Raw genomic sequence first — 124506 nt, 5'->3', positions numbered from 1 at the left:
CTGTTTTGGGTTTAAAACCTGCCCCCTTCCCACCCCCAGTTCAAAGTCTAGTCTAGGTCCTGGGTGACCCTTATTTTTAAAATATTGTTGCTTGGTAAGTCTCCATTTGAACCATTCCTACCACTGGTGTGGGGAACGGGGAGGAAAAGCAGCTCATCAGGGAGATAGTGGTTTGGTGTGGTGGACACGGGTCCCTTGCTAGTTGAGGTGGTTGGAGGACAGGAAGTCCCTCTGAGCTGACGGGTGTGTGCTCAGGATGGAAGCAAAAGGCAGGGCCTCCTTAGAGGAGATGGGGAGTAGAGTATCTGAGGACTGAGTGTTCTTGCAGCCCCAGCCATAATTCCTCCTGACAGATTTACTTCTTGGGCCAGGTCAAACACCTCCTCTTTGATCCACTTAGCAAACATTTATTGAGTCCCTACTTTGGACCAGACTAGGCTGGGAGGTAAGTAAGCCATGGCCCTTGTCTTCAAGAAATTCAGTCCAGTGGAGAAGACAGAAGAATCAGACCAGAATGCCAATATGCATTTCATTTCTGCACTGCAGCCTGGATAATTTCTTTGGTATTCCCCCCACCCCATTTTAGTATATGAACAGCCGAAGAAGCAAGAGTAATAATTTCAGCACAGTGCTGATTACCGGACCAACAACACAGCTGGAAGGGAGGCTGTCTGGTTGAGCGTGGGGGAGGAAGGACTTGGTTTTGAATGAGGTGCATCAGGGAGGTGCCCAGGCATGTGCAGCCATGGCAATGCCTGCTGTTCTACCACTGGCACGTTCCTATGAACAAAGTGCATGTCAGCGGTAGCAAACTAGAACACACATTTAAAACAGGGAGCATCACCACCTAGAAAATCATTGTGGACATTTTGGTGTATATCCTTGCCAGTGCTTCTCTAGATTTAATGATCATACAAATGCCCTAAAGAACTGACAAAATACAAATTCTGATCCAGTAGGTCTGGGGTAAGGCCTGCTATTCTGTTTCCAAAATGCTTCCAGTTGATGCAAATAGTGATGGTTTCCAGATTAACTTGAGCAAGGTTGTAGATGATACATGAGTGTGTGTATATTTTGGGTTGTTTCCATCTTTTCAGTATTATGAATGATGCTGCAGTGAATCTTTGCCCATCGATTTTAAAAAACATTTGTCTGATCATTTCATGTATATAAATTCCTACAGGTGTATCACTGGGTCAAAGGTAAAACATATATATTAATAGATATTGCAATTTTTCCTCCAAAAAGGTAGAACCAGCACAGATCCTTTCTAGCAGTACGAGTGCCCAATTCCCCACACCAATATCAACACAACTTCTGCCCCTTTGATAAACAATAGTACCTGATCATTTTTTTCAATGTGCATTTCTTTGACTAGTAGCGAGGCTATCTTCCATATTTTCATGGAATTTGTCTATCTTCTTTTGTAAATTGCCTATTTGTGTCCATGCCCATTTTTCTATTAGGGTGTTTACTTTTGTGCTGACTTGAAAGAAACTTTATCTGTCAGGGAGTTAACCCTTTGCTAGCTACAAATGTGTGGTGATGCTTCAGGCATGTACTTAGATAAGGCTGGGTTCTAAAGGAGAAAGGGTTCAAGGGGAGATGGGCCAATGCTGTAGAAGAGCATGATGGGTTTCAAGTTCCAGGCTGTCATCACTGCAGGTGCTGAGTGGCTGTGCTTGCTTAGCATCCTCGTCGCATTACAGCCCTCGTTCTAGAAACTCGGGTGGCTGCACATGTCAGGCTGTGTCCTCCCTTCCACTGGACTGGAAGAGCACAGCTTACTTTGATCCCAAGACTTCCTTTAGATTCCAACCACCTTTTCTTTACGTTAACACACATTCTTATGTTATTGTCAATTTCATCAATGTCTAATAACATCTGTAACCAACATTGAAGGAGGAGAATTTTCCAAAAATAATCTAATGTCCATCTGGAAGAAAAACAGGGGACTAGCACTAATTAATTTTGAAAAATGAAAACCATAATGATGCGGGGACTAGCTGTCAGGTAACAAAACCAAACCACAAAAATTAAGTGAGCAAGTTCTGGCTTAGATAAGACAGGCAGATGAATGAAACAGACTGGAGGCCCGGAAGTATATTCTGTATTTATAATAACTTCTCCTGTGGCAAAAAGGAGGCATTACAAATCAATACAAGGAGGAGGGTGATCTACTAAATAATTTGGAGGAAAAAAACCAATTTAGACACTCACATTAACCATACAGTAAAATATTTTTAAAAATAAGAATCCCAAAACATAGTAAGCACATGGAACCAGATTGATGGGGAAATCAGAGCTGAGAAAACCACAGCCCAAGATGCCTGAGTCAAGGGTTGTTTTTCTCAAGAGAAGCCTGGACAGGTTTTAAGCTCTGAATCTACAAATAAAAAAATCGAAGTGGCAAAAGGGCAAACATCAGGGTAATTAGATAAAAAAAGCCATTAGCAAAGCCTCCTCCTTCAACAACGGGTTAATACAGAACCAGATACAGTATCTTTAACAGTTTCTGGGGAAATTTTTGGGTTTTTTTATATAGACACCGTACCAGGCAAAATTAAAACTGAGAGTAAGTGTAATAGAAACATTTTCAGACTTAAAAGAATCAGAAAATTTGAAATCCTATGTGAAAAAATTTCACAAGGGAGAACTCCACCAAAGTAAAGGACTAACATGCGGCATGAGAAACAGCGGCAGTTGAGTGCAATCCAGAAATGAAAGCAATGAAGAAAAAAATTAGACTTATTTGAAACTGATGCTTGAAAGATTTTTCATAAACATGTAATTAAAATGCTGTTTACTGATTTTCAATTTTTAGAATGAAAATTTAATTATAGTAATAGAACAGAAAGTATTAGAAACCTTGACAATGTGAAATAACAACAAAAAATGGTAGTTGGAGGAGGGATCAAGGAAAGTGAGCTAATTTTCTCATTCTTTATGGAGAGTAATCAATAGATACTGCCTACAGTGATAAATCGAGAAATAGATGTTTAAATATATTGCTTAAAGTCATGAGGGAGCTCCAGAAGAGTTAAAATATCTAACAAAACCAAGAGGTACAGTAGGAGATCATACAAATCGACTAAATCCCACACCTTTTATTGTGAGGAGTCACCAGGTACCAAGTACCTACTAAAGGTGCAACGTACAGTTTGAAGATGTGACGCTCACTGCCTGAAGAACTAAAATCAGAAGCTCCTGGGAATGAAACTGGAGTCGGGGAGAGGAGATAGAAAAGCTCACCCTTTATTTTGTAGCCTTCAAGACTGTTTGAATTATTTTTATTATCACATGCATCCATTTGTTTTAAATAAAAAAGCTATATTGATAACCATTTAAGAAATTATGGCACATCTATGACAGAAGAGTATGCAGCAGCCTAAAAAATGAGGTACTGGAAATTCACAATACACTTAAATGAAAAGGGCAATTTGCAAAGATATGAGTTAACATGATTGTAGTTATATAAAAAATAAAGTTTCTATACGTGTTTGTATATTCATAGGAAATGCCCAGAAGGACGTAGACTGAATTGTTATGACTCTCTCCATGGAGTTGGGGGGCAGGGATTTCTATTTGAAAGATTTTTGTTGTTTTTAAAAACGTAAAATTATTAACTATGTAATTTTAAAAGTTTGTCTTTATAAAAATTAAAGTACTATTAATTCTTCACAGAAAATTAGGAGAATTACAAAGAAAGCAATCACACAACTTCACAACTCTTGGTGTGTTTCCTTCCAAATATTTTTTTCTCAATACATCCAGCTATAGGCAGGTAGTGGTGTGAGAAAATCCCTGGCGTCAGGCAGACCTAGGAGTGCCAGGCATTCCACCGCATTCCAGTTGGGAGCCTCAGCCCTCACAATTCAGCCTTTCCCATCTCAATAAACGACAACTTCATCCTTACAGTTGCTCAGGCCAAAACTGTGGGGTCAACCTTGACTTTCTCTCATCCAGTAAGTACATAAATCCTCAGTTTGACTTCCAAGACATAACCATTATCTGGCCACTTCTCTCTACCTCAGGATTTCTGCCCAAGTCCTCCCAAAGGCCTGGGAGTGGACCCCCACTCCCCCTCTGACCTCACCCCCCACTACTCTCTTACCCCTTGCTCCTGGTATTATGGCCACACCAGCCTCAACACATCAGGCACATTCCCGCCCAGGGCCTTTGCTCCACCTGCTCCCTCTGCCTGGGTGCTCTCACCTCAAAGACGGTCAGGTAAAATCCCTCACCAGCTTCAAGTCTTTCCACAAACCTCCTCTTTTCAGTGACGCTTCCTACGAACACGCTAATCATCCAGCCTTCCCTATGTCCCTGATGCCTCCTATTCTAATGACCCCCAATCATGGCACTTACACTTTCTAAAAACTACGTTTGTTTTTCATATGCATCATGTTTCGTCCTACTAGAGTATAAATACCCAAGGTCAGAAGTCTTCGTTCAGTTCATTGATGTGACTCGTACATAGCAAATGCCCATTAAGTATGTGCTGAGTGAGTGGATGAGACCAAGTTTTCTTATCTACAAAATGGGCATAATAGGACCCACTTTGTACACTGTTGCGAGGATTACATGAAAAAAATATATTTCAAATTAGTTGCCTAGCAGGGTCACCTAAACTCATATAGGATGGTTAAGGATGGCTTCTGAAATATTTCAGTGGAGACCTAATGAGGAGTTAGCCAGCTAGAGAGGTGGGAAAGAATGTTCCAGAATAGTTTGTGGTAAGGTATGGAGCTGAGAATATGGTGAGACATGCACAAAACTTAAAGAGGATACTGTGTCATGGCTGGAGGTACGGGGTGAGGGGTGAAGATGAAACATGAAACTGCAGCCTCAGAAACCGGTGGAATTTGGTCCAACTGTGACAGGGTCATGCCTGCCAACAGGAAAAATCACTTTGGCTGTTATGCTGAGAATAGGTTGGCTGGGGCAGGGCTGGGGCAGGGCTGGGACAGGCAGACTAGGGAGAAGGCATGGCAGCAGTCCAGATAAGACAGGGTGACCTAGGACAGAGCAGTAGAAATGCAGAGAACTGAACAAATCCAAGAGGGAAAGCCAAATGGGCAGGGTTTGATTAGCTAACATGGGGGTAAGAAGATGCCGGATTAGGAAACAGGGTGGATGGGGTGCTACACACTGTGATGGGGGTCCCTGAGAAGTGACTTTGGAGATGAGGGGTGGAGTGACAGTGAAGGAAAGGGTGGCTGACACCAGGTGATGGAAAGGGCAGGGAATCTAGAACAGACATAAGCAGGTGTGTCGCAGCTCTGGCACTTACCTGTCCTGAGGTCTTTGCCAAGTTAACCTAGGTAAGCCCATCTCCTTATCTGTGAGAGAAGAGGGTCTGCTCTGCTGGGTGGTTCTGAGGCTTAGTGATCATGTCCAGAAAGTCCTGTGTGCAGCCTGCCTGGTGCAGTTCACGCTGGTGTTCAAGTGACACTCTGATATTTTGCTCCCTTGAAAAGGTTTAATGGCTCCTTCTTTCATTTAGTTAACAATTCTTCAAATTTAATACCATCAAGGATAATGCAATGATGGTGCTGTTTTTCTGAACAAATAGAAATATGCCAGGCACTGAATGAGGCGCTGGGGAAACCAAGAAGGGCTCTGATCCCAGGCCTCGTTCACTCAGCCTCCGAGGGGACAGATGACAACTCTGGAGCACAGTGAGGGAAGCAATGGAGGCGGCCCATTATAGAGGCGCTGCACCTGACTGGGACACTTACATACCTTTCCAATCAACTCAAACCCCTCAGCTGCTTCCAGCCTACCTTTCTAGCCCACGTCTCACTACCCCCGTCATGCTGCACTCCTCGTAGCTTCTTCTATTTGTTAGCCTCTTTCATGCTTCCAAGCCTTGTACAAGTTGCTCTCTCCGTGGGAAATCTCGTCCTACCTTTTAAAAGTAACCTCTGTTCACCTTATGAAACACTCAGAATCCAGCTTACATCACCTCCTAGGAAGCCTTCCTAGACCCTGCTGCAGGGTTAAGTGCTACCTCAGTACACCCACAGCACCTGTGTTGGGCTCATCGTGATACTCTACAGTCTGGTCACTGCCGACACGTGTTTCTCTTCCCCACTTGTTTTGGGTCTCCTGCATCTGTGTCCCCAGAAGTTCCATGGTTGGACAAGCTGGTAAGACTTGTCTGATCCCCAGTGGGGGCCACAGGGCTCAACAAGTAGATCTCGCCATGTGTCCAGGGGCCGGGAGGCCACACCATGTCCAGTATGCACAAGAATCTTCACTAGCCAATTTCCTTACTGCTACAGCCTTCACCGCCCCCAGTGCCATCTGTCTCCTTATAGCAAGGGAGGAAGGGAGGGAGGTAAAGGGAGATGGGGAGTGTAGCTCCTTGAAGAGGGAGTCTCAGGACCCCTGACACGGCGCCTTAGAACATCCTAAGGGCGAGGAGAGGCAAAGGGTATGTATGCTTCCAGGGAGCGGGTCCTATGTGCGGTGCTCTTTACATGCGCTGAAGACTGCGGCTCAGCCTTCAGGGTTTGCAACCATGCCTCTGAAAGTGGGCACCACGCCAAGAGCCCATCCTGTCACAAATACTCAGCAGGAAATCTCCAGAACTTACCCCTAGGTATTGGCTTATGCAGTCCAGACTCTGGTTCCAGAAAGAGCTGAGACAGAGGCCCAGTTTGTAAGAAATCTGATTATTCAAATTTATTATCATCAAGAATTATGCAATGATGCTGTAGTTTTCTTAACAAATAGAAAACAGACTGTGTACAACAGTGAACTCTACAGCACTAGCATCCACAAGGTAAAAATGAGTGTCTCATCCAACATTACCAACCCTGGACTGTTGATCTTGACCGAGCCTAGCTAGATCTGGAGAAGTCTGTTTCTCATCCCTCGGCTACAACAGCTATGCACCCTTCCCCGCCCCCACTTACCTATCTAGATAGTGCTGCCCAGAGGAAAAGGCCCTCTCCCTGCCCCTCAGCAAGCCGAGATTATAGGGGTTGATTATAGTACCATTGAGAGAAGTCCAGTAGTCTTACCACATTGGTTTATGAGGGCATCTTGAAGGAGTGGAAAAGAGCGATTCTCACGGGCTTTGAAAATAGCTGCAAACCAGGGAGGAAAATCATCTGGCCCCTTTTTTGAGGGCAGACATGTGCTACCAGGCCCACTGGCCTGGACCTGAAGGGCCAGCCGTGCCCCTGCTGAGCCCTGAGGTGTGCAGGGTGTGGCACACACCCTGACCTGTGCCAACTGCTTTGGCCACATGGCCAGACCCACAGCCTACCAACACCACGCCACACTGCAATGCCGGGCACAAAAGCACGGCTCTGCAGGTCCAGAGGTCAGCCTGGCAGCTCCCCAGAGAGCCCCAGGCACACGGAGCCACCTCCCCTCTCAGGGGTTTGAAGCAGAGGCCAGGATAGGACTCTTTTTTTTTCTTTTTTCTTTTTTGATTTTTTTTTGTTTGTTTGCTTGTTTTTGTTTTTTTGTCTTTGCTTTTTTTAACCTTTGCAAACATGATGGTGATGAGGAATGCCTTGCCAGGCTCCCCCAGATGCGGCTGTGGATCTGGGCTGTGAATGTTAAACACACACTGGAACAGACGACTGGGGCTGAGTGTTTCCTCTCTCCTCCCGCCCACCACTGTCTGTGGGGCCTAAAATAAGGCTCTTAAGGAAAAACAAAACAAAACTTAAACAAAAAAAAAATATTCCCTGCATTTGGCTGAAACAGGATCTTGTCTGAAGGGCTGTAGGAGCAGCGGATTAGTGAGGCCCCCCCGCTTAGGCTGGCAACCTCAGCTCCACACACACGAGGAAGGCATGTTCGTCCTTCAGCAGTGAAAGTCATACAAAAACAAGGATCCAAGTGAACTCAAAAAAGAAAATAAACTACACCCCAACCCCTACAGTGGCCCATTCTGCAGTTAAGAATTTGCAAAAGGGAAAATCAGAGGGAAGAGGCTAGAATCCCTCAGTCTACCCCACTTAACGTATAAAAAGGAGGCTGTGCCCCATCCCCACCCCATGAGAAGAAGCATGAGAAATGCGGCAGCAAAACAGAGAGCTCGGAGCGGGCTCTGGGTGGACCTGGTGGACACGGAGCGGCTGGGGTGCCCACCTGCCGGCCCACCCACACGCCCAGGGCGTTTCTGGGCTCTCTGTTTGGTGTGGCAATGTTCCTGAAACGCTGTGATCCCAGTGGGCTGTGCTCTGCCAGCAACGGCATCCGTGCAGGAGGGCTAGACGATGGTCGGTATGGCTCAGAGGAGCTGGGTCCCCTCCGGAGCCCCCAGGTCGGGGCAGCGGAGGAGAGGGGGACGGTAGTTACGTTGCATAGTGGTCAAAGCTGCCGAGGTACTCCAGGGCTGCGCGGTAGCACAGCTGGTACTGGTCCTGCCGGGACAGGGGGCTGGGTCAGCGAGGGCAGTGCCAGCGGGTACCCCAACACACTGCCAAGGGCACTCACTGCAGCCGGTAGGCCATGAACTCAGCCACTGCTGGCCAGGAGCCGGTGCGGGCACGTGCCCAGCACCTGCCCCAGGTAGTGTCGAGAGAGCCTGAAACACTCTCTGAAGGCTCTTCTCTCCCTTCCAAACTGCCCACATCCACCTGCTGTCCCCCTGTGCACCCCATAAGGACTATGTCCAACCCCAGCTGGAGCCAGACACACCACTGGTGCTCAGTACAGAGCTGCCAAATGAGGAGCAGAGCCCGCTCCTCCGGCCCCAGGGTCCCAGGCAGAGCGGGCAATGGTCCGCGCTGGCAGCATGTGCCCACGCCCCGGCCCGTACCTCTGTCTGCACCATGGCTGGTCGCTGCGTGCGCAGGGTCTTCACGGTCTGGAACATGTCGACCACACCCTCGTAGCGCATCCGCTCCAGGACGATGCTCAGAGTGATGAACACCCCGGTGCGGCCCACGCCAGCACTGCTCAGGGACAGTGTGGGGTCAGGGGTCCTGCCGCCTGGCCTGCAGGTCCCCCTGCTCCTGCCTAGCCCTCCAGGGGCCGGCCTCACCTGCAGTGCACTGTGATGGGCCCGTCCTGCCCAAACTGCTCCTTGGTCTTGTGCACCTGCCCGATGAAGTCGATGAAGCCCTCCCCCGTCTTGGGCACGCCCTGCTCTGGCCAGTCTGTGAACTGGAACTGCCGGATGGTCCTCGACTGCCCATCCTGGGAGAGGCAGGCAGGAAACGGGTTTAGTGCCTTGGGCTGCAGCCCCACCAAGCCAGGAGGGGAGGACAGTGATACAGGTAAGCACCCTGGGCAATGTGCTCCACCCCGCCCCCACTTCTCACGGGAGCCTCACATTACTGCAGCTGGTGCTAGGGCACCATGTAGGCAGCCCCCACCCCACACGTGCTCAGGCGATGACAGACACGCTTTCATGCAAATACACATGCTGCCCTGTGCACACTCACCCGGGCATCCGTGACCTTGAATTCACGCAGGATATACTGCGGCATGTTGTACTCAGCCATTGGGTCCACAACAAAGTACTGGTAGCGAGCAGAGCGCTCTGCTGGCCAGTACTGGTGGCATTTCTCCTGTGGACAAAGGGTCCAGCCCCCATGATCAGGTAGGAGGAATCGGGGAGGGGAGCTCCAGCTTTCAGAGGATTCTGGGGCAGGACTCCTCAGGTGGTGATAACGGGGGTCAGAGTCTATGCTGATGGGAGGCTGGGTGTGAAAGGAGGGAAGAGTGTGATCTGAGCGGGGTCCTAAGGGACTAGGCAGTCTTGGGGAGACTCTGGGAGCACAGCACCTCCAGAGGGGTTGGCTGGTGTGCTCCCAGGTATGAGAAGGGCCCTGGGGGGTGGGCTCACCCTGCCCATCTCCCGAAGCCTGGTCAGCATGACGATGATGGTAGAGTTGTGCTCCCAAAGCATGCGCCAGAAGTCCTCGGTGCTCTCTGCCAGAGGCCCCTGCGTGGCTATGTAGGCCTTCTGCTGTCTGGGGTGGACATAAGACTGGACATGCTGGAGGTGCTGTGCTCCCAGAGTCTCCCCAAGACTGCCTAGTCCCTTAGGGTCCCGCTCAGATCACCCCTCCTCCAGGAAGCCCACTCTGGTCTTCTGGGCTGACCCTTCTCTGTTGCAGCCCCAGCCGGCCAGATGCAGGCCTAGGTACCCACCCGTAGGGCCTGGGGCAGACATAAGCGTGCTGCTGACCTATAGCCATCCAGGAAGCTGGCATTGATATAGTCGGAGCCCTCCACACCCCGGATGGGCTGCAGACACACACGGGTCAACTCATAGGGCATGATGTTCACCAGGCGGTTCTTGAACTTGTTGCAGGGCAGGTTGGCGCTGATGAAGCGGGATGTGTGGGCCTTGGAACTGGCCAGCAACTAATGGGAGGGAGAGGCTGGTCAGGCCTGGCATCCCGGGGGGAATCACCTCCACGACGCAGCCCAGGCCCACCTCTTGGCTCACCTTGAACTCGAGCTCCATGGCGGTCACACTCTCCCCGGGAGGCACTTGGCCCAACTTCTGGATGTGGGCATAGAGGTTGCGGGCAGGCACCTCGGTGTGTCCGCACGTGGCAGCCTCCAGCAGTGCCTCGTGGATGAACACGTATTGGTCCTCTGTCTGCACCATGTAGTTACGCTGCGATCGCATGCACGTCACGTGGCCGTAGATGTCGACCGTCTTTTCATGCTTCATACGCTCCAGCATGGCGTCAATCACAATGAAGCAGCCCGTGCGGCCCACGCCCGCGCTGCAGGACACGGGCTTGGCTTGGGGCAGAGGTCCACCCACCTCCCCCTCCCGCCCCTCTGGTGGCACCGTACCCCCTCACCTGCAGTGCACCACCATGGGCCCTGCATCTAGCGGGTTGCAGGCCTTGACCCGCCGCAAGAAGGCCAGGATGGGGGTTGGGTACTCGGGAACTCCATGGTCTGGCCAGGCCATGAACTGGAACTGACGCAGCTCCCGCTTCTCACTGGAGCCACTCTGGGGCGAAGGGTGGGGAGAAACGGCGTTATCGAGGAGTCTGTCTGCTACACGCTCAGGGCAGAGTGACCAGGCGCTGCACAGCACAGCGCACACACACCTCCGAGCCCCTGAGCTCCACCCCCAGCACACACCACACTCAGACCACTGTCCTTATGGGGCTGGGCGGGGACAAGCACTGGGGCAGGGCCATACCTTGTGGAGCGCGAAGGTGCGCACAGTGTACGTGGCAAGCTCCACCGTGTCCAGAAGAGTGACCTGAATGAGGCCGTAGGTCTCAGTGCCACGGACTGGCCAGTACTGATCGCACTTCACCTGCAGAAGGACAAGCGTAGAGGTTGCAGGCAGGCACCTCGTGCAAGGATAGCGTGCAAGGGTGTTTGGAAATGTCCAAAGGCTCAGAGGGGTAAAAGGGGAGGGGTCCCGGGACAGAAGCAGGAGGAAAGGGCTAGCCTACCTACCTACAAGAACCCCCAGACCCAAATTCTCAGATCCACTGTGCCACCCCTCACCAAACCACATCAGGCTCTCATGCTACGTTGCCACTCCCGCCCTCGTCGAGGGAATGAGGGCTATAATTGAAATTTATTTATTCATGACCAGATACACCAGGCACATTTTCTGCCAAATTTACCCGTAATGTTTATGTGCCATTTTCAAGCTCTGTAAATTTTACGTTCCAGTCAGTGCTTTGCAGTGCAAAAGCAGATAACAGCAGCTCTTTCCACTAATTAACTTAGGAGATGTGTTAATGCCCTAGGAACACTCCAGCATCTGGGGAACATGTGAACATCTCAGGAACATGCCAGCAACTGGGCAACACATTAACATTCTCAGAAAATGCAGCATCTGGTGCAACATATTAACATCCTGGGAACCCACTAGCATCTGGGGACCATGATAACACCCCAGGAAAACAACAGTACTTGGGAAGTCCCTTGAGAAACTTCTTTGCACGGGGACGGCAAAAGGTGCCCAGAGTCCCCCAGTGGCTATTTCCGATCCCACCTCCTGGCAGGTCCTGCACAGTCTTACCCGGGACTTCTCCTCTAGCCGTGTCATCATGACCACAGTGGCTGTGCGCTGTTCCCACACCATCCGCCAGAAGTCGCCCATGGTCTCAGGCAGTGGGCCCTGTGTGGCGATGTAGGCATTCTGCTTCCGGTAGCCATCGATGTAGTTGGCATTGATGTAGTCGCTGCCCGGGACACCTACAGACAGTAAGGGGCATGGAGAGCACTGTCCCAGGGCCTGCAGCCCACCCACCACACCTCAGCGCACCCTAGGACTTGTGGGCCGCTTCTGTAGGATGAACTGTCACCCCTGCCAGCAAGGAGGAAGAGAGCAGGGATGGGAGGGGGCTCGCCCCGGCTCACCATCAATGGAGGTAAGGATAACGCGTGAGTGGTCGTAGGCAATGACATTTGCGTAGCGGTTCTTGGGCTTGTTCACCTCCAGGTTTGAATTCTCCCACGTGAACTGTTGTCCTGGGTCAATGGACTGTAGGGAATGGAGGAGGCAGGTGGAGTGGTTGTAAGAGCTGAGGTCTACCTACTGTCCCCAAAGGGGCGCAGCCTTCCACGTGCTGCCAACATCCAGCCGTAGCTCCTACGCCACAGCCAGCCCCTCTGGCCCATCGTGCCATGGAAGGGTGAGCACCAGCTCCCCCAGCCACGGAGCTCAGGGGCTGCCCCATCACCCGTCAGGAAGGTGACCATGGTACCAAATCCCTTTGCCTGGTAGAGTGCTCGGGGGTGGGGCGGGGGCAGGGGGAAGTCCCTCAGGCCCTGCACTCAACTAACAAGACGAGCACAGAACGAGAGGAAGCAATGGCAGCCAGCCCTGGACACCCGCTGCACCACCTTGTCCAGGTCACCTCCCGCCTCTCTGGCTATTTCTCTTCTGTTTTCTCTCCTTCCCCCTGCGCTTGCCATAGGCAGGACACAGCGCTCATCCAGGGTGCATTCCCAGGCCCTCTCCGAACTTTGCAGGCTTTCCTGGGTGACCTCTTCTGCTCGCAGGATCTTACCTCTAGGTGCTGGAGCTGCTCATAATCCAACTTGTAACTTAGTCTCCCCTGAGCCCCCGTCTAAACCGCCAGCAGCCAACAGGACATCCCCACCTGGAGGCCCCCGTAGGCCCTTCAGTCTCTGCCCTGGCCATGCCGAGTTCACCTGCTTCCTTTCCAAATCTGGGGAACCCAGATGCCGCTGGGACTTAATCTTGCTAAAGGACACCATCATCCATTTACCTAAAAGTCCTGACCAGAACCTGCAAGTTGTCCTCGAAACTCCTGTGACCGTCCCGCCGGCCACCATGTCCCGGGGCGCCGCCCACCCCTTGGCTCTCTCCAACCTGCTGCCACTGGGCTCGGCCAGGCGCCCCCACCCAGACTTGGCAGCTCCCTGCCTCTTCGCATCGCCCCACTCCGTCCTGCAGTCAGAACAATCCTTATACAACGCAGACGTGATGATTCATTCCTGGCTCAAGGTCGTCCATGGCTCCTCCTCGCCTCCTCTGAGACGGTGATAGTAACAGCTCAACCCTCGTGAGAACTTACTGCATGCTTGGCACTGTTCTAAGCACTGTGCAGGTGTTCCCTCACCTAATCGTCCTATGAAGCAGATTTTATTATTATCTTCCTTTTACAGGTGGATACAATCCCCCGTTTTCAGCATAGCACGTGTTGTGGCACCAGCCTGTTTCTCTCCACAGGACAGTGCACGCACTGCTTCCGTGAGTTCCCCCCACACAACCCACCCCTCAGCCTGCTTGCTGCTGTCAGCCTACCTTCTCTGCACGTGTGCCACATTTACTGCTAGGGCATATTGTCCTATTCCATGTTGATTTTCTGTCTGCACTAATCTCCCCGCTGGTTGAGCTCCCTGAAGGCGTCTACCTCCCTCTCCCCAGCAAGCAGCACAGGGATGGCACCTGGTAGGAGCTTGACGATGCATGACGAATGACTGACTGACCACGAAAGGTACCAGAACTATGGGATCCTAGCTGAAGGAAAGGCCACCATAGGCCAGGGTAGCCAGAGAATGCTTCCTGCAGGAGAAGGATTTGGTAAGGAAGGCTCACAGTGGTGGAGAGAAGTGGGCAGAAGGTGGAAGTGGGAACACTGGGAGCCTGGACAGGGAGGTGCAGAGCCTTCTTAGGAAGAAGGGCAGGTGTGGGACATAGGACTGAATGTGTATGGGCTGGCGACCATGGAATGCCACCCTCGCCAGCTGAAGAACTGAAGGCAGGGAGCCCAGCTCACGGGATTTGTTACCCTCGCAGCAGGGCCTTATGCAAAGCAGGGCCCCAGTGAGTGCTCCACAGGTAGAGGCAGCATGCTTTCCTCGCAGCAGACATGTTCATCAATCTGCCTGCCAAGCTCAATTTCCTCTGCAGGAACCTGGCCCACAGCCCTCGGAAGCTGCCTGGCCCACAGCCCGTGGAAGGGGAACCCTGGTGCCTAGGACACCCCAGACAGCTGAGGGTGGACATCTGACCAGAGAGGAGCAAACTCCAGACTGAGCCAGCCCTGCACCAGGAGCAGGGGAAACGGCAGGGCTGAGTCACAATGACAGCTCTGTCTGTGCTGGTCACAGGAGGCGGGGATCTACTGACCACATCCTTCACTAGCAAAGCTGGGCGGCCTGGAAGCCCTCAGACCCCAGGCTGAGGGAGCAGTGCCCTGAAGTCTGAGCCCCCAGCAGGGAGGAGTCAAGGCCAGAGTGAAGTGAGTATGTGGAGTGCCCTGAGCAGGAGAGTTTGTGCAGCCTGAGCCGAATCCTGATTCCCCTCTCTGTGATCTGTGCAGCTCTGAGAATACGTGAGCACACGTGTGTGCAGGGCACAGGCTGTCAGGCAGGCCTGGGTGTGAGTCCTGGCTCCATTTACTCAATAGCTGTTTGACCTTGGGCAAGTCACTTCCCCTCTCTGAACCTCAGCTTCCTCATCTGTAAGATGGGATAATAACAGTACCCGTTTCACAGGGTTCTGGGAAGGACTGAATACAATGAGGTATGCAAAGTGTCTAGCCCGATGCTGGCCTGCAGTAAACTTTTGATGCTAGCCATTATCATTGGAGGTGTGTGTGTCCTTTTGCCTGCCTCTGTGAGCATCTGGGCATGTGTTTAACTGTCTAGACCTGAGGTGCTGCAATGGCCTCGGCCATGTCCAGCACCCGAGTAGCCAAATTCCCCACTTGTCACTGCTGACCCCTCCAATCTGTGCTCCAGGGAAGCCTGGAGCCCCTCACCCATGTCTGGGACCTAAGGCAGGACAGGAGCAGGCATGGGGCTAGGCCCGGGTCAGGTGGTAGGGGGTGGGGATGTCTCACCTCATACTCCTGGGAGAACTTGAGGCCATCGTTGGCTTTGAGGCGCTCAATGTTGTCCGCTAGGTCAGTGATGGGGATGGGCGGGTGGTCTCGCATACCTGGGGGAGTGGGGGCACACACGGCAGTTAGCACGAGGCTGAGAGAGGTGGTAGAGACAGCCCCAATGCATGTATGTGCACATGTAAAAATGTGTGACCATGGAGCACTCGGCACTGGGGGCATGGAGACAGCGGCACATGCGGCGACAGGGATGGCAGAGCACACGACTGGGGGGAGGCGGCAGAGAGGGAGTGTGTGTGCCGTGAGCACGTGTGAGCGTGTGTGCGTGACACGGCGCTGAGTGGGGACACCAGGGCCCCACCTGGCAGGTTCTCAAGAGGGATGAGAGGCTTCCTCCCTTCCAGGCTGGGGCTGGAACCTGGATGGGGCAGCTGACAGCATGGGGCTGTGGGCTTCTTCAGCCTGCACCCCTGCCCCAGGGGCCCTGCCTGTGGACAGCCCTCCTGCCCCTCACTGGCGCCAGTCACCATGGGAGACTTGGTGATATCATTGTCCCAGCACTGAGCACGTGGATGGAGTGATCACGAAGTTCAGAGAGACATTGCAGAGAGACGCAGAAGAACAGAGAGACAGAAGTAGAGGTGAGGGAGGGGAGATGGAGACAAAGAGACAGGAGCGGCACCCAGAAAGGGGTTAGCCAGAGGCCCGAGGAGAGAGACGCGGAGCCACTGGCGAGGGAGCCAAACTGCAGGAGGCAAGTTTGGGAGAAGGAGGATGGGGAAGGAAAAAGATGACACAGTGAGAAGGGAGAAGAGAGAGAGGAAAGGAGAGAGAAGTATTCAAAGAAAAAGGGAGGCGATGGGATGAGAAAAAGAAGAGGAAACACACAGAAGCCAGAGTAGGCCCCAAACATGGGAACTTGGAAAACTAACTTGAGATATTCGGGCAACTGGGGACACTGGAACCTGTAGAGAAAAGAACAAAAAAATATCGGGGCAAGAGAAGAAAGCCCATTAACCTTCTCTGATTACATCGCGGTGGGACACAGCGCAGGGGTGGTGCAGGGGCCGGGGGCTCGGGAGTGGGGGCAGGTGGAGGCGGCCCACGACCAGGGGGCAGTACGGGGCTCGGGGCTGTGGGGCAAGTCCTACCACAGGCCCCAATCTGCCACCAGAGAAACGCAGATGGATCTCCCATCCAGAGCTGGGCTCTCCCAACTCCGGGGGGCCTGGCTGGCCGTAAGGGGAGGGGGGCTCTCTTTATAACTATATTGTGGTCCAAACCAACCCTCATTCCCTCTGGTATCAAAATCTGACCACGGCTATTTGCAGATGATTTGGCAAAAGGGAAGTGTGTTTTTATACAGAGAGATGAGGCACATATGGCAAGAAAGGAAGGGTCAGACTGCCCAACAGGCAGATGACGACTGATTCCTCTTACAGGTTTTCTGTAGGGTTGACAAATTTTCAGAATAAAAATTAAACGATAAGAGAGAAAAATAAGTGTTTACTGAACTAAAAAACCATAGAAAGGAAACCCTCAGCCGTGAAGAGTGCTGCCATCCCCACTGCCCCGACCACTGTCCCTTGTCCTTCCTGGGTCCCTGGCTTCCTGGACACTGCCGGTGTCCACAGAGGCACCTCTTCCCGCCAGCAGCCTCAGCTCCTTTGATCGGCACATTTCTGGTGACGCTCATGGCCATCCCCACTGCCTGACCTGGGCTACAGCCTCCTGTCCATCTGGCCCTGTTCCCCTGCACTGGGCCTTTAACACCACTGCAGACCGCCTCTTCTTCAGCCCGCCTTTTCCTCTCAGGTCCCTGCCATTTCCCTCTGGCTCCTGCAGCCACAGGGATTCAGGATCGGGCCCCTGGGCCCTCAGCCTGCACAGCAATCCTCCGAGTCGCACCCACACACAGGCCATGCTTCTCTCGTGACCCTGGTCTAACCACTTTCACGTCATCCCAGAGAACACAGGCCACTGGCCGAGAACTCCAGCCACACGTTCTCTTCCACCGGCCTCCCACCCTCCCCTGGTCTAGAGCTCGGAGGCATCGCCCCACACCTCCCCCAGGCTAAATCACACCCCACACTTGGGTTGGGCCTGAGTCTCAAATGCTTAAATGACCCCTGTCCCTAAACAATGCTATATGGGGAAGAAATCCTTTCTTGACCCTACCACACCCCTCTCTCTTCTCTCTGATCCTTTACACCTGGACTCCGAAAGGGGTTTCTGCATTTGCTCCTTCCCAGCTCACTATTCCTCAAACCACTGAAACGCTTCTGCCCCCAGGTTCTCTCCAAAGTCCCCATTGCCGAAGCCGAAGGTCCCTCTGGGTCTCCGCCACGAAATCCCCTCCCTTAGAGCCCTGCCATCCCTGGCTTCAGGGCTGCCACCCATCTGTCCTCTGCCTAGTTGCTCCATCTTAACCTCCCTGGCTACTCTTCATTCTTCCTCAGCGTTTCACCTCCTTCTCTGGCTGCTCTTGCCGCCTCTCTCTGGAGAGCCCAACTGTTCTTGGGCTTTGACCACGGCATGCCCCTTGGCACCTCCCATGCCTGTGGTTTCAGCCAGGTTGTCAGTGCGCGGGGTCCAGACCCACAGACTCGGCTGCCGCCTAGGCCCTGTACCCCACGGATCTGCCAGCAACCATGGAGTCATCCTTGTATGCCCCCCCTGCTTCCTGACCCCCATGTGCAATCAAGCGGATGCCCTGCTGCCTCTACCTCCCCCATGCTTCTCCAACCCCACTGCTATCTTCCAAGTCAGGTCCTCAGCACCTTTCACTTAATCAGTAGCCTTCTAAATAAGTCTCCCTCCCCTATGCCCCACCTGTATTCCACACAGCAGCCAGAGCGACATTCCTACAGCACAATTCTGACCCTGTTGTTCCCCTGCTGAAAACCTTTCCCGCCTCCCTGGTACCTTGAAGACGAAGTCTAAAGCCCCGAGCCTAGCGCTCGGGTTCCGCTGTGACTGGACCTCCACCTAACCCTCCAGTCTCATCTCTGGGCTCTCAATATCCCCCGCTCCAGTGCCGCACTCTTAGTGCCCCCGAGCTGCTCCTGCATACGCTATTTCCACCGATGAGAGCTCCCCTCCACGCCCTCTTTGCGTGACTACTGCCCACGTGGTGCGGCATCCCTTCTCAGGCTTCTCTGCCTTCCAGGTGCTTAACATCCTGGAGATTTGATTCCTCAAGATACCCAGGTTGCAACAGCCTTCGAGGTCTGCCTGGCTCTCTCTCTCTCAAGACATGTGCCCTTGGAACTCAGTCACCTTGTTGTGAAGGAGCCAGGGCCAGGTGGGCTCAGAGCCGATTCTAGCATCAACCACCACACATGTGAATGAATGAATGAGTCTTCAGAATACAGGGGTCAGCAAACTTCCATGAAAGGCCAGATGGTAAGTATTGTTGGCTTTGTGGATATAAGGTATTCACACCTGTTTAACTCTGGCTTTCTAGCATGAATGTAGCCATAGACAATACATACGTAAATAGGCATGGCTGTATTTGAATAAAACTTTATTTGCAAAAGCAGGTGGTGGCCATATTTGGCCATGGGCCACAGTTTGCTGACCCCTGCTTTAAATGATTCTAGCTCCCAGACTTCAAGTCTTCCAGTTGAGGGCCTAGATATTCTAGAATACAGACATGCTGTTCCTGCTGTGCTCCTGTCTGAATTTCTGACTCGCAAAAACTGTGAGAGATAATACATAATTATTGTTGTTCTAAGCCATTAAGTTTTGGGGTGATTTAATATGCAGTAATAATTAGCTCGTATATACACAAACCCTGTAGTTCACTCATTCATTCAACTGTCTGTGTTTGTTTCAGAGACATTCAATAGGAACCCACCAAGTGCACAATATCAGGATGACAAAAAAGACACAATTCCTGGCTCCACAGAGCTCAGATTGTCATTGAGGCAATTCCAGCCCAGGGTGAGAGGTGTCATGATGGAAAAAGCAGAGAGGTTCTGGGAGCCGAGGAGAGACCCCAGACCTGTGTGGGGGCTGGGGCAGTCTGGGAGATGTCACCGAGACGTCTGAGCTGTGTCTGTTGGGGCATGGGGAGGGAGAGACATTTCAGGTAGAAGGAACAGCCAGAGAGCCACGTGAGAGTGGCTGGGGAAGGAAGCGTAGGCACCAAGCCCTGTGCTCTTAGGGTGAAGCTGGGCCAGCCTCCAGGAAGGGTCAGATGTGGGCCCCACCGTAAGGGTGTGGTGGGGCATTTCCACCAACACATCCTTATTTCACGTGGAGGGGCCAGCGTGCAGGGGCTGGCTACCTCGTGGCTGGAAGTGGGCTCTGTGAGGGCCCTTAACCCGGAGCTGGAGGAGGCGTCGATCAAAGACGAGGCAGGGTCTACGCAGCTGGGCTTCCTCTGAGAGGCTCCTAGGCCCTGGGGTGCCTGTCTAGCTATTGGATGTAGGGGTTTTTCAGTCACTTCAATGAAGTGGACAGTACAGGGAGAAGGGCAAAAACGAGAAACAAGAAATGGGGCACGAGGCCAGGATTCCTTGGTGGAGACCCCAGGGACCTGGGCTGGGGCCGGCAGGCTGGAGGAGCCACCCTACCTGGGGTCTGGTAGTTGAGCCTCCGCATCTCCACGGGGTCAGAGGAATGGGCCAGCAAAGAGTCCTTCAGCCCAATTGACTGCTCATCCTTGGATGACGGGGAGTGGGTCCTTTTCCTGAAGAGGCAGAAGGGCAGTAGGTGAGAACCCGAGGTCCAGGCAGAGGACAGAGATGCACGGTGGGGCCGACAGCCACGGAGCCCCTGTGCTCATGTCTCTGTCCCCTCTACCATCCCACCCCCTCCTGGGGTCTCTGAGCGCAGGGGAGCCAGAGGCAGAGCAGCTTCAACACGGAGAACACAGGGTGGGGGTGGGAGAGTGGGGAGTGGACAGAGGGAGGTGCAACGAGGGAAAAGGGGTTACAGAGGCTGGTGGCTCCTTCTGACAGAGGGCAGGTCACTGCTGGGCAGTGGCTGCTGTCCCCAAGGCCGCCACAGCTGAGATAGCAAGAGCCACCCACTAGGAATAAACATGCAAGTGACACATAAGATACGCAAACATCACAGAGCACTGGGCCCCAGCTGTCTGGCCCTCAGTATCAGGGTAAATGCCCAGAGCAGCAGGAGTGGGGCAGGGAAGGCACCGCCCTAGCCCGGCAGAGTCCTCCTTCGCTGGCCTCAGCTCCCTTGACTACAGAGATAGGGTCAGAGACAGACTATGGGGTCTAGCTGCTAACAAGCATCCAGGGGCCGCTTCTGCTTGGTGGGCACAAGTAAGTTTGGGGAGAAAACTTGTGTGAGTGTGCACGAGTGTGTAGCAGTACACATTTCCCCACTGCCCTGCAGGCAGTGCTCTTTGCACATATGCAAGACTCTGTCTCCGGCAGCTCTTAGGTAACTCGGAGAATAGGGAGCCCAGTAGAAGGCTCTGGTGAGCTCAGAGCGAGTCTGTGCACACAGGGGAAGCACCGGGGGTCTGCAGTACACCTACACCCTGGAGAAGGGGCACCCCCTGTGCAGGGTACAAATGGACAGAGTGACAGAGCCTGCCCCAGAGCCTGCTGAGCTGACCGGATAGCCACAGGCCAGGAGGCTTCCAGTCAAAGCACCGCCCCTCCCTGCTGGGCCCGAAATGTGCACAAGGATAAGAAGTGAAAGGGGAGGCGTGTGAAGAGAGAAGGAATGACTCCTACCTTTCTTGTTTACTAGGTCCCGAAAGACAGGCAAGGACAGAAGAAAGGAACGGTCACTGTTTCCGCCAAGCACTCAGGTCCTCTCCTGACATGGGGGACACTGTGGGACCTATTTATGGCACCCACATGGCATCACAGGGAGGGAGCTGCCTCTCCTGACAGACACCAAGACCCAGATGGGAGTGAGGAGGAGGGTGAGTAGGTGTGAGGGACACGACGCAGGTCCCCATCCACAGGTCTCCATGCCCTGGATCACGACAACCTGTCCTATTCACCCTGGGAGGAAGAAGCTAACTCTTCAGGAAGGAGGCACTGGGTGCAGGTTAGGGGGTAGGGGCAGGAGAGAGATGGGACACAGAGCACAGGAACTCATATGTGGGGACATGTTCAGACACATGGACCAACACGCGTTCACTAACAAGCATTCACTGACGTGTCTTGTGGGCTCAGCTTCATGCTGAGTGCTAGAAATGCAGGCCCAGCGATGTACCCATTGAAGCATCGCCAGAGGACAGCCGGGGGGGCCATGTGGGGGCCGGGGAGAGCCTTGTGTACACCGGAGCCTGGAAGGGAGTCCTAAAGGATGAGATGGCAGTTGCCAGGTGGGCAGGGAGCGGGACAGTTGCAGAGTAGAGGAAGCACAGTCTGAGCTGGTGGGAACTGTATTAATTCAGTGTGACAATGTTGCTCCCAACACCTGGTGGCAGGGGCCAGACTAGCCAGGCATTTGAGTCAAGTTTCAGAGGTAGGGTTTTATCTTGGGAGCCACTAAAAAGTTTATAACTGAGGTGACAAAGTTAAATCTTCGACAGTACCTTTCAGGGTGCAAGGTAGATGGATGGGAAAGGGGGACTCCAAGAGCAGGTGGCTGCAACTGCCTGAGAGAGAGGACTGAAGTGTGCTGTGGGCCAGGTCCCCAGCTGCCTGCGTGTGTGTTATCTTCTGGGGAGCCCACCGGGACAGGCAGGAGGAGCAGATCCAGAGATATTCAGGACAGGGTTCATGGGAGATAGTGGAGCCAGAGGGAAGAGGAGGGGTGAGGGTGACACCCAGGTTTGACAGGTAACTAGGGGGACAGGAGGTGGGTTTCGGGGAAGTTTCAAGACATACCGAGTCTGGGACAGCTGTGGATGCGGTGGTCACAGCAGGCATGCAATAGATGTCTGCCAAGTAATTGTCCATGGGCACGTGGGCCTGCAGCTGGGTCTAGACCTCCCTAGGCCTAAGCAGGAGGAGCCATCTAATAATTGTGGCAGAGAAAAGTACTGAAGGTAGGAAGCCGGGAGAGGGCAGTGTTTGGAAGCTGAGAGAGACACACGCTCACATCCACCAGAGACAGATGGAGACACACACCTACGGATGCACGTTAACCAGCCCTGTGGAACCTCGGCTCCTTACCACACCTAGGTAACAGACATACATGTGCACACACACTGCTTCTGCTCTTCCTGGCTTCCCACTGAGCCCGGGGCTGAGATGCAGGCTGGTGCTGCCTGCCCTGTGCCTGGATGCACCATGCCTGGAGGGCCTGAGAGTCCAGGGACAGGTGGCCGTCCCCTGGAGTCCTGAGCGCAGCACTCACCTCTTGAACAGGAGGATGGCGATGACAATGAGGATGATGAGGATGACCGCCAGGACGGGGCCTGTCACCCACAGCATCTCAGGCTCCTCCTGCTGCTGGGCTGGTGCCACCTGGACCACGATCTCATCGGAGTAGGGGCTGGAGGCATAGCGCTTCTGTGGCCCAGTGGAGGAACAGCACGGCTGGTGAGCTCAGTTTGAGATCTCCCACCCTCTGCCCACCAGACTTAGAGAAAGGGTTCTGGGGCTGGGCTGTGCTGGGCCAGGGGGCCTGGTCTCTCAGACCTAAGCCCCGTCAGCTGACTGGCTCCCTAGGGGAGATTTGGTCTGGCCTTCTGGGTCCTAGGGACTGGTGTCTTGAGATCTCTTGTGTAGGTCTGGGGTCTCTGGGGCTGCCCCAGGCCTGGGATCTCAGGGTGTTAGAGCCTGGCCTGGTGTCAGGTCAGGCCTGGGGTCTTGGGGTGCTGAGGGCCTAGGCGGCTCAGGCAGACCTGGTCCACAGGCTCCTTCAGGGAGGCGAGCACAAAGCACTGGTAGCTCAGGTCCGGGGACAGGGGCCGGTTGTAGAAGCCCCGGTAGCTCTTCTTGTCCCCCAGGGTGAAGGTCTCGGGGAGCACGTCCACCTGAGCGGCCACGTACGGCTTCAGCCGCTCTGTCTGCCGCCGCCGCCGCCGCTGCTCCCCACCGCCCTGCTCGATGGCCTCCAGGAGCTGATGGAGCAGAGCACAAAGTCACACGGGCTTTGGAGCACATGCCCCTGGGCCTGTGGCCTGAGACATTAGCTTCCTGGGCTGAGACCGGAGCTCACCTTCTGTGTAAGGGACCCGAACCCGTCCACTCCCTGGCCCACTGTCCTCACAGAAAAATGTCAGACTCCAGACACGGCAACGCCACTCTTTCCCGCCAACCCAGTATAAAGACACCCTTTGGGTAACCTGCCTCTCTACCTAACTAGAATGAGCTGGTTTCACACTGCTGTGAGAAGAGGACGGCGATTCCAAATGAGCTGGGGACTCCGTTCTAGCCCCACTCTGGCCTCCAGACCCTCTAAAATCTACAGGACTCGGGGCTCTCCACACCCGCAGAGATGTCTCTGCTTCCTCTCACCCCAGGAATCCTCGGCAAACCCCTCCAGGGGATCCTCTGTAAGCCTCTAGGAGTTCTCTAAAACTCCTGGGGGCCACTGCAAGAGTTCCTCTCCCCTGGGAAGAGGCCGGCTGCCAGCCAGAGCAGCCAGAGAAATTCCAATTTGGGGAAGCCACTGGGGCCACAGCCAACCGCTGCCATGGGACTATCGTAAGTGCCACCTGGGCCCATCTCTATACCTCGTCCAGCTCCAGCTCCTCGGGTGTGTTCCACCTCGGTGTCAGCAAGCTCCCGCCCACACGGTCAATGGGCACAACCACCACATAGAACCACCTGGAGGGGGCAGAGCAGGAACCAGAACTGTCATTACCTGTGCGTGTGTCACTAGCCCTGCCCTCCTCCCCAAGGCCTCCTCTGCACACCTGATGAGAGAAGGGTCCTGCACGTGGGGCATGGAGAGGGTGAAGCGGCCATCCTCTATATAGGCGGAGGCAAGCAGCGGCTTGTGCTGCAGGAGGTCGGGGGCCGTGCGGATGGACACAAGGTGCTGCAGGCCCCCGGCACTGCTGCCACGATTCATCAGCACGAACGAGTATTCTGTGTTTGGCTGCAGGTCTGCGATCAGCTTCTGCATCGAGTGCCCATCCACCTCCACACTCTGCCCATTGTATAGAATCTGCGGGGAAAGGGGCAGGCAGCACATGGGGGAGGCGTGCCATCCCTGGCCTGCAGGGCAGAGCTCGCATGCACCCCTAACCAGGATCCTGCATCATGAATGCACACAATGCCCGCAGCAATCTCGAGTGTGGGCTGGGCTGGCCGTGGCCCTCACCCACCTTGAAGGGTACAGGCGACTTGTAGGAGTCGGGAACCTCCCAGCTGAGCAGCACAGATGTCTTCATTGCAGCTGCTACCCGGAAGTTCTTGGCAAACACTGTGGAACATAAGGAAGAAGTCAGTACGGGCTGTGTAACAGGTAGAGTGAATGGCCTGAAGGGTTCCCCGCCAGGAAGATACCTGTTGGGGCGCAGGGCTTAGGAATGGTTGTAGAGAACCATGCACCCCACTGCCAGCCAGTTTCAAATTACACAGTTCAGCTCCCAGCCCCCCAGATCTTCCACACAGTAAGCACCCAGTCGGCAGATGCCACAGCACCCACGGTCAAGGATCTCCGCAAGTGCTTGGGTCAAAGCTGGAGCTCACAGACACCAGGTGAGAACGATCACAGGTCAGTGGGATTTGGTCATGAGAAGCATGTGGCCACACACCAGAGCACGGTGGAGCATGTTCATTAGAGGTCAGTGGGTCGTGGCCCCAAGAGATTAGCGTCGTACACTCAAGAATGGTGACAGTCAAAAGAGATCAATGGGTCAAGGTCACAAAAGACTGGAGTCACACAGAAGAGGTCAATAGGTCAAGACAGCAGAAGTCAGGGGGTCACACACCGAGAATGTGGCGCCCGTTCACTAGAGGTTAGTGGTCACGGTCATGAGAGACTGGAGGGTCACACAGCAGAGGCTGGTGGATCAGTCGCCAGAAATCAGTGGGTCAAGGACAGCCGAGCTCCCCAGGTGCAGCCGCATGCCCACAGCACACACCTTGCTCCATGGGCATGGTCCGGGACTGGATGCTGGGGCTGAGCGGGCCGGCGCCTTTGCTGGTATGTGCGCGGACCTTGACGTCATAAGTGGTATCCGGCTTGAGGCTGAAGAGAGTAAGGCAGGTGTCCACAGTGGTGTTCTGCAGCTCCTGCTGGCTGTTGATGTCACGGTATACCACGGTGTAGTTGGTGATACGCCCGTTCCTCTCCGCCAGCACCGGAGGGTCCCAGGTCAGTTCCGTGGTAGAGGTAGTCAGCCCTGTCACACGCAGGTTTTGGGGGAAGCCGCTGGGCACATCCTCGGGGGTCATGATCTCCTTCTTGAACTCCTCACCTAGGCCGGCCCGGTTCTTGGCAGCAAGCCGGAAGATGTAGGTCGCCCCCTTGTGCAGGCCGGTGACCGTAAAGTGCTGGTCGTCCTTGCCAAAATCTATGGTGTTGGGGCTGACCTCGTCGGCCCGGTGGTACTGCAGCCGGTAGCCCAGCAGCTCACCAGGCAGCTCTTTGGGTGGGTGCCACTGGAGCAGGGCGGTGTTCATGGCTGTGGTGCTGACCATCATGGTGGGCCGGCCTGGGACTGAACAACCACGCACTGGGCTCTGGTGCTGCCCTCCTCGACGCCCCACCCTTGGCTCTGTCCCTGACCCCTCACTCACCTGCCCCTGTCGTCGTGACGATCTTGGGCTTGCTTCGGGCACCATCTCCTTTGGTGGTATAGGCGGCGACAGTAATGGAGTAGGTGGTCTCTGGAGTTAGGCTACTGATGGTGGTTTCCTAAGGGAGGAGGAGGGGCCCATTCCCGTCACAGGAGAGCAAGGAGAGGCCAGACCAGGCCAGCCACCTCAGGCTCTTAGCTGGTGGGGAGTCCCCAGGGCACACAAGGCCAGAGGTCCTGAAAGAGGGTGCTGTGCAATGCTGGCCTCTGCTGGAGGCAGGGCAGGCAGGTGGAGGTGGGATGTGTGCCCAGGAGGATCCCGCCCATCCCAGGAGCCACACGCCTGGGGCAGACAGCTCATTCTTCCTTTCAGACAAGAACAAAGGGCCACACTGTTCCTTCACTCCTTTGCACTATGAATGACACCTCGTGAGATCTATGTACACATGACACACAGGGCACAGGGCCTTGCACACACATAGCATCTTGCATCGCTCCTGACACACACGTGCATGCAGCCTATAGCTATTCCTGCATAAGCAGGCGGAAGGCCACCTGTAGATAAGAATGTACACCTACATACACCCACAGAGCAAGGTACAGGGGTGGGCCAAGGTGTTAGCCTGCAGGACCAAGTCAGGACCCCATCTGACCCCCATTAAGGCACTGGCTCTGCAAACACCTTATGCCCTGCAGGACCTCCCAAGACAGGGAGGAAAGACAAGGACAGGGAACCCCCACCCTGGGGAATGCACTTCCCCATCAGCCCAGTGATGCCTGAGAAGTCAGCCAAGGCAGTGTCCCCTCGCCTTGGCAGGCCCTGTCCATATGCCCATGTCCAGCCAAGGCATCATTACCGGACATGCTGAGAAACACCATGGGAGGCCAAGCCACGCCACACAGAGGGAAGAGTGGGAAGAAAGGAGGGACCACTGTGCAGTGGGAACAGAGCTGTCACCACCAGCCCTGGTATTCCTCCAGCTCTGAGCCCTGGGTGGGCCACTGCAGCCAACACCAACCCCACACAGGCCCCCTCCTGCCCCAGCTGGAGGGTCTCCCAGGGCTGGGGCTCCCAAATGCACCAATGCCAGAACCCGGCTCTCCAGACTCCCCTCCCAGCCTGGGCCCAGAACAGGTGATTGATTTTTCACTTCAGGGATCAATAAGGCCTAACAATCAGGATCAGATTTAACTCCATCCCCTTCTGGCTAGAGCAAGGGCCGGGCCCTGGTCCATCATGAACATTGGCCTGAAATTGCAGCTCAACAGGCAAGAAGTAAGGATTAGAGGAAATGCCAATCGCTGCTCAGCTCAGTGCTCCTGTCGAAACGCCTATTTTCTCCGGATGTGGCTGGTGCCCTGTAGATCTTGGCAGCTCAGGCTTGGAGGGAAGGCAGGGGAGGGGGAGTGGCCCACGAGCCCAGCCTGACCCAGGTTTTGTCCGTGCTCGCACACCTGTTACTTACATAGTCCTCGGACTCCTCTGGTTGCCACTGACCGCGGGAGAGGGAGAGAAAGGGAGACAGGATGTGAAGGATTCTGGCCGGCAGGGAGCCTGGCCCAGGGAAGGCAGATGGAGGACAAGGCCTCTTAAGTGCCCATGAGGTAGCACTCCAGGACCACTCCCCACCCGAAGACTCCAGTTCCTTCCTCATGAGCCCAACTGTGTGTAGCGCGCTGAGGAGGGGAGAGCTCCGGGCCACTGAGGGATCAGAAATGCCACCTGGAGGTGCTTTGAGGGCCAGGCTGCAAGACTTGGACAGTGGGCTCGACAACTCAGAGGGGAGGGAAGACGGCATGGGTGAGCAGGGAGGGTGACTGTACACCCTGGTTTGCCTGAGACAGTCCTGGCCTATGCTTGTTGCTGTGGTATGATTACTCAATGTGTCCTTTCATTTTCATAGGTATCCCAGTTGGAACAATCAATTATACAGTCATCGTAGGCAGAAGTGTCCCAGAGACAGTAAGAGCTGTACTGTGGCTGGGGGGTGAGGCCGGCTGGCCAGAAAGATGATGGAGGTGTGATTGCCAAACTCAGAGCGTGGGTCCTGCCTTATAGGTACAGGGGAAGCACTCAGAGCCCTGCACCTTCCTAGAGATACCTGACATCTCATGGGAGGCAGGCAAGTTTCAGGGATGGCAATGTTGCTATTTCTTGATACATTCTTTTTTAGGCCAGCCATGGTGCTTGTGTAGATGTAGTAACTAGACAGGTGGAGGGACTAACGTCTCCATTCTGTAGTCCTGTGGCACTGGAGGTTGGCAGATGTACAACACAACCCAGGGAGATGGTTCATGACATTTCCAAGATAGACGTACCATGGGGTTCTCCAGCCCAACCACCCCCATAGTGCTGGTCTGGTCTCTGTCCATTGTGCCAAGTTCCTCCTACTTTGGGAAGCTCTGTTGGAAAGTCCTTACAAGGAGAGTGGGACAGGATATGGGGAGAGGCCACTGACAGGCCCCTATAGGCCCCACTTTCTAAGGTGTGGCTGGGCCCAGTTCTGCTCCAGATCCCTTGCCTGGTGGGAGACCTGCACTGTCCAAGCCAGGCCTGGGCAGGGAGGTCCTCACAGGGCACATCTCCTGTGTAGAAGGCAAAGGGAGAGAGAAGAAGGGAGAGACAAAGCATGTGGAGCAAAATGGAGGGAGAAAGGATGGGAAGGGATCAGAGGAAAGAAGAAAATGAGACACAAAAATAGTCAGTGAAAGGGACAGAAATAGAGGAAGTAAAGCAGAGACCATGAGAAAGGGACAGGAGAACACAGGCAGGTGCCGTCAGAGACCATGAGAAACAGACAAACCTGAGGTCAAGACACACGTAAAAGGAGATGAGTCTGGCTACACACTAGTGGGGGGCACGTACCCCACGGCTCTTTCAGAACAAATGGGGGCCCTGGGTCTAGCAGATGGTGCTGCTGGGTGAAGGGCAGGCTGTGGCATCCTTGACAGGGCACTCAGGGGACAGCTAGGCCCTGTGGCCAGGCTGGGGATCAGGTCCCATCTGCTCTCCTACTGGCTTGGCGCACAATGCCTCAGTCCCACAGGGCCGCAAGGGCAGGCCCACCGTTTTCAGTCGGCTTCCCTGGAGTCTGGGCTCATGTTTACCCATCATAGGATGTCTGGGGCCAAGAGGGCAGTCAGTGCCTTTCCTCCTATGGCCCAGTTCCCTTCAAACCATTTGGGACCAGAAGGGGGCACCCGAAGTGGCTTCCCTGGAACCCCACTGGCTGCAGCTGTGCTGCTGGCCCTTAGGATGGGAGGGGCTGAAGAGAGCCCATTCCTGGGATGTTTCTGGGTGGGTGTGTCCAATGAGGTTCCAGGAGGAGCCCTCAACCTGCCCCAGGAATGCACGCGGGTACACATGTCCACCTTCTCCACCCTGTTCTCTATGCACTGGCATCGGCAGGCTGAAGAGAAGAGAAGGGCACCCTATAGGCAAAAAGGAATTTTGTTCAGCGGGCTGAACCCAGTAGGAGACACAAAGGTCCCTGTGTGGGTGGGTCCGCCCCAAGCACAGCACGTAGAGCACAGGGCATGTGACAGCACCTCATTCCAACCCAGGATGGGGTGAAAAGCTGGACAGGGAAGGCATGCGGTACTGGAGGGAATCTGGGCTCCTTCCCCCAGGGCGAGCTCAGCACTGCTCCATGGATGCCCCCAGGCCGATTCTGGATGGGGAGACCCTGACAGCACACCACACCAGGTATGACTCTTCAGCAAAATATTTTGGGAGGGAACTTGAAATAGCAATTACAGCCCTTTCCCAGAAATCCGGAGAACTGGCTTCTTATCCAAGTTCAGCTCCCCACTTACTGGGAGATTTGGACCACTCACATCGCCTCCCAGGACCCCAGGTTCTTCATCTGAATGGCAGTTCAGTGCTGAGGATACCCCCAGGGACCTCACCCCAAACGCATGGGAAGAATCATCATCCCGAGGACAGAAGCACGGAGGGAGATGTGAGGCTGTCTGGCCGGCCCAGCCCTTGAGAGTAAACATCAGGGGATGAGCCAGCCTCCTGGGGGCCGGTACAGAGCGACACTCCAGCCTGGCCATTCACAGAACTTGGCAATGGCCCGAGAGGGGGAGAAGACTGCCCAGGAGAACTCTCCCTGCCCTTGGCCATGGGAAGAGTGGCTGCCCAATTTAGCACTGTCTAGGAGGAAGGCATGTCTCAAAAGTCCAGCCTAAGGTGACAATGAAGGCCTGGGTCTGTGGAGACAGAGCTCCTCAGTGCTAGTGACGGTGACTGCCAGGCTGGGACTGTCACCAGGGCAGATGGGGCTGGCAGGGTCTTGTTTGGCACAGTTTGGGTAGATCTGAGACAGAGGGAGTGTTCCTGGAACCTAGCCCTAACCTCCTGGTCTCAGTGCCGCCCATGCCTGACACAGTAGGATGTCTCGGTGTCATAATCCATCTGAGGGCAGGCAGGGGAGGGAAGCAAACCTAAGCTCCAAAGAGGAAGTGAGCGCGTTGGTCTCAACCACCCTCCCACCCCATCGCCTCCCAGGGGCGCACCTGGGCCTCGGCCAGCATGACATCCTGGATGACGGGTGGGCCTCGGGGCTCGCCATTCTCTAGCCGCACATAGGTGACCTGGTAGCCGCGGATCTGGCCGTGCTGCTTGCTGGGGACAGGCAGCTTCCAGGAGACGTGCACAGCAGTGGAGTTCAGTGGCTCCACCTCTACCTTCCGTGGTGGCCCACTAGGCACTGGGGACCGGGAGACAAGGAAGTCAGATGGTATATGTCCTGGCTCAGGTGGACACAGCACACTCCAGGGCCTCGCCTTGCACCCTACTGCCCCAGGAAAGGCCCTGACGTAGCCTCTTTAGACGGTCTGTCCTTGGAGCAGAACATGGAGGGCTCCCTCTGCCTGGAAGAGGGAAGAACCCAGGACCCTGCGACCCCTATGGCTCAGGGCTACCTCACTTGGCGGGGAGGGGAGAGGCCTTCGACTACGCCAAAGACAGCACAACCTGTTCTATCTCCTCCTGGGGCCCCATACCATGCCAATATCCACCCCAAGTGGAGTCTCGTTGATTCTGGTTTGAGTGTCTCGCACCCATCTTCCCAACTTTGACCTCTCAAATGTTAGGTGGGGCTGCTTCTTCCACCTTAGCCTCTTAAGGCTCCAGCTGCCTTGGGGACAGCACCAAAGGCTGGGATTTGGGCACAAGCTATCCCATAAGCTACATCTCCCCAGATTTAGCCGTTCAGCCTGCACCAGGAAGAGGAGTCCTCCTGGGCTTGTGAGAGGCAAAGGACCCGGGTGCAGCTGGGTAGTGTGCAGGCAGAAGGCCACCCCCCGCCCCCCGCCTCAGGGCCACTGCCTACCGTCCTCATTGGTGCGCACCAGCACCGGGCTGCTGTCGGGGCCGGGGCCCACGTCCGTGTGCGCCCGCACCCACACCCGGTACTCCGTCCACTTCTCCAGGCCCACCAGGTCCCAGCTGGAGTGCTCGCGGCTGATGCCGTTCACCACATGCCGCCGCCGGTCCTCGCCGTCCACTGCCTCGTAGGCCACCGAGTACTGGGTGATAACGCCATTGCGGCTGTCGGCCGGCGGCGGGACCCAACTTACCCGGACTGTGGTAGAGCCCGTGCTCACACAGGTCACCTTCTGGGGAGGGGCGGAGGGGGCTGGGAAAGACAAATGAGGGGAAGCAGGCAGATGGAGGGGGCGGGTCACAGGCACGGCGACGAGTCACAGAGGAGGGAAACTCACCCAGACAGGCCATTCCCCAAGTACGCAATGGCTATTCCAGGGCCCCCCAGGAAGTCCGCTGTCGCTGCTGCCAGACAGCCCAGCTACCTCTGGACCACAGACGTGCATGCACACTCCCTCTCTTCCTCTCCCTTCTCTCTTTCTCACACACACACACATATACACGGTGTCTCCCACACACACATATGGTGTCTCTCACACATATGGGGCTCTAGCACAGCACCTCAAACGCATATGCTGTCTCACCCAAAACACACACAGCATCAGATGCACATAAGCACAGGGCCACACCACCCCCGCCCTGCACACCCGGTCACACACACAACCATATACAGAGAACTCCAGATGCTGTGCCCACAGCTAGCTCTTGTCTTCTGAGGACAAGTGGCCCCAATGGCTCTTCCAGCACAAGGATGACTCGGCCTGTGCCTGCCTGAGCCACAGGTGACCACAGAGACTGAAGGCCAGATGTGAAGGAGGCCAACAGCCCTTGGGGGAGTTTGGAGAAAAAGTACCTGACTGAGGTGCTCTCACTCAACGGGTTCCTTGGGGGTTCAGAGGTAGGCCTGTGTCCTCCTCGCTCCCAGTGACACTTCCAGAACTATCCCCCCTCAGGATTCTGCTGCTATTGCACGGGCTTCCTTGCCATCTCAAGTTCTGCCACCATCCCCTGCCCAGGTGACTTCAGCAGTCCTCTTAACCCACTGGCCCCAGAGCCCTTCATCTCCAAGGCTTTCACCTCCCCAGCACTGCTAGGCTCAGGCCCTGGATAGACACTGCTGGAAATGGCCCTACCTCCCAAACCCTGGCCTCCAACGTCCCCTCACAGATCTCACCTCTTGTCCCAGCCAAGCTACTCAAGGCCCCTGGCACTGCTCTTCACCCCATGGGGACCTCCGTCCATCAACCTACCCTCCTTAGCACACTCAATATTCAGACTAGACAATAAAGTCCATCCACCATCCTACCAATATCCCAGACTCCCTCGCCTCCTTCTTGTTCCTCGCTCCTACCCAGCCCACACTAAACCCTGAATGAATCCAATTCTCTGCCCTCTCCAAGGTGGCGCTGGGGTGGGTAGAAGAAGTCACCTGCCCAATCGAGCTGGCACCCTCTGACCACATCCCCTGTGGCCTTGCCTGGGCCCACCACACAGCTTGCCAGCCTGTTTTCTGCCCGGCGCACTCTGCCAAGTGACACAGAACAGTTTCAACCTCCTCATGCTCCTAAGACCTTCAGCTCCTGTCACCCCCCTTCCTCTTGGCACAGGATCCTGTCTTCTACTTTGCAGAGAAAACCAAGCCTCCCAAAAGCAGCTCCCGCCATCTCTTGCTACCAAACCCACGGACAGCACAGACCTGTATTTGCACCGATTCTCTCTTTTCCTCCCCCAGGAGGGAGGGCTGTGCCCTCCTGTCCAAGGCCAGTCACTCCCATCACCGGTGCTCTGCTGCTTTCCCTCCTCCTCACCCTCCCATTATCCTTCTCTTTTCCGTATTTTCTACTTCTCGTCAACTTCTTCCCACTAGCATTTAAATATGCTCGAGATTCTCCTATCTTAAAAGACAAATCCCGTCCTCAGCCCCAAGGTCCCCCAGCTGCAGCGGTCCCCTCCCTCCTGACTAAACTTCCACCATCTGAGCTCCCCGTCTTTAGTTCCTCGCCTCCCATGACACCTCGTGAAATCCAGTTGGCTTCAGTCCCTCAAGCTACCCGAACTGTCCAGGTCCACTCCTCCACGTTCCTAGCTCCAGCAGACACTCCCCATTCCTCTGGCTGACCCCTCAGCAGCAGTGTCTGGTCTGCTTCTTGAAACTCTCTTCTTCCCACCTCCAAGACCGCTTCTCCTGGATCTCCTCCCATTTTCAGCCATCCTCCTCAAGGTCCTGCACCTCCTGCAGGCCCTGGATTCCAGCAGCCTGGCAAGCACCACCATTCAGACAGCAAACGGCACCTTGAGCTTCGGTACCTGCTTCTGTCCCTCCCTTTCCTTCCCTCGGCAGTGCTGCCACTCTCCTCCCAGGACTGCACATCAGAAACAGAGGATTCCCTTGGTGCTTCCTGAATCCTCAGCAGTCCCATACCTCCCCCATCACCACGTCCCAGGCAGTCAGCATCCCAGACAGCTCTCAGATCCACCATCACCACTTCACCTGAGCCGTCGTCTTCTGCCTAGACTGCGGCACGGCCTCTTCACTGGTCGCCAGGATCCTGTCAGGTGGCCGCATGCATTCCACACGGCAGCCAGTGATCCCTCCTGCCTGTCCTCTGTCCCTGTGGTGTGGCGGCTGTGCCACACTGGCCTTCTGCTCACCCCTCACCACAACCAAGTACCTTCCTCCTTTAGTGCCTTGGCACTGATAACCCCCTGCCTGAGGCCTCTGTGTCATCCCCGGAAGCCTTCCCTTACACCCCCAGACCAGATGAGGTTCCCATTCCATCATCTCTCCACTGTGTCTCTCCTCCACAGCACTTGACACAAATATAATTAAAAGCTCATTTGGATAATGGCAGGTTTAACGGATGTCTGCCCCACTAGACTAGGATCCCTGCGGGCAGAGGCCATGTCAGGGTCGTGCTGCCAGCTCTGTACTGTGCATGGAGCCTGGTGCCCAGCAGGAACACAAGAGGTACTTGTGGAATGAATTCATGACCATCAGGTCACACATGGCTCCCTGACATCACTGGGACATTCGCACAGTTGCATGTGACGTGGACTGCCTCACAGACACTACCACGCTTAAGGTCACCACCATGTGCTCGATGTCTCAGTGCCACAATCCATCCAGCCACAGCCCTGTTATAACACAGAGCCTTAGGGACAGTGGCCCACTGTGGCCACATGACCGGACAGCCGGCCATGGTCTCACAGTCTGTCATTGAGAGACCTGCACAGACCCACAGACGGGGTTATGGGTCAGACACCCAGAGACACACTCGCTGGATCCCAATCCTAAGAACAGCCTTATGAACCTAATTACAGGAGCACAACAGAGAGACTTCCTGACACACACCCATCTGCATTGTCAGGTGGTTGGACACGGTCACACACATGCTCACGGCATCAGCCTCACACACGTAGGGATACAGTGACACAGCACCACAAAGACGTCGGACAAACGGACTAGCAGACAGTCCCACACACGGCTGGCCACACAGTCCCAGTGTGGGCACACGGACATGCTCACACGGTCGCATTCTTACAGATGTGCTCCTATGTGCAGTTGGCTCAGTGCACTGCACGGCCCACACGCATTTCTTCTCATGGTTGGGGGCAGGGTGCAGGCAATGTGGGTGATGGGGAGATGAGATGTGGGAATATGGGGGGGTATGGCTGCCATAGCAGGTCTGGGACATAGCGACTGTTGTGGCCCCACCACTGGGGATGGCCCAGTCAGCTAGTGACCAGCGCTAAGGGGTGGAGGAAGATGACGTACACACACAGAACTTACCTGGGTGGGGTAAGGGGTGTGTGGGGGGACGAGGGGGCAAGAGTCAGGCAGGGAGAAGCGAGGGCATCAGCCGCCTGGACGGAGACCAGAGGGCACTTACCTGTCCCTCTCTAGGGGTCCGGACCCGAAACCCAGACCAGAGTCCAGTCCAGGGCCCAGTAGACCTGACCACTTGCCTGGTAGAGGGGGAGGGGGGGTGTATGCGTCTGTGTCCCAGCCCAGCAGTAGCAGGCAATGGCCTCAGGAGACACTTACTGGACTGTGCAGTGCGGGCCTCAATGGTGGGGGTAAAGACACCCACTCCTATCTCAGAGCGGGCAGCCAGCTGGAAGTGGTACAGCGTGTCAGGCTTCAAGTCCTCCAGAGTGTAGGAGGAGGTGGGATCGAAGGTCACCTTGCGCTGAAAGAGCAGAAAGCATCACTGACTGCTTGACCTCAAAGGTCAGAGGCTGGTCCCCAACATGGCCTCCAGGGCTGGCTTCACGCCATATGACTGACTACCTGGACCACACAAGGGACTCACTGCCAGGCTTATGCCACAGGCACCTCACAGAACACATGGCCATGTGACCCCCAGGAGAACTTTGGGGCTGTGCTCTGGCCATGTGAGCCACAGCCTGGGAAACTCAAGGACTGACCTAGTGACTGCCCCAGCACAGGGTGACAAAGACTACAGAACCACATAGGTTGCATGAGCCACAGAGCCCCAAGGAGAAGCCCAGGGACTGTGCCCACATAACTACAGAAGTCCAGCGAGGCCTGCCTGGGTGAGCCTACCACAGCCCTTACGGACCAGGAGCCCTCCTCCCTTCTCTTGTCCCTGCTGGGCACTCACCTGCTGGCCTTCATCCTCTGCCGCCCAGTACACCAGCTCATATTTGACGATCCGTTCCTGTGGGGGTAGCAGCCACGAGAGCTGGATCCTGGTGTCCGACTCCACCTCGGCCTGGAAGTCGGCCGGCTGGGCAGGCACTGCAAGAGCCCAGCCCAGGCGCCATCAGCCTTACCAACTCACCCGAGAGCAGGACACCCAGGGGAAGGAGGCGAGGGAAGGCAGATCCTCACCCCACACCCTTATCCGACATCCCAAGTGACCACATGGGTGTGGAATACGGGCCCTCATCCTCCCAGAGCCCCCAAGTGCACGGCCTGAGGAAGGAGGTGCTGCCGCAGCCTTGCACGCCGCAGCCTTGCACACCGCAGCTCTGCCACGGCTGTCCAGTCAGCACACTGCCCACACCTACCTCCCTGCTGCGTCTTGACCTGGATGGTGGGGCTGGGTGGGCCGTCGCCCACAGCGGTGAAGGCCAGTACGCGCAGGCTGTAGGTGATGCCAGGCAGCATGCTGCCCACAGTGGTGAGAAGCCCCGCATCTGTGTTGTGCTTGTGCCAGGCGCTCAGGGGGCGGCGGGAGTCGGGAGTATAGTAGACACGGTAGCCCCGCACCAGGCCGTTGGGCTCCTCAGGCGGCTCCCACTGCACCAGCATGGTGCTGGCACTCAGCATGCGTGCCTGCACACGGCGCGGTGGGCTGGACGGAGCCTGCTCCCCTGTGCGTGCTCGCACGGCCTCACTGGGAGGTCCTCGCCCAATGCTGTTCACTGCCAGCACACGGAAGGCATATTCTGAAAAAGGGCTGAGGCCACCAATGCTGTAGCGAGTAGTGGCCACGCCGTCCACCTCCTGGTAGGGCCCCTCTGTGCCCGCTGCTCGGTACTGAATGCCGTAGTAGGACACAGGCTCCGAGTTCCCAGAGTCCCATGTCAGGGTAACGCTGGTGGCAGTCGTCTCTGTTACCACAAGGTCAATCGGAGGTTTCGGCAGAGCTGGGGACAAAGCAGGAGGCTCAGGGCTGCCCAAGGTCATGACTCCAGGAGCCAGGCCTGCCCATGGGGGTCATCCAACCAGTTGGGTTGACACTCACAGCCCACCTTAAAGAACAGCATGGAAAGCCCACAGTAACCTCTGAGAATATCTAGTGGAGGATGGTGGTCAGGCCTAACAGCGGCCCTAGGAGCCTTGGGTCACCTAGTGACTACTCACGTCACTTCTGGGACTTCCCGGATCAGCCCCTGGGACTCATATACCAAACAGACCCAGAGGTGATGTGGCCTGCCTAGGTTCCATGCAGATGGGAGACACACAGCCTGGGGAGCAGAGACTTGCCTTTGCAGCTCACCTGCGCTCACCCATTGGCGGGTATGTGTAACATGGACTGGGGAGGGGGAAGATATTTCCTTAGGGAAGGGCCTTGGATTTTAGAAAGAATGATGGGGCTGATGGCTTCACAGACACTGTGGCTTGGCTCAAATCGAAGGTGGAGAAGTCCCAGGTCCACAATCATTCAACAAATAATTATCAAGAGTCAGGAACTGTGCTGGGGCTGAGGACACAGGCCACAGTCAGTCAGCTCCCTGCTCTCATGGAGTTTGTATTCCAGTGAGAGAGAAGCAACCAACACGTCAATAATGAGGATGCTGGTATGTGCAAGGCCTGAAGAAAGCAGGGTGCTAGGTGGGGAAAACGCCAGGGAATCTCCTGGGATGGTGTGATCAGGGAAGGCCTCACAGAGCCGAGACCTGGAGAGCAAGATGGAGCCAGTGATGACCAGGGCTGGGCGAGGAGCCCGAGCATCAACGCGGGGTGCACAGCAATGAGGGAGGCCGCAGGAGGATCCTGGTCTTTATCCTAAAAGCCATGAGAAGGGGCTAGACGGCTTTTTCCCTTCTTTAAAGGGAGTGACATGATCCTGCTTTACACGTTAAGAAGACCACTCAAGATGCAGACTGGAGGATGGATTGGAGGAAGCAGAGTGGAAGCAAGGAGCCCATACGAATGTGCTATGTATGTGCGCCTAGGGCTCCAGGGAGCCCACATCCCCCTTGGCTACTAGTATTTCACATCCTTCTTGCCAGGAGGCTAGGACACCAGAGGGTCTGATGCAATATAGTGGAATCAGACCCCCAGGGTTTAAGTCTCGGCTCCATCATTACTTCTGTGTGACCCTGTCTCTCAGTTCCCTCGCTTGTAAAAGGGGGATGATGAAAGCATCTGCCACCCAGGGTGACGATGAGACTGAACGATGGAATCTGTGCTTCCCAGCCTGGCGCCTGCCTCCAGGACTCAGTACCTGTTGGCCATTACCATTAAGACTATTAACAACAGAATCCCCTCCCTCCAGCACTGAGGCCAGGAGGACCCCAGGGCCAGGAGGACCCCAGGGCCAGTATACCCAGGAGAGAGCAAAGACCCCCGACACGCCCTGGCCTCAGAGCAGTCACTCTCGCCCCCCATGGGCGCCAGGACTCCTGCTGCATTCTGCGACAAGGCAGGCCACAGGCCACGGCAGGCATGCCCATGGGAGTCACTGCCACTCACCTTTCACGGTGACCTGGGCCATGGCCTCGATCATGCCCAGTGAGGAGATGGCCACACAAGTATAGTTGGCGGAGTGCATGACATTGCTGAGCTCCAGCACACTGCGGCCGACTGGCATCTCGTCCTCCTTGGTGAGCTCCTCGGCCCCCATCATCCACTTCACGTAGGGCATGGGCGCGCCCACTGCGACACATGTCAAGTTCACGCTGCCGCCCGGCATCACCTCCTGGCTGCTGGGAGGGATGGAGAAACGAGGAGCCACACGGCGCACTGTGGGAGGAGGGAGAGAGGTACTCACAGGCTGGGCAAGACATGCAGGAGGACGGAAGGGCAGGGGCCCCTCATCCAGGAAGCCCCTCTTGGCAGAGTCAAACCCACCTCAGAGATAGGAGGGAAGGAGTCCTTGGGCCCCGGCTTACAATCTCCCACCCCACTTTTGGGTCAGAAGTAGCCGCCACTCAGGGACTATCTGGAACACGAAGAGAATCCGCAACCAAGCTCCCATTTTACAGCCTAGAAAACTGAGGCCCATAAAAGTCCTGTCTGCCCAGAATCACACAGGGACTCAGTGCAAGGGCCAGACCTAGTCAGGGCCACATCCCAGGTCACCTTCCAGTGTCCACCCCTATCTGCTCCTGATGCCCCCCACCAAGGGTTTCCAGAGCGGCTAACTCGGGCACCAGTGAGAGAAGTCCAGGCACCCCAGGATGGAGGGTCCTTGGGAGCGTGGCTGGGGCAGGGCAGAGGGTCAGTCTGCGAGTGACATGGCCACTTGCTCTGGAGTCTCTACCTCCACCTCCAGGCCCAAGGGGAAGAGATGAGGGTAGGAGCACGACCACGTGCTGGTACCTCAGCCATGCTCAAGGCACAGCCTAGGAACCCGAGAGGAGGGTCTGCTCCTCAGGAGGGGTGGGCAGGGGCAAGGGGTCATCGGGGCGGGCCAGGAACGTGGTCCGCGGGCAGGATGGGCATGACGATGGCAATAACACGATGAGGGCGCCAAGCAGACGACTTTCGGCGCCAATGAACAAGGATCTCAAGGGGGAGGGTGGCTGTGCCTGGCCACAACCTCCAGCCTTGGGCTCCATGGATCAGAAGCTGTTCTGAGCTTCTCAGTCCAAGGTGCAGCCCAGTGACCGCCCCCCAAAGTTGCAGGCTTGGCAAAGACATCCGAAACATGCAGAGGGAGGGAAGGCAGGCAAGACCTAGCCATGGGCAGGCATTCTTGTCATGCAGACTGGTCATGCAGCTGGTGGGCAGAGGCCGGGGTGTCTCCTTCATGGGCACCACTGCGGACAGGGCCAAAGAAGGCAGGCAGCAAGGCTAGGTGACCAGAGGGTACCACTGAGAGTGTAGGTCTTAGAGGACCCTTCTTGGGGAGCCCAGACATGCAAGACCCATGGTGCCCCATCAGAAGCACCTGCACTATAGGTTTCAGAGTCTGCTGCTCACACAGCGCAAAACCACAGCATCAGAGCTGGAAGCAAACGCAGAGACTACCTGCTCCAACCTCCAACCTCCCTGCATGGGGGTGAAGCTGTGGCCTAGAGACCAGACATCCAGCAGTCATCAGGTCCTGTTAACACACTATCTAAAGTACTTTTCAAACCCATTAATTTCCACGGGCAACTGGCACCACCAAAATCTAAGCCACCATCACCTTTCCCTGGATTGCTCCATTGGGTGGCTGCACTGTTCTCCTGCCTCGTCCCCTCCAGGCCCCGCCCCAGTAGCTGGCCCTCCACAAACAGCTGGCACAAATCTGCTCACATCCCTGTTGAAAAAGCTCCTGCATGGTTCCCCAACAACTCCTCAGCCCAGACTACAGGACCCCACCGTACTCAGCTCCTGCCTCCCCTCCATCCACACCACGTCACTCTGCGGAGGCCTCCAGACAGAACAGAAACACTGCAAGTCCCAAGTGGGCCAGGCATGACTGGTATCATAGGCTGGGTCATTTCCCTGTGTCCCCAGGCTCACTGGGGTCTCAGTGTCTCACAGACATGTAGCATGCTACCTTTTAGAACTGGCATCCTCATTTCCTTTAGAGGAACCACCCCATTCTTGCTAAGTGAGGTGTGTGACCTAGATCTGGCTAATGAGATACAGCCTTTGGAACTTTTGCAAAAACTATCAGAACAGAGACCTTTTCTCTCTACTGTGGTGGTTAACCTTAGAGGGACTGGAAACCACCTTTTACAACATGAGACCTGCTTGATAACAAAGCAGTCAACTCAGGCGAGCAGAGCTAAGAGACAAGGACACAAAAAATGCCCACCTAAGCTGTTTAAATATCTGGGTCCTGCCCGGCCTAACACCAAATCTACTTCTATGGTAAGACAGCTGTTTTCTTGTTTTGCTTAAGCAGATATAAGTGGGTTTCTGTCATTTGTCCTAACGCTGGAAGTCTACACTGAATGATGAGAGCACATCACGGATAGAGTTCTATGTGGCAGAGAAATGGTGGATCCCAGGGCACAGCTGGCAAGAAGCTGCAACAAAGAGCCTCTACTGAGCATGTTCCCCAAATTGCACAAGGGTGCAGCCAGAGGGCACAGACAGAATCACTGACTAGCCTGGTGGTGTAGGCACCCCCTGAGCTCTGGAGGTAGGCCTGAGCGGCAGGCCATGGGAGCAGAAACGTAGGCAGGTCTGTCTGCAGACCAGGCCCAGGCCTGCCAATGAAACGCAGGGTCTCTCTAGCACAGGCCAGGCTCGAGCAGAAAAGCACTGGGGTGCAGCCTTAACTGACCGAGTCTCTCAGCAGTGGCTGCCTCATCTCCTTCTCGTTCACGGCATTTTGGGAAAGAGAAACCACTCGTGAGCAGTTACTATGAGCTGAAGGTTTCCATGCTCCCATTTACAGACAAAGCAACCGACTTAAGACCGATACTTTAAGTGACATGCCCAAGTTTATGCATGTACTACAAGTAGGTCTGTGTGATAAACTCATGTCCTTTTGAGCCCTGGCTGACAGCTGAAAAATAAAGAGACCCAGGAAGCTCCAGGGAGAAGTTTCTGGGTTGGCCAGAAGAATAGCTGGCAGCAGAATATATTCTCCAGTTGGCACAAGAATGGGACTTAAGAGAGCCTGTGTCAGGGGAGAGGTCTTGGCTGCAAGCTTGACCCCAGTCAATGGAGGAATCTTGAGGCCTGCTCAGATCCCTGGAAATAAGAACAAAGAGCCCCAAGAAAAGGAAGTAGGTCCTTGATCAATAAACCCTAGGTTCAACCTAAGCAGTACAGAAAGTTGACTGGACTTTACCCCAAATAGCACCTAAAGGACAAGGTCTTCTGTTTCTCTGTTAGGAAATGGAGGCCCTACAGGAACTAACAATGCGAAGAGTTTTATTTAGTTATCCCCCCCGCCCTCAACACACACACACACAGATGCAGGTGGAAGGGAGAACTCTAGGGGCTGAGGATGAGTTTGGGATCCTCAGGGTCATCCTTAGTACTAGGCAAGAGACTCCTGGGTGTGCAACCCTTGATGCTTTCACAAGGACACTGGGCTTCAGCCACACAGGCAGAGAAGGGAGAGACGACCTCCTGGGATCGCCAGTGCCTGTGGAACCCCGCATCCTGCATCTGCCCGGACAGGCCTCCCATCCCAACAGCCAGGACGGGCTGGCGCCTCACGGCAGCAGCACCCACCTTCCCATCATTCCTCTCGCCGTCACAAACATAGGGCCTCCAAAAGGGACTGGACTTGCCCAGGACCCAGTCTACTGACAGAATCAACAGCAGGGGAGGAAAAACCAGAGCCGGGAAAAATGCACTTAGGGTTTAATCTTTAGCTCCAACAATACTGGTTTCTTACGGTTCCCTGTGCATCCTGAGCGCTGACATTTTATAGACAATTTCCAAAACAGGGCCCTGCCATTTCTGGATTATATTTCAGCTGTAACTTTTAAGTCTAATTATTTGCGCTGACAATCTCTATAATAGGGTGGTGTGGCGCCCGGAGGCACCAGCATTCAATGGAGTGACAGCCTAATCGCAGGGGGAGGCTGCCCCGCAATCTGTATTCATTCGCGGAAATTTCTCTGATGAAAATAACACAACATTAAGGAGGGGATAAGGGGCAGGATCCACTGTATCAAGATAAAATAACTCTTTAATAAATAACCTTGTGGCTGCCGCAGAGCAGTAATTAAATGCCGGCGCGCTCGGCACACAGTTTTAAGTAAAGCTAGAAAAATGTAAGATGTAATTATCAGCGCCAAACAAATTACCAGCCCAGCAAATCTCCCCGGAATATTTAGAAACTCATTTCTGCCTTCCCGTTAAATATTTGTGCACATGCTTATCTGTGGTGGGACCACTGATGGGGGAAGGCAGACAAGGGACCAGGGACCAGGTGGGTGGGGGGAAAGGGGCATAGGGGGAGGCAGCTGTGGGCTGGGCTGTCTCTGCTGATGACTGTTTTCTGACTGCCCGGATAGATCTGCCTGGTCAGCGAAATGGTGTAACCGAAATGCCCCTGAGCTCAGGAGTGCATGTGGATGGGTGCTCAGGGCTGATATCTGAGCCGAGGCCGCAGCCCTCCTCCCCACTGGCTCTCTCTCCCTCATGGAGGAAACTCAAGCCCGAGATGATGCAGAGGGGACCAGGTGGCCCAGCTCTGCTCCCTGGGGCTCAGCACAAAGCCCAGTGGACAGGTGAGCCTCTTCTGACCAATCAGACCATGTGACACAAGAAGAACCGCTAGCCCCTATGTAAAACTGCTCTGGACTGGGCTAGAGCAGAGTCCCCAGGAAGCCCTTCCCAACCTGTGACTGCGTCTCTTCTGGGCTCCCACGTGGGCCTCACTAAGTTGTAGTTGACCATTCAGTCAGGTGTGAACTCTTTGGGTCTTAATGTCCAGCACCCAGCTTGGGGCTGAAGAAATGTGAGATGTCTGGGAGACTCGGGCAGACAGAGGGGCCTGGGGTAGGTGGGAAGCTTTTCACTTGGATCTGGCCAGAGAGGGAAAAGACAAGAGGATAGGAGATTTCTTCAGTGAGCCAAGATGACGCCACCTAGCCTGTGCCACGGTCACTAAGCTCAGTAGGCAGGACAGGGCAGTGCCCCACTGAGCCTTGGTAGGGGCAAGACAGGGCAGACACTGCAGGACTTTGGTCCTGTGCTGCAGGATCTGGAGGGGTGAGCTCATTCTAGATGAGCCTTTTCCCTTTGTCTTCCAAGTGGTTTCAGCTGAACTCAGGCAAACATGGAGTTTAGGTGAGTGCGGGTTGTGGAAAGCCTCACAGGTACACATAAAGCACTATGGCTCTTACAGCTCCCACAACCTCGCCTGAGCTCCACCTGGAACAGACATCTGGCCTGGCCGGGGCACAAAGGTGGGGTGCAGCTTCGTGCCATGCACCATGCCTGCCCAACCACCCCTGCAGGAGAGCCCAGCTAAGGGGACATGCAGATATGAGGTGCATCAGGGACCCAAGCAGCAGAAACATGCGGGGCAGGGGGGCCTGCCCACCCACCCCTGGTCCTGCCCGCCTGCCGGCCCAAACAACAGAGAGCAGAGCCTGACTGGCGGGCAGGCCTGGCTGGAACGAGCCCGAGGGAGCTGGCCGTGCCCGCTGGTCCCTACTGACGGGAGCATCCCATCGACGGGCGAACTGTAGATGGATAAGAAGTGAAAAGGACCAACCTTCTCGCTGATCTGAGAGATGAGAGTTTGGGTTGATGGCAGAGTGCGATGAGGATGAGGAGGGAATAAAAAAAAGACAAGGAGAAACACAGAGAGAGTAAAAACAGGCCAACCTTCATCTGCCCACACAGCACGGAAACGAGACAAGACTCTTGTGCCCCACGCACACACACGTGCACGCAGGTGCACACGGACCACGCCGCTCACGAAAGACTCAGGACTCATGGAGGACACAGTGGACAGGGCTGAGTCACCCTGGCAGGTGTTGGGACACCAAGGGCGGGACGGGGAGGGGTAGAAGGGGGCACAGGCAGGCCCCCATGTCTCACGCATACCCCACAGCTCGGACAGACCCAGAGAACTGGGCTCTGGGGTAGGAGCCCACCCAGCCCACAAACCCACCAGGAACATGGGCCACTAGAACCCCGCCACCATGAGGAAGCCCCACGCTGCACACTACCACAGTGTGCGGAGCTGGTCTGGGCACCTGTGGGGAGAAAGGTCGTGGAGATATCGTCCTGTTTAGAGACAGCTGTGGCCCAGCAGCCAGCTCTCTGAAGAGGGGGGAAAGTCGGGGGCAGGTAGGGCGGGCTCTGCAGATGGTGTGGCCCTGCCCTGTCCCGGGCAGCTGTACGTCCTGAGAGCTGGAGGAGAGAGAGGCTGTGGATGGAAGGAGAGAGTGAGTCACTGGGGGGGTGGGGAGGTGGATGGTGAGAGAGAGAGGCCGGTCCACCAGGCATGCCTGGGCCTGCCAGACTGTGGGTGGAGCTGTGTGCAACTGTGGGCAAAGTCAGACGTCACTGGAGGACACATCCATCTCCCAACAATGCTATCCCAACAACAGCGGTGGCTACTGACTGCCAACCACTTCCTGCATGCCTGGCGCCATGCCGGGAGCTTTACACTCACTGTCCCATTAAATGAATCAACTGCAGGGCCTCAGAGAGGCAGTGGGAGCCCCGAGAGTCTGGGGGACAGATGAGGGATGTGGGGTAGACACTGAGGCCAAATCTGAGGAGGAGACGCGGCCTTGAGCTTACTGGACAAGAGTGAAGGGCAGGTGGAGATGGCTGCCAGTGGGAGGCCATTCATCCCGAGCAGCGGTTCTCAACTGGGGGGGGGGGGGTTTCTCCAGGTGCCACTGAGCAAGGTCTGGAGACAGTCTGGGTTGTCATGACTACGGAGTGTTCCTGGCATCTAGTGGGCCAGGGATGCTGCTAAACATCCTACCATGCACAGGACAGCCCCACACAACTAAGAGTTACCTGGCCCGAAACATTAATAGTGCCAAGGGTGAGAAACCCGGCTCAAGTCTACTTCACTCCCCCAGATGCTGAGGCTCAGATCCTGCTAGCTGACGCCCAGGGAGGGCATCCCACCGGCCTGGAGGATTAACACAGCTGCTCTGAAGGGGGGCGGGTGGGCACGGGCCAGCAGACGGGCAGGCGAGCCCTGGTGGTGGGGTCGGGGGAATCTCCATGGGCAGCCCACCCACAGACAGAGCTCAGGACACTGAGCTGGGGGCCAGCACAGCAGAGGCTGAGCTAGGGGAGCTGGGCCAGTGGGCCCTCAGCACTGCTGGGAGCACAAAGCAGGAGCTGTGCCAGGACTGAGAAGAGGGCAGAGGCAACCCCAGAGGTAAGGGTCCTAAGAGCAGGGCTTTCCAGGTGTCCACAATCTGGACAGTAGGGCCTGTCTTAGGGCAAGTCCTTCTCAGCGGCGCAGGGCAGGTGCAAGTTCAGATAGGGCCGGGAGACAGACTTAGGACTGGCTCTGAGATAGCAAGGCCGACAGGAATGTGTATGCAACACAGAGCGGGAGAGACAACTAAAAGCCAGGTTGGGACAGCCTGTTTTAGGGTCCCGGGCAAGTGGCGCTAAAACTAAAAGAACCCCCACATTCCCTACCCAAAAGGCCATGGGAATGGCCAGAAAGGCAATTCAGGAAGACCTGGTGGGGTTGGGGGAGGGGACATAGCAGGAGCTAGTCAGTCCTGACTGAGTCCAGCACGTATGGACAGTGGGGGCCCCATAGACAGAGAGGCTCCAACGGGTTGAGGGTCAGAGCTCAAGCTGTCAGCTACAATAGCCAAGCTCAGGTCGTCTCCAAAGAGACCTACTGTCCTGCCTCAGGGCTGAGGCCAGTGTGATGGTGACTTCAGAGGACACTGCCCAGCCAAGATGACAACGCAGGGTCCATCCAACCTCGGGTCTGGGCCTCCTCCTGCCTCTACATGGCCTCCTGCAGCTCCGCCCCAGGAAATGTGCCCATACAGCTTTCTTGCTGAGCCCCAGGACCTCCACTCTCTCCACCCTATGGTCTTTTGGAGGAAGTGCTTGGTCAGGATCGCCTGACATTTGGAATGGTCCAGGTGGGAGGGTGCAGGTCTTGGACAAAGAATGGTCTTTCCAGCTGCTCGTCTCTTAGAGGGGACCTGTCAGGCCCGTGTGCCTGTCAGAAGCTCTGCCTGGAGCTTCAGTGGGGAATGGGGCAGGCTGTGTAATTCACAACATTCATCTTGGCCTTTTGAGGTAGCTCTTAAGCTCCTGGCCTCCCTGCCCTGATGCCATTCCTTAAGACAGGCCCTGGAACAGCGCAGGTGAGCCTCAACGTGCAGGACACCTAACAAGGGAGGCAGCATGGACCTCCCGTCTTACACCCCCAACTCCAATTAAGCACCGTCCATTGATAGGCAATTTGCCTAGTAACAAACGGGCTGGGAGCCTGTGGTGTCTCAGAAACCTGTGCCCTGACACACAGCAGCCCTTCAGTAAGTACATACTTGATGGCCTAATTCTCTCTGCCCTGTCTGACCATGGAGCCCCAAAAGGTGGGACAGGCTACTGCCATTGTCCCACCCTGTGCCTGGCCCTGGGCAGACAGGAGGCAACCCTTGTGAAGCTGCACTAAGCACTAAGTGTGATGAAATCATCAGTGCAAGGAAGCTGTATCCACTTTCCTTCACAAATCCCCTGAGAGAGACGGGTTCCCTTTTAATGATGCCCATCTGTGCAGGAGAGCTAAGCGAGGGGACAGTGCGGGGTAGGAGGGGCTCCCAAGGCCCCTCCCGGGCCCTGTGCACACCAGACTCAATGTGGTCTCAGGAAGCAGCAGGTGGTCAGCTTTGGTCGCCCTTGGGCTGTGATCATAGAAGAGACTAGACACTCCAAAACAGTCCCCAGACCCTCTCTGCTGTGCACCTGAACTTGTGAAAGTGCATGATCCACTTAGTCCCAGCAAGGGACACTGGAACATGGTAGGTGCTCACCTGAAGGGCTGCCTCAGCCTACCCCTACTCAAGGGTCCTAGCAGGTGACAGGACAGCTAGCTCCCCCTCTAGGAAGGCCCTAGGCAGACCTGGCCAGAGGGCAGGCACACCTGGCCTGGAGCCCACCCTGCTGGGGGTGGGGAACAGGACAGACTGGCGGAAGACCAGGCTGGTGTACACGTTTACACACAAACGTTCATGCCTGCACACACACACACTCACACATGTCTGCTCGGAAGGCTCTAGACTCCCATGGGGCTCTGGGCCCATGTGGCAGGACCTACAAGAGACATAAATGCTCCCAAGAGCGGCTGCTTCCCAAAGGGCCTGCAGGGAAGGAAGGTAGAGTAGTGGCGGACATCAGGAGGCTGCCCAGCGGGAGCTGCTGCTGCTGCTGTCATGACTGCTGTGAAAGAGGCAGGAAGAAAGAGAGACTGGGCCCATGACAGCCCCCCGTGTGTCCACACCAAGGGCTCTGGGCAGCATGCCCGGCAGGAGCAGCTCAGCTTTGTGCAGACAGGGCCAGGCACTGCCTGAGTCCTTACCTCGCACATACAGGTTGGCAGGGGCCGAGTAGCGTGTGCCTGCAGAGTTGGTCGCCACACACTCGTACTTGCCTTGGTCCGATTCCTCGCTGCTCTCAATCTGCAAGGCACCTGTGGGGGCGTAAAGACAGAGTTCAAGCCTGGATATGGGGAGGAGTCTTGACAGCATTTATGGCTTGTGCTGACCAGACGCTGCAGACATTGGGGCCATACCCCAGTGCCAGTGCTGCTTCCCGGAAGCTCTCCCTGACTAGCCCAGTGGCCCCTGGCTGGAACCAAGGGTTGCACTCTGGAACACAATCCTGCCCCACCCTGCAGTCCAGCTGGGCCTATCGGCTCTGCCAGGGGCTCTACCCCAACCCCCCACCTCCACTGAGTGCCCACCATGCTGCAGCCATTACTGGAGCCTGTTTGCCAATGAGACTCCCCATTAGTGCTCCTGGCTGGGCCAGGCCACAAGGAGCCGGGCGTGGGTGGGAGTAGCTTGTAGACCTGCCAGCCTGGGATTTGCAAGCCTGCAATGCCCTCATCAGACAAGAGCCTGGGAATCTGCCTCCTCCAGAACCCACAGGAAGGAAGGGGCTTGCCTTGGGGGTCTGGTACCCAGCAGCTTCTGCTCACAGCACCCATCCTTCCTTCCCACCCCACCCGCCCCCACCAGACCCACCCATTCCGGCTCCTCTCCTCAGCTTGGTCCCACTAAAGTGCTTCGACCCACCACGGCTCCTGCATAATTCAGGAGGCTAATGGAGGCTGTAGCTCCTACTCGGGCCGGTGCCCTGAGGGGCTGCTCTGGCCGCAGACGGACTCACAGGAGCCACAATTGGGGGAGCAGCTGAAATGGACTTCACAGAGGGTAGAGAAAACTTGGGCTCAGGGCCAGTCCTGGTAGGGCGAGGTGGGGGAGCCCAAGGCGAGGGTGGCAGTGGGCGGGGGGAGGCCGAAACCACTTGACTTGGCCACCCACCCCCAGCCCAGGCAATAAACACTTGAAACTGCTTGTGAGAGCACACTGGGCAAGCTGTCTGTGACTGTAACACCCTAAGGCACAGGTAACAGCACTTCCCTGGAACAAGCCGACAGACAATCACACCCACACAGGACAGTCCAGCAGACAGTTAATCACCCCATAGGACACAGCCTGACAGAAAAACACCACCTGCACAGAACAGCCAGAGTGACCCTCGGAGCCCCAATCCTCCCAGGGCCCAGGCTGGCTTACAGTCATTCCCACACAGAACACCGACAGAACCTGCAGGACCCCACCTGACTGGACTGGACAGGAGCCACAGGGAGAGTTCCAAGAAACACTTCCACAGCCCGGGCCCCAGGGGAGGACCACGATGGGTGCGAGCTACAGCGCCTTCACTGCCTAGCATCCCTCTTCCACCACCCAGACCCAGGGCAGCAGGAGGGGCTGTGAACACCCAGGAGCCCAGGAGCTAGAGATGGGGGAAGGGGTTGCCCAGGCTCGGCCCTGATACAGAACAAAGGGCTGGCCTGCTCTGTGGTCCTGGCGTCAGCCCTCCCGACTGGGCATCAAGGAGCATGAGGGCCCAGGATACATGTCAAATACCCCATCTCCTGCAAGAACAGTCCAAGGGCACCCAACAGGTCATGTTCATGAAATGGATGGACGCTGTTACAGAAAACGTTCATTCAAGCAGGTGGGGGTCACACCCCTGGATGGGCGGGGCTGCACTAAGGTCAGCTCAGCTGGGGCGGGTGGTGCCACAGGCTGGTGCCACAGGCTGGTGCCACAGGCAGGAACAGGAAGTAGTGCCTGGGTGAGACCCCTGTTGAGCGAGGAGGCTCTCCTAAACCAAGAGTCAGAACTGATCTAGGGACCCAATATAGACCCTGAGACTATTTGTACACAGAAACCCCCAAATCTGGAACCAACCTCCATAGGGAGGCAGCTGCTCTTCCCAGGCCCAACTTCTGTGCTGAGACCACCCTGCCCTTGAACTCTGAGGGTCTAGAAGTACCCAAGGACACTGAGAGGTGGGGAGAAAATGGTAAAAATAAATCACAGTAGAAGCAACCATTTATAGGGTGTCTGCTCTGAGCCAGACACTGTCCCAATCCTCATCCTCTGCTCGATCCTTCCAGTCCCACGAGGTAGGACCAGGGCCCCAATTTAAAGAGGAGTAAACAGACTTCTGAGAAAGGCATTGATTTTCTGAAGGTCATGCAGGTGGTTAGTCGCACTTGAACGGGGATCTTTGAGTCCAGAGTCTGGGTTTTGAACCCCCAAGCTACAGGGCCCTGCCGCACGCATGCAGCCAGGTGCTGATGGTCACGGAACCCAGTCACATAGGACCCTGTACTTCTCAGTTGCCATTTCAGTATCTACACTAAAATCTTTACTGCATATTCCTCCTAGCGTCTGCTGGGTTGAGGGATTTATGGGTTGGTCCTCATTCTACTCTAGGGACAGGATGTTAAACGGGAGTTAAGTAATAACTGAGGGCCCACGACAAAGCAGGTTCTCAAGAGAAAAGGCAAGGCTTGGTCACACTCCTCCACCTCACAGGAAGACTCCCTCTGTGGCCAGCCTTGGGGACCAGGGCTTGGCTGGCTTCATTGCGGTAGCCGACAGGTCCCTTCTGTGGGGCTGGCCCAGAAGGCCCGGGCAGTAGGGCTTGCTGTCCCCAAGGCAGGGCTCAGCTGAGTATTTGCACAATCCAGACTTGCAATGGATGAGTCCACAGGAGGGAATGACCGAGAGTGGATGTGTGTGGTGGCCGGTGGTGTTGAGGGGGCCAGAGCTGGAGATGAGGAGGCTGGAGGTCAGGATGGGGATGGGGGAGGTGACGGACTGGACGGGATGGAGTGGTGGTGACGGCAGTGGCAAGGCGTGGCGTGGCGAGATGCACGGACAGCATTCTTACCTCTAATTGGTGAACCACCTGGCGAGGTAATTTGAATGCAAATAAGATCAGAGAGAAGCATTAGTACAAAAGGAAGGAAAGCCACAAAAAGCCAAATCAGATAAAAATAAAACACGAGAAAGGGCCTTCAATACATGAAGAAATCGAGGCTTGGGTTAGGCTGACGCAGGTAATGTGTGGGCACGCACCAGGTGAGTGTGGGTGAAGCAGGTCACACTGGCACTGCTCTGAGGAAGGAGAGAGTGGGGCAGGGGTCAGCAGGGCTGGGGGTGACAGGAATCAGGACGGTGAGTCAGGGTTGCTACAGACCAGACCCTGCGGGCTGAGGCCAATGGCGGGGGGTGGTGAAGAAAAGGTAGCAACCCCACCCTGCAAGGCCACCCAAATCCACAGGTGGGTAGATTTCAAAACAAAGCACTTACCAAAACAAACTAGGGCATTTAAGCAGACAGAAGAAAGGGCCAGGTCTCCCTGAACAAACACACCAGCCCACCCTACCATGGATGTGGTTGAACTCAACCCAGTGGCAGATTCCCTGTCAAGCCCCATCAACCCTGCTAAAAACTGAGTGACTACTGAGCTTCTCCCCAACCTGACTGGTGACAGCCAGAGGCCAGTGCCCACCCCTTGCCTCTTCGGAGCTTCACAACCCCGGGAATCAGTAACCAGAGGGCCAAGTGCTCACCCTCCAAATGTCCCGTCCAGGACCACTGTGTGGCCTCAGCAGGCTCCCTTCCCCATGGGGGCCTCCTCTGAGGCTGTGCTCAGGCCCTTCTTCTACCACTGCCTCACCCAGAGCAGTGAGGAGCCTGTGGGCAGGCCCAGGCCCAGAGCTGTCCATTCTGCTCCTCTCTGTCCACTTCTGGGGGAGGGAAGTGTGCCGAGAGACAAACACTGATCACTAACTATCTCACTGAACCTGATGACACCCGCCCAGGAGGAATTATCCTTCTCCATGTAGGAACGAGGAACCAGAGGCTGAGAAACATTAAGCAAACTGCCCAAACTCAAGATCACAAGCTTGCGAGTGAAGTGGCAGCAACTGACCCGATCTATCTGGCTCATGGCCTTCCCACTGGACGAGGCTGCCTCCGGCAGACACAGAGGCTGGAGAGAAGACAAGCAGCTGTTCGGACCTGGGGTGTGTGGCAGGGGTGCAGAGAGGTTGTCTAGAAAGAACCATCGTCACAGTGATCCTCCAAACTTGGTCCAGGGACCTTTAGTTTCCGAGACCCTTTCAGGGGCTCCACAAGGTAAAACAGTTTTCATAATACTAGAAATTATTTGCCTTTTTCACTCTTGTTCTTTCATGTACAGTTGAGTTTTCCAGAGTCTTATGACGTGTGATATTACCATACCGGTAGACCGAAGGCAGAAGCAGATATGAGAATCCAACCATCTATCTTCTATGAAGCCCCCAATTAAAAAGATTTGCAAAAGTATAAAACAATGCTACTCTTTTCTCACTAAATATTTTTGTTTTAGAAAATATAACTATTTTTCATTAAAAGTGTTATATTAACGTGTAATGGATTTTTAAGTTATTTTAAAGTGGATTAATAAATATTTATGGTCTTCTCAGATTTAATATATAACACAGAAAATCCTGGTGGATAAACAAAAGCTCTTTGAGGTCCTCTGATATTCACAATCAGAAGTCCTGAGACCAAAACGTTGACAGCTGCTAATGTATTCCTACAGTCCTGGCCTGACCTTGGAGTGGGTGGCAGTGTAACTGGCCAAGGTCTGAGACCCTTAGCTTCAGACCCCAGCTCTTTTAAAACCTAACCTGCTGTGTGACAAGTCTCTGGACATCTCAGAACAGCCATTTGCCCACCAAACTGAAAGAAGAATTTGCCTTTTCCATTTCACAAGAAGGCTGTGGGAGACTGGAGGGAACCCAGACGTCAGAAATGCCTGGGAGAGGTGTTAGTGTACTAAGGCCAAAGGGAAATCGTGACCGCACGCAGACGGCGTGCCTCCTGGCAGATCCAGTGGATGGCAGGGCAGAGTAGGGGGACAGGCTCTTCCCGTCAGAGCTGGGGCTGGCCATCAGAGTACAGGGCAATAGGCCTCAGGCCCACCCCATGGACTGCTCTGCACTTCCCACTGGGTCCCATCCGCTGGGGCCAGCGGGCCTCCTCTGGCAGCCAGATGCTGGCATCTCTGCTCGAGGTCTTGCAGTTTCAGCTCAGGAGCCGGAGGTGTGGAAGAAGACTGCTCTCCGTGTGAGCACGTGAACATATGCGTTAGGCTGTCCTCGATGGTGATGGGGATGACAGCTTCCACACTCAGGCTGCCAAGAGGAGTGGAGCACGGAAGGTTTCCTCGGGGCCCTGTCCAGGCTTGGCAGAGCGTGTGGCCAACAGCTCCTCTCAGGAGCCAGCAGCAGCTCAGAGCCTCACTTGGGAGGTCAGCCCCCACTCACTGCTCTGGGGATGCTGCCTGCTCCTGACTCAATTTCCACTCTCCCGGAGCTTGTCCCCATTCCTCTTGAGTCCGCCCTGGGTTTCAAGTTCAAATTCTCCAGGAGGCTTGTACTATGGCAGCAGGTCACATCACTTCAGTAAGGAATGTGCCTGTTGAGCAGAGCTCACAGCTGGACACATGCTGCCAGCTGCCCTCCTACCTAGCTCTGCTCTGGGGCCATGCTCTGGTGACATGTGCTGTGGGTTGGTCCACTGATTCTTGAGGAGTTCTGGGAACCAGTCGCGGTGTGGGGGGGGGTGGGGTGTGGTCTGGAGAGGATAGGACTGTGGAGTTCTGCCCAGCAGGCTCTAGTTCAGCCCTAGCAGGGTCTGGCCGTTCCCCGGGCACCAGGTTCTGCATATGTAATATTAGAAGGCTCCTGGGAATCCCACAGGGGAGCTCCCTGATCCTGCATTTCCATGTGTGACCCCAGGTGACTCTCTTAACTCAGCTGTAGAGTGGGCATGATAATCCCGGCCTGTCCTACACTTCTCAGGGTTGCAGGAGAATCAAGTGCAACCAAAGGCAGCAAAGCACTCTATAAACTGTCAGTGATGCATAAACTGTGCAAGTCCCTGTAAATAGCTGAGTGCTCGGGGGCCCTGATTCCAATCCATGAAGAGATGTCCCTGTAAGTGTGCAAGGAATAGCCCCAGCATCTTCCTAAGTGGTAACAGGACAGGGGCCGCAGCCACTAGGGTCAGGAACCAGGGGCTAGGATCAGGCAGTGATGGGGTCGAGTCCTGTCCATTATTGCTAAGGTGGGATGACCGAGTCCTCTCAGGTGCCATCTGGTTCCATCCCAACAGCTACTCAGCCCACAACCCTCAGGTCACAGCTGCCAGGGGGCAGGAAAGGTCAAACAAAGAGGTCTTCCCTGGACCTGGGAAGCAGGAGTGGACATCAGTCTGCAGGGACAGGGCCCATAGGTCATGTTCATGGAATCACTCATCCACAGAGACACCTGTCCTAAGCTGGGTTGTGCTGGCCACTGGGGCGGGCACCTCGCAGAGGGAAGGCAGACCCAGGCCCTCCCTGTAAAGAGTACCCAGCCTAAGTGAGCAGAGCTGGAGCCAGATGATAAAAATGTAAAGTGGGCATCCTGAAGGAGTAGCCTCAGGCACAGAAGGTGGGGCTTCTTGTACTAGGGAATGTGAGTGAATGTCCAGGATGGGGTCAGGGTGGCTCAGTGCAAGTGGGAGAGACCGGATACAAGAAAAGCTCTGTCTCTGGATCCCTCACCATACACCAGGCAGTCAACTAAAGCTCTGACTGACACTGTCTCACTTAGTCCTAACTGCAACTCCTGTTTAAAGATGAGAATACTGGAGCTCAAAGAAGTTTAGTAATTGAGGCCACAGAACCAGTAAGTGGTGCAGGCAGGACCTGAGGAGATAAAGCGGGAGTTGTGAGCAGGGGAAGATAGAGAAGGGTTCTGTGTGCCCTGTTTAGGGGCATACACCTGACAATGTAGGCAGTGAGACTGTCAGAGCACCGAAGGACACGAGCAGAAAACTCTGACAGCTGCTGGAGGATGGATTGAAGGGGAGAGCCCAGAGGCAGGGAGAGCAGTGTCGGGTGACCTGAAACACGGCTAAGTCAGTGAAAGGAAACAAGGGGACCAACTTGAGAGCCATGGGGGGAGAAATCAAGAGGATCTGGTGGTTCCTTCCTGGAGGAGGAATCAGGGTGTGTCCCAGATTTCAAGCTGGGGGGCTACTACTCCCAGAGAGAGGGTCAGTGGGAGAAGGGCAGGCTGTTTGAGGAGGTCATCACTCACCATGGGCAGAGGGACTCCCACAAGGCAGATAAATGTTTTGGTCTCGAGCTCAGGCAAGATGTTTAGGTTGGAGAGACAGAACTGGGAGTTGCAAGAGTAGAGAGGGTACCTAAAGCTACAGGAGTGGGTGAGCTGGCCCAGGGAAAGGCTCTGCCCATGGGGCAAGGCCAGGCTCCCGGGCTCCCTACCTGGGGAACAAGCAGAGGAAGAGGCTGCAGAGCAGATAGAGAAGTAAGAGAAAAGCCGGGGAGATGTGGGAAGGAGTGGTGAGAAAGGAGGAAGGGGCTCTGACGGCTGTTGAGAGGACCAGGAGGGTGTAGTACTGGGCAGGAGCCAACTCACAGGGCAGTGAATGGGTGGCACCGGGCCCGGCACACAGCAAGCACTACATAAATACTTGATGAACGAATGCGCGAGACAGTGTGCCTTCCCAGAACTGCTGCCACGGACAGTCAGTGCCATTCAGGGTGGAGGCCAGACCTGCGGGGAGGACCATCTGGCTGCTTGGGGAGCCTGCCTGGGGGACTGTGGGGAACTGCAGAGGAGCTGAATCGTGCCGGCCGCTGGGCAGCGCTGGGCAACGGCTGTAAATGCTGCCGGACTGTTTCCTGCCTTGATCATGGCTGTTTTAATTAACTGCGTTACAGCTGCCTCCATCTTGTTGAGTTTTAATTAAATTAAACGATCTAACACTTCGTAGGCTGTCTCAGGCGGCCATCGCTGGGGCCGGCCTCCTGCCCCTGCTGGGCAAATCATCTCTCCCTCCTCCCCTGGGCCCCATGGGGGTGTCGACCTGGTGGGAGTCAGTGGGGAGGGGCTGGCACCCCAGGGAGTGGCAGGGGTGCCTCTGAAGCTGGCAGAGCCCGGAACAGAGCTGAGTCATGTCCTCCCGTGCAGTGCTGACACAACTGAGGGGCAGCAGGGCTCTGACCGGTACTGGCCACCCTGACGAAGCCCCCAATCCCACAGCTGGCAGGAGGACTTCTAGACCGAGGCCTATCGGTCCAGCTACGCTGGCAGCAGACGCAGAATGCAGCTAAGTTGATTCCGAGCCTCCTTTCCCGCCTGCTCCGTTCCCACAAAAACTGAATCAATTATCCTGGCGGGAGCCTGATGGGCAGATCGATCAATGGGGCGACACCTCCCGCCCGGTCAAGACGGCATCCTTGCTCCCAGGGCTCCAAGCTGGCTCTACTGAGACATCCAGAGGAGACAGGTGGCCCTGGTGGCTCAGGGACGGCAGCCCGTCCCCCGGGCTCCAAGCCTCTAAAGTCCGGCCTTTTGAAGCCTGATGCATCAGGCATCTTTGGCCTCTGTCACTGCGGTCTGGAGAAGCAAATAGCAGCAGCATCCAGACCCCTCTCAGGCCAGGCTCCAGGAAAGGTGGAGGATGAACACCCACAGAACAACTTCGCAGAGCCCATCACCAGACTGGGCATGGCACCCATGATGTGAGGAGCAGGGCTGGCCCACAGTCTGGGATCTGACAATCTCGGGAAGGTAAAAGAATCACCAATAACTAGCCCTCACTGACCAGCTCTCTTCCCAGGCCAGGTGGGCCTATAGCAAGATGCAGTCCACCCACTGGGTGCCCTCTGCTCAGCCCTGGAGGGTCAGCTCCAGGCTGAGGTCTCCTGTGGCTCCCAGGCACCCAGGCCCAAGAAGGAAGACTGTGCTGGGTTCTGGCCAGACACCTTTCCTCACACCTGCATGGCCTCTTGACCCCCGCCCTCTGCTCACCTGAACGCAGCTGCTTGATACGGCCATTGCTGGTGGTGGGATCCACAGGGAGGAAGTCCTTAAACCAGGAGATCTCAGGATCTGGATTCCCGCCTGCTGCACACAACATGGTGGCTGTGCGCGCTTTCTCCACCACCTTCAGCTGAGGCCCCATGTCGATGGAGGGGAACCCTGCAGGCAGCTGGTCCTCTGCAGACAAATAGCAGATGTGCATGTCAGGGCTGGAACACCCCTCTGTGGGAGGCTTCCCCTGACTCCCAGGTTGGCCAGGATCCTCAAGATTCTTCTCTTCCCAATCCCTGACTTCCAAACAGTCCTTAGCCCCAGTGCCCAAGCCTGCCCTTCACAGGGCTGGGGGCTGCAGTGGGGCCCACACTGCCTTGTCAGGGAGTTGGTTTTCAGATCTGAGAAGCAACGCCTCAGACTGAAGATGTCAGCACTTATCTCTCTGGGCTCTGGGAAAACCAAGGATTGATGCTCTGCTGGCTGCAGCAGAAAGTGCTACACAAATGTGGGCTGCGGGGGGCCCACAGCTGACACGGTGGCGTCAACAGCCACACTCAGCCTGAAGGCTCCTCGTGCTGTCCAACACCCCACCCCCCGCCCCTGTCTGCACGTGCAGTGTCCCCAATGCTGCCTGCATGCAGCCTTTAGCTCCACCGCATAGCAGAGGCCCAAGTCACAGCCTGGGTTCCGGCCATGACTCCAAACACCTCCTGCCCTACCAATGCGCCACCCTCACCCCTGGGCTTGACTCTGGCCCCTTCTCTACTGCAGCCTTGACCATGATCTCCTCCCTTACTCGGTCTTGAGCTTGCAGCCCACTGTCAGGCCTGGAGACCATGTCTGAGCATGTGGAGGCTAAGGAGATAAAAAAGCTCTGAGGAAACCAAAAGTTGACGGGGGGAACAACACTCCTCCCTGGCTGCCTACTCCCAGTTCAAAGAGAAGTCACTTCCATGGGTGTAACAGAAGCAGACATCCGCAGCTCACCCCCACTGCCACTGCACACGGACTCCTAAACCGGCCCTCAGAGGCTGGGGAGCAAGGCTGCGTACTCCCCACTGTGGAAGCGTAAGGGGCTGGGAGCACAGGTGGTGCAGACCAAGTGGGACTCCCACTTCCACCACTAACTAGTTGTGACCTGGGTGTGTGACTCATGCTCTCTGTGTCTGTTTTTATCTGTAAATGGTGTTCAAGTGCCCACCTGGTAAAGCCATCGTGAGGACTACCGTATTTCCCTGAAAATAAGACCAGGTCTTATATTAATATTTGCTCCAAAAGACACATCAGGGCATATTTTCAGGGGATGTCTTGTTTTTTCATATACAACAATCTACACTTATTCAAATCTAGTCACGTCATCTTTTTCCGGAACATCATCATAACGTACTAAATGCATCTGTCTGGCTGACTGACGGTCTTAACTGGGGCTTATTTTCAGGGAAACACGGTACATATGATAATGTGTGTGAGGTGCTGCAGAGTGTCTGACAAAGACTCTGCACTCAATGACTATTAGCTGACATTATTACTATAACTAGCACGGGCTGCACCACTGGGGCCGACAGGTACCAAGACTAGGGCCTGGGGCCCCCTTCCCCATCCTGGGCTGGAGAGAGGCCCTTCCCCAAGAACAGACCACAGAGTGTGCGAGAACTCTCCAGAGCCTCTCTACCAGTGTGAATGTCTGGCATACCCCACAGGGGAAAGGAACACGTCCACTGTCAGTCTCCTGGTAGGGGCGACCAGGAGACTAGCACAGATCTGCACCTCCCTCCTACAGGCCCAGCACAAGATGGGTGTTTGGGGACATTTGCTGAGGTTTGGGGACATTTGCTGATGGGTGTTTGGGGACATGAGGATGCATGTGGCATCCTTAGGAGGAAAGAAAGTAAAGACTGGCAGTGCTGGCCTCCCTGGAAACTCTCAGAGACCCAGAGGGACTGAGTGGGGGTGAGGGGCAGGCAGGAGAGGAAGCTGGAGGAGCTCCAGCAGGCAGGGGCGAGACACCCTTCTATGGGATGTCAGATCCCTAGAGTGGTCTGCCAAGGCTCCAACTGCCATGTGCATCCCAAAGGGACCCCATCAGGAGATGGGGTTTGGGGGTTGGTAGCACAATTCCCAGTATGGCCTGGTAGGGGCGTCCCCAGCCTCTTCCGGTAGCTTCCCCACCTGCAGCCCTATAAATTCCAGATGTGACCCCAGCGTCTCCTTGGCTGTAAATATGACACCACAGCGTCCTAACTTTCAGCTAATTTTTAAAAGGAAAATGTTCAACAGTGGCAAGAAAAAGGAGGATGGAAATGAGGCAGGACTCGGGATGCACCAAGCAGGGGAACAGCTCTTTGGCTCTGCCGCTGCTTGCTTTCACAGAAAGGCCCAGGAAGGGCCTCAGGCCCAGCTCTCCCCGCCCGCCCTCCCTGCCCTCCTCAGCAGCGAGGGGTCACTCAGAACTGCCAGGGCCAACCTAGCCCAGTCTAGAGCTCTTCCCAGACATCAATCCTACCCCCTAAGTACCCCCGTCCTAAACAGTGGGGTGGGGGATGCAGAGGGGGTTCAGGGCCTGCCAGAGTTAGAGTCCAGGAGTCAGTTGGCTCCCAACTCTACCAGCAAAGTACTGATCAAGGAGAAGGAAAGTACAAACATTTGCAGCCCTGTGTCCCAGGAATCTACTCTGAATTCCTCACACGGAGAAGGTCTTTGGGATTTATGCCAAATTAAGGACAATTAATTTTCTTCCCTCAATTATCGCACCCTCAATGGCTCTGTCCTTGGCTCAGATCATACCTTAGGCCCCACCGCCAGAGTTTAAAGCCGGCATGTGTGAAGAGCTGTCCGTAAAACAGCAGGACCCAAAAGCCAGTCCCTTGTGCCAAGGAGGCTTCCAGGCAGAACTCACGAGGCTGCATGTCTGCACCTCAGGATGGAGACGCGTGCCTCGCAGGCGGACTCCAGCCCCTCAGGAGTCAGTGCTGTCTCTTCCTGCTATGCTCACTCGGGGGCCTCCAGCACATTCAGACGTAGCTAAGGACCGCAGCCGGTTACTGACGCCCGCCGTGTGGCTGGCCAGTCTGAGCGCTTGTGCACTGTTGTAACTGACCCATCACCGACTGGCACATTTATCCCCTTCAGCCCCCAGAACCCACAGGAGCTGGGTTCACTGTAGCCTAAACCACTCAGGCTGAAGACCAGGCAAATTCCTCATGATCACTCCAAACCCAGCAACAATTGTGAAAACTGAGGTCCAGATATGAGGCAGGAAAGGTTACATTAATGAAGCATTCAGTACCTTCTAGGTATTAAGTTAAAATGCTTAACAAAATAATTTAATCTTTACCAAAACCTTGAGGTATATGAACAAATGGGGGCTTAGAGACATCTAAAAACCTGCCCAAGGTCACACAGCTAGATGGGAGGGGGAGCTGGGAGGAGACCAGGTGCTGGGACCCTACACCTGGCAGGGCTGGGCCTGAGCAGGGCAGGCGGAGGTGAGGACGCACCTCTGGGGGTGCCCTGCCACCATCCTGGCTCACTTCCTTAAGGTTTGCCCCGCCCTCCCCCATGCCTTCCGATGTCTTCAGGCTCAGCCGCTCCACAGCAGGCCCCTCTGCACACAAACTGCTGCATTTTTATTTACTGCAGAACACTCGACTATCCCCACACGTGGCCACCCGTGGGCACGCACCCACGTTCCAACACCCTTATGTACCGGTCACGCAGAGTCCGCTCAAAACCTGTTCTGCAGAACCGGAGGGGAGGAAGGGCCCCTCCCCCTTCCAGGCCACCCGGTAACCATGGCAACTGCAAGGCGGCTGAAGGGTTGCGTGCGCACACGTGTCCATGCATCACTGTCCAAGGAGCTGCAGCCCCTCCCTCCTGGCCTGGGTGGAGCCTCTGTGCCCCCTCCCAGGACCCAGGTTCCCAACTCCAGGGAACCCTCCCTCTTAGGTGTCCTTCAGGATCAACGGATACTTAGCTACTTCCAACACCCTCTGCGCAGCATAGCACCGGGGAGGTCCCCACACCTGCCGCACAGCCTCAACGCCTGGCATCTGCAGTCTCTGTCCCTGTGGGGTCGAGGTCTCTCCACCCTCTCGTAAGGGACAGGAGAAGCCCATGGGGACTTTAGGGGACTTCAGAGGTGCCAGGAGTCCAAGTCTCTACAGCTGTTTGTGGACTGCAGTAGCACGCACATGTAGGGTGCACACACATTCCCCAGGGTCTGCTGGCACAGACCTCTGTGTACCTGTGGTGGGCGCCCATGTGTACAAATGGCTCCTGCTCCAAACCGTGCTTGTTTTTAGATACTGCAGAGGGAAACCTGACCCCTTTCCTGCTGTCCCCAATAGGCAGAGGAAGATGACAGGGTTGTGTGTGTGCTGGGGGAGGGGGTGGTAGGGGGGAGGTTGGGAGCCTAAGGCTCAGAGAGGTGCAGGAGCTTGGCTGAGGTACCACAGTAGTGGTGGTGTGGATCCGTTCAAACTCAGAGCTCACCTGCTACCTTGGTGGCTTCCTGGAAGAGGAAGGAGACGTAAGAGTAGGAAACACTTGAGTAGGGGAGGCAGGGGGAGCTTTCTGGGGGGAGGGAGGGACTGCCTGAGCAAAGGCTGTAGGAGGGTGTGGAGACAGTAGGAAGGTGAGTCTGGCTGGAGCTAAGAAAAATGTTGGGGTCATGATAGATGAGACTAGGGTGGGGGTGGGCAGAGGATCAGCTTCTGCTGGCTGAAATGATAAGACGGGGAGTCTGCTGGAGACCCCTACAAAGCACACACAAGTCTCTTTGTCCAGCTAAGCCTGGGATGCCTGAGGCAGAGTGTGGGCCAGAGGGAGGGGGCTGCACCAGGGAAGCCGACAGATGGAGAAGCCTTGCAGGGTCCCTGGGTGGGCAGCACCTTCTGTCAGCACAGCCTTCTCACCCTTGTTTACCCAGCTTCATGGCGTCTCTGTGTACATGCAGGCACACACCGGCACACACATATACAGGCTCCCTGGGGCGGCACCATCTGTAAGCCTGACCCCTTCGCTGCGTGGAGTGTTGGGCCTGGCCACCCTGTCTCTGAACACACAGACACTTAGAAACATGCACAGTCACAGAGACATACATGAGGAAAGAGACAGGTGCAAAAACAGAAACCTACATGTGCATGCGGAAGGGCACCTGCAGTGACAAGCACCTGTGGATACAGACTCACGCAAGCAGAGGCAGTGCACGCAGACACACAAACACACATGTAGAGACATGCAGTCAGAGATACAGGTGTGCTGAGACACGTGCACCTGAAGAGACACGCAGGAACAGACACGTGGAAAGCACGAAGACCTACAGACATACGAAGCAACCTTGTGGGTTGCTGCTGGCACCCCCAGCCCTCATGCACTCGGAGGAAACCAAGACCATCTCAGGCCCTATCCCCGAGACAGCTCCATCCTTAGCAGAGTCAGACTAAGATACCCCCTAGCAAGTCAGAAGGCACCCCCAGACCTGAAGGATCCTACACTCTTCCAGAAAGCCCCCCCCCCGCCCCCAGGCTTCCAGGCAGTGAAGGGGGGCCTGGGGAGCCTTGCCCATCTCCCTTCACAGCTTTCAGTCTTGATTTTCAGCTTTTTCCAAGAGAAAACTCCCACCTCTTCCAGCACTCAGATTTCATCAAACTTGGCATCTTAAAAGCCTGTTTTGTTTTTGAATCTGAGCTGTTTGGGGCCTGTCAGCAGTCGTGGCCTCCCCCTCTCAGTCGCCACTCCCAACCTGGGGCTTACCTGGCGCCTCACACAGCCCTATTCACCCTTCTCAGCAACACACACCCAAGTGACCTGGGGGCCATCTCCTGGGCACACACCCTACCCACACTATGGCTTCTGGGCCCTGGCCCATGCTGGACTCTCCTCCTGGAGGTTCCCCCACCTCCCTCCTACTCCAGGAAGATTCTTTTGATCCATTTACACCCCACCCTCCCAACCCCGTGCAAGCCGTGTCACTCCAGACCACGGACAACCTCCCACTCATTCCTTAGGCCCCTGCAGCCCAGCTGCCACCCCCACTGCTTCCTGCCAAGGTGCTCCCCAAGGTCAATCATGACTCCATGGAGATAAACCCGAAGGATACTTCTCAGCCATCTTGCCTCACCTCTGGACAACACTCCTTCCCCCTCCATGTCGTCTTTTCTCTTGACTTCCATGGCCTCACTCTGTTTCCCTCCTACCTATCAGGCCCCTCCTCACCAGATTCCTATGGAAACTCCCCTCCCAACATGAAGAGTTAGCTTCTGGTGCTCCATCCAGGTCCCCTTCCTCCCCTCTTGGCTCTGGCTTCCTGAGATTTCCCATTTCTTGGCCTTCAAAACTCTATCTCCATATGTCCCTTAAGAGTGCCAAGCAAATCTGAACAAGGCCTCCTTGACACCTCCCTGGGATGCCGGTGCATGCCTGATACAACAGATTTCTAACTGGACTCACCAACCTGCCTCTTCAGACCTGGTCCTCCTCCCATACCTGAATCTTGGAAAACAGCACCGCTATCTACCTGGCCCCAGAGCCAGTAACCCAGAGGCTCCCGCCTCTCCAATCCCACAAGTAGCCAGGCAGGCCATCACGCTTTCTAAACTACTTGTAACCCAGTCTACCTTCCTCCCTTACCCACTGCCTGGGTTTGGGCCTCTGCCACCTATCACCTGGGCTTCAAGGCTACCCCCAACTTCTTACTGGTCTCCCTCCACCTCACTCTGCACTCCCAGGGACCTTTCTGAAACATACTTTTTTTTTTTTAATTGAGGAAGGGCAATAGGACTTTATTGGGGAACAGTGTGTACTTCCAGAACTTTTTTCCAAGTCAAGTTTTTGTCTTTTCAATCTTAGTTGTGGAGGGTGCAGCTCAGCTCCAGGTTCAGTTGCCGTTGCTAGTTGCAAGGGGCGCAGCCCACCATCCCTTGCGGGAGTCGAACCAGCAACCTTGTGGTTTAGAGGACACGCTCCAACCAACTGAGCCATCCAGGAGCTCAGCGGCAGCTCAGCTCAAGGTGCCATGTTCAATCTTAGTTGCAGGTGGCACTGCCCACCATCCCTTGTAGGATTCGAGGAATCGAACTGGCAACCTTGTGGTTGAGAGCCCACTGGCCCATGTGGGAATCGAACCGGCAGCCTTCAGAGTTAGGAGCACGGAGCTCCAACCGCCTGAGCCACCGGGCCGGCCCCTGAAACATACATTTTGATCATGTCATTCCCCTGATTAAAATCCTTTCTCCTCTGGGAACCAGGGGGAGAAGGCACCTCACCAAGGATGGAGAATGTGCACACACAGGGGCATTTAAACCCTCCAGCTTGGGGTGGCCGGATGGCTCAGGTGGTTAGAGCTTGAGCTCCGAGCAAAAGGGTTGCCAGTTTGATTCCCACATGAGCCAGTGAGCTGTGCCCTCCACAACTAAAGACAACGAGCTGCCACTGAGCTTCCAGAAGGGGTGGCCGGATGGCTCAGTTGGTTAGAGTGTGAGCTCTCAACAAGGCTGTCGGTTCAATTCCCACATGAGATGGTGGGCTGCACCCCCTGTAACTAAAGACGGAAAACGGTGACTGGACTTGGAGCTGAGCTGTGCCCTGCACAATTAAACTGAAGGACGACTTGGGCCCGGAGAAACACACTGTTCCCCAATATAAAAAAAAAATTAAAAAAATAAATAAAACCGAGGGCCAGCCCAGTGGCTCAGGTGGTTGAAGTGAAGCGTGTGCTCCTAACACTGAGGTCGCTGGTTCAATTCCCACATCGGCCAGTGAGCTGCGCCCTCTACAGTTAAGATTGTGAACAACAGCTCTCCCTGGAGGTGGGCTGCCGTGAGCTGCCGTGGGCTGCCGTGGGCTGCCGTGAGCTGCCGTGGGCTGCCGTGGGCTGCCGTGAGCTGCCGTGAGCTGCCGTGAGAGGCCAGCAGCCAGCGTGAGCGGCTGTGGGCTGCTGTGTGCTGCCGTGGGCCACCATGTGCTTCTATGAGTGGCCGGCAGCCAGTGAGAGCTGCTGTGAGCGTCCGACCGACAATTGGCCAGGGAGGAATGCAAGGCTCATAACACCAGCATAGGCCAGGGAGCTGTGTCCTACACAACTAGACTGAGGAAACAGCGGCTTGAACCGGAGTGGGGGGGGGCAGAAGAAGTTGGGGGGAATAAAAGAAAACCTCCAACTTGGCTAGCTGTTCCCAGAACTTCCCAGTTCCGCTGTGGTCATGAGGCTGGGGGAGAGGGGAGTATTGAGAGGGCCATGTATATAGCAGGGTTTTGTAAGCACCTGTGGCTACAGAGGTGGGAGGGACAGATGAGCACAGGGGAGGTGAGGTGCCAAGTGTCTGTGGCTAATAGAAGAGGCAGGTGTACTGCCCACCCCCAAGGAGGACCCATTCAGAAGGAAGTCCGCTTGAGCCCTTGAAGACAGATCAGAACTAGAAAGAATGAGGGATTCCAGGTACCAAGAAACCCACAGTTTGACTTTCAAGGGCCTCCTGGCAGTGCCCACCTACCTGACGTCTCTCCCACCCCATGCCTGGGGCCTAGAACTCTCCAGGAAATGGTTGCAGAGTCTCATATCTGGCTGGTCTCAAATGCTACTGTGGTCATGATAGGGGTTGGAAGGTCAGAGACCAGTCAGTGGACCAGAAGCATGAAGTTTTGCCTCAGCTGCAAGGGGAGGAGCAGAAGCTGGCCCAGGTTCTAGGTTTTCTGTGGCTGCAAATCAGGAAGGTGACAGGCCCTGCTTCCACAAAATGAGCCTGTTACCCAGACACACATGCAGGCAACAGGAAAGGGGTACATCCTGCCACTTGGGAAGTCATCCTCTGCCTGCAGTAGCCCTTTACCCCCCAAACTCAGGCCTAGGCCAGGGGCAGGGAGGAGGGTGAAGCAGGTAGAGCTGACTCCTTGGAAAAAGAAGCTCCCTGACGAGCGCTGCTCCAGGTCCGGCCCAGCCCAGGAGAGCTCAGGACAGAGGCATAGGTTGCTCATCAGCCCTCATGTCCCTGGGTCTGTTTCCAAAGAGATTATGGGTGGAAGGGGGTTTAAGAGGTCCTTCATCACCGCACAGGTCCCAAAGCTGGCCAGGGGCAGAGCCAGGGCAGAGCCCAGGGATCCAGGCCCAGCACTGACTGTTACCCCACTCCAGTTACTACCCCACATGCCTGAGAGTCGGCCCCTCAGAGCCTGCCCTGACGTAGGCAAGACCAGGCACTCCATGCAGGCACCAGGATTTCTTGGTGTCTTGGCCAGTCAGCAGACACCAAGGCCAGGTGGGAACAGGTAAAAGGGTACCTAGTCTTGGTGGGGGTAAGGGGAGGGGAGGAGAAAGTCCCAAGGTCTAGGCAGGATCCCTGTCTGGTGCACCCTCCCGTCTGGCCTAGTTGCAGAAGAACTGCTGAGGTGCTGTTGCAGGCTCTGAGAGGAGCTCAGCCTGACCACTCTGTCCCACATTCATCTCTGGCCAGCTGCTCCAGCTGACCAACAACTCTGAGCAGGGAATCCTGTGGGGTTTCAGAGACAATGAGCCCAGACCCAGCATCTCTGACCTCCCACAGCACCAGTCTGACAACACGTTCGGCTCAGGCTGTTTGCTGAGCACCTCCCTTGCTGTACACACAGCCCATAAGGTGCATACCACCTGCTGTATATACCACACCATGCATACACACTGTCTGACGCATGCGTGCGCATGTGTGCATGTACACACACACACACACACACACACACACAATGCGTGATGTATACCACCTCCGTACACACCACACACCCCCAGTCTGCTGCTCACCCCCTACTGTATATAGAGCCTGTAAGCACACACCTGCTATACACACTGCACCACACACCTCACACGCACTGCCTTACACAAGGCACACAGGGCACCCACACCACACACAGGGCGCACATTATCTGTTTCGTCCCTGACCACAAGTCAAACGCTGCCGCCTACGCCCGAAGCCCTCAGAGCCAGGCCCTCCAGGACAAAGTCAGAAACAGCTCATCCCTGCACCTCCGCCTTTGCCTCTTCGACCTCCCTCTCCTTCCTGGCCTTTCCTGAACCCACCCAAGTCACCTCGGCCACACCTCTGCTGTCTGACCACCTCTGGGGCTTTCCTGACTACTGTCCTGCCTGGCCACATGAGTCTGTGACCTCGAGACTGAGCACCAAGACCCTCGCTCCCCCGACCTCCAGGAGGGAAAGGCCAAGAAGCCAGGCCTGCTTCCCCTCCCCCTCTGCTCCCCCTCCCTCACGAGGGAAAATGTCAGATTCCCTGTCTCAGTGGCGGCAGCGGGCGGGTTGGAGGGGGAGTGATTCAGCTGCCTCAAGAGTGTGGAGCGAGAAGAGCTTTTCCTGCCATTACCCAGCGAGGGAGAGGCTGGTGCGCTAATGGCTTCAATTACCACTCAGACAGGAACGCTGGGCGGCGGGCCCTGTGCTCCTCACGGCCCAGGCCAGGCTCACCCCCAGCCAGCTTGTGCTGCTGTACAGCCACCGAGGCATTGCAGGGCAGCAGGGACTCTGCCTGGGCAGCTGGGTGCGAAGGCCCTGATCGGGGCACTCCCAGAGGCTCCAGGGGAGCTGAGTATGAGGGAAATGGGGCGAGATGGACTTGTAGGCCTGGGCTCCCTTTTGGGGGTACACCGACCCCTCCTCTGATGCAGGCTGATCTAGGTAGCCCTCAGCCACTGCCCTGAAGAGCCCAGATTGTGGTGACGGCCCCTGTCCAGTGCCAGTCATCCTTCTGCCCTGTTCCTAGACACCCCAGGTTTTCCTGGCTAGCACAGGCGGCCTGGGACAGGGTGCAGGCGGGGCAGTCAGTCTGGGCCACATCCCGGCCGCGCCCCCTGGCACCTTCGAGGCCTCCCACTGCACTCTTTTCCGCCAAGCCCAGAGTCGGTCAAGGTTACACAGACCAACATGGTAAGTCAGCATTTCGTCTTCCGGGTGCTATGTTTCAGGAGAAGGAGGGGCTCATTCAGGCCCACAGCTCCACCCCCACCCAGACAGGGAGCAAGGGTAGAACAGGGACCTGCTCCAGACTCTGCCCAACATCCTCAGACACCTCCCATATCCTGGGAGCACAAACATACCCCAGACCCTGCTAAAGAAACCCTCATCTAAGGCCCCTCAGGATGGAGCGATCCCCCTGCAAGTCTGACTCCCTCACCTCGGGCCCTGAAAGACCATCCTCGTCCTCCTCAATCTTCTAAAAGATAAAGCTGCCCAGGGCAGTGGTGGGGGTAGGAGTTTGCTCACAAAGGACCTGGGGGAAGCGCCAGAGCTGGGGCACAGGGGCTTTGGGGGGACTTCTCTCTCAACATTAACAAGGAGGCCCTCTTTCTCCAGTATGAGAGCCCGAGAAGATGCCCTCCGGACCACAGTCTGGCTCTTCAGCCAGACTTCCCAAATGCCAGGGCAGGGCACATGGCTCCCTGCTGGGGCAGACACCAACAGGAGGGAAGGCAGTACTGAAATACTGTCCTCGGGTCATGAGTGGGGAAACTGAGGTCAGGGGTAGCAGAATCAGAATACTAGCAATCAGCGATTCTGACCCAGGGCCCATCCTCTAGTCCCCTACCACACAGGTAAGCACCCGCTATGGGAGAAGGTAGGGGCTGCATGACCCAGATAATGCCAGGCAGCACAGAAGCTGCCCATGCCTGGGCCTCAGGATGTGCAGCTTCCAGCCCAACAGTCTAGCTACCATTAATGATGGAATCCTGCGAAGTACTTAACTACATCACATTTGATCCTCCAAACAAGCCTCGGCAGTAGGTATTATATCCCTGTTTACAGATAGAGCAAACAAGGCTCAGAGGCACAGTTACTTGCCCAAGGTCATAAGGTGAGAGTAAGTGGTCCAGAGCCCCTGCTCTTAATTACTGTCCTCCACTGCCCCTTGAAGTTGGAGGGTCCCACCCCATCTCACAGGAGACACACAGATGCAAAGGAATTACCGAATGGATGTGTGAACAAATAAAGCCACAGCGTAAAAATGGCCAATGTGAAAAGATGCTCAACTGCTCTTGTAATCAAAGAAATGCAAATTAAATTGAGATGCCATTTTTTGCCTATTTACTTGGCAAAGATATTTTTTTAATGGTAATTCCCACGGCTGGGGAGGATGTGCAGAAAAGAGGCCCTCTTATGACCTGCTTGGTGGGACTGTAAACTGACACAATCTTCTGGAAATATTGAAAGGCTTAAAAATTCATGTGCCATTTGATTCAGCAATTCCACTTCCATGAATCTAGAATAAGGAAATAATCAGGAAAGTGAACACATCGTATCTGCAAGGACATGTATAGCACCTTATTTATAAAAGCAAAAAATTGGGAACAACCTATATGTCCAACAATAAGGGAATGGCTAAATAAATTAGGGTGCTTCCATGTGATACCCATAGCCATTAAAAATAACAATGCAGAAGAACTCTTAATAGGAAGGAAAATGTTCACGAGATACATATATATATTTTTTTAAAGCAGCCTACAAATCACTGGGCAAAATGTGATCCCATTTTTGTTACATATATAATGTGTGCACAGAAAATGGACTATAAGAAAATAATCAAATGTTAATAGTAGAGGTAAGACAACCAATGATTTTTATTTTTTCCTATGTGGTATTTTACACTTATCAAATTTTCAACAGTGAACAGGTATTGTTATTGTAATTTTTAAAAAAAGCAATAATGAAAACTGTATTTTGAAAATACGTGCAGACATAGTCAGACGGATGAATCCATCATAGCTGGGGGGGCTGATCAAATCACTCCCCATGCCATTCATGGCTTTGTATGCCCCCAGGAAAGTGCTGGATTGTTCTTCCCCGCTTTTCTCTGTGCCCTCCAGCTCCACCCACCTCCCAAAACCAAACTGAGCTGCTCAGGGTTCCTTGAAAGCTCCATTCTCTCCTGCCTCCGGGCCTTGGCACATGCCAATGCTGTTCCATCTGCCTAGGCCCCCCTCCCAACTCCCACTTATCCTCAGAACTAGCTTAGACAAAGCCCCCTTCTCCCCAATGCTTCCCCAGTCCCCTGGGCTGCCCCCACACTACTTAGTGCAGACTGAAGTCTTGAGGGCCCGGTCAGATGACCCTCTGGATGCACGGTAGCATGAGCGAGTTTTTGTGAATGAACGGAGGAGCCACCAAGTGAGAGAAGAACCTAGGCTCCCCACCTAGGGCCCTTGCAACAGGGAACACACCTCTCTGAAGCCCACCGGCAAGCTCCACATGAAAGTCAGATCCACTGCCACAAGCCATGTAACCAAGCAAGACAGAGCTGCTGCCCTTCACCTCAAGCCATACCTTAGGCCCCACCCGAGCAATGCCCTGGTCAGCAGGAGAATATGCACAGCTGACCTCAGCACAAGCCAAACAATCCAGGCCCGATCCAATGACCATCCCTGGCCACCGCTGACCTTCGTCAACCCCAGGATGGCCAGTTCTCCTCTCTGTCAAACACACACCAGCCCATGGCGGGGACAGGGCTGGCTGGATGGCTCTTCCCACACGGCAGTCTCTCTGCCCACCGTGCTATGTCCCTCCCTGGCACGTACCTTCAAGCACTGAGAGTTTGGCACTAGTGTTGATTTCTCCCAGACTGTTGGTGGCCGTGCACTCATAGATGGCTTCATCTCGCTGTACCCGCAGCGGCTGGATCCTCAGCACAGACCCTGCCCCATCATCAAACTCAATTACCTGCCGGAGGACAGACACGTGGTCACAACTCGCTCTGGGTCAGCCACCTCCCGCCTCCAAAATGCCCCGAAGGAGGGAGACCAAGGGAAGTGGATTTAAGACCAGATCGAAGAGTAGACAGACTCTGAGCCCCTTCCCACCCAAGGACGTACCTCGAAGCGCTGGGAGCTGACTTTCTTCCCCTTCTTCATCCATGTGATACGTGGCTTGGGTTCCCCTGTGGCTTGGCACACGAAGGAGGCCACCCCTCCTGACAGCCCAGTCTGGTCCTCAGGGACCTTAATGAAGACAGGTTTGCCTGGAGAGATGGAGACACTAAGTCACCATGGTACAGTCACTACAGACATGGTGGCAGTCATGGGGATGGGGATTGTGGCAAGAAAGATCTCCAGAGAAAATAACAGCAGTGACATCTAACCATTATACAGCGTTCACTATGTGCCAGGCACTATTCAAAGAGTTATAGGCTTATGAGAAGGGTGCTGTAATTACCTCTGCTTATACAGAGGAAAATTGAGGCACAGAGAAGTTAAGGGATTTACCCAGCATGACACAGCTGTTTAGTGGCAGAGCTGAGATGTGAATTCGGGAGTTCTGAGTCTGGAGTCCACGCTGTAACCTGTAACCCGCTACACGCTGGTCTCCCATCCCCCCATCAATCCCAAGCTCTAGGACAAAGGCACACTGAGAGCTGCCAGGAACAGCCCCAGCATCTCCCCCAGACCTGTGTCTTCCTCACTGCTCTCTACCTCAGTAATGGTACCTCCATCTACCTCAAGCTCAAGCCAGAAACCATGACTCCTCCTCTCCCCCAGCCCCCACATACCAGCAGTCCCGAAGGCCTAGACATTCCACCTCCTAAGTATCTCTGGAAATCTTCCCAGGTGAATGCTTTCCTGTAAATCTGCCCCCCTCACCCCGCCCCCACTGACAGGGTTATTGCCTTCTGACAGCCTGGGTGTCTCCCCACAGTGTCCACAGGGAGGTAGGGGGAGAGGACAAAGGAGGGGCTCAGACGCTGTACTGTCATGCCCACAACACCTTGAGGCACACACCACGGCCATCCTGGAGCACCTGTCTCCATGAACCCCACCACCAGGGTCACGTGACCAGAGCAACCCAGCCTTCACTAAGACGTGGCAACGCCTCGTTAATCCTGACAGCGGATCCATTTCCCATTAATCAGGCCAATGAACAGCTCCAGGAAGGCTAGTACCGTGAGAAATGACCTTTCAGTCGACCTGCTCGGTGCTGAGTCCAGGCCTGGCCCAGTCCCTGGCACAGAAACATGTATGCAGTGACGACAATACTTCACTAAGCACCCACTCTGCACCAGGTAGTTGATATCATTTAGTCCTGCATCAGTATTATCTCCAGTTTATAGGCTCTGAGAGGTCAAGTCACTTGTCCAAGGTCATACAGCCAATGAGTGGCACATTTGAGATTTGAATTCAAGCCTGCTTGAGTCCAAAACATCAGGCACAAAATCGTTCGCCTGGTATTGAAGGCCCGGGCAGGGGCAGGGGCAGTGGTGTGGTGGGGACCAACGCCAGGCCACAGAAGACTGAGGAGTGAGTGGGAGGCGAAGAAGTGGAGAGGAGAGTGAAGTGACTATTTAAACAAGACAGGCTGTGATGGGGAAAATAAAGAAAACATGGCACCGGGAGGGGATGAAGGCTGGAGGGGGTTTTTACATTTTGTTTCTTCTTTTTTTCCTAAGATGTGAAATAATGTTTAAATGCTGATGGGAAGAAGCCAGCATAGCGGGAGAGGGAGCCAATCCAGCAGTGAGAAGGAGAGCAGATGGGGCAAAGTCCAGGGAGACCACCAAGGTCAGGAGTTACAGGTACAGAGAGTAGGGAGGGCTTAGCCTTTTGGGAACAGGGAGGGAACCATCTTACTGAGCACCCTAGGGCCCAGTGGGCTCTGCAGGTTTTATGTAATTATTAAGCAGGACACTCACCATCTCTGAGCCTCCGTTTTCTCATCTGCAAAGTGTGACACAGATCGGTGCAGACGAAATATGATGCTGTCTGTAAACTGCCTGCACAGGCTCAACACACGGTGGGCCTTTCATGAGGGCAGCCATCACCCTCGTCAGCATTATCAGTCTTAAAACAATCCCATAACGTAGGTAGTATTATCATCCCCATTTTAGAGATGATAAAATGGAGGCTCAGGAGGTTACATAATGGGCAAATCAGAGTGATTTGGGGGTAAAACCAGGGTTTGATCCAGCGTTCCAAATCCTAAACTCAGGGACCCACCTGACTGCTCTTGGAGTAGCTAAAGGGGAGCAAGGGCAGCTAGCCCAAAGGAACCCGGGGCAGTCTTGGTGGGAAAACACACAAGTCTGGTGGGGACCAGAGTGGCATGGGGACAATACAAAGGTTCAGGAAGCCTTAGTTTGTCTTACCCTTCCCCCGAATGCCCTCTGAAGGAAGCTCCAGACTCCCCCAGTCTGCAGTTGTCTGCACAGCCTGTTCCTTTCAGACAGGTGCTCTCAGATTGGACTCTGACCACTCAAACTCCCCCAGGGGGTGGGGAGGATTCGCAGCCCCCCACATACACACACTGCATGCCCCTCCCGCACACCTGAGGACCTCTAAGCAGAGGCTTCCAGCACTCCTTCTGCACTGCCACCACCTTAGTCCAGACACCACCTTCCTTTGTCTGGACACTCCACCAACCTAACAAGCTGTGTTCCTGCCTCCAGTCTTGCCCCCTGCAGTCTATATTCTTTATTCAATAGCCGGGGTGAACTGACAGCCTCTCTCCCCTGATTAAAACCCTCCAAAGGCCTCTTACTGCTCTCAAAACAAAATTTAAACCTGACAGGTCTGATCCCGGCCACTCTCCATCCCCAGCCCCAGCCCCAGAGCCCTTGCTTCCCATCACCTGGATAAGCAACGTCCCCTCTGGCCTCAGGGCCTTTGCATAGACTGTTCCTCTGCCACAAACCCCTTAGACTATCTCTTTACCCACTAACTTCTGTTTCCCTTTCTGAACAGAATTTAAACATCATTTCTTCAGGAAAAGTTCCTTGGTCCCCCTGTCGCTGTCCCTACTTCCATTAGCTCGGTTCCTGGTTTAAAGCTCTCTGGTAACTCCATCTGCCTCTTTCATAGCGATGCTCATGGTTTGTTAACATACGTGTGTGAGGTTATTACTTTTGCTCATGGTTTGTTATGTACATGGGGAAGATACATAACATATACGTGTGTGAGGTGCCTACTTTTTCCACATTTGAGGGAGTATTTGAGTCCTAGCCGCTTCTCCACCTAGAACAATAGCCCTGGTCAGGGCAGACACCACGCATGCCTGCCTTGCTTCCTGCCCTGTCGCAGTGCCAGACCTAGTTGCTGGCACCCAGAGGTGTGGAAGGAATGAAGGAGCGACTGACAAGTGAAGGCCTGAGGCGGATGGAGTCTGCAGCCCCTCACACACCAAAGGGCAGCCCCTCATATACCAAAGGGGAGCCCCGCCACGAGGGAGAGAAGCCCAGGATAGAAACCCTCCTTGGCGCCTATCTCAACGTGTCTGCACAGTAACCAGAGACTGGAACTTGCTGAACCGGAATGGCTGGGCGAGTGTGCCTGGGGGGGTGTGGGGGGTGGGGCAGGGCCTCAGCGCCAAACAAAGAACCAGAAACTGGGGAGAGCCAGGTACGGATCATGAGGGAGAGCCAGAGAAGGGGAAAGGCCTTAGAACTGTGTGGAGGCTGGACTGGGCCCAAGGCCTGAGCCATGGAGGAGGCAGAACACCCCTTGGAGGCTGGAGGGGGGCCAGTCCCCAGCCGGGCCCCACCCACCAGACTCTGGGAAGACTAGCAATTGCTGCCCAAGCCTGGTGCAGCCCAGGGGGCAGGCCCTTCCCCTTAGTCTGGCCTCATCCCTGCTTCCCTCGAACCCACCCTTACCCCTACCTCCACCACACCAGAGGCACCTCACACAAGCTCAGGAGCCAAACCAAACTGCAGCTCACCCTTGCCTGAAAGCCCTGCCAAGCCTTTGCCCCTTCTGTTCACCAGGTGGACTTTTGGGGAGCACAAATCTGACCACGTTTCTCCCTAGCTCCAAACCCTGTGTTTGTGTGTGTCCCCACCCCCCATCCCCCACCCCACGTTTTGCTCCTACTGACCTCTCCAGGCTCACTTTTCTTGACACTCAAAAAGGAGAATCTGCCGTGGGCAGAGCACTGTGCTGGAACACAGCTCAGCCCAGTGGACTCGCCAACCCCCACCCAGGCCTACTCCAACAGGCCAGGCCCGTGGGCACCTCCTTGACTGTGCGTGTGCCCTGCCCCTCTCAGGCATCCCCCCTCCGCCCAGCCTGTGGGAGCTTGCTCTGCATCACTAAGCCCCTGGGGTTCCCATCCCAGCACCGATCATCATATGCCATGGTGACTGATCAGGTCCCCAAAAAGGTGGGCAAAACTAGGCAACTTGACCACTCTGCCCAGTGCTGACCCACAGCTGGTGTTCAGTGAGGGTCTGAACAGAGCTTCTGAGACCTTGTGCCAAGAGGGGATTTCTGCTCCACCAGAATGTGACTCTGCCTGTCTCCCCCTCCCACCACGTGGGTGGCACAGGCCTTTGGGCAGCAGCTTCCAGGAGCATGCCCTGTGACACTCTCTGGCAGCACAGACGCTGAGTCCATGCAAGGTGGGAGGGAGCGGCCTATGAAAGCAAACAGTAGGCTGGCCTGGGGGTGGGTGGGCATACTTCCCAGGGTCCAGCCCTGGGGACAAACTGGGCCACCTCCAAAGTTCCTCCGTGGGAGACAGAGGGCTATTTTGTGCCTTCACTACAGAGTACCCATACACACTACACAAACAGCACACGGAAGCAGAGAGCAGACACGGAAGCAGAGAGCAGACACGTAGCAGCAAGGGACTGCCAAGCAGGGGAGGGAGCTCCTGAAGAGGCGGATTTCCCAGGCAGGCCCTGAACTGCCTAATGAGCTGGGGACTCATTAGTGCTGGCTCTTGTGACTGCTCCTGGCGCCCCCCAGAGGGAGCCTGCTCAGAGACATCCCTGTGTTCTCCAGCACACACAGGGAGCTCTACTAGGTCATGGCCTTGGAGGGGGAGCACATACTAGGTGCCGGGTGCCTTGAACACGTGACCTTAGGTAACCTTTCCAGGTAAGAGTGATCACTCTCATTGTGCAATAGAAAAACAGGCCTGAGAGAGAAAGCAAGCTGCTGGAAGTTCCACAGAGGGCAGAGTCTAGACGGGCCAGCAGGTCCTGCCTACCCACCTGTAAGGACAAGGGGGAGGACATGCGGAACGTGTGCAGCACCCTGCCATGTTCCAGCTCCACAGGCTCTGGGCGGGGGGGTGGGGGTGGATTATGACAGACATTGGATTATCCTCAGCTACTCAGGCACTTGTCCCCATCTACCACCCACCCCTCCAGCCATTAGGCATCCTGCTCTGGGCTCTAAGATTCCAAGTAACTGGGCCATAACCAGGACCCCCACTCATACCTTGTCACCTGGTCCTGCATCCCTGCCTCTGTCCCAAGCAGTCTGGGGACAAACAGGGATAGTTCTCACTGTGCCTCTCCCATAAGCTCCATGGAGGAGCCCAGGCTCCTCCCTGCTTCTTCCCCCAATCTCATCTCATTATGCAATGACCCCAATTGGCAAATGCCCACTCACCCTTCAGGGCCCCTCTCTTCCAGGAAGCCTCCCAGCCTTCCTCCTAAGATGCTTAGGTCACTGCCTCTGTGCCCCAACACAGCACACACTGTAGTGACCCACACTGCAGGTTCCAAAGGCAGCAGGCCTGTCGGGATTCTTCCCACCTAGCACCTGACACACACGGCAGATCAGCAGAAACCTCTTCCTGTTCAGGACCACCTCTGGCCCGACAAGCTTCCCCCTCAGAAGCCACCAAGCCCCATCCTAGGGGAGTCACCCAAGCCCCTTGTGCCTAAGTCCCCATCGGAGCTGACTCAGCATTGGCATGGGGGCCTCTGGGCTAACTCTTGGCAGCTGTTTCTCCACCCCACTTCCCTCCGTTCCCCTCAGAGGCCAGGGCCCCCATTCATTTGTCTCGTTAAGAGGCCTATAGAAACACATTTGTCTGCTCCACGCTCCACTGCTCCAGTCGTCAATTCTATGGGGTGCCTGCCCTACCTTTTGCAGAAGCTCTGTCCATGTTTGCCGCTCGACCCTGGCTAGAAGTCTCCAAAGCCCAGCCCAAGCCTTGCCAAGACAGGGGGACAGATCTAAAAGTGTGTGCAGAGTAAGGGAGGCCTGTAGGACAGACTCTGCCTCCCGGGGCCAGGTCACCATGGCCCCCAGCCCAGGTCCCTGTTCCACAGCTCTCTGCCTGGAAGCAGTGCCCAACTCACCTATTTCAGGGTCTCCAGCTGGTTCCTACATTCAAGACCCTGGCCTTTGGGCTCTGGTCCTTAAGGGAATAGCATGACGGTTCTTGGACTCTGCTGTATAACTGTTCTGCTCTGCCTCAATTTCTATTGGGGGTCCAGGCCTGACTCCACCCCTTCACTTACTCAGCTACTACACACCAGGACTTAAGCTGGACAATAGCCTGAGCCCCCCAGAACTCACAGTCCAATGGGACAGGCAGGCCCAAAGCAGATGGTCACAATCATGCAATCCGAGGGGAATACAGAGGAGTAGCACAGGCTCATGGAGGAAGTGAGGCTCCAGGTGAGCAGGAACTGGTCAAGTGAAGGGGATGGGAAGTGTTCCAAGCAGAGGAAACAGAAGGAGCAGAGGCCTGAGAGCACGTGAGCAACTAAGAGAAGTTAGCACGGCAGGGGCGTGGGGTAGTGGGCAGAGTGCAGGATGAGACTGGCAGAGGCTTGACAACACAGGGCCTGGAGAAGGGCTGAGACCCTTAGGCTTGATCCTGAAGGCAACAGGGGAAGAGAATGAGGGGTGACACAATCAAGCTTTCATTTTGCAACGTGACTCTTACTTTGGAATGGAGAATGGATTAGAGGGAAGAGAATGGAGGCAGGGAAGCTATCGGGAAGCTGTTACATACAAAAGCCCAAACCAGAGCTGAGGGTGGCTTGGGTGAATGCAGCGGAGAGAGAAGTGGATGCATTCCAAAGATATTTAGAAGGTAGAAACAAGAGAACCTGGTGATGGATTAGATGTGTGGGGTATGAGGGAGGAGGCTGGGAGGAGGCCCAGGTTTCTGACTTGGGTGGCTGGGTGGGTGGTAATGCCATTCGCCAGGAGAACACAGGAAGACGAGCAGGTCTGGGGGGATGAGAGTGAGGGGTACAGGTTGGGGCATGTTGGGTCTAAAGCAGGAGGGGAAGGCAGTTATTCTCCTAGGATGTGTCGACTCTGAAAGCCCAGCTGGGCGGTCTTCCCTCTGCCCTCAAGCTCCCATCTGAAGGCCCTGAGAGTGTCCAGGGTGAGGGTAGGGGAGCAAGACAGTACTGCAATGTCCGAGAGCGACTGACCACACCTGACTCTCGCCAAGCCTTCACCTTCCTGCCAATGTGGGAGTCACACCTGATGACTTCTACCCCAACCTGCCCCTGCAGGCTCAAGCTCTCCCAGCAGCACCAACCAGGCCTGGAGATCACCCCCACCACCTAACCCCACCCTATTCAGGCTTACCCAGCCCTCTCATTGCCAGCACCTCAATGCTCCCAGTACCCCTCACCCCCACACCCAGGAGGAATGCCCTCCCCTTCCTCTTGCCCTTCTAGCCCTACCAGGGCTCAGCTTAGGAGGACAAAGGGCGGGAGCTCTAGTCCAACCCCTCACCAGATCTGGTCCTGAATAATTAATGAGCCATTAGGAGAAAGGGCCTGGGTGGGGCAAGTAGAGATCTTCGCCTAGAGACTTGGAGAGGGGGAAACCCTATGGCCTGCTGACCCTCAGGGTGACCCCTGGGTTGGCCCTTGGCCATCTCTGGACTCCTGACAAGCTGGGAACAACCTCCTCCCCCAAGGACCTTGGCTCCGACCTCGCCCCTCCCCCTCAGTGTACAGATTGGCTAAATAGGCCCTGTGCCCCGCCTCCCACCGGTAACCAAGCAGTGGTAACCATGGTGACGGGGCGGGCTGCGGCCAGTCTCCCAGTGCCAGGCAGGGGGAAGGGCACAGGAAAGGGACCAAAGTTCTGAGTTGGATCTGAGCAGGGCACAATCCCACCTCCCCCAACACAGACAGACAGACAGAGGGGTGCTGGAGCCCAGCTTCCTCCTGGCCAAGTGCAATCTTCCCGATTCCTGGGGCTGAGGGGCTGGGAGAGGGGGAAGGGCTCAGTATCTCCACACCTGGATACCCAGGGTCTAGCCACGGGAAGAGCTCTGGCTTGTGGACCCTCTCTGGACCTCTGGCTCCATGTGGCATCCCATTCCCACACCTAGACACACTCCGTGTGTTGCCCCCCCCATTCCCATGCCAACCCCAACATGGCTCATGCTGTGCCTTCTGCGCGCAGTGGCAGACACAGCACACGCCTGAGCACGTCACCCAATGACCACATGAATCCCAGACATGTCTCACCCCCAGCCCATAAAAAAGGGTCACGCTTAGACATGCCCCACCCTGCAGTGCCTTAAGGGACATACGGGCATGCCACAGGATGCACCCAGGAAGCACGGCGCTGGGGCACTCCTTGGCTGGGGACTCGCCATGTGTGTGGGGAGGTTCTCTATGGGACAGAAGGTGTAGAAGGGTATCTAGCCATCCTGTCTCTACTAGTAGCTGGTCCTGTTCTCCATCCCAGAGTCCTGCTAGGAGGGGGGGATGCCTTTTGACCTGGAGATCCCACACCTTGAGGGGTCAGACTTACTGTCACCATGGGCGCCCGCCACCAAACCAAGCATCACCAGTGCAGGCACAAGGGGCACCATTGTCCTTCCTGGGATGGGTTCAGGGGTCATCCAGGGCTCAAGCACCACGGCCAGCCACAGCCCAGGGCAATCTACCTGTGATGGAGAGAAGGGCAGAGCCAGTTAGCTGGTATCCACCAATGTCCCTATTGCCCATCCGTGCCACCTCCTGGCCGCACTCACACCCAGACCCCCGCTCATCCTCACTGAGCATCCAGAGCCCAGTTCAACAGACCCCCACTTTGGACTATCCAATGACCACCCAGACCTTCTGACCCGTGACCACCCAGGCTCCTCAATGATCCCCCAAAACAGCCAAATAGTCACACTATAGGGAGAGAGTACAAGAAGCCAAGGGCATTCCTTAAATCTGAATGGGGCAGGGATCTACTGAGACCAGAGGATGTGCAGGGATGCGCCATCCCAAACACTGAATTTCCAACTTGCCTCCATAAGGGGACAGGAACAAGGAAACGAGGTCAGAGAGACAGAGAGACCAAACAGAACAGGACAGGGAGAAGTTAGCAGACACATACAGGCTAGGGACTTCCGAGTCCCTGGGGCACCCTCTTTCCCCTCCTCTCCCAGCAGGGAGGGAGGAGGCAGGGGGCCAGACCCCACATGCTGAGTGCAGACCCCAGAGCACAAACTTGATAGTGGCAGACAGGATCCAGGTATCAGGGGCTTAAAGCCAAAGCCACAACCTGTCCGGGCTCGCCAGGACACGCTCTTAACAAGTTGCAGCTGCCCGCCTGGCCACCCTCGTCCTACCCAATTCCCATGGCACCTGCCCGTTCTAAAGGGAAATTACAGGGAGGCCCTAGTGGCCAGGAATGGGGGTACTGGACCCTAAGATTCAGCCTCACACCTCCTCTGTCCTTGTCCCAGCAGGGTCACAGGCAAACTTCAGGGCGCCACATGTTCAAAACGGCCATCCGCGCTGAGGCAGGACCCTGGGCACAGGGCAAACTGTATTTTGGATTGGCTGAATGCCTCCAGGCCTGGTGTTCCCTCCCCACTCTGCCGGGCACCTGTGTGAAGCCTTCCGCATGGCCACACCACCTCGTACAGACACACTGCTCCCGCTCCCCAGCCCCAATGGGGAGCTCCCGAGGGTTTCCTTCCCAAGTCCCCCACATAGTGGGCTTTAGGGGATTCACATCAGTGTCCACCGGCTTTGCTCATGCCTTGCTCTGGGCAGGGGCTAGCATATGGCAAGTCCCTCATTAATGCTCTAAAAACACCACAGGACATAGAGGGGGAGTGACTGGTGGGGAACACATATTGGGGCCCAGCACTGGTACCCACTGACTCTGGTGGGAGAGTCAGGAGGCAGCGGACCCTCAATTATAAGAGAAACTGCAAGGTGGTGACAGAACCGGTGAACACGAAGGGGCAGGGCTCACAGACGCGTCTGCTCCTTCCTAGAACCTGGAGCCTAGTCTCAACTGCAGCACTCAAACAAAGGTCATGAGATCAGGGGACAGCAGGTGAGCAAAGGGACTGGGACAAAGCAGGCAGGACTGTGAAGTGGAACGGGGCTGAACACAAAGGGAAAAGGGTGGGAGATGCCCCTTGTCCCAGATCTTGCCAAAAGTCTGAGACAGGAGCTGAGCAACAAAAAGAAGCAAGTTTGAGGGGCCTGGTGGGCATCCAGCCCCATCTACACCACACCTAGGCTTCCGCTCAATGATCAGAGCTCCGGTGGCTGAGACGAGAGAGGGAGCCCCCACAATGATGCCCTGCAGGGCCAATTGGGAATGGAGGTCACATATCACAAAGCCCTGCCTGGACTTGGTCATCATGGTGCAGCAAACAATAGAATTCAACGTCCCAGCAGACATCAGGTGGCGAACTGCCCGGCCAGGCTGGCATGGGGGGCACGGTCCCCTGACACAATCATCCTGTAGTCCCTGGTACAGATATCCTGGTTTATAGCTCAGTGGTGTGTTGTACCAAAGACCAGGGGCAGAGAGGCCTAGTATAGACATCATGGGGGCAATGATACAATATTCAGAGGTTTAATCTCAGGTATAAGCGTCCAGTGTGAACCCCCTCGGTACAGACATCGCAGGGGCTTAACGCGCAGCAACACACATCATGGGGGTAGAGCTCCCTGGGACAGACATGAAGGGTGAAGCAACAGAGAACAGACACTATGGAAGTGTCAGAGCATAGCACAGTCACCCTGGATGTAACTCCCCAGTACAATCACAGAGGCGTAACCCCCTGCAGCTGCCTTGGTACACACGTAGGGTAAGTGTAACTCCCAGGTGCAGACATCACAGAGGTGTAGCCGTCTGGTCCAGACGTCAGGGATAGACCGACAATACAGACATCATGGGGGTGTCGCCGCCTGATAAACATTATAGGGGAAAACTTCCCAGTACATTATTATAGAGGTGAAACCCCCTGGCATAGACATCATGGAGGTGTCAATCCCCGGTACCAATATGAAAAGGATATATGTCCCCAATATAGCCATCACGGGGGCATAACACCAAAGCAGACATCATGTAGGACAATCTTGGATGACATTCTGACCACGGGTGTCAGAGAACCTGGGCCTCTGGTAACCCCACTCCAACATGACAAAGACAAGTAGCCCTTACTTGGGGACTCCAGGGACCCCGGGAATCCAGGTCTAGGGTGTTCAGGACACTGCTCTGATCCAGGAAGCAGAACAGACAAAGGTGGAGAAGCCGAAAAGTTATCTCCTCCCCAGAAAGCTCTGGCAGCAGCCCATGGACATGGGGACACAGCTGCCCAGAGAGAAGGGGAGACACTAGAACACACAAACACAGACACATACTCAGGGAACTACTCAGGCAACCACGTAGCTGCCGGAGCCAGGGCCTCTCCCTCACCAGCTCCTGGTGTGGGCAAGCTGCCTCCTGCCCCACAATCAGCATAGTCCCTGCCCCATGTCAGGCAGTGGAGGCCGCTCCCAGCTCTTGGGGCCCCTTGTCAGAGTCCTGGATCCCTGGGCCTGCCCCCACTCCAGGACTCGGGGTCACCTGTGGGGAGAAGGTGGAAGAAGAGCAGGGAGGTGGGACCAATGCTAGCTAGCCTTGCGGGGGTTGCTGAGAACCTTCTGAATCCAGTGTGACAGTGTTAAGAGCAGACCTTCCCCTTCCACCAGCATGGTGGGGTGAGCCTGGGCTTTTAACGCCTGAGATGAAAACAAGGCCTGAACATTTACACACTCCGACATGTCTCTGAACTGCACTGTGGACCACTGGTTCTACCAAACTGACATACTCGGGCAGGAAAACAACTCCATACTGTATGACACTGTAGAATATAACTGGATGTAATTTTTTCTACATTCAGAATGGTTTTAATATATCCTTTTCCTTTGCTCCATCACTGTAAACCTGCCAACTGCCCTTTCTTGGGAAGAACTGTCCTTTATTCTCAAATTTTGTCCTTGGTGTTAAAATGTCCTTTCTTGTACGGAATGATGGTGATAGCAGATAGCAGTTATTTTTTTATAATGTCCTTACTTGGCAAAATTAAAAATTGCCAACCCCATGTCTGGCCCCCAAGTACTTTTAGAAATTGTACTTGGTTAGTGAAATCGAAGGGAAGAGGAAGGAGGAGCAGGCACCACACACAGCCACAGGATTCAAATATTAACGTCACGGAAATGCATGTTACACAGAGGTCACGTCACCTCCATGCAGCCCAGTCTAACCACCCCTGTCAGCCTCAGAGCACCCCCCCGGACCATATGATGCCAGAGACTGGGGTGGGGGGGGGTTTCCTGGCTGCAGAACAGCTGGGATCATTCTGAGTCCTCCTCATGAATATGCAAACACAGATTGATTTGTTTCTCTTGGGCACGTGTTATTATTCACAAATATTAATTAATCTCCAAATACCACCTGTTCCTACAGCCTCCTCCCTGCCTCCTCCCCAGGCCAGGACCCTGGCTCCCAGGAGGCTGGGGCCCCAAAATGAACACCAGCAGGAAGTGTATCCAGGGCCCCACGGAGCACTGGCCAAGGGGAGAGGCTGGTGCTTGGGCAAGAGGAGCCTGAGGGCAGGGTGAGCTGGGAGCTGTCACCTTCTGACCAGTGAGCCCTTTTGTCATGTCCTGGACAGTTCACCGCGTGGCACTGCAGCAGCGGCCACGGAGACGGAAACAGGCTTGTTACACTCAGGAAGGGAAAACCAACATGTTTCCAGCTCTCACCAAACCAACCGCCGGATTATGACGGGAATAAATCACAGGCTCAGCAGCGACCCCGGCCCGGGGGAAGGAGGCGGCCAGCAGCAGGCTGCCTTCCTCCTGCAGCCGGTTGGCCAGCATCTGTGAGGGCAGCCAGGGACAGCTCGCGTGCCCTCTTGCAGCTGGGCTCTACCCTCTCGAAGCCCTCAGCTTCTCAGTTTCCCCTGGGAATGGAGGAGGGATTAGGAAGAGTGTCCCAGAGTCTCTGGGGGTGTCACAAGGTCCAGCAGAGGCTTAGCTCTGGGGTCAGACCACAGGGACCAGCAGAGGCCTGTTCCTACAGTTATAATCCCTATGCCAACAGCCGCAGCCTCTTTCCTCAGGAGAGTGGAGCCTTCCCTGGGGGAATGCTCACCAATGTGGCTGCCTCCGGGCCTATGAACTTTCTGTTCTCTCTGTGGGGATGAATGCCCTTCTCCTGCCCCCAGCCACCTATTCACCCTTCAGAACTCAGCTCACGTGGCCCATAACTGAAAATCTGGTCCTCCCCAGTTTTCCAGATTTGTACAGATAAGTGAAGGCGGCAAGAAGTGGTACAGACCAGTAGTTCTCAATCCAGGGTGATCCTGTCCCCTGTGGGACATTGGGCAATGTCTGGGGGCATTTGTCAAGACTGGGGATTGGGGTGGGTGGGGAAGACAGGTACTACTATCATCTAGGGGGAAGAAATAAGGGATACTGCCAGGCATCCTACGTAACAGGCCAGCCCCCGACAACAAAAGATTATGTGGTTCAATATCAACAGGATTGAGGTTGAAAAGCCCTGATCTAGACAACAAGATCTTTTGCTGATGCAGCCTAGGGCCCACCCTGGCCCCTGCCCTAGAACCCCGTCCCCTGTGAGCACCCTGGGCCCCGTACCCAAGAAGGCCGCGGCCTGACTTAACTCTTGTTATTAGCTGTCCCTGGGCCTCAGGGTCTCAGAGCAGCGTCCCCTCCCCCTCCAAATCAGCCTTGTCTCCAGAAGCCAAGCTTTACAGCACAACCCACCCCTACCCCTTCAGACACGCCAGCAGCAAGTGGCCTCCCCAGAAGACAGAGGGCTCCACTTGCAGGCATCTCTTCTGGTGCAACTGGGCTCCCAGGTAGGTCTGACCCATCATCTCAGATGGACAGGTGAAGGGACACACAGTATTCCCTTACCCACCCTCCCCATCGGATCTCTCCGACCTGTGACAAGGCCCTTCCTGCTGCAGTCTTTAAATAACCCCAATGGCCATCTCACCACGCACAGGGCCCGGCCCCCAGCAAACACCAAATACACGTTTATTTCCCTCCCCTGCCCAGGCCAGACCCTTCTCTTCCGTGCCTTCTTCATTCAGCCCTCCACGCAGAACTGTGCAGTGAGCCTGCTGGGCCCCGAGCCAGGAGGCAGGCTGAGGAGCAGAACAGTGATGGGCTCTGCCTTCCAGGGGCCCCCAGAGGACCGCTCAGCTAGAACTCACCCTCCCGATCCCACTCCTCCTCCAGGTCCCCATTTCAGTGCCAGCAATGCCATCAAGCTGGGCACCCAAGCCAGCCAGTCCTCCTCTAATTCTCTTCTCCTCATCCCACACACCCACGTGGTCAGTAAGTTTCAATTTGCCTTGCATCCATCCGAACGACCACACTGTCAGGAAAACCTCATCACTGCCCACCTCTTTAGTGGGCTTCCTGACCCCGGTCACTCCCTTGCAATCCATCCTGCACACAAACTCATGCCCCGTTAGCTTACAAAAACGCAAATCTGATCATGTCCCGCAAGCGCAGCTTTGTTTGCTGTTTTATTCCACAGTAGACACGTAGACAATGTTTCCTAAATAGGTAAAAGGATGGGCAAATGGATAGATGAATGCATGGATGTTGCTTCTCTGCTTAAGAACCTTCAATGCCTCCATGTCACCCTCAGGGAAAAGTCCAGAGTCATTAGCCTGACATCCAAGGCCCATCATGCTCTGACTCCAATCTAACTCTCCAACCTCATTCCCTACAACTCCAACCCACCCCCTTGTGCTTCTAGCAGAAAGGAAAGAGAAGTAGACCTCAAGTAGGCAAGGAGGGATGTGCCCCAGATCCTGTGGGTATCCTCCTCTTTCTACCATAAGGAGTAGGGAACAGTCTTTTACATAAAAACGCGGCCAATGGAAAAGAAGACGAGACTGGCGTTAAGTCCCAGGATGTCACCAGGAAGCCTATTTCACACCTACAGCAGCTGACAAGCTGTATATCAGTCTTTACTCACCTCCATCATCCATTCCGGTCAGAAACCCAGGCAGCATCCCTGACACCTCCCCTCCCTCGTGCCCCACATTCAATCCTTCACCATGTCTTGTCTACTCCACCTCCCTAAATAGCACTCAAATCCCCTCCCTCCACTCCATCACCGCCTTCCTGGTCCAGGTCTCCATCACCTCTCAGCCAAACGCACACTGGATCATGTCATAACCCTAGAGACAATCCTTCCACAGGCAGGAGACCAGCCTGTGTGAAAATCCAAACTGCTCAGCCTGTCCCACAGGATCCCTCTGCACCCCTGCCCCCAGCACATTTTGGGTACACTCACCAGGTCTTTGCTTGCTCACACCAGTCACTCTTGGACAACCAGCACTGAGGGCAGGGCACCCGGGCCTCCGCTCCTTCCTGGAGAGAGAGGAAAGGATGAAAACATCAAGAGTTTTATACAGGGAGGACGGATGGCTCAGTTGGTTAAAGTGCGAGCTCTGAACAACAGGGTTGCCGGTTCGATTCCCACATGGGCCAGTGAGCTGCGCCCTCCACAACTAGATTGAAGGCAATGAGCTGCCACTGAGCTTCCAGAATGGCGGCTGGATGGCTCTGTTGGTTAGAGTGCGATCTCTCAACAACAAGGTTGCTGGTTCAATTCCTGCATGGGATGGTGGGCTGCACCCCCTACAACTAAAGACTGAAAACGATGACTGGACTTGGAGCTGAACTGTGCCCTCCACAACTAGATTGAGGGACGACGACTTGGAGCTGGTGGGCCCTGGAGAGACACACTGTTCCCCAATAAAATTTATTAAAAAAAAAAAAAAAGAAAGAATTTCATCACAGCAGACTTTTTGCTAACACGGAAAGACATTCAAAATTTGCTATTTATGCAGGGGGAAAACAGGTTATGGAACTGCTCACGTAGGACGATCCCCACTTAGTGAAAATGCCCATTTCTTCACTTCACTCACTCATTCACTACTCCTGAGCACCCACTATGTGCCAGGCTTTCTTCCAGCCACCCAGCTTATAGCTGTGAACAACACAGACCAAGTCTCTGACCTCCGCAGTAACTGTGTCCAAACTCCTCAGCATAACCATCCTGCCAGCAGAGCAGTCGGGGCCCCACCTCTGCAGCTCCACCTGCCCACACTCCCCTCTCTTCCACCAGCCAACTTCAAGAACTTCTCCTGATCCTCAAAAGTGCCACTTTTCTTCTAGTCTTCCAGCTTTGCCCATGCTATATGCCACTGGCTGGAATGCACTGCCCACGTTCTAGCCAATCTCCCCTCGGATCTCAGAGCCAATGGCACTTTCTCAGGGAAGCCTTCCATGATGTCCCAGACTACATGCTGAATCTTGCCTTGGTGCAATGACCACAAATGTGATGATTTATTTATTTACACATTTGCTGAGTGGTCGCTGAGTCCTGACCACGAGCTCGATGTGCGGCCAGCTGAGCTCCGTATCCCTAGCACCCAGCAGAGACCTGGCACACAGTAGGTGCTCTGTCAAGGTCTGCTGAATGAGTGGATGAATGAACAAACGAGATCACAGAAAACAGCCCAGCCTAGAAGAACCACACCAGCATACATGCAGCCCTCAAAGAAGCTTCAGAAGCAATATTTATTTTTGACTTTCTGCTTCTCTATAATTTTTAAAATGAAGGTGTGCCCTGGGATGCCTCCTCCGCTGGCACACAAGCAGCGACGAAGCCCGGCCCCTTCCTTCTAGATCCATTACTGAGCTCCCACCAGCATGGACACCATCCTGGGTGGGGGTAGGGGTCAGACACACCCACTCCACCTCATCACCGCCTCACCCAGCTCAGCAACCTGGCACCGCTGGTGTCCACTCGAGGCAGACGGCACCTCACAGCGGGCTTCTCCTCAGCCTCACGCCCCCACATGCACACGGATACCCGCCCCACACAGCAATGTCATGGTGGCTCCTCCCAAAGTGGACACACAGGAACGGGCTCAGGCAGCGTCCTTACCGGCCCACACCAGTCTCCCGCACCTGGGAATCGCCCTCATGTCCTCATTTGAGACTGACCGCCTTTGCCAACATGGGGGATGTCCTCACTGACTGAACTCACCAGTCCAGTTCCGTCCGCACTGATCCTGTAGCTCATACCCTCTCCTGCCTCCACCACCCCCTGGCCCCCAAGAACCCACAGCCCTGGGCCTCACTCAGGATGGCTGCTTGCTTCCCTGCCCCAGCCCACTGAGTTTCTCCACAAAGCTCCCTGTGGCCACTGCTCCCAGCACACAGGCTGCCAGGCGGGTCTGGCCAGACAAACCAGCTTCCGTGTCCCAAACTCAAAGGCCCATTTGTCTGGGGACGTCCGCGGGGCCTCATAGTGCCAGATGTGAAGCTGTTGGCTCCACTGCTGCTCAGGGACCCTGGGGCAGAGGGGTAGAGGCTCAGGCGGAGAACAGGGAGGGTCCCTCAAGCCAGCAGGCAATACCGCCATGCCCATGGCCACACCAAGAGTACTGGGCCTGGTGTATGGAGACTGGACTGAAACTGAGCAGGAACCATACCTGGAAAGAGGAACGTGCCCCAAATAGCCTGGAAACAGTCAGAGAACAGATAAAACAGATACTTGGAAAGACCCTAGAGCACACAGAACAGCACCAGGGCAGGATTCTAGAACAGCCATAACAGCACCTGGAATCACACCAGTCCGGGATCAAACTGGCCCCCAAACCACCTCGGCAGGCAATCAGAATCACCCCTCAGTTTCACCAGAACCACGCTAGACTCACCCTGGGACGAGCCCAGAACAATCAGAACTGCTGGATACACCCAGAAGACCAACTAGAAAGCTCCCCAGAAAGAAACTGACTGGTACTGGAGCCAGGTTAGAAATCACTGGTTGGCACCCAGAAAGGCCTCAGGAGGGGTGAGGTTGGCAGCGATGACCAAGATCAGGTAAAAAGGCCTTGGCACCAACCAGGGCTGCCTCCCAACAGGGCTCTCTGTCATCAGTCAGACCTAGAACCTGACCTGGCAGCAGGGCCAGGGACGAACTGAAATCTAGAGAAGCGCAGACGGCCCTCTGGAGCAACCCCCTCTGGCTGCACCAGGAACTGTCCCCAGAAGCAGTGGCTAAAACACTGCTGAGGAGCAAAAACCATCCTTAGATGTGGAGGTTAGGGACACAAAGTCCAGGTGCATCTGGACCTCAGAGGCAGACATGGGAGGAAAGAATCTCTCACTAGATGTCCAGGGTCCAGGCTGGGTAGGGGACATGGGGAACTGAACACGCTGAGGCTGCCCCTTCTCAGAATTCCCTGAACCCACCCCCAACATGGGGTCTCTTCCCCAGGGCTTCTTTTTCTAGTCTTCTCACACCAGCCTACCTGAAGGTCAAAAATACCTGAACAACACATACACGGTCCCATAGACGATGAGGGCTGAGGGCTGGCCACTCCCTTCGTTGAGCTCCTCCAACTTGGTAGCCTAAGCTCAGAATTGTAGCTACTTTAGGTGAGCAGGTGTCCTAACCTTAACAATGGAGAGTTTTTAAAGCCCCCCGCCATTCCGATGGGGGTGGGTGGTTTGCACCACCCCTGTTGGTGAGGATTATAACAACTGCTAACACGGAAATACTGGAAGCCAGGTCCTGTTCTAAGCACTTTCTGCATATCAACTTTAATCCTCATTAAGAACCCGTGGAGGCGCAATATTATACACATCTAACAAACAAGAAAATTCAGAGATGTTAAGCAACTTGCTCTAAGTCACACTGCTATTAAGTGGAGTTGAACCCCAACCGCTAGAAACCAGAGTCTGAGCTCTTAACCACTGAGGCTGTCTTGATGAGTACAGCTCTACACTCAGACAACTCTCCGTTCTTCCTGTGCCCCAGACTTCTCTCTCCAACTCCAGATGCTCACACCCAATCCCCTCCTGGATGTTCCCCCACCCCGGAAACTCTAATGCTGCATGCATCTCAAAGGCAATGTGTCCACCCCTGAGCTCATTATCTGCCCCCTAAATCTACCTCTCCTCCCAACTCCCTAGCTCTGTGAAGGACCCACCCAGTCGTTTCCAGGAACCCGGACCCCTTCCTCGTCCTCACTCCCCATCCAGCAAATCATCCTGTCCCAATAAATGGCCCATGTTACTGCTCTATCTAAGCCGCCGCCATCTCACCTGACTCACCTGCACCCCCTCCTCACTGAACATCCTATCTCCATCCACTTCCCATTGCCACAGAATCCTCACCCCAAGCTTCAATCCTTTGGTGTCTCCTTTCTGTGTTCTCAGAGTAAAGTCACAGCTACTTAACAGGGCATTCAAAGCCCTCTGTGATCTGCTCTCTCTCTGAATACCCCAAAAGCAACCAGACCTCTGAATCTTCACTCATATTGTTTTTTTCCTGCCTCGAGTGCCCTTTCTTCAACTGGAAAACTCTTATTCAGACCTCAAAACCCAATTCAGATAGCCCCTTCTTGGTCTCCTCTGGACTATCTCATCTTGACCTCAACCTGCGTTATCATGTTGAACGCTGTCAACCTTCTAACCTCAGCTCAGAACTTCAATTGCTTTAGGTGAGCTCATGCTGAGCTAAACCTCAGCAGCTTCTAAGAGGTGGGCTGTCTCTTCTACACAGCTGTTAATCCCACAGAAAGCAAGGCAGCCTGGCTGGAAGTGCCTAGCCCAGAGTCTGGCACACAGTCGACAATCAATAAGAGGTTACTGAATTGCTCTGCATTTCCCATGATGCAATCTGTTCCCCCAGGGACCATGAGCTTCTCAAAGGCAAGGCCCTGGCTGCAAGCTTGGTCCACGCACACAGCAGTGTCAGTCACACGGAAAGCGACTGCCACTGCTGTTGATGCACTGCCACACAGCTCCCTTGGATTCTCACAATAGTCTTGACACCCAACCAGGGTTAAATTAGCTTCCCCCTTTCACAGGAGGTGAAACTGAGGCTCAGGGAGGAAGGAATCTCCTTCAAGGTCTCAAACTGGGAAGCGGAGGCGCTGTAGTGTGTGTCACAGCCTCTATGAAGGAGGTCCAGGTCCCTCTTCTCCAAAAGACTCCCTGACTGAGGGCCCCCACCACTGGACCCCCACAGTTAGGGTGATGGGAGAGAGTGGAGGGAGCACAGATTGCCAGGGGCAGCATCTTGTTGCATACCGATACAATTTCCAAGAAAAGTTGTGGCCAGTCTCCTCCTGCAGTGCCCCTGCCCAAACTGCTTCACCAGCACCCAAATCCAGCCTCCTCTCTTGCTAGCCCCAGACACCACATCCACCCTCACTGGGTGCACAAAGATGAACAGAGAGGAGGTCAGGAGCTGCGGGGGGAGAAAGACGAGGAGAAAGGAAGGAATTATATTAAAACAATTTCCTCGTTAAAGGAAAGAAAGAGGGAAGAGGAAGAGAAATGAAAAGAAAACACAACTACAGAGACGTTTCCAATGATAAGAGGTACCCTGAGCCAGCAAAAAACGTGTAAGAAAGTGTGCACACGACAACGTACAAGACCGAAAGTGTGCACACCCCCCGCCCTAAATGTGCACAGGGGTGTTGTAAGTGCACAAGCACAGCAGTGGTACATGCTGTGCAAGCACAGATTTCTGAGCTCTGGCTGTTGTGCAGGCCCAAGTGTGCAAGTGTGAGGGCAGGAAGGCAAGTGGTTGTGGTGGGGGGAAGTGAGTGTGGAAATGAGGGGTATGTGGCCTGTGCGGGAACAAGGGGGGTACTGCGGATATAGGGGACTGTGTTTGGGGACTTACACCTGCTCCTTCTTGAAGCCCTAGGCTCATTCATGTAATCAGTGGAAAACAGGGATTTTCTTGCTTCCTGAAGCAAGAATTAATAAGGAGCCAAGCACAGAATTTCCTGAGATTTCCTGTCAGAACCCTCCTGTGGATCCCATCAGATCCCTATTGCCTCTCAAAGGATCACTCAGATCCTTTTCCTTCTCAGGGGATCCCTTACCATCCAAGTAGCCCCTGGAAGCACCACCCCAGCTCCTTTTCCAGGCCTCCCACCCCAATGCACTTTTCTGGATTCTCTGGCCAGATTCCCCCACCAGGTCACTCTGGATCCCTGCCCTTGTCTGTTCAGGAGCCAAAGTGGAGCCTTTATCACCACCACTCAGTAGTCCAGCCTCCTAGGCTCTGCCTCACTGCCCCCAGGGGAATCCAGAGGTTCCCCTAACTGGCAGCCTCCCTTCCATTTCACAGCTCAGGCAGGGACAGGGATCCCACCCCCAACCTGCTCCAACTGGGGGCCCCTGCACTGGAGAAGGGGATGTTGAAATGGGGAGGAAAGCTAGCCCCTCCCTCACCTTGGGGTGGAAAAACCAGAGGGGCAGCATTCCAGAGAAATGGGGAGGGGGTCTAGCACAGCGGGGCGGAGACTTGGGTCAGGGGGAGACAGAGACACCAAGAGACCAGTGAGAGACACGACAGAGAGATCTGGAAAGGGAGAATCAGTGATGGGGGCGGGAGCAGAGACCCGACGAGAGAAAACAGAGACCTGGGGATGGAGAACAGAAAAGACCATGGGACTGCAGGGGGTGGACAGTGGGAAGCAGCGACACAGAGAGACAGGTACAGAGACGATGAAGGGCAGAGACAGAGACCGAGAAAACAGGGAAAGAGAGGAAGAAGCTGAGACAAAAATGTGGGCACCGCGATGAGGACCAGGGCACACCAGGACGGGACGGGACGCCGGGCGGCGACTGAGTGAACTTTCCGGAGCCGGTCCGAGTGGACACGTCCTCCCGGGACAGGTCAATGCAGAGCCTTCAGGTCGCTGCACCGGGGTGGGGTGGGTACGGCCCACCTTGGCCCCTCCCCAGCCCGCGCCGGCAGCTGAGTGGGGGTTGGGGTTCCAAACCCGCGCCCGGCGCACCCCGGGACCGCACGTGCGCCGGGGCGGCGACCGAGACCCCGGTGAGTCGGCTGCGGATCCTCTGCCGGCTGGGAGGGGGCGCCCGTGCGGCGGGGGCGGGGGCGCGGCCTGGACCCGCCCGGGGCTGGGGTGGTGGTGGGAAGTGGAGGGCCGCCCCCGGAGCGCGTCCGCGCTGGTGGAGGGGGGGAAACAGGGCGGGACTGAGGAGGGGGAGCACAAATACAAAATGGAAACTTTGCACTGGGGGGTGGGGGGCGCGGGCTGCGGCTCAGGTGCGGCGGGGAGGCCGGGCGAGGCGGGGGAGGGCGGCGAGGAGCCGGCCAGCCGGCGGCGGTGGGGGGCGCGTCTGCCGCGGGGTAGCGCGGGGAGGAGCCGCCGGGCTTGGGGGGGTGGCTGAGCCGAGGCTGCGGGCTCGGCAGGTGGGGGCGCGGCCCGGCCTCAGCGGCGCCCCCAGCCCCCCGGGACCGCCCCCAGCTCTGGTGGGTGGACTCCGGGAGAGAACGGGGGGAGTGGGGAAGGAACGCAAACGGAGAGGACTGGAGGGGGCGCGGGGGTCACTCACCACCTATCCAGGGGCCGTCGGTCCGCATGTCCCCCCCCCAAGCCGCTGGGGCCGCTGCTCCCTCTCGTCTTCTGCCGCCGCCCCGAGGTCCCACTCCCGCCACCGCCACCCGAGCTGGAGCCGGAACCGGAGCCCGAGCCGGAGCCGGAGCTGGAGCCGCCGCCTCTGCCGCCGCCGCCACTGCTCCCGCCGCTCCCGCGCCAGCTCCAGCCGCGCGCCCCCGCTCGCGCCCGCGCCCGCGCCCCTGCCCCTGCCGTGCGCGTCCCCGGCGCCGCCCCTCCCCTCGTGCACTCTCGCTCATACAGCCGCGGAGCCAAGTAGGCCCGGCGAGGCCATAACCCAACCTCGAGTCTGCACTGACTGGAACTCCCAGTATTGAACCAGAACTCCAATAGTGAGCATGGACAATCCCGAACTCCCAGACGAAGTCCAGATCCTACTGGGGGCTCCCAATCCTAATATGAGCCTAATAGTTCTCTAGGACACCATTTCCTCCCCATACAAATCTGAACCTAATCTTGAGCCCAGACACACCCCAAACCCAAAATTGAGTTTAAATCCCTAAATCTGCCCCGAGATTGGCTTAAATAGTCATTTAAATCTGAAGCCCTATGTTGATCCCAAATACCAATTCTGATTCTAAATCCTTTTACCACCTTTACTTACCTGAGCTTGATAGTGATACTGGCACCAACCCTGGTTCTTAAATGGACCCCAGTACCACTACTGAGCCCTCCATCCTTATATGAACACTAAAATCTAATAGCTGCCTTGCTATGGACCCCAGTACTCTCTCTTTTGAACCCCAAACCTTAACATAACACTCCAATACTGCATTCCCAATCCCAGGTCAACACCACTACACTTTCTACATTTTGGTAAATTGGGACTCTGACTTCCTAAATCGGGATTGAATCATCAGAAAGTGACCTAACACAAATATTGACCTCAAACCCCACCCATCCTTGGGGCCATTTCGGACCCTAACTTAACCCAACTCTAATAATAATCGTGGAATCCAAGATTAATGAGATTGGCTTTGCAGAAACTCCATGCAAACCCACTTCATCCCCATATCCACCTTCTACTTCTCTGACCTGATGTCAACCTCAACTCAAGGCTAACCAACACCCCAATATTTATATCAATTCCTTCTGTGAACCTGAATCAAGTCTTGAATTGGCCCTTGAGTTCAAGACTTGCTGATGTCTCCCAAACTCGATATAAACCTTGGTATTGAGTTTCTGACTTCTGATATACCAAACTTGTATACATTTCTGAGCTAAACCAATAACTTAAGTAAAGATTTATTTCAAGCCCTGACTCAGGGACTTGGTGATCTCCAAACCCAGAGTCATATCTCGACACCAAAGCCCTCAGCTTAAGACCCACCCTCCCAGTCCATGCCACCACCACTTAAGAGTCAGCCAAAACCACACCAGCCCTCTCCTGCTCGCCCCCCTCTTGAAAGACGGAGAATCTGCTCCTACTGCCTTGGTCAGGTAAGGACTCCTGTGGGGTCTCTCATCTTCTATGGGGTCTCTCTGATACCTCTGTGAGTTTGGGGGTCAGGTGAGATATAAACAAAGTTTTGGGATTGTTGAAGCACCTAGATTCAGGGAGCACAGTGTAATAATGTGCAGGGATCTAGGGATCCAGGCTGAGGGGTCAAGTTCTGGTTATCACCTAATTCACTGCCTGCTTTTGCCGAGGACTTGGATTCAGAAACAGTGCGTGTGCGCCCCCTGGTGTGTGAGAAGGGGATGGTACTGGCTTCAGTGTTTCTAGGCAAACAATTAGATCTTGATGACAAACAGATCAAAAATGAATATTCCGAGTCAGTGGTTTTTTACCCATTGGTAATTTTGGTGTACTGTCGGGTATTGAAAGTTTTATGCATTTTTAGACATTTTTTTCCAGTGTTTCAGAATTTAGGGTGGGTTTAGGTTTACTTTTCAACCAATTATGCCTGCTCATTTCTGATTTGTGAAAACAGTCCTTCCCCTTGGCTTCCATGGCCTGTACTCTCCTCACTGGCCACTCTTTCTCAGTCTTTACCACCTCCTGCTCCTCCCAGGGTCTGTGCTAGCCTTCCCCTTCCCCCCTCTATCCGTTCTCTCTGGACCATCTAGACCACCACCAACCATATACTGATGACTTCCAAAACTCTATGTCCAGGCTGGGCCTCACTTTTGAGCTCAGGACCCACATAACCAAGAACCTTCTCCACACTACTCCCTGCATGTCCCTCAGGTACACCAAATTCACTCTCCCTCCTACCCCAGATCTGCTGGTCTTCAATAATTCCCGTCTCAGGCAGTGGCATCCTCATTCACTCAGTCACTGGGCCAGAAATACTTTCTGTCCTGCACCCCCATCCAGTCAGTCACCAGTCCTGCAAACCTTGAAAAACAGAAAGAGACTAGAGATCATGTGGCTCTGTGAGGTACACGTCAGATGAAGGAAGGGGCGGAGGAAGAGAAGGAAAGAGAAAAAAGGGGAGGGGAGAGGAAAGAGGAGAGAGAGAGAGGGAGGAAGAGAGATTCTGATTTTTGGGTTTTGGACCATGCAAAACCAAGTTGGTCGTAAAATCTCTTGCACATAGTCATAGAAAAAACACCTCCTAAGAGTTGCTCTATCTTGAGTTGGTTTCAGTATCTTGGAACCAATGGTACTTTGGAAACAATGGTCCCTGTTTAGAACCATCGCTTCCGCCAGGAAGCCATCCATAACCCCTGGCTGGGTTGGGGGCTTACCTGCTGAAACTCTAAGCACTAGGTGTCACCATCACCTGTACCTGTGTCTATCCCTTTACCCCACAGCTTGTGGATTCCCTGAAGACAGAAGGACCAGCATGGCTACCAGACACAAAATAGGTGCTCGATACATATTTATTAAAGGAATAAACAGGTAGATTTTTCTCCTGTGCTCAGGGATCCATCAGACGTCACTAGGTAGGGGGAAAGCTCCCTGACCAAGTCCCAGAGTTTGTCCACATCTGGGGCTTCTGTAGGCCTGGCATGCACTGAACAGGGACTGTGATGTTTCCTGACCTGCGTGTCTGCTGGCCTGGGATCTCAGTCTGTGAACACAATACTTAGGTCAGTGGGTCAGGGACCTTACACTCCTGTGGTTGAAGTCAGCACACCCATCCACTGCTGTGCTGACCGGGCTCTTGCTTCAACCCTCCATGGGGACACAGGGGTCTTAGAACCTCGACTCATTGGTCTCTAGCCCCTGCTCACCTACCTTTGGACCCCCCGTGGTCTAGTGTTTGCTGAGGCAGGGCGTGAGAATGCCTGTGGTCTCAGCATGCCGAGCACCTGGAACTGAACTCAAGGCCAAGGTTAAAAACCACCCAGAGGCCCAGGCCCTGGGGTCACCCAGACAAGAACCTCAGGTGACCGCGCCTGTGAGTGGATGACACAGAAGGAGAGGAGCCAAGACTCTGTCCAGACTGCCAAACTCAGCATGGGATCCATGTGGGACTGACTTGCCACGCTGCTCCAGGGCCTGGCAGGGAGGGACGTCCCTGTGCTCATCCGTGAAGGCCGGGTGGTGCCACATGGTAGTTCTGTGCCTGCCGTGTTCCAGCCCCAGGGTGCAGGGGGAGGGAGAGCCAGATGTCAGCTCTCCCTCACTGTTCACCCTTTGTCCGGGCCCTGGGCCCACTGGACACTCTGCTCAAACTCATGACGTGAATACATCTTTTAGTTGGTCTAAATCAAATTAAATTCAGCTTGAGTCCCTACCCTAACCAGATCAGCAAAAATTCCATGTCACTCACAGCCTTCCTTCACCTCCCTCCAATTGCCCAAGAACTCAGTAGCTTGCACAGCCCCAAAGGCAGTCAGTATGTGCTCCACAGCCTTGCAGGAAGAGGCTGAGGACTTTTTCGGGCCACGGCTGCTGTTGCAGACTTTAGCTGTTACTGCCATGGGGCTTCCACTGTTTGTCTCCCATCTGTAGGACCTAACTTGTCCAGTCCAGTTCTTGGGAAGGGGACATACCACTCTCTCCATCCCAGACTCTTTCAAGAGGGCCTCTCCTGTAGACTCACAAAGTTGAAACTCTTCGTTCGTGGCATTTGCAGTGACACACAGCCACTTTCTTGGGGGCCATGTCAGGGTGGCATGGGGCCCCTCACTTCCCTGCTATAGAATCAACTGCCTGAGACAGAGTGATGCTCTCCCTCTTAGTCCATCAGGAGCTCTGACACCAGAACTGCAAAGCAGTCTATTTACCTTCTCAGGTGTGGGGTGGGAGAAAAAAGGCCCAGGTCTTGGAACACAAAAGTCCAGCGAAAGCCCTTCATTCCTTCCTGATGAGTCACTATAGGGGTAAATGACACAGGAGTTAATTTCTCAATAGAACACTCTGCTGGTGACTTTACTTCAAGCTTCTCTGAGAAACCAGAAGTCATGGCAGGAGGACTCCTTGAGCCCCCCCCCCACCAAACTCACCCTCATCTATGCCTTCCTCTCTGTCCTCCTTCCGAGGAGCACAGCCCCAGCTTTGGCTCCACTTGTGCTCAGGGTGCTTTGGCTCCTCCAGGACTTCGCTTCTCTCCCTCCCCCTTCCCACCCTCTTTGTTGTATCATTCCCATTTGCCCGTGGTTATGCCTAAGTCTCTCCCATCCTAAAAAAAAAAATCTACTTCCTTGACTCCACCCCCCATTCCCCAGAGTGGGAGCGATTGAGCATTTCTCTGCTCACCTCACAATAAACCCGAGAGCTGTTTATACACGAAGCCTCCACTCCTCCATTTCCTGCTCACACTCAGCCCACTAAACCCAGCTTTTGGGACCAACACTTCACTGAAATTGCTCTTGACATAATGACTATTCACCTCCATTTTGCCAAATCCAGTGGCTGTGCCTTTGTTTTCAGCTTAGTGGACTTCTCAGTGTCCGTTGCTACTTGCTACCCTCTGCGTGGGTTACTTCAGCACCAGAGCAGGCAGACCAGCTCCCCGAGCTCATCACAGTGGCTTGGGCCACCCTCTCTTACCATCACACACTGAGCCTTGTCCCCAGCCCGAACTGCACCTCTGCTGCTCCCACCTTGCTCCTGCAATGTCAGGATAACTGTTTGGTCTGATCAGACCTCTTCCCTTTTGACCTCTTTGTGTTCTCCTAACATATCAGCTCCCTCCTTCCTTCCCTTTTCTTCTTGTCCAACTCAGATGCCAAGGCCCAACATTATAATGATTCGCTTGTCAATACCCCAAACCCCTTTGCCACTCGGCCTTTTGATCATATCTGCCTAACAAATCCCCAGGTCCGGAGGAGCCCTCCTTCTCTGCCTCCTTGTGCCATGGTCAAGCAGCCAAGTGACTTCACAGGTCAGACTGACATTCCCATAAATCATAGCCACTGACTGCAGTTGGGCCCTGGACACATTTCTCCAGTCAGCTTGGAACCCCACCCTCTGCAGTGGCTATTTCTAACTGTCTCCATCCTCTTTAAGCCTCTATTTCCTCACTGGCAGATATGACCTTGCCTCCTTCTTGAGAGAAGATTAAAGCCACCAGACAGGAACTACCCCAGTTTCTCACTAACACATTCACACATCTCCCTTCATCTGTCCTCTCTCCCAATGCAATAAGTTAAAGAGAGCACCCCTCCTCCTATCTCAGGTGAGTGCTCCTGCCCATCCTTAATTCCCTAGCGCCACCTGCTTCTCAGGTACCCCACTCTACCCATTATCCCCTCCCTCTCTGAGCACTTGATCCCACCCTCTCAACTGGATTCTTTCCTGCAACCTTAATTAAATTCAGCTCTCTTTCCCAATGTTGGCCATAAAGACATTCCTATTCATTCCAACAATCAGTCAAATTTGGCTTTCACCTCCCACCACTCCTCTGAAACAGGATATTTGAGCTATAACCTCCATGTCTCAAAATTGGGTGGGCATTTTTTTTTTTTTTTTTTTTTTTTTTTTTTTTTAGTATTCACCCTTTAGACCGTTCAATTACTACATTCTTAAAACACTAGCTTCTTTGACTCCCTTGGCACCATACTTTCCCAGTTTGTCTCTTAACTCCTTGGTCTCCTTTGCAGGGTCACACTCCCCCATTCAGCCATTAAACCCTCCTGTTCTTCAAGGCCCATTCCTAGGCCTTTACCCTCTCTCACTGTGGACTCTCCCAGGTGATGTCATCCATGCCTACAGCTTTGATTACCCTCCATTTGGTGGTGATTTACACCTTTATGTCTCCAGCCTGGAGAACTGCTTGTCTAAGCGCCTGACCAATGGGAGCCTAGCCCACTACCTAGAAAACGTCTCCACCTCATGTCTCAAAGGCACCAGGCACCTTAGCCCCAACATTTGCACGACCTAACTCATGATCCTCATTCTCTGACACCTTTCCAGTCTTCTCTGTCTTAGTGAATTTGCTGTCTAATAGGTAACCCACAATCCTAGGAACCACCACCAAATCCTGTTAATTTTACCTCCAAAGCATCTCTCTAATCTACTCCCTTCTCTTCATCTCTGCTGGTAGCTGGGTGGTCCAAGCTATCATTACCTCTTACCTGGACTCCTCCAGGGCCTCCTAACTGATCTCACTGCATCCCTATGCTCTTCTCCAGTCTTATCATGTCACTCCCCTTTGAGAACTTCTAATGGCTTCCCATTGTTCCTGGGATAAAGAGCCAACTCTTTAACAAGTACTAAATCCCACCTCACACACACCTTCCAGCGCCACATTCTTCCCTCCAGCTGCGGTGGCTTCCTTTCAATTCCTCAAACGCACATGTGCCCCCACCCTGACTGCAACCACCAGGACTTTGCACATTCTTTCTAGAAGACTTTCCCACCACACCCACTTCACCTTTTAGCTCATTCTTCACTTTCAGCTAAGCATTGCTTCTTTGGGTCAGCCCTGCCTGACTCAGTCTAGATCAGCGTTGTTTGGTAGACATTCTTACAGAGCCCTGTTTCTTCCACATGTTGTTAATTATGCATTCATATTTCTCTGGGACCCCAGCATTGTGTGGAAGGTGGGTGGAGTTCTTCGGGGTTTCTGGCAATGTTGGCAATGGTATTCAGAAGTGTTTTGGGGGCTTCTGGCCAGGGACTTAGAGCTTCATTGGTGTATATCATGGACACCTCCAGGTTTCCAAGAACTCCCCACATGCCACCAATATCATGGACGCCACCGGCTACACTGGCCGCAGTCACGACAGACCAGCTGCTGGGGGTAACCTGGCATTTGGAGACATACAGACCTGGCACTTATCATGGGTTTGAACTACACCCATGGCACTTCTTATTAGCTGTTTGGTCTTGGACAAATTATTTCTCTCTCTAAGCCTCAGTTTCCTGTTCTGTAAAAGGGTGTGTGACTTACTGCAGCTTTGTAACAATGACATGAAACTGTGTTTGTAAAGAGCTTTACTAGAGTTTTACATCGCAAGTTCTTGAAAATAGAAGCTACTTGATGATTATTAGAATTAGCATAATTAAGCCTCTAATAGCACAGGCTTGGAGGACCATTTAAACGCTAATCCCACTGGGCAGCGATATCCTGGTAATCCTCAGCTACTGTCTGAATGAGAACCTGTTTCATCATCAATCAACCTTCCGAACTTCCTCTCCCCTGATCCAACTTCCCCAATGCTCCCTCCCCCCTTCCCCTGTGGACCTCCTGAAGCCTTCAGCCCCTTCACAGGTCCTTCCTCCAATTCCTGCCTAACTGAGGACCCATTAAGTGTCTCCCCAAAAGCTGCTCTTCTCCATAACCACAGAGGAAGGAGGAGGGACACAGCCTTCCTCTCGCTCAGCTCTCAAAAGCCACTCCCAGTTCATTATCCCTCAGCCTCATGGAAAAATTCCTGCTCATTTAAGGCTCATGCCATCTGGCTCTTGCAATTCCTTCATTCAAGCAAGATTTATTGAGTACTTTTCCCTCTCTTTCTCTACCTTTCTTTCAGAAAGGATTTAGGTGACATAAAAAACATGTAATACAAGATGTTTGGTACATAGTAGGACTCTATATATTTGTGAATAAATGAATACATTTAAAAATATTACACAAATGTTCACCTATCCCCAGTTTCCCCTTCAGAGGTGGGTTTCATCTAACATAAACAGGGGAGGAGAAGTTTCCATGACCTCCCCTGAGTTGTTCAGTTGGGAGCCATTCCACTGTTTTAAATGTTCTGAGTTCTGCAAGGGATCACATCTCATAATACTGGTCACCACCTGGAGCTTGGGATGTGATCCCTCAAGAAATCTTTGCTTCTTCCCCATGAACACTAGCAAAGAGGTGGGGGTAGATAGAGCAGGCCCCCTGCCCTTTCACCATGGCATTTTCTTATTCCCCCCAAAGCTGTCATATGAGGCTAGGCTGCCATATGTGACTTGCTTTAATGATGAGTAGGGCAGCTTAACAAAGGAATTACAGTGCAGAAAGAGAAAATTACAGCTGGGTAATAACTCCGGCTTTCCCAGAGACCAAAGAGAAAAGTATCTCAAGAGTCAAATGGTAACTTCACTCTGCTATCCTCCATTATACAGCTTCTCTCTGGACGGCATCCTTCATCAATGCCCCTGGCAACCCACTTTCAGAAAACCCCTTCTTTCCTCACCAGGATGGTGTCTGTCTCCCTGGATCCTTTCCCCTCCTCCATTCAGTTCTCCAAGCCAAGGTAACTCATGAGTCATGTCTGCAGGGCTCATCAGGTTGATCAGTAATGTTCGAATTGGCAGCTCCTCCCAAAGATCAGTCTTGTGGGGAAGGGCATCGGCATTCTACATCCCATCCTTCCAAGTGGGTTTCTTTTCTTCGAAGGCTTTCTTTCTGATATTCAACAGCCATACTGGTTTCCTTAAATATTGACCCTACTAAACAAATACACTCATACCTACAGCTCAAAGACAGATGTTACTTCTTAGGTCTAGTACATTCCAAAGCCCTTTTGAGAAAGGAAATAATTCCTTAACTGCCTCATCATTAGCGGTGATTCTTCCTTTTTCCCTGGGAATCAGTAAATCCGATTATTGTGGCAAGGGTAGAATGTCTGTTCCTTTCTTGATCCCCTTTGGGATTTGTTTGAATAAGAAAATGGTCATAGTCCTTTTAATGACTTCTCAATGATTCTCACAAGAGAGGCTTTGATGACTTGATTTTAGGAAGGCTCAATGACATTCTTGCCAAGAGCTAATATCAATTTGGGGAAAGAGAAAGGAGATGACCTCTTCTCTCAGTTAAATAAACTTAAAGGTAAGTGAATGAAGAAACTGAAAACAAAGCAAAAACAAGGACAGTGATCAAGACAGTGTGATACTGGCATAAGAATAGACATACAAATCAATGGAACAAAATTGAAAGTCTAGAAATAAACCCTTACATTTATGGTCAATTGATTTTTGACAAAGGTGCCAAGGCAATTCCATGGGGAAAGGATAGTTTTTTCAACAAATAGTTCTGGTACAACTGGATGTCCCCATACAAAAATATTAATTTTGACACTTCATGCCATATTAAAAAATTAACTTAAACTGGGCCATTGATGTAAATGTAAGAACTAAACTCTTAGAAGAAAACAGGGGAGTAAATCTTCATGACCTTGGGTTAGGACAAGTTCTTACATATGACACCAAAAGCACAAGTACTATAAGAAAAAAAAGATAAATTGGATTTCATAAAAATTAAAAAACTTTTCAATTCAAAAAACACCACTAAGAAAGTGAAAACTAGTTACAGAGTAAGAGAAAATATTTGTAAATGTTATGTCTGATAAAGGACTTGTATCCAGAATATATGAAGCACTCTTATAACTCAATAATAAGAAGACAAATAACTCAGTTTAAACATGGGCAAATTAAGTGAATAGACATTTCACCAAAGACAATATATGAATGGCCAATAAGCACACGAGAAGATGCTCATCATTAATCCTTAGGGAAATGCAAATTAAAGCCACAATGAGACACCACTCCACACCCACTAGAATGGCTATAATAAAAAAGACAGGTAATAACAAGTGTTGATGATGTGGAGAGATTAGCCTTCATACGTTACTTGTGGGAATGTGAAATGGTGCAGCACTTGGGAAAACAGTTTGGCATTCTTAACATAAATTTACCACAGGATCCAGCAATTTCACTTTTAGGTATCTGCCCAAGAGAAATGAAAACACATCTACAGAAGGACGTATATGTGGAAGTTCATAGCAACAGTATTCATAATAGCCAAAAAGTAGAAACAACTCAAATGTTTATTAACTGGTGAATGGATAAACAAAATGTAGTATATCCATATAGTAGAATACTATATTTGGCAATAAAAAGGAATAAAGTATGATAGAGTCTACAGATGAACTTCAAAAACATGCTCAGTAAAAGAAGCCAAACACAAAAGATCACATATTGTATGATTCCATTTATATAAAATGTCCAGAGAAAGCAAATCTACTTTTCTAGAAGGCAGATGAATGGTTGCCCGTGGGAATGTGGAGTGACTGGAGAAGAGCACAAGGATTCTTTTTGAGCTGATGGAAATGTTTTTTGGTGCTAGTTGCACAATGTTGTAAATTTACTGAAAATCATTGAACACTACACTAAAAAAAGACAACAGGGTAGGAGGGAAATAAATGGAACCGAGAATGATGCTAGTATCCAAGGGGACACGGTGGAAGTGGGCTTTACATTTGGCTGAGCTTCCTGATAGCCAAAGGAAAAAAGAAAAAACAATTGCGTTTGCAATTCATAATGCCTTTAAGATTTAAAACAAAACTAACTAATTGTTTAAGAACTGCTTTGCTTTTCCAGGTTCTTAGACTTGAGAAAGTTTTTTCCCAGTGAGAGGACAATACATGAGCTAGTCAACATCCTGCTTACTAGCCTACAGTAAATTTAATTTCAAGGCTTTATTGACAGTTTCATATAATGTCCCTCTCTCTCATTGGTGGAATGAGGCTAGAGTTGTGCAGCCCAATGTGTACACCCAGTAAAATAATTAAAATTAAATAAATTTTGAAATTTAGTTCTTCAGTTACCCTAGCCACATTCCAAGTGCTGAAAAGCCACATGGGTTAGTAGTGGCTGCCATTTTGGAGAGTGTATCTATAGAACATTCCATCACTGCGGAAAGTTCTATTGGGTAGTGTTAGGCTACAGGATAGTTTAGTTAAAACAAAAGTTCAGAGTTCAGATTGTTGATAAAAGAGTGATGCTGTCTTAAATCGGCAAGAGCAGAACTTTCAATCTACTTTCACACCTTCACACATTTAGAACAGGGGCAGAAAGGTGGGTTGGGGATAGGAGTGGAAGTTTCATTTTAGAAAATAGGACAAGGTTTCACACAAATATGTTTTGGCTTTTTCTAATTTTTACACACAGAGTGGTGGGATAAACTGAGGCCCACCAGGAGCCACCAGAGAGACAACATTTGGTTAGCTTAACTGCTTAGCTAATGACCGGGTTTTTGTTTTGCAAAGCGCCCGTTGGCTGGCTTCTCTTCTGCTGATTGGTATATTCAGGTTGGCAGGATTTTGATATACAAAACAGGAAAGGGCCAGAACCAGCCTGGCAGGGAGAGGCTGAAGTGTGGTACATGGTGGGGAAAAGGGAAGAGTGTGGGTTCTGCCTTGGGGAGAGGTGATGAAGCAGCATGGATCTGAGAAGGTTCTGCTGTGAAGAGGGTCATATGGCCTTTTCTTCCAGCTCTCCAAGGAACTTCCTGTCACATGGGAGTTGGGTTTATATTTCGGGGAATTTCATGGTGCATAGAGACTGACTTCAAGTCCAGCAGAGGGTGACAGAAGCAGTGGCTCAAGGAGATCCAGTCCCGTGGGAGTTGAAGACTGGGTCCTGTCTGAGCTGTTTTATCTAATGGGGATTCTCGGCTACCACTTGGAATAAATCGTTCATCTCAAACTCCAGAGTCCAACCTCACTAGGACTGCCAAGTGTGCAGATTTACAGATTGTTCCCCTCCCCACAAACCACAACTGTATCACATGGCATGCCCAGGGAACAAAGAAATGAAGATTGATCAGGCCTGAGCTGCAATGAAATCTGGAGTCCTGTCTCAAAGTCAGGGGGAAATTGTGGAAACCACTCTGAGATAGAAATGACAACTGTGGTGGCACAAGGTCCCCTCTGGGCCTGTACCTGCCTTCCTGAAGCAAGGGACACATAAAGACCAGAGTGACAAAAGGAGCATGTGGCCATGTGACACCTAACCAAGGAGACAACAGCTCTTTCTGAGTAATAACACATAGGCCAGATGCCAAGAGGAGACTGATACTGCGAGTGTGAAAAGTCTGTCTTTCTTGTAGACATTCTGCCAACCAACGGCCGCCATCCCCATTTCTACCCCTCCTTATCTGGAGCTAAACCAGACAGAACTGAACAACTGACAGCTTGTCTCACAGTCTAATGAGGCAGGCTCCTGTGGAGGGACAAAAAGTGTTTATAGGACGCAAATGGGTGGAGCCAAAGAGGAGAGTGAGAGGATTTGAGAGGGATTTTTTGTCCTCCAGCGTGGAGGGATACAGTAAGAGCCTGCGTGAAAAGGTCCTTGCATACTGAGGTGCTGTTAGGGGTCAGCCACCCCTGAAAACACTTCTCTGCATAATCTTTGTACTGGTTGAAAGCAAAACTCAAGTCAGAAGTCAACATTGATTTTTGTACATTTTTCTATGTTGTAAGTGTGTGTTTTTCTGGCTAAAAGAACAGTGGTTTCTAGTAAAGTGTACTTCTCCCTCTTTCCAGGTTTAGAATGTAGTGTTGGAGTGAAAACCACCCAAAGGACTGACCGAGGTGATGTCAGCTGTGAATAGACCTCCCCATCCCACTGAACCGAGCCCATTGTGGTATCTCCAAGGAGCGGTAAAGAGCGGTAAGGAGCAAAGGGCATCCACAGGAGAAGGAACCAGAAGAGAGACAAGCTGGAGGCCACCATCATACCTAGCTCTGGAGCTGCTGGGGCCGTAATTGTTGAGAACGAATGGTTTAACCAGGCAGGCAACATCGAAGGGAGGCAGGCAGCTCATGTCGGGAGCTGTATGGACAGATATGTTCTGATCCAAACTGGAGCAACAGCTACAGTCATCATGAAAGAAACAGGTGATGTGTCACTGCCATTCTCCAAACCTGTCCTTCTTGGGCTGTGGCCAAAAGAATTGGAGAATTAGTTGGTATGCGATGGCAATCACGAATTCTGTGTACTTCAATTTGTCCGTGGTTTTACTAACATGGTCATTCCAGGGGTGTAGCGTTCCTTTTATTTTGCTTAGAGGGAGAGGGAAACCCAGGAGCTCACATTAGGTCGCTCTATGACAAAAGCTCTCAATCCCCATGAGTCAGGGATGTGGGTGGGGATCAGGAGATACGGCTGCTCTGGGTTCTCGTTACACCTTCAGGAACTGGGAGAATGAGTGCAAGATAGGGTTGGGGCCTCCCTGGGCCTTCTGTGAAATGGACTCAGGTTTAGATCTCCATTTGCTCCCAACCTCATCCACTCCCACTCTAACCAGGGGACCCCGGTGGCTTCCTGGAGCTTTAGGAATCAATATTAGGTCAGGGTGTGTGCCCAAGGACCTCGAAAATGTCTAGGCCCTGAGAGAGGGGAGGGCATTCAGAACCCCAGGGGTCAGCTCGTCTGTGCTCCTGTACTGATTCGGTTGATCCACCTGGCCTTGGCCTCTCTCACCACTCCACCTTGGAAGGATTCGTCCCATTGCACATGACAGAGAAAGGACAATGTAAAAGTCCAGGGTGTAGAACAAAAAGTTTAAATTCTCCATTGTGGTTTTAATGTTTCCTGCTCTGATCAGTATTTGTTTTTCTTGCGTAACTTCTGCAAGAGGGAAAAAACTTACAAATACTTTGTCCAAATGCCAAGAAACTCTACTACTCTTATACTGCCAGTTGATTTAAATAAAACAAGAGCACTGAAGTCATACTTATCAGGTTAAACATTACAAGGTTGATGGAAAGTTCAATTTCCTATAACAAACTTGCAATGAGTAAATACAATTTCCTACAATAAACAAGCATCATAGTCTCAAGGTTAAGGGTTATAAAACAATAAACCATTGTAATTAGAGTAGAATATTATAGGAGAGATTCTTGCATACAAACTACTCAATATCATTATGACAAGATACAAAAGAACAAGTTTGAAATAAGATCTTAACACTATATGGTTAATATTCTCTCTCTCTCTCTCTTTCTCTCTCTCTCTCTCTTTCTCTCTCTCACCTTTCAACTTACTCCTAATCTTTGCCACACAAAAAATTATATCTAGCCCAATACTTTGCGGTTTCCAAAGCCTTCACGTCAGTAACTTCTCATTCCCTCAAGTCTCTATTTATTGTTACTGAAACCTCAAGTTTCAATTACAACTTTAAACAGAGATGAAGTAAGAGATTGGGGCCTTATAATATTTTATTTACTCAAAAGGTAAATATTCAGAAATGGCTGGGTCTGGGGGCTCAAATGGTGACCAAAGTTATCTCTGTTTCTGTCTCTCTCTCCATCTCTCATCTCTACTTAACCTCTAGCTCACCTGGCTTGTGGGCCTCATTCTTTCTTCTTGTAGAATTTTTCCTCCATGGGGACAGTGAAGTGGCGTCTGCTTGCACTCCCAGAGAATAAGAGGGCATTCTCTTGGGAGGTCTAACAGAAAACTCCCAGGGAAGAGCCAGATTGGCCCTGTTTGGTCATGTGCCCACCCCTGAACTAATCACTATAGTTAGAGAAATGGAATGATCTGCAGGCCTCTGTCACATACCCACCTCTGGGCTCTGGGGGTGGGGGGCGGGGCTAAGTGGGGATCAGTGCCACCTAAACCACATGGAATTAGGGAGGGTTGGTTCCCCAAAGGAAAGGATTCCAGGCAGACAAAAAACCTTGGTTTAGGACAAAAGGATGGAAGGTGGTGTTATATTAGGTCAATGGAAATAATAAAATTGTGACATTTGCTCATGAGGGACCATCTAGTGGTGAGGTCCAATATCCCATCAACAGACTAGAGTTTTGACTGCTGAAGTGGATTATCAAGAACACATTGAAGGAATATGAGTGTGGAGCAGCCTTCCAGGGGCGGGCAGCTACCCGCCTGCCTCACTTACCAGCACTGACTTGGGCATCAGGAGGCATGTTGGATGGATGCTCCAGTGGTCTGGGATTCCAGCATCGTTATCATCTGCTCTGAAGCTGCAGCTGCTGTGTTACAAAGGTCATGACCTCGGGTCGCTGAGACTGTCTGTAATGAGGGAGTGTAGGCCGTTTGGATGGCAAATCGGTCTGGAAAAGAGTCTTGGCTGACAGCCTGGGGCAACCCTCCGAAGCTTTCCTTACAACTTTGAATTACATAACCCAGATCTCCCTCCCTGCCCCGGATGGAGGTAGGGGGCAGTCGGCAAAGAGCTTTACTAGGAAGTGAGCAGCAGTTGAAAGAAGGGGAAGAAGTGGTTTCTCTCAGCAGGGAGGGCACAGAGCTCCTCTTACGGCCTGAGCGTCCCACTCTAGGAAGGACAGAGGTGACCTCGATTATTTGGTATCGCACAGGGTCCTGTGTGCCTCATGAACGGACTGTGGAAGCAGTTGGTACTGTTTCAAAAAGCTGCCCCTCAGCACTGAGGTCCACACATGATGATTCTGGGCCTTGGGGAGGGAACAGAAGCTGGAGCTAATTAGGGCATGATTCCTCTGGCCCACGACGGAGGACATCCAAATAAAATGGGACACCTGCACCCAGTACGTGACGTGGACAACACTGCACCCAACTAGCCTACGTGGAGATGACTCCGAGTGGCACACTCTTAGAAATGGTGTGCCTTGAGTGTCGTCTTCTGGAACCGCACAGTCAAAACCTGGATGCACAGTTTCTCTGATGCCCATGTACCCCACTAGGGAGCAGGAAGCATCGTCTGTGTCAGGGGTGCAGTGAGAGAGGTTCTCAGTTTATGGGGTTCCTGTGTTTATACCTCACCAAAAGATTATAAGATTTTGAGAATCGTTTTAACAGCAGAATTATAATTGGCAAGGCTAGGACCGCTCCCCAACAGGGACCCCCAACCCAGAGGAGCTCACAGAATTCTAATAAATGTACATGGAATGCTCCCTCCTGATCAAAAGTGGCAGTGGGGCTGGTATGCAGACGCTCTAATCCGTACATCGCCCTGGGAACGATGTTGCTGACCGTGTTCTCTCTACCGGATGGTTGCACTGGAGCCACGGCTCCTTATTGATCTTGTTTTGGGCTTGACAACAAGAGGACACACTGAAGCAGTCTCCCTCCGTATGCCACCAAGCTGAGGGATATGCCCCCGCGGCAGCTCAGTGTAACGCTGCGTAGAAAACAAGATCAGAGCCTGGAGAGCAGGTATCTGTTGTTTTGGCCTGCTCGGAAGCCATTTATGCTTCCCCTAGGGACCACACCCCACTTTTCACTTGGGGAACCACACCTCAGGCACTCTCAGTCTATGGAGATTAGGGGCCAGGGGTGAGAGGAATGAACAATAACATTCAGGCCAGAGATAAAAGGTAGATTCCTGAAGCTTTGTATAAGCTAGGGGTCGGCAAAGGTTTGCTATAAAGGGTTAGTAGTAAATATTTTAGTGGTCTATGGGCCACTAAATAGTTCTGTGGGCCATGTGGTCTGTGTCACACCTACTCAACTGCAGTTGCAGAGTGAAAGGAGCCACAAACAATATGTAAATAATAAGCATGGCTGAGTTCCAATAAACGGTTATATATGAAACAGGTGGCAGGCTAGACGTGGCTTACAGGCTGTAGTTTACCACCCCTTTGTTTAAGCACCTGGATCCAGCTGAGCCTGAAGCAAACTCTCCTTGTGCCTTCTCAGTTTACGAACCAGTGCATTCTCCTTTTACTTAAAGCCATTCGAGCTGGTGCTCTTGCCAACATTACAGAGAAGTCTCTTACAGATGCACAGGTAAAGAGCCAGGGTTGCAGACTGGAGATTGGGTTTCACACTGGATTTGGTGGTCCCACATAGGCAGGAGACAGCTTAGTGCTAAAAGAAACCCCATATTTGATAGGGGACTGGAGAGGCTCCCTGACAGTTTATAACATGTAGTCAGAGGCCAAATAAACTTCCGCCCAAGGGAGACCTGGAAGGGTGGGAGAACACCTGTCTGAGGACATTGACCATAAGCCCCATGACCAGTTGAACAGGAAATGCCCCCACTGTGGCCCAGGAGAAGCCAGCCCTCTCTCGGTGAGGACTTGGTAGGAGCTGGATGGTGAGGAGGAGGATGGCAAACAGGGCATTTGCCTGGTGACTAACTGGGAGCCCAGCGGTGCCTTGATCTCAGGTCACACTGAGTCGGCCACTCTTCTTCATGGAGATGTGGAGAGCCCTCTCCACAACACTTAATTTGGAGACAGTAGAGGATAAGGAAGAAGAAAAGAGTATCAAGGGAATGGTGGTGGGTGGAGAGCTTAGGTGCTGGCGCAGAGGGACAAGTATTAGCCCCCATGGAGCACAGGGAAATCCACTGGTCACTCAGTTGATGGATTAGAGGGCAGTTTTGCCCAAGACGGGCACCCTCACCTGTCTAGAAGCTGCTTGCTCTGTGGGGCATTGTTTACCCTTGGTACCCTTCACATAGAAGGGATTTGTATCCCCTCTGTGAGAAAATAGGAAACTCTAGCCTCAACAGACTTACACTTCGTTAAGGGGTTGAATCTTTTCCTGGAGGAGAGAGAAGTTGGAAGAAGATACCTAGAGTGGTTTGGGGTCAGCACTGCTTCACCTGCTGGCTGAGCAGGTGCCAGGGGACAGGCTATGGAGCACGATGCCTTCTGCTCCCAGGATGCCCGATGACTTAGAATGGTGACTAGAACATGTCAGAGAAGTGTGGCAGCATGGCAGGTCTCAGATAGTAAGAGTTTGTATTAACAAGTAATTATAGAGAGACTGTAGCTGACGCTGCCAGTGCTCTGCCCATATTCCCTTAGATCGTTTGTTTTGTTCTAGGTTTTTTCATTTTGTTTTTTTTCTTTTTTTGTTTCCCTTTTGTTTTTTGTTCTTTTGTTTTCTTTTGTTTTTTGTTGCTTTTATTGTTTTCCCTTAGATCGTTTTTTGTACACCAGCTCCCTGCGTGCTTTCAACAGCCAGCACTCCATCTTTGTCAGACTGAGCTCAGGCAAGGGCCTGAGAATTGACGTGGGGCAGCGGTAGCCTTTACCAGTAACCGAGGGGCTGCCCGACTCCCTGGGCAGGGTGATCCTGCAGGGTGGCCTACACCATCCTCCAAGCCTCCCTGTAGCAGCGAGCCAAAGTCACCCCCCTGTGACTTTGCTCAATATCCCACCTCATTTGACCCCTCCCGTTCTGGCCCCAGAACTCTTAAATCACCAGCAAACAAATCCTCTTTTCAGGGTTTGCTCCTGGGGAAACGAACCCACATTTCTGGGTCCCTGCGAGCTGACGGCTGTGAGTGAGGAGCCCCAGCTCACCAGGAGAGGGGAGGGGCTCTCACAGGTGTGTGCAGGCTCCAGAAACATTTGGAGTGAGCTGTTTGACAAGGTGCACCGCACAGCTTGGAGAATCTGGGGTAGCTGAAGCTACTCATTGTTGGATGGATTTAGCCAGGTTTTCCGGAACAATCTTTGCTCTAAGAATCTGGAGGAGCCCACTGCATTCCAGCTGTTAGTGAAGGGAAGAAGAGAGGGAGGTTGGGATCAGGGCTGGGATCAGAGCAGGACAGACATGGGGAGCTGGAGGTGATATAGGGCAAATTTTCAATAGATGAGGCCTGGGGACAGAGGAAATAAGCCCGTAATCTGAGGGCCCCTCAGATAGGCCCGGACCTGGCTAGATACCCCTCCCTAGTCTGTCTTTGGGGTGGCAAGTTTGGTCCATTGGGATTCCTAGGTCTCTTGACAGGCACCCCACAGGCCTCAGCAAAGCTCAGGTGGCCTCAGGGCTTTGGGACATGAAGCCCTCCACTCTCCCTCTTCTGCCCTGCAAACGTGTACGGATCGTGCAGTGAAGGGTGTTTTACAACCGACTGTGCCTGTGGAGAAAAGCTTGGTGAACACTACGTTTCTCATGGGGAGGGGAGACTGAAGTGGGCAGAGCTACTGTCCAGGCTGCTGCTTTTGGAGTGAGGGATAAGAGACATGGAATGGGGGCCTGGCGAAGGTTCAGCTTGCTGCCTCAGTTCTTAGTGAAGCCCACGATTTGTGGGTTTGCCTCCATAGTAGTCACACAGCCTTGACTTCAGGCATCACCAAAGCCTTTGGTGACTACTAAGGGTCCCTGCCTACCAGCTGCGTTCTGAGAAGAGGCCCTGGAGGAAAAAGTAACTAAAGAGCCGGGCAGGGGCAGGCAAGAACATCTCTAAGGATGGGATGGGAAAGGAGGGGGGCAGTGGGCTGGGCTTGAGCCAGAGGGGACTCCAGGACACAAGCTAACAGCACACCCACTTTTCTTTGCTAAAGACCATAGCATTTCCTGAGCAGAAGAGGGTTGGGAGATAAACCAAAGCCTCCCAGAGGATGCTGGGTAAATTGGCTGGTGGCCTCTGTCAGGCTAAGGATGCTGGGGTTAAACACACTGATTTTGGGGGGTGGGGTGGGAGGAGGCTGGAGAGAGCGAGGAAGAAAGAAAGGTTAAAGAGCAGAGGAATGTGCAGCCACTGTGGGCAGAAACACTTGTGGGGAGCCTTATGAGTCCTATCATCTCACAAACCCGCAGGAAAATCCTCATTATCTGTCCACGCCTGTGGAGCTAGAATTCCGTTTATCTGGGATGCAGGGAATAGCCTGTCAGAGGGAGGGCAGGCACAGCCCTGTGTGGCCCACTCACACTCAGGTGACATGATAAGCCAGTGAAATCTCAAGACGGTTCACGTGGGGCTGTGAGAGAGGCCCTTGTGCTTGGAATCCAAATAAAGACTTCCTGTTTCTGATCCTCCTTTTTCCAGGACAAATAGGACTCCAGGCAGCCCGAGAGGGGTTGGTCGGTGTAGAAGAATGGCTTCTGGACTCAAGGAGGCCCCCTAGCTCTGGTCCAGCAGAACGAAGACTGAGGCTTGCTGCTTGGAGACCAACTCCAGCCTGCCCGGGTTCTGGCTATAGCCTCAGCTAGAACATACAGACATGGCCTGGGGGACATTTTAGGGAACATGGGCCTGGGGTAAAAGGATTTGGGGAGCCCACAGTGCCTGCCTTTAAGTTGATCCTAGGCTCATGAAGTGTCCTTCAGAACTATAGGGGCTTCCGGAAGAAATGGAGGGAATTGGCGAGACCCCAGGAAAAGCAGTGGACTTGAGCAAGTGATATAGGCCACTGCTGAGTGAGGGAGGGACCGTCTTCCCAAGTCTGTGTGAGTTCTCACTGCCAGGACTCTCATCTCTAGGGCTGGCTGTTGGGGAACAGGAATGTCTAGATGTGATGCTCGTGAGGGGAGCAGGTGGAGAAATCTAAGTCATGGCTGCTATCGGGACCCCTGAAGCATCAAAGTCTAATGAGTCTGGTGGAAGGCAGGTTACGCCTTTACTATGGGTCTGTTATTAAAGAAAGCTGGTTCTGAACAGAAAAATATTCCTTCTTGCTGCTGACATCTGCCAAACTTCTAGAGTTGTCGTTTTCAACTCTAACACACCCAACACACATCTACGTATAACAAATGTTTTGTAACATCCCCTGTACTAGCCTGAAAAAAAATGCATAGGCAACATTGCCTACTATATACATAGTTTCAGATGTCCAAACTGTTCAAATGTCAAAAATGTCCAAATAAAGCCAAGCAGTGATAAAAAGGAGAAATAAAGGGAGCGTGAGTATATGCGTGTATCAGCTTGTAGGTGCTCAGGCACGACTGCGTTAAAGTCGTAATGAGGGTCAGATGCTTATGTGAATGTGGAACCGCTGTGAACAGCACTGCTACAAATACAGTGTTCGGCGTGAAAATACCTCTACGGGCTTTGCGCTTATGTGAGCAGCTATTGGAAAAGTTCTAAGCAAAACAAAGGTCCCCCTTCCATGGATCGACACGACAGCTGCTGCATTCCTGGAAGGGTTACCCATGAGAGTAGTGAATCACTCAGGATTCTGGTAGCACCTGGGATCGGGGGGAACAGTGGAGGGGAGCAGTAACCCGTGATTCAAAGTCTCCAAAAGATGAGGAATAGTGTGTAGACAACCCCCCAGGAGGTGTTTAGAAAATGTGTGGGGGCATTCTGGTTTGTCCTAATTGCATGTCTCAATTGCAAGGGGCCAGGGATCCTCAGTGTATGAAAGAGTCACCTGAAGCCACTGTCCTCAAAAGGTAGCTTTGTGGGGGCCGGCCCGGTGGCTCAGGCGGTTAGAGCTCCGTGCTCCTAACTCCGAAGGCTGCCGGTTTGATTCCCACATGGGCCAGTGGGCTCTCAACCACAAGGTTGCCAGTTCGATTCCTCGACTCCCTCAAGGGATGGTGGGCAGTGCCCCCTGCAACTAAGATTGAACACGGCACCTTGAGCTGAGCTGCCGCTGAGCTCCCGGATGGCTCAGTTGGTTGGAGTGCATCCTCTCAACCACAAGGTTGCCTGTTCTACTCCTGCAAGGGATGGTGGGCTCCGCCCCCTGCAACTAGCAACGGCAACTGGACCTGGAGCTGAGCTGCGCCCTCCACAACTAAGACTGAAGGGACAACAACTTGAAGCTGAATGGCACCTTCCACAACTAAGATTGAAAGGACAACAACTTGACTTGGAAAACAGGCCTGGAAGTACACACTGTTCCCCAATAAAGTCCTGTTCCCCTTCCCCAATAAAATCTTTAAAAAAAAAAAAAAGTAGCTGTGTGTATAGCAGGCTCAAGCTTCCTTCCATCTCCTCTCAGCAAGTGGACAGCACCTCTAGGAAAGAGCGATTCAGAAGAAGACAGAAGGAATAGGCTCACAGGGAGGAAGAGATGCAAAAGCACTGGCTGCAAAAAGTAAAGAACGCAAGAAAACCCACCATGTGATGAAGGGGCAAATATTGCATTTTAACAAGTAGCACATTTCTTCCTTCTTTTGGGTAACGCCTGCCATTCCTCTGGGGAATACTTCCTGAACTCTGAAGACATCTTGGTGGGTAGGTCATCAGGTAGAGGTGTGCCGCTCAGGCCTGGCCAATCAGAAGGCCCCATGCTCTTGGACACAGTGATCAGAACAGGGGAGGCATGTAACCTAAGATGGACCAGTCATCAGCTGTCTGGGCCCTGCAAACATACAGATGCTGAGAGAAACAAATGCTTTTCCCCTGGGATTGCTAAGCTGAGGGAGAATATGTGAATTTGGAACTGTCAGTACTGATCTCCCGTGGCAACATGGAGGAAATCCATCTAGAGCTGGAGAGGGTCAGTTCAACACACAGAGAGAAGCAGAGGGAGCCCTGTTTGCATCGAGCAAGGCTCTGGATCCAGCTGTGCACAATGCTAGAGCTGTCCACGAACTTCCCACGGGAACAAGCTGATGAATCCACACCCCCTTCCTTATTTTTCTGCTGTAGCTAGTTTGAGACAGATTGTAACTAGAGGAGTCCCAACTTCTACAAATAGCATTAATTCATTCATCAAACGTTTACTGGGTATTTATCATATACCAGCCATTGTTTCATATCCTAGAGGTACTAGAGAAAACAAGTGGATTTGATCCCTGCTCTCAGAGAGCTTACTGTCTTGTGGGAGAGGCAGAATGAAACAATTCCACAATCAATTCTTTTATATAATTATTCTAAAAAGTGCTATGAGGAATACCTGTAGAATTAAGTTCCATAAAGGCATTGCTCACTGATGTGTCCCCAGGATCTAGAACAGTGTCTGGTGTACCATATATAGTAGACACTCAATAAATACTTATATTATAATAGAAAAAATAAACAAAAGACAAAGTTCCGGACATAAGAGAGTGGAGGTGCAAGACTCAGGGAGTTTCCCCAGGAAGCAACATTTAAGCTGAGATCTAAAGAACACAGAGGAGTTGGCAGCAGGAACAGAAAGTGTGAGGGTGGGACGGGCGGGAGCAGGGCTATACGAAGGAGGAAGAGGAGGCTGGCACAGCTGGAGCATTGGGAGCAAGAGTGAATGTGATGGAAGATGAGGTAGTAAGTGGGGGACACTCACTGGAGGTGGCAATGGCTGCACTCAGGATTTAGATCATATCCCCAGAGCACTGGGAAGCGAGTGTTCACAGAAGTGAACAAAGCGTCAGAGTCCTCACCCTCAAAGGTCATAAATGGAAGCAGAGAATGAAAAGGGAATAGGAGGCCGAGTGAAAGCAGTTAGACTAGTTTGAAGGTTGTTGCCTTCACCCTGGTGAGAGACAATAGAGAGGAGGGCATAGACAAGAGATACTTATAATCACTATAATCAAGTGAACGGAAGTAGTACTCACATACCCAATAGGAAATGACTTCCTGGGCTAAAAAATAATTGGGTAAATAAATCAGTGAGTCCCAGGGAAAATTAATAAAGACTTACATACCAGGACATATTCTGACAATGAAAATATTATTTTTTTTCTAAGATGAAGGAAAAAGATGACATGGAACCATCCATTAAGTTGGGTTACAAAGGGGAAATTTTAGGTTGGTCTTAGGCTTTGCCTCAGCATTTCTAAATGCTAGAAGATAGGGAACCACGGTTATAGTTTTGAATGAAAAAGATTGTGACACAAGAATTCTGTACCCAGAAAACTGTCATTCATGTGTAAAAACAACAAAAATATATTCCAGATTTACAGAGAAGGGTGTATAAAAATGTACCACTCATGTGTTCTCCTTAAGTAAACAACTTGAAGACATACTTCAGCTGCTCAAGAGATGAATTAAAATTAAGAACTTGAAAATGGGAGCATTATAACAAAAAAGATCTGGCTGCAAGCATTCATACCAACCTAATCTATCATAAGAATTGAACAAAAAATTCTATTCTTAAAAAAAAGATATATTTGATTGAAATGCAGTTTGGATTTATAAACCCACAGTACATTTTAAAAGACTGGGAAATGAGTGAGGAGGGAGTAACACAGGTAAAGATACATTGAACTCTATATTTGACATAAAGTAAAGGAGTTAGGAGACACTGATTTTTTTTAAACTTTTCTAATCAGAGAAATAGAGGTTTAAGAATATATTTGGTAAATCTAAAAGTCAATCACTAGTAAAATTAAAAAACAAGATTACTATCTTCTAAATTATAGTAGGCGACAAAAGAGAACAGAACATCCTATATGGCAAAAGCAGAAGGTACAGTATTCCTAAGTAATAGAGATGCAATATGAAAAATGATTTAAAAAAATAATCTGGTACTAAGATTTCAAATTACTTCAATAAAGCAGGGGAAATGAGGCATGAGGAGTAGATTTCAGGTGTATTAATGATCTCGTCTTGTTTGGGGGAAGTTATTAATTTATTTGATTCTTGACATTAATAGAAGACTATTTTAATACTCGACAAAACATGCAAGGACAACCACTGGAAGTGTAGAAACAGAATCAGAACTTCCGGACCACAAGAGGAACAAAGATATACTATCAAGCCCTCAAAAGGCAGGAAGGGAAAAATGAAATCAGGAAGCCATGTCAATAGAAAATGTAAAATAAAATAGTAGGCATAAGTCCAAATACATCAGTAATTACAATAAACCATTATTTGTAAACGATATGATGGTCTCCCTAGGAAAGAAATGATAATCAACTGTAAAACTATTGAAACCAAGAAAAATATTCAGGAAGGATGCCAGAAATAAGACCAACATACCAAAATCAATAGCTTTTCTATTTGTCTGTAGTAATCAATTAACAAGAACTTCGAAATACCTAGGAATAAACTTAAAACAATGTGTGCAAGATAAGGAAATAACAAACTACCCAAGAGAAAAAAAGGTTATAAACAGTCAATTTACAGAAAAAGAAAAATGGTCAATAAACATAAAAACAAGTTCAACTTCACTAGTAATCAGAGATATGGAAATTGAAACAATATTAATATCCAAAGTGAAAAATGATTCTTATATTTAGTCATGGTGATGGAGTGTGGAAGCAGACATTCTCATAGGAATAAAAATCAGTGAAGCAATTTTGTAGGGCAACTTTGGAATGTTTTAAGTTTAAATGCATATGTCATTTGACCCAGCAATTCTGCTTTCAAGAATCTGTTCTACAGAAACATCAGCACTTGTATCAAGATACTCATCACAGAATTATTTATAATAATAAAAAAGGAGGGAAACAAATACCTAAAAGTAGAGGAAGGATCAACTAAATTACAATATATCCATATGTAAGAAAGTGCCAAGCAGCTGTGCCTCTTCTCTGCTCAGGTGGATTTAATATTTCACCTTGAAACAAACCTTCTCCATTCAAGAAGGATAGCCTTAGTGGAATCCATTATTTATGGCAGTGGATGTTAGCTAGGCACCACTTGCCCTAAGAGAATGGTGAAATGAAGCCTTCTGTGGCTTCATAAAAGCATGATTCTTACATATGCCCTTGGTATGTGGAGGTTTGGTCTTTGAAGAGACTGTAAACTGATTTGCATCGGAAGCCCACAGTCTTTGAGAGGGAAGGGATAGTGATAGAAGGCTGTATTCTCTGACATTCGATGTTAGGGAGACCTGATCAGGTGGAGTTGTAAAGTCTTGATGCAAGTCTGCTGATAGGAAGAACAGCATGGTTTCTAATGGAGAAATCACCATGAAGGAAAAAAGAATCTGGGCTCAAAACAAGTATCGAAGAGATTATAGGGAAAGCTGTGCCTTTAGGCCCAAGTACCTCGGGATGATATTGTTTTGGGGAAACTATAGTTGAGCTCTAGCTCTACTAAGAAAGCTCTACTAAGAAAGAGAAATCACCATGAAGGAAAAAAGAATCTGGGCTCAAAACAAGTATCGAAGAGATTATAGGGAAAGCTGTGCCTTTAGGCCCAAGTACCTCGGGATGATATTGTTTTGGGGAAACTATAGTTGAGCTCTAGCTCTACTAAGAAAGATCTAGGCCAACAAGGTCATCACCAGAGTAGAAAAGCATCATTGGAGTATAAGAGCCAGGTTCAACAGGAACACCATGTGGCATTAATACTAGTGGCTCAAGGGGGTCAAAGTGACCCCCGTTCGTGGGCTGTCATGTGGAGGTAGATAACTACAGTGGCCTACGAGGCTCGGTGTTACCTGGCCCCCATAGCAATATGCCCTTATCTCCAGTTACTGTCCCTTCACTCTGCTTCAGACACATCAGCCTCTTTATTGTTCCCCAAACATGCTAGCGTGTTCCTGCTGAATTTTTGCTCTTGCTCTTACTGCTGCCTGCAAAGTTCTTTTCTCATATTGCCTCACTTCTTACAAGTCTGCTCAAACATCACTTTTTGAGTCAGGCCTTGCTTTTTCACCCTTTGAAAACTTGCAAACCCCTTCCCCTCCCACATAGCTTGTAGTTCTCCCTATGGCCTTTCTCACTTAAATTTTCTCCACAGCAGTTAACACCTTACTTATTTATTTTGTTTATTGTTTATTTCTGATCCACCACTTCTGATCCTCACTAGACTGTAAGCTCCATAAAGTCAAGATTTTTATGTTTGGTTCACTGATTTATCCACAGGACCTAGGACCTTGACAGAGTACTATGAATAGTTGATGAAAGAATAAATAGAAACATATAGAAAAACTCTAAAATATATAGTAAGTAGAAAAAAGCAGACTACCAAATAACATGTATAGTATCATACCATTCATGCAAAAATAACATATATGTGTTTGTGCTTGTGTGTGTGTATGTGTGTAAAGGATAACTAGAAAACTATTACGGAGAGGGGCGTATGATGGGGTAATTAAGTGATTTATTTTTTAATTAGTTAAAATTAAATTTTCCTTTGTATACTCTATATCATTTGGCAAATTTTTACATATGAGTATTTATTAATTGTGTAATAAAATAGAAAATAAATGAATACTTTTTATAACTAATATTAAAAGGTAACAGATCTGGAAAAAGGTCCTGACTTTTGGTACTAGCAAAGTAGTTTACATCTTTCTCCTGCAGATAAAAATTATAAACTCTGGCTAAAATGTTTTTTAAAATGACTTGAACCTACAGGAGAATGGCAAAAAGCAGGCCGAAAATTGAGGGGAGTCAACCCTTGAAAGAAGGGAACCATGCTGGGTGAGATCCACGTTTACATGGTTTCTCCTTGCAGAGCATGAGGATAGAGAAGAAACAGAAAGCTGGAGCCCGAGGAATCATAGCCCAGAGTGTGGGGTTATCAGAGCAGCAGGAGATTTAGGAGGAAACACCAAAAAGGAGGGAGCTACAAAAGGGGAAGCACCAAATCTATGTATAAATTTTACTCAGATCCTTGGCTGACCCCTAAACTACATGAGTGGAGAGACACCAAAGAGATTAGGGGAAAATAACAGCTGGAAGCCTGAAAGAGCTGAACAGATACTAATATCTCTTATAAATATGGATGTAAGAATTCTCAACAAAATATGAACAATCTGAATCCACCAACAAATAAAAAGAATTATACATTTAGACCAAGTGGGAATTTATTCCAGGAATGTAATTAAAATGTTAATTTAACACCCCAAAACCAATTAATGTAATATACAACATAAATATACAAAAAAACAAAAACTACAGGATCATCTCAATAGACACACACACACACACACACACACACAAAACCGCCTGTAACAAAATTTAACCTCTTTTCATGATAAAGCACACAACAAACTAGCAATTGAAGAGAACTTCCTCAATATTATATGGGACAGCTACGAAAAACTCACAGCTAACTTCCTACTTAATGGTAAAAGACTGGATCCTTTCCCCCCAAAATCAGGAACAAGACAAGGATGTCCACTCTTGCCACTTCTATTCAACATTGTACTAGAGGTTCTAGCCAGGACAGCTGGGCAAGAAAAAGAAATAAAAGTAATCAAGATTGTTAAGGAGAAGTAAACATATCTCTACTTGTAGATAACATAATGTTGTATGTAGAAAATCCTAAGGAATTCACTAAAAAACCATTAGAACTAATAAATGGGTTAAGTAAGGGTGCAGGATTCAAGATCATATACAAAAATTGTATTTCTATACACTAGCAATGAACTCTGAAAATGAAGTTGAGAAAACAATTCTATTTACAATAGCATCAAAATGAATGCACTACTTAGGTATAAATTTAATAAAGTATGTGTAACACTTCTACACTGAAGACTGCAAAACACTGTTGAAAGAAATTAAAAGAGACCTAAATAAATTTTTAAAATCCGATATTCATGGTTTGAAAGACTTAATAGTTAAGATGGCACTGCTCTTCAAACTGATCTAGAGAGCTAATGCAATCCCTATAAAAATTTCAACTACCTCTTGTGTAGAAATTAATAAAATAATCCTGAAATGTATACGGAACTGCAAGCGACCCTGAATAGCCAAAAAAATCTTGAAAAAGGAGAATAAAGTTGGAGGACTCACACTTCCCCATTTCAAAACTTACTTCAAAGCTACAGTAATCAAGAGAGTGTGGTACTTGTATAAGGATTACCATGTACATCAATGGAATAGAATTGCGAGACTATGGTAGATTGGTTTTCAACAAGGATGCTAAAACCATTGAATGGAGGAAAGAACAGCCTTTTCAACAAATGGTGGTAGGACAACTGATTATCCACATGCAAAAGAATGAATTTGAACTCCTCCTCCTCTATATACAAAAATTAACGCAAAATGGATCTAAGATCTTAATATAGGAGCTAAAACTATAAAACTCTTGGAAGAAAATACAGGAGGTAAATTTTTATGACCTTGGATTAGGCAATGGTTCTTAAATATTACACCTAAAGTACAAGCAACCAAAGGAAAAAAATACATGAACTAAACTTCATCAAAATTAGAAACTTTGTTCATCAAAGGACATTATCAAGAAAATGAAAAGACGACCAACAGAATGGGAGAAAATATTTGTAAATCATATATCTGAAAAAGGACTTGTATCTAGAATATACAAAGAACTCTTACAACTTAATAACAAAAAAGACAAATAACTCAATTTTTAGGTTATTTTAAACCACAAATAACCCAAAGGACCTGAATAGACATTTCTTCAAAGAAGATCTACAAATGGCCAATAAGCACATGAAAATATGCTTGACAAAACTAGTCATCAGGGAAATACAAATCAAGACCATAGTGAGATACCACTTTACACCCACTAGGATGGTTATAACAATAACAACTTAAAAAAGAAAAATAACAAATGTTGGGGCAACTGTTGAGAAATTGGAATCCTCATGCAATGCTGGTGGGAATGTAAAATGGTGTAGCTGTGGAAAGCAGTTTGGCAGTTCATTAAAAATTTAAACATAGAGTTATAATATGACCCAGTAATTCTGCTCCTAGGTATATACCCAAGAGAAATGAAGACATATGTGCACATAAAAATGTGTTCATAAATAGCAGCATTATTCACAATATCCCCAAGTTGGAAACAACCCAAATGTCCATCAACTAATGACTGGATAAACAAAATGTGGCATCTCCACCCAATAGAATATTATTCAGGCACAAAAAGAAATGAAGTACTGATTCATGTTACAACATAAATGAACCTTGAAAAATTATGATTAAGTGAAAGAAGGCAGGCACAAAAAAACAAATATTTTATTATTGCATTTATATGAAACATCCCAAGCTGGCAAATTCATAGAGATAGAGAGTATATTAGTTTACGAGGGATGGGGGAGAAAGGGAGAAGAAGTGACTGTTAACGGCTATGGGATTTCTTTCTTTCTTTCTTTTTTAAATTTTTTTGGGGGGATTGTTTTCTAAGGAAATAGTCTGGAATTAGATAGTGACAGTGGTTGCACAGTTTTGTGAATATACTAAGAGCCACTAATTGTACACTTTAAAAAGGTGAATTTTATGGTATGTAAATTCCATCCCAATTAAAAATAAGCCAGATTGGAAAACAGAATCAGAAATTAGGGCACGTGATGACGGGTCAATATAAATAATCTAAACTGAAGCACAGGAGAAAAAAAGGTTGGAAAAAAAAAGAACAGCACATCAACATGTGAGATAGCATCAAGAGATAACACCCACGTAATTGGAGTCCCATAGGAGAAAAGAAATAGAATGGAGGAGAAAACATGTTTGAATTCTATTTAGAGAAGTTTTGCCTCAAAATACTTCAAATTAGATTAGAAATATATAGCAAACCCAGATCCACGAGGGTAAGAAATTCCCAAGCTGGATTTAAAAAAACACGAACAATCACACGGGTGCACATCATAGTCAAACTGTTGAAAATCAAATATAGCAACAACAACAAAATCTTAAAAGCCACCAGAAAAAAACATACATTATATACAGGAGACCAATGATGAAAATGTCAGCTGATTCCTCATCAGAAACAATAGAGCCCAAAAGACAATGGAATGACATCTATAAGTGATCGAGGAGAAAACAAAAGATTGTCAACCTAGAATTCTATATCAAGTGAAATATATTTTTAAAATGAAAGTGAACATCTGAAACTAACATAAAATAATACTGAATGTAAAATGTAATTGAAAAAAACCTAAACATGCTCTAACCATAAAAAAGTGAATGTTAAGAAAGTTAGCCTTCTGCCCATCATATGTATTAAAAGTATTTTTCCTAGTTTGCTTGAACCTTGACTTTGTTAACCATATATTTTTCTTCTCAGAAACCTTTATTAAAAAGTTTTATCCCATGAAAAAAGACAATAATGGTTTAATGTTGTATATAAATTTTCAAATAAAATGTATTTGTCTTAATAAAAAATAAAATGAAAGTAAAATAAAGACATTATCAGATAAGCAAAAGCTAAAAGAATTCATTAGCCACAAACCACACTGCAAGAACTACTAAAGTAAGTTTTTTAGGTGTAAAGGAAGTGTTATCAGATGGAAAATTGGATCTACAGGGAGGAAAAAGAATACTGGAAGGGGTATATATGCATTTAAATATAGAATAACTATTTTCTATTTTTAAAATTCTTTAAAAGTCAATTGTTAATAATAACAATGTATTGTGATGTTTATAAAATATGTAGAGGTAAAATATATGACAACAATCGCACAAAGAATAAGATGGGGTATAAATGGAATTATATCATTGTATGTTATATATAATGTGGTATAACATTAATTCAGCAAAGATTATGATAAGTTATAGATGAATATTAAAATTCCTAGAGAAACCACTAAATAATAATATAAAGAAGTATAGGTAGGGGCGGCCAGATGGCTCAGTTGGTTAAAGCACAAGCTCTCAACAGCAA

General features: G+C 52.5%; 1 protein-coding gene and 1 long non-coding RNA gene across 25 annotated transcripts; one reads left to right on the top strand and one right to left on the bottom strand.

The window, feature by feature from the left end:
* Positions 1 to 6663: 6663 nt before the first annotated feature.
* Positions 6664 to 93456, bottom strand: PTPRF (protein tyrosine phosphatase receptor type F). 24 transcript variants are annotated; one of them, XM_033115073.1, is made up of 38 exons: positions 93243 to 93422; positions 86134 to 86210; positions 85955 to 86051; positions 79318 to 79453; positions 70672 to 70817; positions 70378 to 70519; positions 56827 to 57015; positions 47944 to 48054; positions 44131 to 44142; positions 38478 to 38747; positions 36344 to 36925; positions 35935 to 36071; positions 35355 to 35499; positions 31257 to 31562; positions 30439 to 30632; positions 27384 to 27410; positions 25919 to 26036; positions 25261 to 25839; positions 24499 to 24596; positions 24085 to 24338; positions 23902 to 23995; positions 23068 to 23286; positions 22578 to 22732; positions 20996 to 21007; positions 19865 to 19980; positions 16217 to 16249; positions 15285 to 15382; positions 12328 to 12451; positions 11987 to 12162; positions 11147 to 11266; positions 10797 to 10951; positions 10430 to 10715; positions 10166 to 10344; positions 9821 to 9947; positions 9417 to 9542; positions 9014 to 9168; positions 8789 to 8924; positions 7475 to 8390 (listed from the first exon to the last, which is right to left on the bottom strand). In XM_033115073.1, the coding sequence occupies exons 3-38, from the start codon at positions 85976 to 85978 to the stop codon at positions 8322 to 8324; spliced, it is 5850 nt and encodes a 1949-aa protein (XP_032970964.1). In that variant the 5' UTR covers positions 85979 to 86051; positions 86134 to 86210; positions 93243 to 93422; the 3' UTR covers positions 7475 to 8321. The 24 variants fall into 24 exon arrangements, with proteins under 24 accessions (XP_032970976.1, XP_032970986.1, XP_032970987.1 ...); XM_033115081.1 differs by lacking the exon at positions 85955 to 86051 and having other exon boundaries at positions 93243 to 93456; XM_033115089.1 differs by lacking the exon at positions 25261 to 25839.
* LOC117027388 (uncharacterized) lies at positions 92490 to 114589 on the top strand. Its single transcript, XR_004423902.1, has 3 exons — positions 92490 to 92721; positions 105968 to 106094; positions 113161 to 114589. It is a non-coding gene; the product is annotated as an uncharacterized LOC117027388 (long non-coding RNA).
* The last annotated feature ends 9917 nt before the right edge of the window (positions 114590 to 124506 follow it).

The sequence above is a fragment of the Rhinolophus ferrumequinum genome, chromosome 9 (genome assembly GCF_004115265.2).
Source record: "Rhinolophus ferrumequinum isolate MPI-CBG mRhiFer1 chromosome 9, mRhiFer1_v1.p, whole genome shotgun sequence".
Lineage (NCBI taxonomy): Eukaryota > Metazoa > Chordata > Mammalia > Chiroptera > Rhinolophidae > Rhinolophus > Rhinolophus ferrumequinum.
This window is presented reverse-complemented; position numbering and strand designations above follow the sequence as displayed.

Coding starts and splice junctions, on each gene's coding strand:
- PTPRF (XM_033115073.1), bottom strand. CDS start 85,978: ATGGAGACCTGGACCAGGAAGGCG. Junction 23,287..23,901: donor AGGAGCTGGAGCTGGACGAG/GTATAGAGATGG, acceptor CTGCTCCATCAG/CTCCTGGAGGCCATCGAGCA. Junction 16,250..19,864: donor GCTCAACTACCAGACCCCAG/GTAGGGTGGCTC, acceptor TTTTCTCTACAG/GTTCCAGTGTCCCCAGTTGC.